At 44.0% G+C, this 144,179-nt stretch overlaps 1 protein-coding gene across 3 annotated transcripts; it reads right to left on the bottom strand.

The window, feature by feature from the left end:
* Positions 1-24,454: 24,454 nt before the first annotated feature.
* Positions 24,455-139,351, bottom strand: LRRC18 (leucine rich repeat containing 18). 3 transcript variants are annotated; one of them, XM_044299362.1, is made up of 3 exons: positions 139,233-139,304; positions 35,690-35,734; positions 24,455-25,260 (listed from the first exon to the last, which is right to left on the bottom strand). In XM_044299362.1, exon 3 carries the CDS (start codon positions 25,254-25,256, stop codon positions 24,480-24,482), a length of 777 nt encoding a protein of 258 aa, XP_044155297.1. In that variant the 5' UTR covers positions 25,257-25,260; positions 35,690-35,734; positions 139,233-139,304; the 3' UTR covers positions 24,455-24,479. The 3 variants fall into 3 exon arrangements, with proteins under 3 accessions (XP_044155297.1, XP_044155298.1, XP_044155299.1); XM_044299363.1 differs by lacking the exon at positions 35,690-35,734 and having other exon boundaries at positions 139,233-139,351; XM_044299364.1 differs by lacking the exons at positions 35,690-35,734; positions 139,233-139,304 and adding an exon at positions 119,134-119,210.
* Positions 139,352-144,179: the final 4,828 nt, after the last annotated feature.

The following is a 144,179-nucleotide window of genomic DNA, read 5'->3' as shown; positions in this document are numbered from 1 at the left end:
CTGTCGCCACCTGGATTTAACTAAGCAAATAGTTATGAGCCTCCTATTGGATAATTACTGCATAGGTGATTATCTTTCAGCTGGCAACAAGTTATTTAACCCCAATGGGTGCAATGAGTTGCTTCTCATTTCTTAAACAACCATGTCGAAAGACACATCTTGTGGTCATAGAAAAGAAGTTAGTCTATTTGAGAAGGGTCAAATCATTGGCATGCATCAAGCAGAGAAAACATCTAAGGAGATTGCAGAAACTACTAAAATTGGGTTAAGAACTGTCCAACGCATTATTAAAAACTGAAAGGATAGTGGGGACCCATCGTATTCAAGGAAAAAATGTGGCGGGAAATAAATCCTGAATGATCGTGATTGGCAATCACTTAAATGTTTGAAATCAAATCAAAGAAAAACAACAGTAGAACTAAGGGCTATGTTTAATAGTGAAAGTACGAGCATTTCCACACGCACAATGCAAAGGGAACTCATGGGATTGGGACTGAACAGCTGCGTAGCCATAAGAAAACCACTAATCAGTGAGGCAAACCAGAAAAAAAGGCTTCAATTTGCTAGGGAGTAGAGTTGAGTGGACACCTGGATGTTTGGGTTCGGCAGGTTTAAAAAAAAAGTTCGGGTTCGGGACCCAAACTTGAGCCCAAACCCCATTGAAGTCAATGGGGACCTGAACTTTTGGCCCATAAAATGGCTTTAAAATTGCCCTGGAAAGAGCTAGAAGGCTGCAAAAGGCAGCAAAATGTGCTTAAGACCATGCAAATGCTCTGCAAACAAATGTGGATAGGGAAATGAATTAAAATAACATAAAAGACCTTAAAAAAAAAATTAATGGGTGGATGTGGTGGTGTAGGCTCACGTGGCGGTCTTGGTGGAAGCAGCGACGAAGGAGGAATAGGTAGCCAACACAGATGTGTGTTACTTTGCATTTTACATAGGGGTATCCCCCAAAATATTGGAACAAATAAAAAAATAAAAAGGAATAAGTGCACTTGAGTACAAGGATGGATGGTTGAGGCTGTTAGAACTGTCTATTCTGCACAAGGTACAGACAAGTCTTGTGGGATCCAGGCCTGGTTCATTTTAATGAACGTGAGCTTGTCCACGTTGGCTGTGGACAGGTGTCTGTAATGACGCATCCTGCCATGCTAAATACACGTTCAGAGAGTACACTGGCTGCAGGGCAGGCCAGAACCTCCAAGGCATACAGGGCAAGCTCTGGCCATGTGGACAATTTGGAGACCCAGAAGTTGAATGGGGCAAAACCATCAGTCAGTACGTGTAGTCGTGTGCACAGGTACTGTTCCACCATGTTGGTCAAATGCTGCCTCCTGCTAACACGCTCCATATTAGCAAATGTTTGAGCTGGTTGTTGCGGCGGGGTGACAAAGCTTTTCCACATGTCGGCCATGCTAACCCTGCCTTCTGAGGTGCTGGCACATACACAGCTGCGTTGGCGACCACTTCCTCCACCCCTGCCTTCGCTTTGTGCTTCCACTTGCCCCCTGGCGTTCAATCGGGAATGCTCTCAGGAGCGCCTCTACCAGCATGTGCCTGTAGTCACGCATCTTCCTATCACGCTCCAGTGAGGGAATTAAGGACGGCACATTGTCTTTTTAACAGGGATCCAGCAGGGTGGCCACCCAGAAGTCATCACACGTTAAAATGTGGGCAACTCTGCAGTCGTCGTGCAGGCACTGCAGCATGTAGTCGCTCATGTGTGCCAGGCTGCCCAGAGGTAAGGACAAGATGTCCTCTGTAGGAGGTGTACCGTCTGCGTCCCCTGTATCCCCCCAGCCACGCACCAGTGATAGGCACGAGCTGCGTTGGGTGCCACCCTGCTGTGAACATGCTTCATCTTCCTCCTCCTCATCCTCCTTATCCTCCTCGTCCTCCAGTAGTGGGCCCTGGCTAACCAAATTTGTACCGGGCCTCTGCTGTTGCAAAAAACCTCCCTCTGAGGCACTTCTAAAAGACTGGCCTGAAAGTCTTAGAAATGACCCCTCTTACTCATCCTCCTCCAACTGGCCCACATCCTTTTCCATCATCGCCCTAAAGCTTTTCTCAAGGAGACATAGAAGTGGTATTGTAACGCTGATAACGGTGTCATCGCCACTGGCCATGTTGGTGGAGTACTCGAAACAGCGCAACAGGGCACACAGGTCTCGCATGGAGGCCCAGTCATTGGTGGTAAGTGGTGCTGTTCCGCAGTGCGACTGACCCGTGCGTGCTGCAGCTGATACTCCACTATGGCCTGCTGCTGCTCGCACAATCTCTCCAGCATGTGCAAGGTGGAGTTCCACCTGGTGGGCATGTCGCATATGAGGCGGTGAGCGGGAAGGCCAAAGTTACTCTGTAGCACAGACAGGCGAGCAGCGGCAGGATGAGAACGCCAGAAGCACGCACAGACGGACCTGCACTTTAAGCAGCAGCTCTGACATGTCGGGGTAGTTGTGAATGAATTTCTGCACCACCAAATTCAGCACATGCGCCGGGCCTGTCCCCCAAACACATCAGTATCAGAATGGCCTGCTGACGTTAACCCCTGGCTGTGCTGAAGTTGGTGGTTTAGGTCTGCCGCTGACCGGATGAGGAGGTGGTAGAAGAGGAGGAGGAAGCTGAGTAGGAAGAGAAGGCAACAGGAGGCAAAGAATAATGCCCTGCGATCCTTGGCGGCGGAAGGACAGTGCGCCAAACAGCTCTCCGCCTGGGGCCCAGCTGCCACTACATTTACCCAGTGTGCAGTTAGGGAAATATAGCGTCCCTGGCTGTGCTTACTGGTCCACGTATCTGTGGTTAGGTGGACCTTGCCACAGATGGCGTTGCACAGTGCACACTTGATTTTATCCGATACTTGGTTGTTGTCGGGTTGTGATAATTCAATTAAGAATTATTAATTATGGTCATCAAAATAATTAACCATAAAAAAAAAATTATAAAATTTGTCATAAATTCTTAAAACCATGTCCTGGTGAGTTGTGGACAACCTAATTGATACAATTCACATCTGAGTCCGACTATTTCCTCAGATAAATAAGTTATTTTTGACGTGAGATGACGTTAATGATAAAACATGTAGTTCTACGCTACACAATAATACAAAGGTATTATAAAAATATGCAGATTTATTGGTTACAAGATTATAAACATATATAAGTAAATGAACACAATGATACATGCAAATGAATATATATATGGTGTTAATATAAAGCATTACAAGCTTAACAATACATGTGAGTGGAAATAACTTGTCACTGTATAACAAAGCTATTATTAGGTTAGGATATCAAAGTAGGAACATAAGTTATATATATTACACCTGTTCAGAGAAAACCTCATGATATCAGGACGGGCATGTCTAATCCTAGACATCAATAAAGAATGCTAAATACATTCCGCCCCCTTCTAACCAACTACACATCACATGACTTACATGGGCAAATCCATTCAAGGATATAACGTAGTAGAGATAACTGTATCCTTCCGCCCCATCCTGGACTATTTTCACACATATAACTATTAAGACAAATAACAGGGATCTAGGATCTAGCTAGACCATATCTTAAATGGGAAGGACTTGAAACAAGTCTTTCCTGTGGGAATCCATCACTTAGCTTGGCGAAGAATATTCTATCAATATATATATATATATATATATATATATATATGCAATTATTTTATGCTTTGCTAGATTATGAGTCTAGATTCTTCTACAGGTAGAATGAAGCCTCACAATATCCTAAGACTACATCTCAATATGGAGATGATCAATTAATTAATGTATTTATTTGCCAATCTAGATGGTATAATTTCACCCACACTATCAAATTAGTCTTAATAAAATGAAATATAATTTTCTGTGTCTCTTACCAAGTCCTAGTAGAAATCTCACTTCTGTTCCTAGGAAAGCTGGGTGGTCCATCATAGCACATCTCACCATGGCTTTCATCTTGATAGACCCCCTCTAGATAGCTTTACTTGTCTCCTTCTCCTCCTTTTCTGTGTGTGTTCTCGTCTCCCCCCTGTGTATGGTTTATGATCACCAACCAATCAGTTAGACACACCTTCCTAGTTTGGAACTTTCCAATCATAGTCGGATGGGCGTGATCATTGATAAAAATGTGACATCATAACCTTCCCCAGAATGTACTTTTGCTACTCTTGTAATGTCACCTACTGATACCTAGGTGGCACTGCTGTGTAAGCTATTTACATCATAGTATAAAGGGTTAAATTATGGAAGTCTGAATAAAATGTATTCTATACATTTTGACCTTAAAAGCTTTCATTCAAAGCTATAGGGATTAATTCTGACACTTGTAGCAATTAGAGACAGACCTATAGGCGTCTCTCTGAATGTTTCTCCCACTGTTTATTTGTGCATCATAAATAACTTCAATGGCTTTGTTTTCTCAGAGATATCAGTACCTCCTCTTGTCACACCAAAAGATGTGATTCATGGTTACAAAACACACATCTTCACAGACACTCTTTTAGAGACGAATATTCTCCTAATGAGAAATATATAATATACTGGATACATGTCTTCATAACATAACAAAATAATATAAAGTAATATATACAGTACAGACCAAAAGTTTGGACACACCTTCTCATTCAAAGAGTTTTCTTTATTTTCATGACTATGAAAATTGTAGATTCACACTGAAGGCATCAAAACTATGAATTAACACATGTGGAATTATATACATAACAAAAAAAGTGTGAAACAACTGAAAATATGTCATATTCTAGGTTCTTCAAAGTAGCCACCTTTTGCTTTGATTACTGCTTTGCACACTCTTGGCATTCTCTTGATGAGCTTCAAGAGGTAGTCACCTGAAATGGTCTTCCAACAGTCTTGAAGGAGTTCCCAGAGATGCTTAGCACTTGTTGGCCCTTTTGCCTTCACTCTGCGGTCCAGCTCACCCCAAACCATCTTGATTGGGTTCAGGTCCGGTGACTGTGGAGGCCAGGTCATCTGGCGCAGCACCCAATCACTCTCTTTCATGGTCAAATAGCCCTTACACAGCCTGGAGGTGTGTTTGGGGTCATTGTCCTGTTGAAAAATAAATGATGGTCCAACTAAACGCAAACCGGATGGAATAGCATGCCGCTGCAAGATGCTATGGTAGCCATGCTGGTTCAGTATGCCTTCAATTTTGAATAAATCCCCAACAGTGCACCAGCAAAGCACCCCCACACCATCACACCTCCTCCTCCATGCTTCAAGCTGGCCACCAGGTATTTAGAGTCCATCCGTTCACCTTTTCTGCGTCGCACAAAGACACAGTGGTTGGAACCAAAGATCTCAAATTTGGACTCATCAGACCAAAGCACAGATTTCCACTGGTCTAATGTCCATTCCTTGTGTTCTTTAGCCCAAACAAATCTCTTCTGCTTGTTGCCTGTCCTTAGCAGTGGTTTCCTAGCAGATATTCTACCATGAAGGCCTGATTTACACAGTCTCCTCTTAACAGTTGTTCTAGAGATGTGTCTGCTGCTAGAACTCTGTGTGGCATTGACCTGGTCTCTAATCGGAGCTGCTGTTAACCTGCGATTTCTGAGGCTGGTGACTCGGATGAACTTATCCACCGCAGCAGAGGTGACTCTTGATCTTCCTTTCCTGGGGCGGTCCACATGGTAGCCAGTTTCTTTGTAGCGCTTGATGGTTTTTGTGACTACACTTGGGGGACACTTTCGAAGTTTTCCCAATTTTTCGGACTGACGGACCTTCATTTCTTAAAGTAATGATGGCCACTTGTTTTTCTTTACTTAGCTGCTTTTTTCTTGCCATACTACAAATTCTAACAGTCTATTCAGTAGGACTATCAGCTGTGTATCCACCTGACTTCTCCACAACGCAACTGATGGTCCCAACCCCATTTATAAGGCAAGAAATCCCACTTATTAAACCTGACAGGGCACACCTGTGAAGTGAAAACCATTTCAGGTGACTACCTCTTGAATCTCATCAAGCGAATACCAAGAGTGTGCAAAGCAGTAATCAAAGGAAAAGGTGGCTACTTTGAAGAACCTAGAATATGACATATTTTCAGTTGTTTCACACTTTTTTTTGTTATGTATATAATTCCACATGTGTTAATTCATAGTTTTGATGCCTTCAGTGTGAACGTACAATTTTCATAGTCATGAAAATAAAGAAAACTCTTTGAATGAGAAGGTGTGTCCAAACTTTTGGTCTGTACTGTATATATATATATATATATATATATATATATATATACACATACATACATATGTCCGACTGATTGTCTTATGCTAAGGACTAAGGCTCATTAAATGAATACATGAATATTATATATTTTGCTTCATTAATAAATGCCTTATTGTATAGGTAATTATCACCAGCTGCATAGAGCTCATCTTTATCTCCCGTCATAAATTTAAAAGTAGAAAATGAGGCCTCTTCTCAGACTGGTACATTTATGAGAAGAATAACACTGAAGAGTAGAAACCTTTATGCGACCTTACTCAAGATATACAAAATTGTAACTATAGTCGAGCATGGCTCTTAAAGGTAATGAACATCCATCTTGACTAAAATGAATTGGATATCAATGTATTTACCTATGAAAAGGCACAACATTGTGCAAGGAAGGCATGGCTCTCCTGGAGAAGTAGTGGCAGCTGGGAACAACGTACTGTGGGACAGCAAGTGACATGAGCTGTTTGAAGCTGTCCGTCTCCACCAGCCTGAATGACAGCATTTCAAAGGCCAGTAGTTTAGAAATTCTGGCATTGAGGGCCAGAGATTGAGGGTAGCAAGGTTGAAATGTACACTTTCTCTCCAAGGTTTGGGAGATGGAGAGCTGAACGCTTCTATGTGACATGGTGGAGATGCTTGGTGACGGAGGTGGTGGTGTTGGTGGCACATTCTCTGTTTGCTGGGTGGCAGGTGCCAACGTTCCTCCAGAGGTGGACGAAGTGGCAGAGGCAGCAGCAGTAGAGGGAGCAGGAGGGGCCTGAGCCCTTTCTTGGTTTTGAGGGTGCTTACTCTCCACCAGACAGAATGACAGCATTTCAAAGGCCAGTAATTTAGAAATGCTGGCATTCAGGGCTAGGGATCGCGGGTGGTTAGGGGGGTACTTCTTCTCCAGCCTTTGGAAGATGGAGAGCTGAACACTTCCGTGGGACATTGTGGAGATGCTTGGTGACCCAGGTGTTGGTGTTGCTGGCAGAGCCTCTGTTTGCTGGGTGTCAGGTGGCACTGTCACTCCAGAGGTAGATGAAGAGGTCGAGACTGCAGCAGAAGAGGAAGCAGGAGGAGCCAGAGACCTTTCTTGGTTTTTGAGGTGTCTACTTCACTGCAGCTCATGCTCTGCACTTAAATGTCTGGTCATGCAGGTTGTGCAGAACGTTAATGCCTTGCTTCAGGCTCTGATGACACAGCGTGCAAACCACTCGGGTCTTGTCATCAGCACGTTGTGTGAAGAAGTGCCATGCCAGCGAACTCCTTGAAGCTGCCTTTGGTGTGCTCGGTCCCTGGTGGCGGTGGCCAGTAGAGATGTCGCGAACATATAATTTTCCGATCGCGAACAGCGAACGCGAATTTTCGCAAATGTTCGCGAACGGCGAACCGGGCGAACCGCCATTGACTTCAATGGGCAGGCAAATTTTAAAACCCACAGGGACTCTTTCTTGCCACAATAGTGTTGGAAAAGTTGTTTCAAGGGGACTAACACCTGGACTGTGGCATGCCGGAGGGGGATCCATGGCAAAACTTCCATGGAAAATTACATAGTTGACGCAGAGTTGGATTTTAATCCATAAAGGGCATAAATCACTTAACTATCCATTTTTTTTTTGAACAACGTGGTTTAAAACATCCAGTGTGTGTATACGATCAGGTATGATGTTGTATCGATCAGGTAGTGTAAGGGTTACGCCCGCTTCACAGACATTGACAGACCAAACTCAACTTTTAATGCACCGCAAACCACCGCAAACAGTCCATTTGCCCAACCGCAAACTTCCCATTTGCACAAGGTTGGATACCAAGCTAGCCATGTCCTGTTGATGTCATTGAAGGTTTCTTCCTCCACCCAGCCACGTACAACACCAAGGGTCCCAAAAAGGTGAATTGAATTGATTTTTCGAATGGGGAGATGGTTAAAAAAACGCTGGCTCCCACCCCTTTGTTTGAATTCACGGTCACTGCGTCTGTGCCTTGCAATTTACTGTCCCACCCGATGTGAGTACTATTTTCTATAGTTCTCTCTTCTCATCAGTTTAATCCCTATTACGTCCCCAATCTGGGGTCCATTTATTAAATAGATTTTTCGAACGGGGAGATGGTTAAAAAATTGCTGGCTTCCTCCCCTTTGTTTGAATCCACGCCACGGTCACTGCGTCTGCGCCGTGCAATTTACTGTCCCACCCAATATGAGTGCTATATTCTGTAGTACTATTCTCATCAGTTTAATCCCTGTTACGTCCCATATCAGGGTGGGATTGCCTTTTGTGAAAAAAAATTTAGGCCGGGTATCTTCGACTGCCTTCACAGTGACAGATCAAACTCTGATACACCAAACTGAATTGATTTTAGGAACCGGGAGATGGAAAAAGCAGCTTGGTCGGTCCTCTTACTCCCAAGTTGGGGCACTGCACGTGCACGGAGCAATGTGCTGTGACACCCTATATGAGTGGTGTCTTAACTAGTCCTATTCCTATCAGTTTAATCCCTGTTACGTCCCCTATCCAGGGACGTGTGTCGAATTGATTAACCATTGTTGAATTAACGAACCATTACGACATCCTCGAATAATTTAGTGTGATTTTTTAAATTGTCTGCATTATTTCTAATAAACTAAGAGACTTTATTATGATTTTTTAATTTATGTATTAAAAACCCACCCATACAACTTAAAAAAAGATAAATACAGAAAATGTAAGTTTTTTCTATGAAAAAACATCCAGCCGTCCCGATCACTTTTGGTCTAATCATAATGAAGCAACGGCCTTATTATCTGGGGTGTGGCAACATTGCCAACACACTCAGAGGTGATGATCACTTCATTGTGATACGCAAGCCCCTTCACCACAACAAGTTAACGATCACGAAAGGGGAATTGACACTTGTAAGTGCCTTTTTTTGTTTTGTTTTTGCAGCCACAGTGCAGCACCAGAGGCCAGAAAAATTAGGCATGCGCACATGCCTGAAAAACAATGTTATTGTTGCAGCCGCTGTTGTAGCAGCGGCCGGAAACATTTATGTTTTCAAGGCAGAAAGGTGACTAAAACATTGCGGCTTGAACCCTAGTTGGTGGCGGAGAATTCACGAAAGTCATCCGGTATTCAGACATTAAATACAGCAGCGTGGGGACCATTTTGAGGCCAAGGCATGTCATCAGGCCTTTTGTTAGTTAAACGTATCCCCTACTGTCAGTCCCTTCGGGATACATGCCTCATTCATCTTAATGAAGGTAAGGTAATCAACACTTTTTTGACCAAGGCGACTTCTTTTGTCAGTGACAATGCCTCCTGCTGCACTGAAGGTCCTTTCTGACAGGACACTTGAAGCGGGGCAGGCCAGAAGTTCTATCGCCAACTGGGATAGCTCAGGCCACAGGTCAAGCCTGCACACCCAGTAGTCAAGGGGTTCATCACTCCTCAGAGTGTCGATATCTGCAGTTAAGGCGAGGTAGTCTGCCAGCTGTCGGACGAGTCGTTCTCTAAGGCTTGATCCCGAAGGGCTGTGGCGATGTGTAGGACTGAAAAAGCTCTGCATATCCTCCATCAACAACACATCTGTAAAGCGTCCTGTCCTTGCCGCCGGTGGTCGTGGTAGGAGGAGGATTACTTTGACCTCTTCCCAAGTTAGATTCCCGTTGTGCTGTGATATCCCCCCTATAAGCTGTGTAAAGCATATTTTTTTAGTTTCTGACTTCTGCATCCTTTCTGACTTCCGGTAATTTGGTAACATTTCCGCCACTTTCTGCTTATACCTGGGGTCTAGTAGCATGTCCACCCAGTACAGGTCGTTCTCCTTCATCCTTTTTATACGAGGGTCCCTCAACAGACATGACAACATGAAAGACCCCATTTGTACAAGGTTGGGTGCCGAGCTACTCATTTCCCGTTCCTCCTCCTCACTGATGTCATTGACGGTCTGTTCTTCCCCCCAGCCACGTACAAGACCACAGGTCCCAGATAGGTGACAACAACTAGCACCCTGGGATGCCTGCTGTGGTTGGTCTTCCTCCTCCTCAAAGCCACATTCCTCTTCTGACTCCTCTTCCTCATACTCCTCTTGCAGTATTGCCGCAGATCCGGCAAGCGATGATGACAAGGCTGTTTCTGGTGGTGATGGTGACCACAACTCTTCCTCTTCACGCTCATCTACAGCCTGATCCAGCACTCTTCGCAGGGCACGCTCCAGGAAGAAAACAAATGGGATGAGGTTGCTGATGGTGCCTTCGGTGCGACTGACTAGGTTTGTCACCTCCTCAAAAGGACGCATGAGCCTACAGGCATTGCGCATGAGCATCCAGTAACGTGGCAAAAAAATTCCAAGCTCCGCAGAGGCTGTCCTAGCACCCCGGTCATACAAATACTCGTTGACGGCTTTTTCATGTTGGAGCAGGCGGTTGAACATTAGGAGTGTTGAATTCCAACGTGTTGGGATGTCGCAAATCAAGCGCCTCACTGTCATGTTGTTTCGGCGCTGAATGTCTGCAAAGAGCGCCATGGCCGTGCAGGAACGCCTGAAATGGCCACACACCTTCCTGGCCTGCTTGAGGATGTCCTGTAAGCCTGGGTACTTAGACACAAAGCGTTGTACAATGAGATTCAACACATGTGCCATGCACGGCACATGTGACAACTTGCACAAATTCAATGCCGCCAACAAATTGCTTCGATTGTCACACACCACTTTGCCGATCTCCAGTTGGTGCGGGGTCAGCCTCTGATCCACCTGTTGTCACGACCATGTTTATGGCCGTGACTCCTTGGGAGCCGCATACAGTTGCCCGCGGTTTTCGGGTTGTTGTGTCAACCGCAGCTGGAGGCATTTTGCTGCTTGCCTCAGCACGGTTGCCTGCGGACAACAGTTATGTGTGCGGTTCCCTTGGAGTTGTGTGCGTGTTTGTATGCACTTTCGTATGTCTGTGTGCACTCTGTGTTATGTGTGGTGTGCACTTACATCTTCCCCTCACTGTGGTTGCCCGTGGAAACGTTTGGTCGTTGTGTGTACATGTGGTGGCAGGGTTCCGGCCTTCTGGCTGACTCCCAGGACATGAGTGCCACCCATGTCGTTGCCTGCGGCAACAGCCACAGTGTGTTTCGTGTTTTGGACACTTCCCCTTTTAAGTTGTGTTTTCCCTTCCCTGGTGCTGGAAGGGTTAACTCCCTTCCCAGTGTGTGTGTGTGTCGCTGGGCGTGTCCGACTGTGGGGTGTGGCTTCTTCGCCTATAAAGCCTCACTGTTAGCACAGGTCTGAGGGTTGCTTCTGCTATGCTTAGCTGGAGCAGCCTCCTGTGTTTTCTATCTGCCAGTGAGAGCCACCCCTGTGGTCATAAAGATTATGTCTCATTATGTTTATGTCTTGTTGTGAGTGATGTCCATGTGATGTTCTGTTGGGACTAACCTTTGTGGTTTTGTGCAGCTTATGGTTCTGAATCCCTGTGTGCACAGGGATCCAGTCAGCAAGGCTGTGGCAGGTAGGTGGAACTACTTAGTTCGCCTGCCATTTCCCTAAGTCTGTTTGTGTTCCCCTTTTCCCAGCATCTTGGCCATTGAGACCCCTGGAGGAACAGGCTGTCTTACCCTGACTCCTAGTCCAGGGACCGGACGGAGGGTGAGTTAGGGATCCGAGGTTCCGGAGCATGGGTCCTCCTACCTTAAAGGTCGGCCCATGCAGCTAGGAGTTAGGGTCAGGTTAGGGACGCGATAGGAGGTGACCTGCTCCCTAGTCCTGTTCTCCTGGCCGAGCAGCCTAACATCATCGGGCATCGCACGGCTGAGGATTTTCTCCATCTTCAGCCGTGACACCTGTGCGTTCAGGGCGGACAGGAGTGCTGGTCGGGTGTGGCTCTCGGCTTTCAGGCAAGTCAACCCCACAGCGTGACACTGTCGTATCCGGGATGTGGAATAGCCCCTGGGGAGCTGGGGGGGTTCAGTTAATGTGCAGCCAGACGTGGCAGCAGAAGAGGACTCAGCAGAGGAGGTTATGGAAGAGGATGGAGTAGGAGGAGTAGAGGAGGTGGCAGTAGGCCTGCCTGCAAGTCGTGGCGGTGTCACCAACTCCGCTGCAGAGCCACGCATTCCATGCTTGGCCACCGTCAGCAGGTTGACCCAATGCGCAGTGTAGATGATATACCTGCCCTGACCGTGCTTTGCAGACCAGGTATCAGTGGTCAGATGGACCCTTGCCCCAACACTGTATGCCAGAGATGCCATGAGTTCCTTTTCAATCACCGAGTAGAGCTTTGGGATTGCCTTATTAGAAAAAAAAAATATTTTGTCTGGGTACCTTCCACTGTGGTGTCCCAATAGCGACAAATTTTTTGAAGGCCTCAGACTCCACCAGCTGGTATGGTAAAAGCTGGCGGGACTAAGAGTTTCGTCAAGCCAGCTGTCAGACGCCGGGCAAGGGGGTGACTCTGTGACATTGGCTTCTTACGCTCAAACATTTCCTTAACAGACACCTGACTGTGGGCAGATGAGATGGAACTGCTCAAGGTGAGAGGCGGAGTGGCGGGTGGTTGAGAGGGGGCAAGGAGGACACCAGTGGTTGACGTGGCTGAAGATGCTGGACCAGGAGGAGGATGGTGGCTTTGAGCTTGTGTGCTGCTTCTACTCGTCATCATGTGTTGATCCCATAGGCGTTTGTAAAGTGCGATCATGTGCCTTCGCAAAGCAGTTGTACCTAGGTGGGTGTTGGATTTCCCACGACACGTTTCTTTTGGCACAGCTTGCAAATGGCATCGCTGTTGTCAGAGGCAGACACACAAAAAAAATGCCACACTGCTGAGCTTTGCAATGACGGCATTCTGGTGGTGGCAACAGCATGCGTTGATTGGCGTGCTGTCTGGCTGACCCCGGGTGCCGATACATGCTATCTGACTGTGCCACTAGCTCCTTGCGACGACCTCCCCCTGCTTCCAACTCGTCTCCTCCTTCTCTCTGTCTCCCCTTCTGAACTTTCCCCCTCTTCTTCTTCTCTTCGAGCAGGCACCCACATGGCATCCACGGACACATCGTCATCATCAACCGCTTCACTTGTATCTGACACCTCAGCAAAGGAAGCAGCAGCGGGTACATCATCATCATCATCATCATCATCATCATCATCACACTGTATGTCCATGTGTGTAATGCTGCCTGACTGAGACATATCCCTGTCATCTACATCCCCTGGCAATAATGGTTGTGCATCACTAATTTCATCCAACTGATGTGTAAATAACTCCTCTGAGTGATTAAGTGAAGCGGCTGTGGTGGCTGTGGTGGTAGTGGTGGTGGTGGCGGCGGGCGGGAGAGTGGTGACCAAAGCTGAGCTGGAGGAGGATGGTGCGTCAAGGTTCTTAGTGAAAGCTTTTGAAGATTGGGTGTCCTGTGTAAGCCAGTCAACTATTTTCTCAGAATTTTTTGGGTTCAGGGTACGTGGCCTCTGAACACTGGGCATTATTCCAGGGCCAGTGGAAATCACAGCACCACAAACACGACAGCCCCTGCGGTGTGGCCTGCCTCTGCCTGTCATTTTTTATTAGATAAGTGTTACTATGCGTGCAAGGTACTGTGCCACTCTATATAAGTGGTGGGCAGTGGACACAGTACAGTCTGTGTGGGCCTGGCTGACACACACGGGCTTGCAAATGTGATTAGATCACAGTTAAATTTAAAATATATATTTTTTTTTCTGAAAGGTATTTGGGTGAATGACACCCTGTAACGGTATGAGTGCAGGCCTAGCCACTAGCCAGTGGACACAATACAGTATGTGTGGGGGCCTGACACACACAGGCTTGCAAATGTGATTAGATCACAGTTAAATTTTAAATAGATTTTTTTTTTCTGAAAGGTATTTGGGCGAATGACACCCTGTAACGGTATGAGTGCAGGCCGAACCAGCCACTAGCCAGTGGACACAATACAGTATGTGTAGGCGCCTGACACACACGGGCTTGCAAATGTGATTAGATCACAGTTAAATTTGAAACAGAATATTTTTTTCTGAAAGGTATTTGGGCGAATGACACCCTGTAACGGTATGAGTGCAGGCCGAACCAGCCAGTGGACACAATACAGTATGTGTGGGGGCCTGACACACACGGGCTTGCAAATGTGATTAGATCACAGTTAAATTTGAAATAGAATATTTTTTTCTGAAAGGTATTTGGGCGAATGACACCCTGTAACGGTATGAGTGCAGACCAAACCAGCCACTAACCAGTGAACACAATACAGTATGTGTGGGGGCCTGACACACACGGGCTTGCAATTGTGATTAGATCACAGTTACATTTTAAATATAATTTTTTTTTTCTGCACGGCCTTTGATTGAATGACATCCTGTAACGGTATGAGTGCAAGCCGAACCAGCCACTAGCCAGTGGCCACAATACAGTATGTGTGGGCGCCTGACACACACGGGCTTGCAAATGTGATTAGATCACAGAAAAATATTAAATATAATTTTTTTTTATCTGCAAGGTATTTTCTGTCACACCCTGTATGAATGGTGTGCACTGTGCACACAGTGCTGTCTATGACTGAGCCTGCAGCCTCTCTCACACGGGCAGCCTGGCAACTGTAATATATATATGGAAAAAAAAAGCAGACTGATGTACCAACCCCGAAAAGGGCTTTTTGGGGTGCTGTCTGGATGCTGTCCTTACAGCAAATGAGTCTGTGGACACAGAACAATGCCCTAGCTAACGCTTTCCCTATTGAATCAGCAGCAGCTACACTCTCTTTCCTCTCTCTGTGAAAGCAGATTCCGAAATGAATCTAAAATGGATGCTGTCCTGGAGGTGGGAGGGTCTGGGAGGGAGGGTCTGCTGCTGATTGGATGGAATGTGTCTGCTGATTGTGAGGTAGAGGATCAAAAGTTACTCAATGATGATGTATAGGGGGTGGACCGAACATCGCATATGTTCGCCCGCAGCGGCGAACTCGAACAAGCTATGTTCGCCGGGAACTATTCACCGGCGAATAGTTCGGGACATCACTAGTGGCCAGTAGCAGGCAAACTGTCTTTGCCATGGCTGCTCTGCTTTTGGACCCTGATCCCTCTTTTGCTGCTCTGTTGGCTCGCTCTCACCACTGCCTCTTCCTCCGAACTCTGAAAGTCAGTGGCACGACCTTAATTCCATGTGGGGTCTAGGACCTCATCGTCCCCTGCATTGTCTTCCACCCAGTATTCCTCGCTGACCTCCTTTTCGGTCTGCACACTGCAGAAAGATGAAGCAGTTGGCACCTGTGTTTCATCATCATCAGAGACGTGCTGAGGTGGTATTCCCATGTCCTCATCAGGAAACATAAGTGGTTGTGCGTCAGTGCATTCTATGTCTTTCACCTCTGGAGAAGGGCTAGGTGGATGCCCTTGGTAAACCCTGCCAGCAGAGTCTTCAAACAGCATAAGAGACTGCTGCATGACTTGAGGCTCAGACAGGTTCCCTGATATGCACGGGGGTGATGTGACAGACTGATGGGCATGGGTTTCAGACGCCACCTGTGCACTTTCTGCAGAAGACTGGGTGGGAAATAATGTGAACGTGCTGGATCCACTGTCAGCCACCCATTCGGCTATCGCCTGTACTTGCTCAGGCCTTACCATCCTTAGAATGGCATTAGACCCGACCAAATATCTCTGGAGATTCTGGAGCCTACTGGGACCCAAAGTAGTTGGTTCACTAGAATGTGTAGCTGGGCCCGAACACCCACGTCCTCTCCCTGCAGCAGTGGCTCCAACAACACCACCACCATGACCATGACCGCATCCCTTATTAGAATTTATCCTCATGGTTAGCGTTCCGCCAAGCAAGAAAATAAAAATAAAGGGAACGGTACATATGGGCTGGTTAATATGACAGATTCCCAGCAAAATAGATTTATTTCAGATACTTCTAAATAGGTTCGGTCACACACTGATAGTGTCACAGCGGTGTATATGGGCTGGTTAATATGACAGATTCCCAGCAAAATAGATTTATTTCAGATACTTCTAAATAGGTTCGGTCACACACAGATACTGTCACAGCGGTGTATATAGGCTAGTTAATATGACAGATTCTCAGCAAAATAGATTTATTTCAGCTACTTCTAAACAGGTTCGGTCACACACAGATAGTGTCACAGCGGTGTATATGGGCTGGTTAATATGACAGATTCTCAGCAAAATAGCTTTAGTTCAGCTATTCTAAATGGGTTCGGTCACACATTGATAGTGTCACAGTGGTGTATATGGGCTGGTTAACCACCTCAGCTCCCCTAGCTTAAACATCCTTAATGACCAGACCACTTTTTACAATTTTGCACTTTAGTTCAGCTATTCTAAATGGGTTCGGTCACACAGATAGTGTCACAGCGGTATATATCGGCTGGTTAATATGACGGATTCTCAGCAAAATAGCTTTTTTCCAGCTACTTCTAAATAGGTTCAGTCACACACAGATAGTGTCATAGCGGTGTATATGGGCTGGTTAATATGACAGATTCTAAGCAAAATAGCTTTAGTTCAGCTACTTCTAAATGGGTTCGGTCACACATTGATAGTGTCACAGTGGTGTATATGGGCTGGTTAACCACCTCAGCTCCCCTAGCTTAAACACCCTTAATGACCAGACCACTTTTTACAATTTTGCACTTTAGTTCAGCTATTCTAAATGGGTTCGGTCACACAGATAGTGTCACAGCGGTATATATCGGCTGGTTAATACGACGGATTCTCAGCAAAATAGCTTTTTTCCAGCTACTTCTAAATAGGTTCAGTCACACACAGATAGTGTCATAGCGGTGTATATGGGCTGGTTAATATGACAGATTCTAAGCAAAATAGCTTTAGTTCAGCTACTTCTAAATGGGTTCGGTCACACATTGATAGTGTCACAGTAGTGTATATGGGCTGGTTAACCACCTCAGCTCCCCTAGCTTAAACACCCTTAATGACCAGACCACTTTTTACAATTTTGCACTTTAGTTCAGCTATTCTAAATGGGTTCGGTCACACAGATAGTGTCACAGCGGTATATATCGGCTGGTTAATATAACGGATTCTCAGCAAAATAGCTTTTTTCCAGCTACTTCTAAATAGGTTCAGTCACACACAGATAGTGTCATAGCGGTGTATATGGGCTGGTTAATATGACAGATTCTAAGCAAAATAGCTTTAGTTCAGCTACTTCTAAATGGGTTCGGTCACACATTTATAGTGTCACAGTGGTGTATATGGGCTGGTTAACCACCTCAGCTCCCCTAGCTTAAACACCCTTAATGACCAGACCACTTTTTACAATTTTGCACTACACTACTTTCACCATTTATTGCTCGGTCATACAACTTACCACCCAAATGAATTTTACCTCCTTTAATTCTCACTAATAGAGCTTTCATTTGGTGGTATTTCATTGCTGCTCACATTTTTACTTGTTTTGTTATTTATCGCATTTGCAAAAAAATGAAATTTTTCAGCTTTCAGTTGTAATTTTTTTTTTTTAAACGACATCTATATATAAACTTTTCTCTAAATTTATTGTTTTACATGTCTTTGATAAAAAAAAAATGTTTGGGTGAAAAAAAATAACGCTTTGGGTAAAAGTTATAGCGTTTACAAACTATGGTACAAAAATGTGAATTTCCGCTTTTTGAAGCAGCTCTGACTTTCTGAGCACCTGTCATGTTTCCTGAGGTTCTACAATGCCCAGACAGTAGAAAAAACCCACAAATAACCCCATTTCGGAAAGTAGACACCCTAAGGTATTCGCTGATGGGCATAGTGAGTTCATAGAACTTTTTATTTTTTAAAGTTAGCGGAAAATTATGATTTTTTTTTTACCTTACAAAGTCTCATATTCCACTAACTTGTGACAAAAAATAAAAACTTCCATGAACTCACTATGCACATCATGAAATACCTTGGGGTGTGTTCTTTCCAAAATGGGGTCACTTGTGGGGTAGTTATACTGCCCTGGCATTTTAGGGGCCCAAATGCGTGTGAAGTAGTTTGAAATCAAAATCTGTAAAAAAAAAATGGCCTGTGAAATCCGAAAGGTGCTCTTTGGAATGTGGGCCCCTTTGCCCACCTAGGCTGATAAAAAGTGTCACACATGTGGTATCGCCGTACTCAGGAGAAGTTGGGGAATGTGTTTTGGGGTGTCATTTTACATATACCGATGCTGGGTGAGAAAAATATCTCGGCAAATGACAACTTTTCCCAGTTTTTTATACAAAGTTGGCATTTGACCAAGATATTTCTCTCACCCAGCATGGGTATATGTAAAATGACACCCCAAAACACATTCCCTAACTTCTCCTGAGCATGGCGATACCACATGTGTGACACTTTTTTGCAGCCTAGGTGAGCAAAGGGGCCCACATTCCAAAGAGCACCATTTGGATTTCACAGGCCATTTTTTTACAGATTTTGATTTCAAACTACTTTGCACGCATTTGGGCCCCTAAAATGCCAGGGCAGTATAACTACCCCACAAGTGACCCCATTTTGGAAAGAAGACACCCCAAGATATTTCATGATGTGCATAGTGAGTTCATGGAAGTTTTTATTTTTTGTCACAAGTTAGTGGAATATGAGACTTTGTAAGAAAAAATAATTAATATCATCATTTTCCGCTAACTTGTGACAAAAAAATAAAAAAATTCTAGGAACTCGCCATGCCCCTCACGGAATACCTTGGGGTGTCTTCTTTCCAAAATGGGGTCACTTGTGGGGTAGTTATACTGCCCTTGCATTTTAGGGGCCCTAATGCGTGAGAAGTGGTTTGAAATCAAAATCTGTAAAAAATGGCCTGTGAAATCCGAAAGGTTCTCTTTGGAATGTGGGCCCATTTGCCCACCTAGGCTTCAAAAAAGTGTCACACATCTGGTATTGCCGTACTCGAAGAAGTTGGGCAATGTGTTTTGGGGTGTCATTTTACATATACCCATGCTGGGTGAGATAAATATCTTGGTCAAATGCCAACTTTGTATTAAAAAAAAAATGGGAAAAGTTGTCTTTTGCCAAGATATTTCTCTCAACCAACATTAGTATATGTAAAATGACACCCCGAAACACATTCCCCAACTTCTCCTGAGTACGGTGATACCACATGTGTGACACTTTTTTGCAGCCTAGGTGGGTAAAGGGGCCCACATTCCAAAGAGCACCTTTCGGATTTCACAGGCCATTTTTTCTACAGATTTTGATTTCAAACTTCTTTGCAGGCATTTGGGCACCTAAAATGCCAGGGCAGTATAACTACCCCACAAGTGACCCCATTTTGTAAAGAAGACACCCCAAGATATTTCATGATGGGCATAGTGAGTTCATGGAAGTTTTTATTTTTTGTCACAAGTTAGTGGAATATGAGACTTTGTAAGAAAAAATAATTAATATCATCATTTTCCGCTAACTTGTGACAAAAAAATAAAAAATTCTAGGAACTCGCCATGCCCCTCACGGAATACCTTGGGGTGTCTTCTTTCCAAAATGGGGTCACTTGTGGGGTAGTTATACTGCCCTTGCATTTTAGGGGCCCTAATGCGTGAGAAGTGGTTTGAAATCAAAATCTGTAAAAAATGGCCTGTGAAATCCGAAAGGTTCTCTTTGGAATGTGGGCCCATTTGCCCACCTAGGCTTCAAAAAAGTGTCACACATCTGGTATTGCCGTACTCAGAAGAAGTTGGGCAATGTGTTTTGGGGTGTCATTTTACATATACCCATGCTGGGTGAGATAAATATCTTGGTCAAATGCCAACTTTGTATTAAAAAAAAAATGGGAAAAGTTGTCTTTTGCCAAGATATTTCTCTCAACCAACATTAGTATATGTAAAATGACACCCCGAAACACATTCCCCAACTTCTCCTGAGTACGGTGATACCACATGTGTGACACTTTTTTGCAGCCTAGGTGGGTAAAGGGGCCCACATTCCAAAGAGCACCTTTCGGATTTCACAGGCCATTTTTTCTACAGATTTTGATTTCAAACTTCTTTGCAGGCATTTGGGCACCTAAAATGCCAGGGCAGTATAACTACCCCACAAGTGACCCCATTTTGTAAAGAAGACACCCCAAGATATTTCATGATGGGCATAGTGAGTTCATGGAAGTTTTTATTTTTTGTCACAAGTTAGTGGAATATGAGACTTTGTAAGAAAAAAAATCATCATTTTCCGCTAACTTGTGACAAAAAAATTTAAATTCTAGGAACTCGCCATGACCCTCACGGAATACCTTGTGTTTTCTTGGGGTGGCGAAGTACATTATGCACTTTGTCCCAGGTGAAAAGAGAGGTTTGCAGCAGCTGTGAGTGAAAGGGCCCTAATAGCCCTGTGTGCCTGTCCTGTGAGATGCAATCCCTATGCTAAGTGTACCTGTGTGTGGTACTTCCGGAAACACTCCCCTAAGCATAGGGCAAGGTGGTCAGGGCAGTCAGGACAGAAATAGTGGGTGACACGCCTTATTCCACTCCTGCTACAGACACAACATCTTTTTCGGGGTGACGGTTGGGTTGAGGTGCCAGCAACGACATTGGGGAAATGTCGCTCATGTAGACGGTTCACTACTCTGGTGGATGGGGCCACGGAACCTCTTGGATACAGGAGGTTCTCGATGATCTCTTCGTGAAATTTGAGGAAGGATCCTGTTCTCCCAGCCTTACTGTAGAGAACAAAACTATTATATGCAGCCAATTGAATCAAATATATAGACACCTTCTTATACCAGCGTCTGGTGCATCGGGAAACTAAATAAGGAGCCAACATCTTGTCATTGAAGTCCACCCTTCCCATGTGAAGGTTATAGTCGTGGACTGAGAGGGGCTTTTCAATGACACTGGTTGCCCGTTCTATTTGTAGTGTCGTGTCTGCGTGAATGGAGGAGAGCATGTAAACGTCACGCTTGTCTCTCCATTTCACCGCAAGCAGTTCTTCGTTACACAAGGCAGCCCTCTCCCCCCTTGCAAGTCGGGTGTTAACGAGCTGTTAGGGGAAGCTCCGGCGACTAGGTCGCACACGGTGCCACAGCAGCCAATCTGTTCTAGGAACAAATGCCTGAAGAGGGGCACACTTGTGTAAAAACTGTCCACATAAAGATGGTACCCCTTGCCAAATAAGGGTGACACCAAGTCCCAGACTGTCTTCCCACTGCTCCCCAGGTAGTCAGGGCAACCGACCGGCTCCAGGGTCTGATCTTTACCCTCATAGATCAGATATTGGTGGGTATAGCCTGTGGCCCTTTCACAGAGCTTATACAATTTGACCTCATACCGGGCGCGCTTGCTTGGGATGTATTGTTTGAAGCTAAGTGCCCGGTAAAATGTATAAGGGACTCGTCTACGCAGATGTTTTGCTCAGGGGTATACAAATCTGCAAATTTGGTGTTGAAGTGGTCTATGAGGGGCCTAATTTTGTGGAGCTGGTCAAAAGCTGGGTGGCCTCTGGGACGGGAGGTGCTGTTATCACTAAAGTGCAGGAAACGCAGGATGGTCTCAAATCGTGTCCACGGGTTGGCGGCTATAAATTTTGTGGCTAAACGATCGCTAACTACCTAACCAAGGGGCCTAAACTATCCTCTAAAACCTAACAGTCAATACCAGTGAAAAAAAAAAGTGACAGTTTACACTGATCACTTTTTTCCTTTCACTCAGTGATTGACAGGGGCGATCAAGGGGTGATCAAGGGGTTAATTGGGGTGCTGGGGGGTTATCTGGGGCTAAGTGAAGTGTTTGGCTGGCTACTCACTGTGATGCCTGCTCCTCTGCTGAGACCAACCGATGAAAAGGACCAGCAGAGGAGCAGAGAAGCCATTTAACACCTTAGATTTATAAATATAAAGTGTTAACTGGCTTCTGATTTGTTTTTTTTTAAATCATCAGCCTGCCAGCGATGATCATTGGCTGGCAGGCTGATGATGTAACCCCCCTCGAACTTTTGCCGGCCCGCAATGCGCATGAGCGGGCCGGCTGTGAGCGTAATCTCGCGTCAAGGAGGAATGAATCGACCGCCGCCAGGATGCATCCCTGCTTTAGGCGGTCAGGAAGCAGTTAATATGACAAATTCCTAGCAAAATAGCTTTATTTCAGCTATTTCTAAATAGGTTCGGTCACACACAGGTAGTGTAACAGTGGTGCATATGGACTGGTTAATATGACAGATTCTCAGCAAAATAGCTTTAGTTCAGCTACTTCTAAATGGGTACGGTCACATACAGATAGTGTCACAGCAGTGTATATGGGCTGGTTAATATGACAAAATAGCTTTATTAGAGTTAGATTCTTTAGAGTTCGGGTTCGCTCAACTCTACTAGGGAGCATAAAGATTGTACTCTGGAGCAATGCAAGAAGGTCATGTGGTCTGATGAGTCCAGATTTTCCCTGTTCCAGAGTGATGGGCACATCAGGGTAAGAAGAAAGGCAGAATAAGTGATGCACCCATCATGCCTAGTGCCTACTGTACAAGCCTGTGGGAGCAGTGCTATGATCGGGGGTTGCTGCAGTTGGTCAGGTGTAGGTTCAGCAACAGTTTTTGCTCCAAGAATGAGGTCAGTTGACTACCTGAACATACTGAATGACCAGGTTATTCCATCAATTGATTTTTTTCTTCCCTGATGGCACGGGCATATTACAAGATGACAATGCCAGGATTCATCTGGCTCAAATTGTGAAAGAGTGGTTCAGGGAGCACGAGACATTTTCACACATGGATTGGCCACCACAGTGTCCAGACCTGAACCCCATTGAGAATCTTTGGGATGTGCTGGAGAAGGCTTTGCGCAGCAGTCAGACTCTACCATCATCAATTGCAAGATCTTGGTGAAAAATTTATGCAACACTGGATGGAAATAAATCTTATGACATTGCAGAAGCTTATCGAAACAATGCCACAGCGAATGCAAGCCTTAATCAAAGCTAAAGGCGGTCCAATGAAATATTTTTGGGGGGACAGGCAGTGTATTAATATATTATAATTGTACGTATTGCCTCCATTGCTGATTTCATTCATTCTTTTCATTGTATTATATACTGCTCTTCTCCTTGCTTACGGCCATCGTACAATTTGAAGCAGTAGCTGTGCTTGCACAATATAGGAAAAAGGTGAGACAACCCCTTTAAAAATGTACTTGTCACAAGTTTAGGAAATGTAATCTGCATAATTCCTATCACCCCATGAGCATTTTTTTCTGATCTGACCACTGGTTCATGAGATAAATCACCTGTTCATATTGGCGCCCTATATGCCAATAGACTATGTTTTGCCCTTGGACAGCAACCGCATCTTTTCTCCAGAGGCGGAGTCATCATGTTCACTCTTGTAAATAGTGCCCTGTCTGAGCGTGATCTTGTGAGATTCAACATCTCACAAGCTGAAGACTTCATTCTAGACATCATCACCAGTGAGAAGGGATCAAGAGATCTCATTGCCAGGAAATGAAGTCTTAACTTTGCCTGGTTTCACAAGATATATTAGATCTTGCTCAACCTGGCCACTCTGATGACTGGACAGTGTCAGATTGAACATGAAGACTCCATCCCTGGAGAAAACATGTGGTTTCTGCCCATATTGCAAGCTACAGTCTTTAAAAAAGGGTTTTCTAGGCTTCTGATATTGATGAGCTATCGTTAGGAGAGGGGATTAATATCCAATCAGTGAGGGTCCGAAACCTGGCTCCCCCATGATCAGCTGTTCCGTGCAGCCTCTGGTGCTGGAACTAGCACTCTGCATGGGACAGGTAGCACAGCTACATTCAAAGTGTAGTGGTTGTGCTGGGTTACTGCAGCTAAGCTGCCACTGAATTTAATGGGAGCAGAGCTGCAGTAACCCAGCACAGTCACTATACTTTAAACAAAGCTGTGCTTCCTGTTCCATTCAAAGTGCTAGTTCCAGCACCAGAGACTGCAAAGAACAGCTGGTTGGTGGGGGAGCAGGTTGTCAGACCCTCACTGATTGGATATTGATGACCTTTCTAAAGGATACGTCATCAATATCAGGAGCCCTTTCAGCAAATAGGATGCCATTATGAACAGGAAACCGAGGGTTGTAAAAAATATATATATATTATATATATATGGATTGCTCTGGGTGGCAACAATAGGTGGTATTCCAGGTATGCAGATTACATTTCTTAATTTTGTGAAAGGAAAACAAAGACATGTTACATACAATAGAATAGAAAGTAACAGTTTATTTAAATTTTTGCTCTTTGGCTTCCTTTATTATTGTTGTCTACATTTATTTTGCAAGTCTAATTACAATAAAGCATGAAATCTTATTGTTGATTTTTCTCATCTTCTCATTCACCTACATTTACCATTGTTTCCTTGGCTGTAGAGTTAGGCGAAACATGATTACTGGAGAAAGGATTTTTCATTGCAGAAGCCATAAGATCTCTCAGCTTCTTCAGCTTACTTTTATCCATCTGGTACTTTGCCAGACAAGGACTACACAGATCATTCTCATTCACAAGATGAAGACATTTAATCCTTTCAATAGTTTCCTGTTGCTCTTCCTCAGTTTTTTCTTCTGTATTCTGGATAGGGTTTCTTTTGGTGTTAATCTTCTTCAGTTTAGGCAGCTTGAGTATGCCAGGAGGAACTGAAGTAAGATGATTATCAAAGAGGCATACTTCCTTGAGCTCTTTTAGATTCCCTAATGTAGTTGGCAGAACATCAATGCTGTTAAGTCCAAGGTTAAGTTGACGCAAGTTCTTGAGATGACTTAGTTCCATTGGGATACCATTTGCGGTCAGTTTGTTGTTGCAAACATTAAGATATAGGAGGTTTTGTAGTTGACCTATGGACTCTGGAAGTTTTTCTATCTGATTGCTGTGTAGATCTAGCCATCGTAGATTCTGAAAACGTTGTATCCAATCAGGAATCTTTCGTATAAAATTCCTACTTAGGTCCAGCTCTTCTATATCACAGAGTTTCAATAGGCATTTGGGCATAGAAGCAATTGCCATCTTAGAAAGATCCAGTCTTCTTTTACCATCAAATGTGATGCGAATGGAATTCTTGGCTGCTTTCAGGGTGACTTTCTTACCCTTATGATTTCTTTTGCCTTTTGCCATTTTTCTGAAAGAAAATACATTGTTGAATTGGAGCATGTTTTCCTGGACTAAATATGCTTGTGTGAAATTGCTCTTAGATACAAAAAGTATTTTTGAAAACTCAGACTTGTGCCAATTAACACCTTCCTGCATTTTCATTTTTTTGCTTCCTGTTTCCAGAGCTACAACAGTTTTATTGTTTTGTTAGCTATGAGGGACAAGTTGTATTTCTAATGCCTCCATTTAATATTATATATCATGTAGTGGGAAGTTTAAAAAAATAAATCCAAATAGGGTGGCATTAAAAAAAAAAATATCAAGCACGACTTTATGGGTTTTGTTTTTACAGCGTTTTTACTATGCGGTAAAACAAATTCATGCCTTTTAGTCTCTGTGTGATTACAACAAAATCACATTTATAATGTATGGTATTGTCACGACCCTGGGTCTTGGTCGTGACTCCTTGGGAGCCGCATGCAGTTACCCGCGGTTTTGGTGTTGTGACAACCGCAGCTGGGGGCACTTAGTGGTTTGCCTCAGGTGCGGTTGTCGCGGATAACACGCATGCGTGCGGTTGCCCTTGGCAACGTGTTTTATGTGCACTCCCTTTGTGTGTTAAAGCCTCAGTCCCTGGCTGGGTTCAGTAGGTTGCTCTCAGCAATGCTGGCTGGAGCAGCCTCCTGTCTCCTCCATCTGCCTGGTGGGGACCATCCTTCTGGTCATACTGTCACGGCTGGCGGTGGGGGAAACCCCCAGCCGTGCGGTACCTGGAGATGTTTGGTCGCTGCAAGGCCAGGACCACAGGATCAGGTCACCTCTTAAAGTCTCCCTGATCTGACCCTAACTCCTAACCTGCATGGGCCGACCTTTAGGGTAGGAGGACCCATGCGCAGGAACCTCGGGTCCCTACTATCCCTCCGCAGGTCCCTAGGCTAGGAGCTGGATAGACTACCTGTTCCTCCAGAACACGGAGGAACAGGAGCCTAGAAAGACCAAGCTGGTAATAAGGGGGATCCAATACAACTTATGGCAGTGGCAGGTATGTGGAACTACAACCTCACCTACCTGCCACAAACACACAGCCCGGAACCCATGCAAAAGTGCTGTCTGTCTACAACAACAGAAAAGACAACAGCACACACCATACATCACACAGGGAACCAGGGAACCATAAGGCGCAACAAGCCAGCAATCACATACACATAAACATAACATCAGACAAGGTAACAAAGGTTTATGACCAGAAGGATGGTCCCCACCAGGCAGATGGAGGAGACAGGAGGCTGCTCCAGCCAGCATGGCTGAGAGCAACCTACTGAACCCAGCCAGGGACTGAGGCTTTATAGGCCAAGTGGCCACACCCAACGGTCAGACACACCCAGTGACTCACACACACTGGGAAGGGAGTTAACCCTTCCTACACCACAGAAGAGAAGGGAAAACACCAACTTAAAGGGAAATAGCACACACACTCACTCACCTGTTACCGCTGGCAACGGCATGCGTGGCAGCCGTGTCCTGAAGAACAACCAGCAGGCCGCGACCCTGCCACCACATGCACACAACACCAGACGTTGCCGCGGACCACCGCAGGTGAAGGGAGGTGTCCAAGTGCATACAACCAACACAATCTCGTGCACAACAAACACACAAAGGGAGTGCACATAAAACACGTTGCCAAGGGCAACCGCACGCATGCGTGTTATCCGCGGCAACCGCACCTGAGGCAAACCACTAAGTGCCCCCAGCTGCGGTTGTCACAACACCAAAACCGCGGGTAACTGCATGCGGCTCCCAAGGAGTCACGACCAAGACCCAGGGTCGTGACAGGTATATGCTTAGAAAAAAAAAATATTTTTTTTTCTATGCCATATTCTGACCCCCATAATATTTTAATAGTTACATCCATGGAGCTGTGTGAGGGATCATTTTTGGTGGGATCTGTAGTTTTTATTGATAGCATTTGGAGTGTGTATGACTTTATCACTTTTTATTCGATTTTTTGAGTGAGGTAAAGTGATGGAAAAACAACGTATCGCGTATCGGTTTACAATGCACTGCTGCCACCTGCAAGCCTGTATTGAAATACACCAGTGATCAGGCATCAGAATCTCAAGCAGGTTCCAGCCTATTGTTACAAGGTAACAGCTTCTCCAATCTTAGCCGGAGGAAGCATTTACTGGAGAAGGAGCGCGTGGCTACCGCATTCTTTCAGATATTAGGCCTGGCACAGCAGATGCCATCTTTAAACACCCAACATCAATCATAATATTACAGCGGATGTCGGGAAAACCATAGAACAAATTTCAGAGGAGCTTCTCACATCAAAACAATAACCTTAAAATTGGAGACAGATTGGTACATCATACTCATGCCGAGAGAGAGAGAGAGAGAGAGAGAGAGATAGAGACAAGATAAACTCAATACACTTGCTATTGTTCCTCTCATACCAGGTTTGCACTTCGGTTGTAAATCCCACTGGATACAGATGAAAGGCTCCAATCAGAAGTTACAATGTTTTATTTAAAGGGGTTATCAGAGTTATTTTTTTGTTCTTTCTATGTTCCTAACTAGGCAAATGTAACAGCGTTCCAATTCACTCACTTTATCTCCAGTGGTTGGTTTCTCAGAGTTCACTGAGGGTCACATGACCTGTGATGTCAGCTTCTCTCCCTGCTCTGATAAAGGTCATTTACAAGCCTGTAAACGAGACGTCACTGTGCTGGCCACGCCCCCCCCCCTTCACTACCGTCTACTTTCTGCTAGGATTCTTAACCCCTTCAGCTGCACAGCTTTGCAGGCAGTGAAGAGATAATGCTGGGCACTGGAGTTGATATACTAGAGAGAACATTGCACAAGAAGGTAGGGGGGAGATCCTGTATGTATTAGCAGTGTCATTATACCGATGGGACATGTAGTCCTACATATACAACATGCTGCAGAGTCTCCCAGCAGGCAGACATGTCACTCAGGGCAGCTCTTGTATTCACTCCCTTAGCAGTGTCATTATACAGCTGGGACTTGTAGTCCTACACATACAACATGCTGCAGAGTATCCCAGCAGGCAGACATGTCACTCAGGACAGCTCTTGAATTCACTCCCTTATCAGAGCAGGAGAAGAAACGAGACGGTGAACTTTACGTCCAACGTATGGACCTTAAACGGCGCACTCACACAACTGATCGTAAACAGTATTAGGGTATCAGCTATTTTTTTGCTTTATTCATAGACAACGCGTTTCGGGGTACTAGGGACCCCTTTATCAAGTCTAAAAGGTAAGGTTAAAATAAGGGGGAGAAGCAAATATATGGAAAGACATAATACAGATGTATCCGTCAATAGGGAAGTAATAGTATAAAAATAAATATAAAATGATAGAAAATACATATATGTATATAAAGACATGTATATATCAGACGGGAAAATGATCAATAAAAATATGTACACATAAAATTTATAAAGGGTATTACATATACATGGAGGCATGTAGTTTAAAACAACCAAAAAAAAAAAATATATACATATACATATATATATATAAAAGAAAAAATATATATATATAATCACTACTGTCGCATATATTTTGAAAAAAATAGTAGTTTTGAGAAAAACAGAAGTGAATAAATGTCCACTGTTTAAGTGAAGGCCACTATATTGTGCTAGGCCATTAACCACAAGGACCAAGGTAGGAATATATATATGTTCTCTCAAATTAGGAGCAGACTATGGCTGCAAGGTCTAAGTGTATGTTCTAAAGACTGTTGTGGAAGATAGGGTTACTAGCAAAAGGAATAATGGACTCTGATGTAGAAGTATTAACATACCTGGATCGGATCAGCAGAGCGGTGCTGCTGCTGAATCCGGGAAGCACGAGGAGGACGCTGACCTGCTGTGGCGCGCGCACTGCTGGGGGTTAAGAGGTGGCTGCGCTTGTATGGGAGGGCCTGACTTCCTTCATTGGAGGTGCGTCCGTGGGGGGCGGGGCCGGGGGCGGAGTTATCAGCAGCGCACGGAGAGATGAATGGGGGATAGAACAGAGCGGGCAGAGAGAGGGATCGGGGTACGGATGGTGTCAATTAAAAAACTGAAGCTGAGGTGGGGACGTGTGTATGAAAGCAAGTCTGATATTAAGTCGATCGTGGTGGCTGTGGGGTTATTTGAGCAAGGCAGGTTATTGGCAAGGGGGAGTGAAGAAAAGGAATTACAGGGATACATACCCTGCAGGGAAAAAATGGATATTGATGTAGGTGTATGATGGGTGGGCTGGGGATGGCATATAATTAAACTCACTGAGTGTTGAATAGAAGGAGGGAAGGGGAAGGGGGACACAATGTGACATGGGAACAAGAGGATGAACCGGAAAGATACATGTGAAGAAATGTTGGAACTAAATGAGGGGGATAGATATAATGGGGGGCACTGGGATATACGGGATAGTATAATGTAAGTCGCGCCAATTATACCCACAGACATCAGTACGCACCATGAAGAAAATAGCCAAATCACCCAAAACTCCCATCATCAACAAGGCAGTTAGATTACCCAAGACCTCACAATCTACCCTCATCCGACCTACCCGTGTGGTTCACCCCCCCATCAATTCCGCCATTACCGATACCCTCCTTTCCGTTAACCCCAACCTTGGATCTCCCCCAAGGCTGCCCCCTAAATCTACCCCCACATCATTTCCATCACTGTCCACATCATCGAATCCCGAAGAGCCTGAACAATCCCTTTTGGAAGACTCCCTTATCACTCTGCATAATACAAGTCATTTAGGTGACATACAAACCTCTCCCCACCATACTGCTAACCGATCACTTTCTTTTTTATCTCTACCCGGGGCATTGACCCCGGAAGCAACGTATGTCCTCAAACAACCATCAGGCAAGTCAAAGATGATACCAGATTTCTTCAAGCCGAAGATCGATCCTCCCCCAAAGGGGCTAAAAAGAAAAAATACAGGAGAGGAAGAAGAGGAGGAACACGAACCCGCGGGACCGGAAAACAAAACGGATGCAGAAGAACCGAAACAGAACACGCACAGCCTGAAGAGGAACAAAACCTCACTACTGTAAAAATATTTAATCTCTCTGACTTTAGCCTCTCTACACCACAAATGTCAGTTCTCCAGAGGGGCCTATCCTTTTGTCCGGCAGAAAGGTACAATGACTTTGACCTCTTTGTGGATTTGAATACATTCATTAGGAACGTTACACTCCAAAGGCATTTTGCCATTCAATCTAAATTACCCAAGACAAAAAAAGAAGAGGATCTCTCGGTTGATACAAGAATAATAAATACTCCCCATACTGATCTGAAACCCAAATCCACGTTTAATCCCACATACCACAGAGGAAATCACATTAACACCTTTTATTCCTTGGTGTCTAAAGAGTCAAGAAACATCAACAAGACCACTAAGGCCAAGAACAACCTGATGAAAGATGAAAAAGATGCACTAAAGGAACTAAGCAATAATGACCTACTTGTGATCAGGAGCGCAGATAAGGGAGGTGGTATAGTTCTACAAAATAAAAATGATTATATAAAGGAAGCGAGAAATATACTGAACGACCCTCTGTATTATGAATCCCTGTCATATAACCCAGTTGCAGAGGACCAAAAGAAGTTGAATGCTCTATTGAAACAGGCGGAAGAAAATAAAATCATCACTAAAAAAGAAAAGGAATACATAACAGTCGAACATCCAAATACAGCACTCTTTTACCATCTACCGAAGATTCACAAAAACAGTAAGAACCCTCCAGGTCGACCGATCATTTCAGGAATAAACTCGCTCACCAGCAACCTCTCCCATTATGTAGACCTCTTCCTGCAAAGCCACGTTACAAACCTCCCCTCTTATTTAAGAGATTCCACACAATTAATTAGCTCCCTCAAAAGCATCACTTGGGAATCCCAATATAGTTGGCTTACATTGGATGTCGCAGCCCTCTATACAAATATTCCACACACAGCAGGCATTGAAACAGCAAAACGCTTCCTGGAAATGGATGACCGTCTCTCCGATAAACACAGGAAATTCATACTGGATGCGATTCATTTCATCCTTACACATAACATCTTTACTTTTGAAGGAAAAATCTATAGACAGTGAAACGGAACCGCAATGGGGACGCGTTTTGCGCCAAGCTTCGCCAACTTATACATGGGCTGTTTCGAAGAAGAATTCATTTATTCCAGTCATAATTGGAGGAACAATATCGTTTTTTACAAACGATATATTGATGACCTCATTGTGATTTGGAACGGCCCCAAAGAAGAAGCTCAGGCATTTGTCAGCTATCTTAATACAAACAGATGGAACCTTACATTCACCTCCAATCTGTCAACCACGTCTATAGAATATTTAGACCTGATCCTTTATTCAGAGGACCAGACCATCAAGTCAAAAACATACTTCAAACAGGTTGACGGAAATAGCTACCTGGATTATAGAAGTGCCCACTATAAGAAGTGGAAAGACAATATCCCGTTCAGCCAATTCAAGCGCATCAGAAGGAATTGTACGGATGAGGATGATTTCCTCTCTCAAAGTAATATATTGAAGTCTAGGTTTACTAAGAAAAAATATCCAGAAAGAATTATACAGAATGCGTTTATGCAGGCAAAAAATCTAAGCCAGGAAGAATGCCTGAATACAAAAAAGAAAAACGAGCAGACCGAAACAACCAAAAGGGCGGACTACAAGACAGCTTTTATCACGACCTTCAACCCCAACCACGCAGCTCTGAGAGCCATTCTATCGAAACATTGGCACATCTTGAAAGATGACCCATATCTGAAAGACCTGATACCATCAAAACCGCGCATCACCTTCAGGAGAGCAAAAACTCTGAAGAACATACTCGCACCGAGTAAACTCAAGAAGAAAAAGAACATCAACACAATTTCAGCCGGGTTAACGTGCCAGCTGAAATTTAAAGGCAGCTATAAGTGCAATCACAAACTGTGCAAATGCTGCGACAGTATTTCAAACCGTGTCCAGACCTTCAAGAGTAATGTAACGGGAGAGGAACACCCGATCAAAAGCCTCATGAACTGCTCATCAACCTATGTCATATATCTGATAGAATGTGAATGTGGGCTACAATATATAGGCCGTACCATCCAGACACTAAGAGAAAGATTGAACAAACACCGATGGAATATCTCGCGAGGCTACCTCCAACATAGCGTGTCCCGCCATTTTCTCACTACTCATAACAAAGATGCTTCAAAACTAATAATAACACCAATTGAGACCATTTTGGAAACAGCATCCGATAAATTCAGGACATTACAAAAGAGAGAAATGTATTGGATTTTCAAACTCCAAACTCTGTAACCGTACGGACTCAACGAGTCCTTGGAGAGCAAATGCTTCTAATTGGCGCGACTTACACTATACCATCCCGTATATCCCAGTGCCTCCCCCCCCCCATTATATCTATCCCCCTCATTCAGTCCAAACATCTCTTCACATGTATCTATATATAATTGGCGCGACTTACATTATACTATCCCGTATATCCCAGTGCCCCCCCTTATATCTATCCCCCTCATTTAGTTCCAACATTTCTTCACATGTATCTTTCCGGTTCATCCTCTTGTTCCCATGTCACATTGTGTCCCCCTTCCCTCCTTCTATTCAACACTCAGTGAGTTTAATTATATGCCATCCCCAGCCCACCCATCATACACCTACATCAATATCCATTTTTTCCCTGCAGGGTATGTATCCCTGTAATTCCTTTTCTTCACTCCCCCTTGCCAATAACCTGCCTTGCTCAAATAACCCCACAGCCACCACGATCGACTTAATATCAGACTTGCTTTCATACACACGTCCCCACCTCAGCTTCAGTTTTTTAATTGACACCATCCGTACCCCGATCCCTCTCTCTGCCCGCTCTGTTCTATCCCCCATTCATCTCTCCGTGCGCCGCTGATAACTCCGCCCCCGACTCCGCCCCCACCCCCACGGATGCACCTCCAATGAAGGAAGTCAGGCCCTCCCATACAAGCGCAGCCACCTCTTAACCCCCAGCAGTGCGCGCGCCACAGCAGGTCAGCGTCCTCCTCGTGCTTCCCGGATTCAGCAGCAGCACCGCTCTGCTGATCCGATCCAGGTATGTTAATACTTCTACATCAGAGTCCATTATTCCTTTTGCTAGTAACCCTATCTTCCACAACAGTCTTTAGAACATACACTTAGACCTATTCTGCTCCTAATTTGAGAGAACATATATATATTCCTACCTTGGTCCTTGTGGTTAATGGCCTAGCACAATATAGTGGCCTTCACTTAAACAGTGGACATTTATTCACTTCTGTTTTTCTCAAAACTACTATTTTTTCAAAATATATGCGACAGTAGTGATTAGATTATATATATTTTTTCTTTTATATATATATGTATATTTATTATTTTTTTTTTTTTTTTTTTTTTTGGTTGTTTTAAACTACATGCCTCCATGTATATGTAATACCCTTTATAAATTTTATGTGTACATATTTTTATTGATCATTTTCCCGTCTGATATATACATGTCTTTATATACATATACATATTTTCTATCATTTTATATTTATTTTTATACTATTACTTCCCTATTGACGGATACATCTGTATTATGTCTTTCCATATATTTGCTTCTCCCCCTTATTTTTACCTTACCTTTTAGACTTGATAAAGGGGTCCCTAGTACCCCGAAACGCGTTGTCTATGAATAAAGCAAAAAAATAGCTGATACCCTAATACTGTCTATGATCGGTTGTGTGAGTGCGCCGTTTAAGGTCCAAACGTTGGACGTAAAGTTCACCGTCTCGTTTCTTCTACCGTTACCCAAGTGGCAGGGTGGCTCCTGCCCAAGGTGACCGGACGAATCTAGGCTGCACCAACCGTTGAAATTCCTTGTTATTCAGTCTTCCTTGCGGTTGCACCCAAACTGGTGCAACCCCAATAGGTGAGCATAATACATCCTGTAGTAGATTTTTTCTGTTTTGAACACACTCACCCTATGAGCGCCTTTCTCTATTTTAATCGCCATCACTTGCGTTATCAGAGCAGGGGGAGGGGCAGAGATTGTTTTTATTGCATGTAAAGAAAGGGCCAGAAAAGAAGCAGGGAAATGAGGAAATATATATATATTTATTTTTTTTGCATAAAACTTGCTTAGCTCAGTTATATATCAGATTTTCTGTGCTATATTATTTTTTTTCATAACTCGGACAACCCCTTTAACTCAATGCATTTTGAGTGATAGACAACCCCTTCATCATAATATGTATAACATAACAAACAGGCAATTAGCTTGTTTATATAGCATGTCCTCACTAATTAATTCATAATTGCCACCAAGGGCCGCCAACTGGAGGTCACACAACCGGAAGTACGTCACCAGTCATGTGATGTCCAGTAATAGTTAGGCAGAAGAAAATATGCATTCCATACTGGAACGCATAAAGGTGATCTAAATAAATATAATGGTCTAAATTAAATTACCATAAACTATGTATATAAATTATCCCCTAGTGCAGGGTCAGACAGTCTTTTTATAAAAGAGGAGGTGGTTACATTCCACGGTGGTATGCATGCATTCGGGGAGCAGCCTTGCCTTGGGGCCATCTCCTTCTGATTAGGAGGACACTGTGTTCCAGGAAGGAACGTACACGCTACAGGAGTTGGGAATGGCCTTACTATGGGGCCAACCCCATGACAAAATGGCTTGATATAAACAATCAAAAATTGCAATGTATACAATAAAAATACTAATACATTAATATCTTAAAGGGACTCTGTCACCAGTTTCTAACCCCCACTTTTAAAAATATTGTTCTGTCCATGGAGCCCTTGTGATTACTAAGGTGTTGTTATAAGCTAAATCTGCTGGCTCGTTTTGATAAAAAAAACGTTTTATCTAACCTGTCAGTCATATAGTTAAGGTGCCCAGGGCGTTTCTCATGGCCTGAAGATGCCGCCCGCTGTCGCCGCCGTTGGTGCCCAGCTCCTCCTATGCTCTCGTCAGCGCCGCCTGAAAATCATGAGATACGCCTCCGGCTCTCCCTCACTCCCCCCTCCTTCTTTTCTAAGATCCCGCGCGTGCGCACAGGCCTGTGCCTGATGCGCCTGTGCGGACTTTTCGGTTCAGCCTCATTGAGCGAAGTGCGCATGCGCGAGCACTTCGCTCAACCTCCCGATAACGCGAACACTGCCGCACGCGCAAAGTTGAGATACAATACAAAAATATATACAAATTCATGACAGATAAAAATAATTAATGGCAGATAAGAATAAAAAAAATATAATAAGTATGAATGTCAAAAGGCAATAGCTATACTACCATATTAATCTTTTTCCTAATGGAGAAGAAAAGAGAAAACAAAATATTTCTTAATTTATTATATAATAAATTAGTTGATTAATTTATGTACTCTTTATTTGTACCTTTATCTGTTGTGTTGGGCTCTTGCAATATATAAGGAGAATGCTCTAAAAAGGGAATAGAAAAAAATAAATAAAAATTATATATATACAGTATATATATATATATATATATAAAACATTAAAAATAAATGAGTAATAAAAAATAGCTATACTCAGTGCGAGGGCAATAATGGTACATGAGTAATATTAATAATAAATGAGCAAAAAATGTAATAGTTATATTCTAAAGATTCATTTAGGCCAAAGGGAGTATTGAATTAAATTTAAAAATACAGTAAATTTCCTTTCTACAAAGCTATTGAAAGGATTGAAGAACATGATCTATCAGAATAATATATAAAAACTTAGAATCACCATTGTAATTAATATTTTAACAGTGTTGGTTTCTTTTTTTTAATCGTTGTTCGTGTCGTTAGACCAATGTATTGTAATTTACATGGACACTGACATAGATAAATTGCATTACTTGAACTGCAATCTAGATAATGTCTTAACTAGATTATTTCACCTGTGTCGGTCACCCCCACCTCTATAATATTATGTACTTTATTGCGGCAACATTTACATCGTCTGGAATGACAATAAAAATAATCTATTCCTTTCCCCCCCTCCCTCCCCCCCATGTTTTGTTTTTAACAGGTGTATAGAAGTTGGTTTTGCAGCTGTGTTGTTGGGTCGGTCGGTCGGGAGCTAAAGGTTTTGAATAGTCCAAGCCCTTTGATAGGTAATGGTGGGATATCTGGGCAGGACTTACATTAGAATTGGGTCCTTCAACAGAGTGTCCCAATAGAGTACTTTGAATTGTATTATGATATGTATTATATCTAGTGATAAAATTGCAATCATACAAGTTATTCTTGTTTCCTCATTTGTTGGTTGGACGAGGTTTGAGGCAATCCAACCCGGTCTCGCCTCTTACACATTTTATTGAGTGGTTGATTAAACTTTTTGGATACCCCTTATCGAGGAAGATTTAATAACATAGAGTTGGTGTTCCAAAGTGGTACAGTTATGGCAAATCCTATTGAATTAACTATATTATATATTTTTTCTTCCATCTTGAATAATGGCAACTTTTATAGTCAAGGTAACTATTTGCATCCACACTCTTGAAGTGTTTTTTTCGTCAAAATATTGTGTGCTTTAGTGTAGAGGACCAGATCTTTCCGATCCTATTGTGTGAGACAAATGCTAACCAAACCTGGGTCAGGTCAGTTTAAGATAAAGTTCTCTGATGTGTACAACATTTTCTGGTGTACCTGCTGCATAAGCCTGTCCAACCCTGGAGATGGTGAAATGAAGTACATGCTGACAAGCCAGTACATTCCAATAGCCAGCTGTGACTTCATAGTCACTATGACAACCTACTAGGAATTGTTCAGAACTATAATCATCATGGATGCTGATGTTGACTAAACAGATGTAGCAGGGTCAACACACATACTCTTAACTCAAATTTCTTTACTCATCGCATTATCTTGAAACAAAAGCATTTGCAAACCAATTGAAGATGTCTGCTTAACGCATTTAGTTTAGATAACACAGTCTCAGAAAGCATGTGTGTTAACTCTACTACATCTGTATGTCCTGCTTAGAGTTTTCATGCTCTCTTCTTGATAGTCCCTTACGGTTCTTTCCTTATCTTATCTGTATATCAGCCACCTTCCGATTTCATTCTATATCTCCTCAGTCCCCATAAAGCTACCTACAGCACTCCAGGATGGGAAACACTCTAATTCTAATTTAAACAAGCGCATGCAGCACACAAGCCACATCCAAAGGTGCAGCCTCATATCAAGTGGGGCCGCACACTCGGTATCTTGCAAACTTCCCTTACCTTCCTTATAGTGGCCTCAAAACACCAGTTGAAACAGCACTGGATATCAATTTTACTGCAGGCCAGTGGAGTACAGGCCCCAAACATTAGGCATTCACCAGACAGAAAAGATCAAGTGATTATGAGGCTGAAGGAATATTAGATGGTCATTGGATATCAATTTTAATGCAGTACAGTGTAGTACAGGCCCCAAACATTAGGCATTCACCGGACAGAAAACAAAAGTGATTATGTGGCTAAAGGTACATTAGGCGGTCACCGTATAACAATTTTACTGTTGGCCAGTTAGATTATAGGCCCCAAAAATTATGCATTTAACTTACAGAAACGATCAAGAAATGATGTGGCTGGAGGAATATTAGGCGGTCACCAAATAACAATTTTACTGTTGGCCACTTAGATTACAGGCCCCAAACATAAGGCGTTCACCGTACAGAAAAGTGATGATATGGCTTGAGGTATATTAGACAGTCATTGGCTATCAATTTTACTGCAGGCGAGTGAAGTACAGGCCCCAAACATTAGGCATTCACTGTACAGAAAATAAAAAATGATTATGTGGCTGGGGTTACAATAGGCGGACACCATATGACTATTTTACTTTTGGCCAGTTAGATTACAGGCCCAAAACATTAGGCATTAATCGTACAGAAAAGATCAAGGGATTATGTGGCTGGAGGTATATTAGACGGTCATTGGATATCAATTTTACTGCAGGCTAGTGTAGTACAGGTCCCAAACATTAGGCATTCACCGTAAAGAAAGAAAAAAAACAAGTAATTATGTGGCTGGAGGTAAATTAGGCGGTCACCATATAACAATTTTAATGTTGGCCAGTTAGATTACAGGCCCCAAACAATATGCATTTACCGTACAGAAAAGAACAAGTGATTATGTGGCTTGAGGTATATTAGGCGGTCACCAAATGACAATTTTACTGTTGGCCAGTGTAGTACAGTCCCCAAACATTAGACATTCACCAGACAGAAAAGAAAAGTGATTATGTGGCTGGAGGTACATTAGGCCGTCACCGTATAACAATTTTATTGTTGGCCAGTTAGATTACAGCCCCCAAACATTAGGTGTTCACAGTGCAGAAAAGAACAAGTGATGATATGGCTGGAGGTATATTAGGCGGGCACAGTATGACAATTTTGCTGTGGGCCCCAAACATTAGGCATTCACCATAAAGAAAAGAACAAGTGATTATGTGGCCGGAGGTATATTAGGCGGTCACTAGGGTTGAGCGAACCTGAACTGTAAAGTTCAGGTTTGTACCGAACTTTAGGATTTTTGGACCCGAACACAAACATTTCAGTAAAAGCTCGGGTTCGGTGTTCGGCGATTTCCTAGCGATTTTTGAAAGACTACAGAGCAGCAAATCAACAAGCGTTTAACTGTGTGACCTCAGAAGCCATCACAGCTATGCCTACTAATGGCATGGCTTTGATTGGCCAGTGCAGCATTTGACCTAGCGTCTATATAAGCTAGAGTCACGTAGCGCTGCACGTCACTCTGCTGTGCTTAGTGTAGGGAGAGGATGATGCTGCTGCTGAGAGGGAGAGAATAGGACAGAATCTGTTATCAGAACTCCAATTGAACTCAGCAATCTACATAGATATAGTTGTATGGGTGCAGTGCACAATCTTTTTAAAACTGCCATGAGCCCAGTGCCAGAGAAAAATAAGTTTTATCCGTCTGTTAGTTAGGTGGGCGGCGGCGGCCATTTTATGCAAGCTCAGTGCACCAGCACTGCATCTGTGCTTTTGTGACATTCAAATCCAAGCTTCAAATACTGCAATAATCTGTCTTGGAAAAAACACAAATTTTTGGCCATATCCAACATCTGGTGCCTTTGCAGGATTAGTCAGTGTGCAATTTAAGCTAGAAATACAGCTATAATTTTCTGGGTTTTAAAAACACTCTTTTTGCGCAAAATACACAATTTTACAGCACTTGATGCATCTGCACATGTGAAATTCAAGGGTTATATACTGCTGTCATAGTCTGTTATTAAACAAACACCCAGTTTGGGGAAAAAAAATACATTTTGCAGCCTTTGCTGCATATGTCATTGTGAGATACACACTTTAGATACTGTGGTTCTACTCAGTTATTTGAAACACAACCATTTTGGGCAAAAAACTTTAATTGTGGCCTAGTCTGCATCTGTACGTGTGAGATACAACCTTTACATACTGTTGTTCTATTCTGCTATTAATTAAACACCTCTTTAGGGCAAGATCCTACATTTGTCAAATAAGGTACGTGGCCCAGGTCGTGGTGCTACTGGTGGAGCTCCTGTTGCAGGGAGAGGATGTAGTTGATCTGTGCCAGCTACATGCCAAGTGAAACCCCTTCCTCAGGTGCAAGTAGGCGACAGTGCCATGACCAGGCATTTGAGTGCAAAGCACGAGTTGCAGTGGAGTAGACACTTCAAAAACCAAGAAAGGTCTCTGGCTCCTCCTGCTTCCTCTTCTGCTGCAGTCTCGGCCTCTTCATCCACCTCTGGAGGGACAGTGCCACCTGCCACCCCGCAAACAGAGGATCTGCCAGCAACACCACCATCTGGGTCACCAAGCATCTCCACAATGTCCCACGGAAGTGTTCAGCTCTCCATCTCCCAAAAACTGGAGCGGAAGAGGAAGAACCCCCCTACCCAACCGCAATCCCTGGCCTTAAAGGGCTTCTGTCAGCCCACTAAACCCTTTTTTTTCCCCCGTTAATATTAATCCCTACACTGCAAGCTCCCTGTACATATGCTAAATATTCATTTTCGTTCAGTAGATATTGTTAAAAATCAAGTTTTATAATATGTAAATTCAAAAATATCGCGCCTGCGCCGTACCTTTCTTTAATCGGTGCAGGCGCACTGAGAGGCGGCCTCTCTCCCGGCCGCTCCATCCTCAATGCACCTGCGCCGGGTGTGGATGTGACGTCATCGGCGCAGGCGCACTGAGAGGCGGCCGCTCTGCCGGCCGCTCCATCCTCAATGCGCCTGCGCCGATGACGTCACATCTACACCCGGCGCAGGCGCATTGAGGATGGAGCGGCCGGGAGAGAGGCCGCCTCTCAGTGTGCCTGCACCGATTAAAGAAAGGTACGGCGCAGGCGCGATATTTTGAATTTGAACAGGGCCAGCAGAGAACGAACCCGTTCCCTGGCCCTGTCAATCAAACGGCGGAGGGGGCGTCATGATGAGAGGAGGATGCGGCTGCTACCAGCAAGTAGCCGCCCTACTTGCTGGTAGCAAGGTAATTTACATATTATAAAACTTGATTTTTAACAATATCTACTGAACGAAAATGAATATTTAGCATATGTACAGGGAGCTTGCAGTGTAGGGATTAATATTAACGGGGGAAAAAAAAAGGGTTTAGTGGGCTGACAGAAGCCCTTTAAATGCCAGCATTTCTAAATTACTGGCCTTTGAAATGCTGTAATTTCAGCATTCAATCAGGTGTGTACTTTGCAAAGCCATCTGTGGCAAGGTGCACCTCACTACGGATATGTGGACCAGTAAGCACGGTCAGGGACGTTATATCTCCATAAGAGTAAACTGGATAAATGCAGTGGCGGCCGGGCCTGAGGCGGATAGCAGTTTGGCACCACCGAGGATTGCAGGGCGCTTCAGTTTGCCTCCTGTTGCTTCCTCCTCCTACTCCGCTTCCTCATCCTCTATCGGCTCCTCATCCGGTCAGCGTAATACCTTCACCACCAACTACAGCACAGCCAGGGGTAAACGACAGCAGGCAGTTTTAAAACGTATCTGTTTGGGGGACAAACCACACACTGCGCAGGAGCTGTGGACTTTCCTTGAACAACAGGCCGATGAGTGGTTGGTGCTAGTGAGCATCAAGCCCGGCCTGATAGTGTGCAAGCACCACTTCACTACCAATGACTGGTCCTCAATGCGAGACCTGTGTTCCTTGTTGCGCTGTTTCAAGTACTCCGCCAACATGGCCAGTGCCGATAACGCCGTTCTCAGCGTTACTATCCCACTTCTATGCCTCCTTGAAAAAATGCTGTTGGCAATGATGGAAGAGGATGTGGCACAAGAGGAGGAGGAAGAGGGATCATTTCGTAGGGTTTTCGGCCAGTCATTCCGAAGTGGCTCAGAGGGTGGGTTCCTGCACCCACAAACGCCAGGTACACAATTGTCCAGCCAGTGCACAGTTCTGGAGGATGAGGAGGTGGAGATGGAGGAGGAGGAACCTTGTTCACAGCAGTGTGGCACCCAAACCAGCTCATGGCCATCACCGGAGCATGGCTGGGGGATACAGAGTACACAGACGATACACCTACCACAGAAGACAGCTTTTCGTTGCCTCTGGGCAGCCTGGCACACTTGAGCGATTACATGCTGCAGTGTCTCTGCAACGACAGCCGAGTTTACCACATTCTAACCTGTGCTGATTACTGGGTGGCCACGCTGCTAGATCCCCATTACAAGGACAACGTACCATCCTTAATTCCCTCACTGGAGCGTGATCATAAGATGTGCTAGTACAAGCACACGCTGGTAGACGCTCTGCTGGTGGCATTCCCTCCTGACAGCGGGGGCACAGTGAAGGTGAAGGCAGAGGAGCAGAAAGAGGTCACCAACACAGCTGGGCACCGCCAGCACCTCAGAAGGCAGGGTTAGCATGGCCGAAATGTGGAAAAGCTTTTTCAGCCACAACAACCAGCACCACCAGCTGATATGGAACGTCTTAGCAGGAGGCAGTGTTTCACCAACATGGTGGAGCAGTATGTGTGCACACTCCTACACGTACTGAATGATGGGTCTGCCCCCTCCAACTTCTGGGTCTCCAAATTGGGCACATGGCCTGAACTTGCCCTTTACGCCTTGGAGGTGCTGGCTTGACCCTGCAGCCAGTGTATTATATGAACGTGTGTTTAGCACAGCAGGGGGCGTTATCACAAACAAGCGCAGCCGCCTGTCCACAGCCAATGTGGACAAGCTCACGTTCATTAAAAGGAACCAGGCATGGATCCTACAGGACTTGTCCGTACCTTGTGCAGAATAGACATGTATACTGGCCTTAACCAACCATTGGTATACTACAGCGCAATTGCGCATTCTTTAAATTTTGGATATATCACACTCTTTTGGAGTGTACCCAAATTTAACAAAAAAATGTAAACCAAAAACCAGTGTTGGCTACGTTGTCCTCCTCCAACGCTGCTTCTACCTACACAGCTACGTCCACTGCCTCCACAAACTTCTACTCCATATGGACCTCCACCTCATAAATCACAATGTTTTTTTTTTGTACGTATTTTATTTTATTTTGTCATTTCACTACTTTGTCTGTTACATTTTTGGGTGAGATTCACCAATTTTTGGGTGTAATATACCACTGCTATACCGAGTAGACAGGTTAAAAAAAATTCACAAATTTGTCTGTTGGATTTTTGGGTGAAATTCACCAAATTTTGGGTGCGATATACCCCTCCTCTACCTAATTGACAGCTTAATAAATTTCACTAAAAAATTACATTTTAGGGTGACATTAAAAATGTTTTTTCTGTCATAGACCTGTACTCTACCAAGTAGACAGGTTAATACATTTCATTAATTTTTCTGTTACATTCTTTGGTTAACATTTTACAATTTTGGACGTGAATAAACCCCTGCTCTGCATAGGTGACATGAAATAAAATTTCTGAAATTCTTTAATTAATGCACGCAAACTCCTTTCATTCAATATTTAAACTTTAACAAGCTGTCCCATATTTGCGCTTTAATAATTAGTCCCACATTTGCACTTCACTAATTTGTCCCACCTTTGTGCTTCAATAAATTTCCATTATTTACGCTCGATCAAAATAAAATTTAATCTATTTATCTACCTTGGATGTGGTCTCTCTTTCTCACGCTCCCTCTCCGGCGTGTAACCCTGATTCGCAGATAACCGTGATCAACATGGTAGGCTCAGAAAAGAACATCAAAAGTTGATAGAGAAGATATCCAAATGGATGGTGGACGTCACAGGGATGTGCAAACAGGCAGAAGTTATCTAGAGTCAACAAAGTGGCAGCAGGGCCTCTCCTGGCTAACGTTTCCAAATCCAAAATACCACAGTGACACGCCCTATAATTTTGTATTAATCATTCCAATAACAGGGCATCTTAAGAGTCCTGTATTGTTGTTCATCTTCACAACCTCCCCGAGTTGGGAGTGGGTAATTGCTGCGCGCCCCCTTCTTTCCTTAAATTCTTCAGTTTTAATAGCTTCTCCCACATTTTCGCTTGATCACAATTAAATTTCATGCATTGATCTCACTTGGATGTGGTTTCTCTTTCTCACACTCCCTCTCCGGGGTGGAACCCTGATTTGCCGCTAACCGTGATCAACATGGTAGGCGCAGAAAAGAACATCGAAAGTTGATATAGCAGATATCCAATTGGATCGTGAACATCACGGGGACGTGCAACATGGTGGGGCAGTATGTTTGCACACGCCTACACGAACTGACTGATGATTCTGCCCAATGCAACTTCTGGGTCTCCAAATTGGGCACATGGCCTGAGCTTGCCCTTTACGCCTTGGAGGTGCTGGCCTGCCCTGCAGCCAGTGTATTATATCAATGTGTGTTTAGCATGGTAGGAGGCGTTATCACAGACCAGCGCAGCCGCCTGTCCAGAGCCAATGTGGACAAGCTCACGTTCATTAAAAGAAGTTATCTAGAGTCAACAAAGCGGCAGCAGGGCCTCTCCTGTCTAACGTTTCCAAATCCAAAATACCCCAGTGACATTCCCTATAATTTTTTTATTAATTATTCCAATAGCAGGGCATCTTAGGAGTCTGTATTGTTATTTATCGTCACTACCTGCCCTGCATCCAGTCTATTGTCTGAACGTGTGTTTAGCACGACTGGAGGGGGTTAACACAGGTTATATTTCCCAATTAAAAAAAATAAGAATAAATTTAAGAACTAAAAGCAGTTTAGGATACCTCCTCCTCCACCGCCGCTTACACCTACACCGCCACATCAACCACCTCCTCAACCTCCTACTCCATATGGACCTCGTCCTCCTAGATCAAGATTATTAGTTTTTATTTTTACGTATTTTATGTTATTTAAAGTCATTTCCTTATCCATATTTGTTTACAGAGCACTTGTCATGCTCCTAACCACATTTTGCATCCCTGTAGCCCTTTCCGTGAAATTTTTAGAGCCATTTTTGCGCTCAAAAGTTCGGGTCCCCATTGACTTCAACAGGGTCTGGTTCGGGGTCAAGTTCGGGTCCCGAACTCAAACTTTTTTGTGAAGTTCGGCCGAACCCCTCGAACACGAACATCGAGGTGTCCGCTCAACTCTAGCGTTCACCGTATAACAATTTAACTGATGGCCACAAAAATTATACATTCACCTTAAAGAAAAGATCAAGTGATTATGTGGCTGAAGGTATATTAGATGGTCATTGGATATCAATTTTACTGCAGGCCAGTGGAGTATAGGCCTCAAACATTAGGCATTCACCATACAGAAAAGAACAAGTGATTATATGGCTGAAGGTGCATTAGGCGGTCACCACATAACAATTTTACTGTTGGCCAGTTAGATTACAGGCCCCAAAAAATTATGCATTTAGCGTACAGAAAAGATCAAGTGATTATTTGGCTGGAGGTATATTAGATGGTCATTGGATAACAATTTTACTGCAGGCCAGTGGAGTACAGGCCCCAAACATTAGGCATTCACTGAACAGAAAAGATCAAGTGATTATGTGGCAGAAGGAATATTAGACAGTCATTGAATATCAATTTTACTGCAGGACAGTGGAGAAAAGGGCCCAAACATTAGGCATTCACCTTACAGAAAAGAACAAGTGATTTATGTGGCTAAAGGTACATTAGGCGGTATAACAATTTTACTGTTGGCCAGTTAGATTACAGGCCCCAAAAATTATGCATTCACCGTACAGAAAAGATCAAGTGATAATGCGGCTGGAGGTACATTAGGAGGTCACCATATAGCAATTTTACTGTTGGCCAGTTAGATTACAGGCCCCAAATATTATGCATTCACCGTACAGGAAATATCAAGTAATTATGAGGCTGCAGTTATATTAGATGGTCAATGGATATCAATTTTACTGCAGGCCAGTGGAGTACAGGCCCCAAACATTAGTCATTCACTGGAAATAAAAAAACAAGTGTCTATATGGCTGGAGGCACATTAGGCGGTCACCATAAAGTATGCATTTAACGTACAGAAAAGATCAAGAAATTATTTGGCTGGAAGTATGTTATAGACGGTCATTGGATATCAATATTACTGCAGGCCAGTGCGGTACAGGCCCCAAACATAAGGTATTCACTGCACAGAAAAGATCAAGTGATTATGTGGCTGCATGTGCATTAGGCGGTCACCAAATAACAATTTTACTGTTGGCCCGTTAGATTACATGCCCCAAATATTATGCATTCACCGTACAGGAAGTATCAAGTAATTATGAGGCTGCAGTTATATTAGATGGTCAATGGATATCAATTTTACTGCAGGCCAGTGGAGTATAGACCCCAAACATTAGTCATTCACTGGAAATTAAAAAAAACAAGTGTCTATATGGCTGGAGGCACATTAGGCGGTCACCATATAACAATTGTAATGTTAGTTAGTTAGATTGCAGACCCCAAACATTATGCATTCACCGTACAGAGAAGAACAAGTGATAATGTGGGAGGAGGTACATTAAGCGGTCATCAAATAACAATTTTACTGTTGGCCAGTAAGATTATAGGCCCAAAACATTAGGCATTCATAGGACAGAAAAGATCAAGTGATTATGTGGCTTGAGGTATATTAGACGGTCATTGGATATCAATTTTACTGCAGGCCAGTGTACTACATGCTACAAACATTAGGCATTCACCGTACAGAAAAAAAACAAGTAATTATGTGGCCGGAGGTACATTAGGCGGTCACTGTATAACAATCTTACTGTTGGGCAGTAAGATTATAGGCCCAAAACATTAGGCATTCAAAGGACAGAAAAGATCAAGTGATTATGTGGCTTGAGGTATATTAGACGGTCATTGGATATCAGTTTTGCTGCAGGCCAGTGTAGTACATGCCCCAAACATTAGGCATTCCCAGGACAAAAAAAAACAACAAAGTGATTATTTGGCTGTAGATACACTAGGCGGTCACCAAATAATTTTACTGTTGGCCAGTTAGATTATTGGCCCCAAAACTTATGCTTTCACCGTACAGAAAAGATCAAGTGATTATTTGGCTGCAAATACATTAGGCGGACACCGTATAACAATTTTACTGTTGGCCAGTTAGATTGCAAGCCCCAAAATTCTTTGAATTGAAAAGTACAGAAAAGATCAAGTAATTATGTGGTGGGACGTATATTAGACAGTCATTGGATATCAATTTAACTGCAGGTCAGTGTAGTACAGACCCCAAACATTAGGCATTAACCGGACAGAAAAAAAAAGAGGGATTATGTGGCTGGAGGTACATTAGGCAGTCACCATATAACAATTGTAATGTTGGCCAGTTAGATTACTGGCCCCAAACATTATGCATTCACCGTACAGGAAAGATCAAGTGATTATGTGGCTGGAGGTACATTAGGTGGTCACCGTATAACAATTTCGGTCTTGGAACAATAGGCATTCATCGGACAGAAAAGATTAAGTGATTATGTGGCTGGAGGTATATTAGACGGTCATTGAATATCAATTTTACTGCAGGTCAGAGGAGTATATGCCCCAAATATTAAGCATTCACTGGAACTGGGGCCTTAGTTAAGCTAGAGGGAATTATGAACAGCTCAAAATACCAGTCAATATTGGCACAAAACCTTGAGGCTTCTGCTAGAAAGCTGAACATGAAGAGGAACTTCATCTTTCAGCATGACATCGACCCAAAGCACACATCCAAATCAACAAAGGAATGGCTTCACCAGAAGAAGATTAAAGTTTTGGAATGGCCCAGTCAGAGCCCAGACCTGAATCTGATTGAAAATTATATTTTTTCTTCCCTCTACCTAAAGGATTTCAGTTTGCTTTTTAATTGAGTTGTACAGTTTATAGGTCACATTAAAGGTGGAAAAAGTTTTGAAATGATTTATCTTTGTCTCATTTCTTTACATCATAGAAATCTGACATTTTAACAGGGGTGTGTAAACATTTTATATCCACTGTATATTGTGGGCCTCAATCAATATTTATTGGAAGCAGGTATGTCAAACCCCTTAATCAATATTTAGTGGAAGCTGGTGTATCACAGGCTTCAATTAATAATTGGTGGAAGCAAGTATATCAATCTCCTCTATCAGTATTTTATGGAAACAGGTATATAGATGTCACGGTCATATTGTTGTTTGACCGTGACATGGTTGCCGTGCAGACTGGTTTCCAGTGGCAATGTGTTGTTGTTGGTTTGTACGTGCATTTCCCCTTTGAAGTGTGTCTCCCTGCGATTTGTTGAGTGAGGGGTTATTCCTCTAGCTAGTGGGGATTTAGGCGTGTCCTGGGTGTGGCCACTAGCTTGACTTTATCTGTGACTTCCTGGCTGAGGGCAATTGTACTCCAGCCTTGTTTGGTGTTGGAGCTCTGCTCCTTTCCTGGGTGATTCTGCCTAGTCCTTGAAGGCCATCTTGTTGGACATACCGTAATTTGTCTTCCTTTTGTATGCTCCTTATACCTTACTTCACTTGTATGTTAGGTGTGGGTTTATGTTCAGGGTGTGTTGTACGTCTTGATCGTTGTTACATGTCTGCGCTTTTGTTGGTGTTTGTCCCTGCATGTATGTAAGACGTTTTCACTGTGTGGTGTGTTCTCCGGAAGGGGGTTGGTTTCCCGGAGAGGTGAACCACTTGCCAATATGCTTCACTGACTGGGGCTGCCATGCACCTTGGGCATGGGGGTCCTGGCAGAATGTGGTGTGCTGGATACCTGTATGAGTTGCTGGTACAGCATCATGTTTGGTGTTAGGGCTCCTGAACGTATGCACGGGTTCCAGTCATGGAGACTTCGGCAGGTAAGTGTGTTGTCTTGTGTTCTTACCTATCGATCCTCTTGCTTTGCATGGTCTCGCCTTTTCCCTGCTATTAGGTCTTTTTCCTTGTCTTGGAAGAACGGGACGTCTCCCCCATGCTCCTATCTGAGGGACTATCAGGGCGACTTAGGGTCCCAGGTTTCCCGGGGTATGAGCCTTCCTACCATCGGGGTCCGCTCATACGGCGAGGAGCTAGGGAGAGGATTAGGGACGCTATAGGAGGTGACCTGCTTCCCTTTTCCTGGCTTCTTGGCCTAGCAGCTATCTGTTATCCTTTTACATTGTACGGTGGGGGTTTCCCCCACTCCCCACAATAGAACCCCTTAATGAGTATTTGCTGGAAGCTGGTATAGCAAACCCGTTAATCAATATTTGATGAAAGCTGGTGTATTGCAGGCGTCAATCACTATGTAGTGTAAGCAAGTATATCAATCGCCTCTATCAGTGTTTTGTGGAAACAGGTATATAGAACCCCTTAATGAGTATTTGCTGGAAGCTGGTATATAAAACCCCTTGATCAATATTTGGTGGAAGCCGGTATATCAATCCCCTCTATCAGTATTTTGCGGAAACAGGTATATAGAACCCCTTAATGAGTATTTGCTGGAAGCCGGTGTATCACAGGCCTCAGTCAATACATTGTGGAAGCTGGTGCATCACACCCCTCAATCAATATTTTGTGGAAGCCGGCGTCTGGAGGAAAGAAGGTTTGTACACAAACATAGAAGAGGATTCTTTACAGTAAGAGCGGTGAGACTATGGAACGCTCTGCCTGAGGAGGTGGTGATGGTGAGTACAATAAAGGAATTAAAGAGGGGCCTGGATGTATTTCTGGAGTGTAATAATATTACAGGCTATAGCTACTAGAGAGGGGTCGTTGATCCAGGGAGTTATTCTGACTGCCTGATTGGAGTCGCAAAGGAATTTTTTATTTCCCTAAAGTGGGGAAAATTGCCTTTTACCTCATTTTTTACCTCATTTTTTTTGTCCGGCGGACATCATCATATGTTCGCTATGAAACGACCGCAATGCCATCTCTACTCCTGATTAGGCAGTTGTTACTGCTGAAACACATTGAGTGAGAGGGCTCATTATAGAACAGGAGATTTAGATTACGTGACTTTAGATTCAGGGACTTTAGGAGTGGACTACAGTGTTATATACTTATCACTGCTATTTATTATATTTTCCTCTTTCTTGCGCAATCCTTATTTAGTATGTGTTCCATTATTGACAGCGCAGTCCAGTGCACATCTTCTCTAATGTATGCAGTCCTGGAATAGCAGTTTGTCAAAAATGTAAGCAAATTGTCTGTTTGGAATTGCACATTGAGTATCTAAATGGCCGAGTTTCAACACTTACAGGCGTTGACAATTTGGAAAAGAGTTTGGCATAGATGGGGGGGAGGGTGGTAGCGAGAAGGCTGAGGAAAGTGAGGTAGCTAGCTGGGTAACAGTTATAAAGTGGGGTAGAGGAAAGAGTGCCAGGGAGGTTAGCCCTGATCTGACGCACCCCAACAAGTTTGCAAAGTTTACAGATGAGGGGGATTTCCTTTCAGAGAGAGCACTGCTGCAGCCGGACACTTCCTCTGCCAGTCAGGGGAATGTCAGCTCCAGTAAGCAGGAGAGCAGGGCAGGCTAGACAGGTGCTGGTAGTGGGAGACTCAATTTTTAGGGGTACAGATAGGGCGATCTGTCACATCGTCGAACGGTGTGTTGTCTTCCTGGCGCTCGAGTTCGACACATCGCGGATCGGGTTGACAGATTACTGGGAGGGGCTGGAGAAGATCCAGTGGTCATTGTCCATATCGGAACCAATGACAAAGTTAGAGGTAGGTGGAGCATCCTTTACTCCCTTAAGGACACAGCCTTTTTACACCTTAGGACCAGGCCATTTTTTGCAAATCTGACCAGAGTCACTTTAAATGCTGATAACTTTAAAATGCTTTGACTTATATTCTGAGATTGTTTTTTCGTCACATATTGTACTTCATGACACTGGTAAAATGAAGTCAAAAAAATTATTTTTTTTGCACCAAAAAATACCTAATTTAACAAAAATTTTGAAAAATTTGCAAATTTCAAAGTTTCAGTTTCTCTACTTCTGTAATACATAGTAATACCCCCAAAAATTGTGATGACTTTACATTCCCCATATGTCTACTTCATGTTTGAATTATTTTGGGAATTATATTTTATTTTTTGGGGATGTTATAAGGCTTAGAAATTTAGAAGCAAATCTTGAAATTTTTCTGAAATTTACAAAAACTAAATTTTTAGGGACCAGTTCAGGTCTCAAGTCACTTTGCGAGGCTTAGATAATAGAAACCACCCAAAAATGACCCCATCTAAGAAACTACACTCCTCAAGGTATTCAAAACTGATTTTGAATACGTTGTTAACCCTTTAGGTGTTGCACAAGAGTTATTGGCAAATGGGGAGGAAATTTGAGAATTTTATTTTTTGTCTAATTTTTCATTTTAACCCATTTTTTCCACTAACAAAGCAAGGGTTAACAGCCAAACAAGACTGTATCTTTATTGCCCTGACTCTGCCGTTTACAGAAACACCCAATATGTGGCCGTAAACTACTGTACGGCCACACAGCGGGGCATAGAGTGAAAGGTGCGCCGTTTGGTTTTTGGAAGGCTGATTTTTATGGACTGGTTTATTTACATCGTGTCCCATTTGAAGCCCCCTGATGCACCCCTAGAGGAGAAACTCCCTAAAAGTGACCCCATCTAAGAAACTATACCCCTCAAGGTATTCAAAACTGATTTTACATACGTTGTTAACCCTTTAGGTGTTGCACAAGAGTTATTGGCAAATGGCGATGAAATTTTAGAATTTCATTTTTTTGCCTAATTTTCCATTTTAACCCATTTTTTCCCACTAACAAAGCAAGGGTTAACAGCCAAACAAGAATGTATCTTTATTGCCCTGACTCTGCTGTTTACAGAAACACCCCATATGTGGTCGTAAACTACTGTACGGCCACACAGCGGGGCGTAGAGTGAAAGGAGCGCTGTTTGTTTTTTGGAGGGCTGATTTTTATGGACCGGTTTTTTGACACCATGTCCCATTTGAAGCCCCCTGATGCACCCCCAGATTATAAACTCCATAAAAGTGACCCCATCTAAGAAACTACACCCCTCAAGGTATTCAAAACTGATTTTACAAACTTTGTTAACCCTTTAGATTTAATGGAAAATAGAGATACAATTTCAAAATTTCACTTTTTGGGCAGATTTTCCATTTTAATATTTTTTTTCCAGTTACAAAGCAAGGGTTAACAGCCAAACAAAACTCATTATTTATGGCCCTGATTCTGTAGTTTACAGAAACACCCCATATGTGGTCGTAAACCGCTGTACGGGCACACGGCAGGGCGCAGAAGGAAAGGAATGCCATACGGTTTTTGGAAGGCAGGTTTTGCTGGACTGTTTTTTTTTACACCATGTCCCATTTGAAGCCCCCCTGATGCACCCCTAGAGCAGAAACTCCAAAAAAGTGACCCCATTTTAGAAACTATGGGATAGGGTGGCAGTTTTGTTGGTACTAGTTTAGGGTACATATGATTTTTGGTTGCTCTATATTACACTTTTTGTGCGGCAAGGTAACAAGAAATAGCTTTTTTGGCAGCGTTTTTTTTTTTGTTATTTACAACATTCATCTGACAGGTTAGATCATGTGGTAATTTTATAGAGCAGGTTGTCACGGACGCGGCGATACCTAATATGTATACAATTTTTTTTCTGTACGTTTTACACAATGATTTCATTTTTAAAACAAAAAAAATGTTTTAGTGTCTCCATAGTCTAAGAGCCATCGTTTTTTCAGTTTTTGGGCGATTATCTTAAGTAGGGTCTCATTTTTTGCGGGATGAGATGACGGTTTGATTGTTACAATTTTGGCGTACATGCGACTTTTTTGATCACTTTTATTACCTTTTTTTGGGAAGTAAGGTGGACAAAATTTGAATTTCATCATAGTTTTTTATTTTTTATTTTTATGGTGTTCACCGTTCGGGTAAAGTAACATGACCGTTTTATAGATCAGGTCGTTACGGACGCGGCAATACCAAACATGTGTAGGGAATTTTATTTTTTTAATTTTTAATCAGTGATAAATGTGTTTTGATTTTTACTATTTTTTTCACATTTTTTTTGACCCAGACCCACTTGGTTCTTGAAGATCCAGTGGGTCTGATGTCAGTATAATACAGTACTGTACTCTATATAGGGCTTTCAGCACAGATCTGTTCAGCACCATGGACAGCAGGACGCCTGAGCAGGCGTCCTGTTGCCATGGGAACCTTCCCCGTCTGCTCAGAACTTCGCAGACGGGGAAGGGTGAGCACGGGGCTGCGGGGGGCTGTCTGGGGGCTCTCTCCCTCTCCATCGGGGGGCTGCAAAGGCACTGCAGCCCCCCGATCGGAGAGGGAGGGAGCTCCCTCTTACTGTTAACTTTTTCCATACAGCGGTCCGTACGGACCGCTGTATGGAAAGGGTTAAATGGCTGACATCGCATCACCGATGTCAGCCGTTTATACCAGGGTGCCAGCAATGTGCTGGCACCCTGGTATACCCACTCTACACCAACGATTATTCAATGGGAGGCGGGCGGGGGATCGCGATCCTGCCTGCCGCACCGCCCGCCTCCAACACCCCCCCTGCACCTCCCACCGGGCTAAAATCATTCAGAGGTGCAGGAGGGGGTGATAAATATTTATTTTCGCCACACTAAAGTTTCTGATCGCCGCGGTCAGGGACCGCAGCGATCAGAAACTGCAGAGAGCGCAACAAACCGCAGGTCTGAATTGACCTGCGGTTTGTTGCGATCGCGGACATGGGGGGGTCACGGGACCCCCCGCGCATTTAGCCGAGGTGCCTGCTCAATGATTTGAGCAGGCACCTTGTTCCGATCACAGCCGGCCGCACGGCAGTGATCGGAACAACACATGACGTACCGGTACGTCATGTGTCCTTAAGGACTCGGGAAACATGCCGTACCGATACGTCATGTGTCCTTAAGGGGTTAAAAAGATTTTAGGGATTTAGGTCAAAAGCTTAGGGCAAGGACCTCAAAGGTAGTATTTTCCTAAATACTGCCTGTACCACAAGCCACACAAGAAAGGCAGTGGGAGATTAGGGAGGTAAACAAGTGGCTCAAGAACTGGTGTAGGAAGGAGGGGTTTGGGTTCCTGGAGAACTGGGCCGACTTCTCTCTCGGCTACAGGCTCTATTGAAGGGATGGGCTGCACCTCAACGGGGAAGGGGCAGCTGTGTTGGAGGAAAAGATGACTAGAAGGTTGGAGGAGTGTTTAAAATAGGGACTAGGGGAAGGGTAATTATGTTATAGGAGGGGAAGATAATGAAGATAGAGCCCGGGGGCAAGTTAATAGGACTGGGGGAGGAATGGATGGAGGAACTAGAACACTTCAGAAAGCAAGGTGTAGGGTAAAACATATACATAAACCTCTTAAATGTATGTATACTAATGCCAGAAGCCTGACTAATAAAACTGGGGAACTGGAATTAGTGATGTGTGAGGATGACTATGACATAGTGGGAAAAACTGAGACATGGATGATAGCTATTGTTTGGTAGCTATTCAATTGCTGCACTTACAGCCTCTGGACTGTCTGCTTTCGCTCATTGATTTCATACACTATGATTCTGATGGCGGCGCAATTGCTTGCTAGACTACCTGCTAGCTACTTGATATCTAGCGGATATCCAATATTCGCATATTCATTGTCCTTGCTGTCTTGTGGCTAGCAGCTTTCTTATTTGCATTTGTTCTGCTGTGATTCTTGTGACAGCGCTGTTTCTATCTATGCTGCCTGATAGCTGTTGAGTATCTCTTTATTCTAAAACATTTTGTAACTAGGTTACCCCTGCTGGTAACTGTTATTTGGTAGCCATACATTGACTGGGCTTGCTGCCTTTTGGCTATCTGCTTTCGCTCTTTCAGTTTATGTATTCGAATACTGGTGACGGCGCAGTTGTTTCCTAAGCTACCTCTTGGCTACTCAGTATGTCGCACACATTGGCTGGGTTTGCTGTAGCCTAAAAATCTAGATACTGCCCCCCGAGATGTTTCGCCATCTACATGGCGTCTTCAGGGGATCAGGCAGTCTGCTAGAAATAGCGCTGCCACAGAAGAACAAATGCAAATATGAAAGCTGCTAGCCACAAGACAGCAAGGACAATGAGTATGTGAATATTGGATATCAGCTAGATATCAAGTAGCTAGCAGGTAGTCTAGCAAGCAATTGCGCCGCCATCAGAATCATAGTGTATGAAATCAATGAGCGGAAGCAGACAGTCCAGAGGCTGTAAGTGCAGCAATTGAATAGCTACCAAACAATAGCTACAAGTTAAAGCAATAAAGCTACAGAAATAGATACTGAACAGCTATCAGGCAGCACAGGGGGAAAAACAGTGCTGTCATTAGACTCATAGTAGGGTAAACGCATATTTAAAAGCAGCTAGCTGTAAGTAAGCAAGTGCAACAGAATTGCTGCCACAGTAACGATAGCTGTTGAAAGAGAGAAAGAAACAAACATAAGAAGAGCACACAAAAGGGTCCTGTAGATAGTTTTAAAGTAGCAGGTTTGAAATTACAAAAAATGCTCACTATTTATTATTAAAAAAGTAAACAATAAAAGTTAAATTTTAAAATATACAAAAAAACTCCATATGCACATGTCAAGAGCAGGCAACCAGTAGTCTTAGACTAAATGTAAATACAATATAAGTGCCTCTACATGTGCAGGGTATATATAAGTGGAATTTGGTTATGGTATAGCTCAGTGACCAGTCTGATACAGGAATCATTGTGTGAACATTAGTGGCAGTTTAGCGGTTAAATTGTCCTATAGTTGATGATTCTGCTTAATGTTTGTATATCTGTGGCTGTTACACTGAATTGTAGACTTGTTTGACATAATTATTACGGGTTCTACAGTGTAGAAAGGAGGCGCTTGTAGTTCTGTGCTAAAAGTATTGGGACAACCCCTAGAAATTGGTACCAGTGTTTTGTTTTCTTGTGAAATGGAAAGTATTTTTAAAGAAGTTGCAAAGTTGAAGGTCACAGCGGCCATTCTTCAAGCTATGCAGGGATCTACTGATCCATGGCTGCAAGCTCAGAATTGTGTAGCAAACCTGATCGGTACCAGAAAATGGCGCAAAAGGAAAGGCAAGTATGCTCTGATTTTTGCTGCCGAGTGGATAGCGGATAAATATCAGGAGTCTTGTAGGCTGAAGCTGAGTTTGGAAGGAGAAGTGGAAAATTTTAAAGTGGAAATTGTTAAATTGAGAACTCTTGTCCAGCAGGCAGCTGAAGCTAGCACTAATTATGAATGTACTGTGAGGTGTAATACTGAGCTGCACAAGGAAAATGAATGTTTAACTGAAAGCCTGATGCACGCACAGTGTGCTGTAAGGAAATTGCTCTCTGCAGGATGACAGAAGATGAACATTCTCAGTGCTTAGTGCAGCCAGAGGCATTGAAGCAACCATTAGAGAGTAATGTGTCTGGGGCATGAGTGCGAGCAGGTGAGGTGCGCACCTCCCTTCCAGCTGGTAACGCCGGCCCGCATCAGCTTGTATCCTCTTGAGCCCCCTTTTCCCTCTCCCCCTGTGTATGTGGTGTAGCTCCCGGGCATAGAGACCCAACGAGGCCCATATTGCAAGCCAATTACTCAAACGCCACCTGAGTGCCCCTTGAGGGGCTGTACGGGGAAATACTAACTGTGGCCTGAGGGTGGACAGCCTCTGTGAACAAGGTTACATACACAAGCTGCCCGGGCGAGCTGAATCCAGGAACCTACAGCTGTGGCAGGATTTAACCCAACTAACTGTTGTTGGCTAAAAGCGCTTTATTATGGTAGAGATGAGTAGCCTTTGTCAACAGACTGCGCTAATATACTAACCGGACCAGGACATCAACTGCTAACCATCTGTTTGGACTGCTAACATATTGGTAGTAACTTTACTAAAAGTCTGGTATTGGGGAAATCTTCAATGGTGCCAATCATATCTACTGGTACGCACACGAGTTGGAGGATATTCCTAATGATGCTATTGTGTTAAATGGATTACGTGTATGGTTACTGTGGGAAGATATATATACGACTCTAAATCCCCGGCCTGCTGTGGGCTATGGCCCTGCTTGTGCTCCTTTATGATCGAATGTACATATACTGAGATACATTTTGCTGGTAACTGAGTGCGGTTTGTGGACAGTCGGCCATATATGGGGTTAACAAGAGGAATGCTGCCTGGAGTTAAAGGGCCGTGGGTATTAACAGCTAGAGTTAACGTTTGCTACAACACCTAGGGTATGTTGGGTTATTAATAATTGCTACAATATGTTTGTGTTACATTATAGAAGGAAAAGTGACAAGACAGGGAGCAGGGAAAAAAGGGAGGGGACAACCTGAATGAAATACTTCAGTCTCCCCAATGTTTAAGAAGGCTAAAAGATCCAAGCATCCCAAGCATCAGTTATTGATGAAAATGCGAGGACAAAATCAGCCCTTCCAAGAAAAAAAAATGTGGATACGTCTTTAGACCAGGAGGAGGGATCCTTGGGTATAAATCGAAAGTACAGTTTTGGAGAGGGTTGAGAAAGATTCCCAGACTGGGGAGAGAGGTACTAGACAACAAAAAGAGGCAGAAGAAAATAACCCCAAGGGGGAATATGTGCCGAGTCTGCAGGATACATTTCAAGAAATAAAAAACTGCAGTCTGGCAATAAAAGACCTCTCTCTCCAGACTGGGAATATCAAGGAGGTAGTGGGGCTCCTTAGAGCGGATTTACAAAAATATAAAGACAAATTGTCAGAAGCGGAGAAAAAGATTATCAGATGCGGAAGATCTTCTCCAGATATAAAGGATGATAACAGAGAATAAAAAAATAAATATTCTTATGAACTGTTTATTAGAAGGCAGAGCATGGTTAATAGTGAACGTTTACATACCACCTCGCTTCAAAATAGATATCCTGTTAAAAATTAATGACCTTACGCTTAATGCAAAGGATAAATCACTATTGGTGTTAGGGGATTTTAATAATATGATGGATGAGAAGATAGCTCTAGAATAGGGAAAACTCAAGGGAAAAACACAGGTTCTAAATTAAAAAGCGCCACACATGAATTGGGTTGGATTGATATCTGGAGGCTAATGCACCCAAAATCAAGGAGATATTTGTGTTTCTCCAAAATGCACAAAAGCCTATCACGGGTTGATTTAGCATTCATTAATAATAAAGGTGCACTAGACATTGAAAGAGTTAATTATTGACAACGGGGAGTCTCGGACCATAATCCCATCATAATAAACATGAAAATGGGTGGTGGGAGGAAAATAAGAGGTATGAACACAAACATAGGTTGGATAAATATAATGGGAGTACATGATAACATTTTGAAAGAAATTAAGGAATACTTTCTTATAAATAAGGGTTCAGCAGGAATCAACACTGTTTGGGAGGCCTCAAAGGCCTATATTAGAGGGATTATTATAAAATATGCGGTAATAAATAAAATAAATTAAGGGGGGAAATAATAGAATTAGAAGGAGAAGCGGAAAGTTATGAAAAAAATAATACATTGGAAACCCTACAGAGAAAAACTATAATGAATGGGTAGATAAAGTTATGTTAATAGAAGATAAGCTGTTTTTGATGGCAGAACAACAAAAAGAGAACTTTGTGAGAGATAGCTATATCCATGCACATATGCCTGGAAAAAAAGTTAGCCGCCCTGGTGGCAGGCCAGACAAACAAAAATAGATAGATATATACACTGCCTGGTAGATAAAGCTGGACATAACCTGGTTGAACAAGCTGCTAAAATAGATTTACTTAAAGAATATTTTAAGACTATGTATAGTAGCAAAATAAAGAAGAATACACAGCAAATACAACAGTTTTTGGAGAAAATCACCATCAAGAAATTAGTTATAGATCAAAGGGATAAGCTGGAAACCCCCTTAGAGCCAACAGAAGTGGACAGTGTATTATTAAAAATAACTAAAAATAAGATCCCAGGTACGGATGGCATTCAGTTTGAAGTTTATACCCAGTATAGGGAAATATTGACCCCGAATTTGCTTAAAATGTGGGCTTCGTCGAGAGAGTCAGGGAGATTACCCGACTCCTTGAGGGAAGCCCTTATTACACTTATTTCAAAACCCGGGAAAAATCCAACTTTGCCAGATTCATATCGCCCCATCTCATTGATTAATACTGATAACAAGATATTAGCAAAAATATTTGTAAATACCCAAGTGGAAACCACAAATAGTGGTGAGAGGATGATTTTGACGTTAGACACCTCAAAAGCTTTTGATACCATAGAATGGCCTTTTTTGATGGCAACATAAAAAAAATGGGAGTCGTGATATTTTTGTCTCATGGGTAAAACTACTGTATACGGAAATATCGGCAAGAGTGATACTGAACGGTGAATATTCTGATAACATACCTATTGGCAGAGGTGCTAGGCAGGGGTGCCCCCTCTCTCTATTATTTGCCATGGCTTTGGAACCTTTAGCGGAGATGATTAGGCAAGATAGAGAGATTTGAACTTCTACTATTTCCAATTGAAACAAGCTTTGCGGGCGGCATTAGGAAAGGGAACACAGATATCTACCCTCCCATATGCTATAAAAAAATATATCTAAGTTAATAGTGGGTAAGAAGCTGATATCAAGGATATATCAAGTTCTATTATACCAGAAGACAAAAAAAAAAAGAGCAGCCAACTGTTTATTGCATAAATGGAAGGAGTTTTTCCCCCAACAGATAGAGTTTTGGGAGAAGGTGATACATGCAAAAAATGGCGTTTCACATAACTTCTCTCATGGGGTTACACAATTCAATATAACATATCGACAATACTATTCCCCTAAAGATTTAATTTGATTAGTTGCAAAAAATGCGGATTGATAGGTGTGGACGATGTCCACATACTCTGGACATGTAGAGAGATACAAGACTATGGTGGAAGGTAAACGAAAGAATAGAGAAATATCATGGGTTTAGATTCCCAGTAGAGTTGGAAACCTGTATTTTTGGAGTCATGGAAGGGATAGAGAATTTAAATCAAAGGGAAATAGCAAACTCCTGTTTTTTGCTAGGAAATGTATCATCGGACATTGGGGCAGTAGTGTGTTACCTACGGTCAAGGAGTGGGAGAGTCTTGTGAGAACCTCTATAATTAGAGAAGAGTTCCACTTAGTATTGATAAAGAAAAAAACTTAGATTTCTTAGATTGTGGCAGAAATGTTTGAAAGGTTGAGGGGATTGAGAATGGTGGGAGGCCTGGGGGGGGGGGGAGAGATGGAGCAGGAAAACCCCTTTTTTTTCTCTCTCTCTGGGGGAGCAACAGGCATTGGGGGTAAATAGGATGGGCAATTGATATATACTGATTTTATAAAGCCATAATGTAAGTTATTAATTATTAATATTGTTTTTATTAGATTAATTGCATTTGTAATGGTTATATAATGTAAAACATTGGATTATTAATATTGCTGATGACTGTAAGGATGTTTGAAATGCCAATAAAGATATTTATAAAAAAAAGTTTATGGAGGGCCTTGATTAAAAAATTGGTGGAAGTTTTCTTTACCTCTCTAATCAGCCAAGACAACAAATAGTATTTCTAGGTAAGAAATAGTATTAGAAAATATTTATATAGATGGATATACACCCAGACAACACCAGGTATGTACACTAGTGTATAAAATTGTGTTAAATTTACTACGTGGATGCAGTCAATGTGAAAGCTGCTTATCTAGGCTCAGGCATCAGAACACATCTGTCATTTTGTCACTAACCCGCTGCTTACTAATAATAATAATATTGAGGTGCATGCTGTACAAGGAAATACATTCAGGAGAGTATTATTTTGTACTGATGTGAAAAGTGTAAGGTTTCATCATTTCTTTATGTGGCGATAAACATGGTAAAATAAAACAAACACTATAAAAAAAAAAAAAAAAAAAAAAAAGAGAGTAATGTGTCTGGGGTTAGAGGCAATGTATGGGCTGTAAGCATGGAGAAGTCTGAGGACTGTGGGTCAGATAGTGGAACCGACTCAGGGATGGAGATGGACAATGTGTCTGATCCTGGAGTTGGAAGTATTAACACAATGCCAGAAGATTCCTCAGATGAGTCCGTGGTGAGTGGACTCAATACAGATAGTAGTGTGGGATCTAGTCATGCTAGGATGGTTAATGTTGTGCACCAAGTCAAATCACCATGTGCCAAGACAAGGTATTGTGCAGGGAGGCAAGCTATTCGTTGTTTTGCATGCAGAGATACGGGCACTTTGCACGATATTGTAACGTTACTAATGGCAACAGACACAGGTATGTTAAGTACCCCAGAACCACACCTAGAAGCAAAGTGGTTTATTCAGCATGGTGGGGTAATGGTCCCAGATATGGTTCTTTGCAAAGGCAGAGAACTTAGGGATAGCCAAGCTCTTTGATCAATGAAGCAGATTTTAAATCACAATATGAACGGTTAAAATGTGAAAATTTGAAGCTCAGAGAGGAAAGATATTGGTTCCTGGAATTCAGCAGAGTTTCTCATTTTTGTGTGCCAGAAAAGGGTACATTAAGGTCTTTGTAAAACATTTTACCTAATTTAAATTTATGTTTCCCTTCCCCTAAAAAGAAAAAACGGTTTTGGGACCTTGTAATGTTAAATCCTGCTTCTTTGGGAAAATGAATCTAAAGCTGGTTTGGGGCTGGGCAAATTAACATTTCAACGAATTGATATGTTAATTCGGTCCTATACAGTTGTATGTGTTTAGTTTCGTTTTTTAAGTTAAAATTTACTTTTTACTGAATCTCAATGTATATAGCAAGACTTTCTGTAACTGAAGTTTTCTATGTTGTTTTTTTCTCTCCATTTTAAAGGTCTTCTTTTACTAATCCATTTTTTTCGGTTTTAATTGATTTAATAAAGTTTTTTTTAATTTTTTAATTTTTACTAACCCATTTTCAATTTTAGTCTATTATACATTTTTTCCTTTTTCATATTTTGGCACTTTTCTCTTTTTTTTTATATCTTTCTCTTTCATTCCCTCTCTTTTCTCTGTAGATTTGGTTGGGAGTACTGGGGTCTCATGATATTGTGTGGGAACTACTGTCTGAATTCAAGGATTGCTGCTGAGTGAGAGGTTTTTGATCAGTCACAGCAAAAAGGGCTTTGTGTGCTGTTCAGCTTGACTATATAGAATAGATATATATCACTGTTTCCTGTGCGCACATTCCACTCCAGGTCAATTGGAAGCCCTATCCTGTGGTCAGGTCACTATTCAAAGCCAAAACTGAGGCTGGTATATCTCATCAGGAGACTCAGAGGGCCGCCGTGTGTCGGCGAGAGCGCTTTTCCTCACACTGTTACTCCTTTTACTGAGGTCTCACTAGGGTGAACGGAGTCCGTGTGTCGTGCCAAAAACCCTAGGGCAACTCAGAGGTGAACGAAGGGGAGTAGCAGCCATCCAGGCGTGTGTCGCGGGACAGTCCAAGCGTGTGTCGCGGGACACTGTGGGTGGATGCACCTACTTTTAGAAGGCTCGAGCATGGATTTAGGGAAATTTAGGGAACAGAAGGGTACCACTTCTGACTATAGGACAGCCAAGCAGTACATAAAATTCATCTATGGAGGAGGAGTTGTTAAGCCCCTCAAAGATTGGCACAAAGGGACTGTAGGTTCAGAGTGGACCATCCCCAAAGAAGGGACCTTTGAGGTCTGGATTGGGAAAAAGTTTGTCTGTAAATTCCCCACTAGACTCTAAAGCCATGGTTCCCTCCAGAAAGCAGAACTGTTGCTGCACGAATCCATTGATCTCCAGCAACAGGTCATTCAAAAGTCCCAGACAGTGCGAACTAACACTGTTGTGTGCTCCCGTCCCGCTAAGACTGCAGAGTCCAAGAGAAGCGCTTTTCTCTTTCTCTCTCTCTCTCTCTCTCCCTCTCATCCCTCACTCATGTCTCCATGTAACTTTGAGACGATGCAACATGTTTAATCCAGCTTCTCTTACTCCTGGTTTTAAGGACGATGAAAAGGGGGGGGGGGAGTGGTGCCGAAAACAACGATCTTTAAACTTTTTACGAACCATTCTAACCTCTCAAATGTCAATCAACTTCTAACCTAGTAGGGAATTACATCACGACTACCTTTTCTTTGATGGTACTTCGGTCAGATTTTTGCAAAGAAGGTAAAAATCACGGCCGATCCATGGCCTGAATGTTCTGCTGTAACCCTTTTATTCCATCAGGTATGCCCCCAGGCAGCCCCAGGGGTTATCACCCGATGTCCACCACCTAGTTCAGGAGTCTCTCCCGGACCCAGACTCAATAACTAGTGTTCATTCTAGTCAACCAGGTGATTGGGTCGTGCTAAAGAAACATCCGAGGACGGGATATCTTCGGCCATTCCAGGTGCTGCTGATGACGCCAACCTCTCTGAAGTTCGAGGGACGAGACAACTGGATCCACACCAGTCATTGCAAGAAGCTACTTAACTAAGTCAAAGAATGAAGAGTATCACTTTTGTTTATTTGTTACAAGGAGACATTTGTTGATAGCACATAACAATACATTTCTAGAGGGTAATATCAGCTATAAGTTTAATATAAGCTCTGGCTTCTGCTCCTCGCTTGTTAATCCTGTATGGGTGTCCAGGCAGCTAGGCGACGCATAGATGTGGTATAGTTATGCCTGGCTAGCAGACACCATTGACAAGGGTCAGGCCCATGCTGACAGGAGCAGGGCAGAAGCGGAGCTATGACTAGTGAGGGTTGGAATCCTTTTTAAAGCTTTGGGTTGGGGCTCACTGGTTTTCCATTGGATACGGGGCGAAAGGAAATAGGACATGTACATATGTTTTTTTGTTTCCATTCCTTCTATATGCCGGAGTGAGATGTTCCTGATGTCTAATCGACTGAGTTACCGAAGCCCGAACAGACAAGACGCTCAGAAGACCAAACCATGGACCAGATGCAGAGGATTCCAACCCAGCCGACGACCAACACGAAACACCACCTCCTTAGTCACCTTCCGAAGAAAAGAAGCTACGTGTCAAGATTGACTTTCTGTTTTCCATAATCTGTTTTGTTTTATGGATTCTGGACTTTTCGTAGACAAGACTGTTTTTTTCAAAGAAGAAGATCGAGATTTATAGAGGGGCACTGGGGAGCATATGACAAAGAGGAGGGACTGTTGTGGATATTTTATTATGCAGACATTTTATCTTAGGATGTGTGTGTTTTATAGATTGTCATCTGTCTCCCTGTGCCGTATTTAACCGAAGAACGCTCTAGCAGAGGGTACTTGGGTTGAATCGAGACCAGTGGGAAAACCGTCAGTATGAAAACCTTCTCATGGGCTTGGAGACGTGTTCTCAGTGTGTAGGTGGGCGTTTGCCGGTTTATGAGCACTAAGTGCAATGCACTGGGCTTCTTCCTTTCAAATGTCTATACACATTAGAGAAGTGAAGTCTGCATAACGAGAGATACATATTATACCTCTACTGCGGCTTCGCTATCCCTTTCTGGATACATATCTGCTTTTAAGACATGCATATCTGCCTTGTCGGTATACTCGTACCGTATACTGACAATAGCCGTAGCAATGTCTCGCAGATAATCTCAGACCTATAAGAACCAGTAGAATGATCTTCAACAGATACTGGTCACTTTGAGCAGTATTGAATGGGATCCATGCTGACAGTGATGGGGGATGGGCAGCCATCTGGCTGATCAGACAATGGACACGACTCATCCTTCCTTATACAGGGATGGGGTGTGTGCATTGCACTGTCCAGCCACATTGATGCCCTCCCCTGTCCTTTGACAAGTACCGGAACTATCTCATCTTCCTGTGTCATCACTTCCTGTATCCTTGTTACATGAAGTAAGTGGTCAGTTGATGGGCCAACCCCTTTCTATTGTTACTATTGTTACTGTGACTAAATAAAAGGTGAGCAGACTGTGGAGGAGGGTCAGTTGCTCAGCAGAACTTAACATGAAAACCCCTTTGGGTGACTGCGGTTGAGAGATTTGCTTGTCCTCACATAAAGCCTGATGCAAGCGGATTTCTAATGTTAATATTTCTACAACACCACTTTCCTCTACCCCCAGACTCCACACTCAGGATCTTTACTATTGAGGCTGTATCCTTTTTCACACGGCTGTTATTGCTAGATCAAGTGAGCCCTGGCTGGCTGGAACTCATAACAGCAGTGTGAAACAGGCCTAACACTTCTATCTTAAGAATGTTAGTCCACTTCTAAACCATCCCTTTATTGCTCTTCACTGGAGTAAAAGTCACTTTCTGCAGTTGATAAATCTGCTTTAAATAGGCTGTACAAGCTAACCACACTTACTTCTCATACTTATTTTCAAAATTGAAGTGAGCAGTGCAAAATGGTGCAACATTTTTGTGCAAATAAGCCCAAGAAGTCACAAAGTACAAGTTTTGCATCTTTTTTGAAGCCTAAATTATGGAGTCCTGGGCTTGATCAATTCAGCTAGTCACTTGGGACATGGATCAACCTTTTTATATGCATATTACTTACTCAATATCTATTTATACTATAAAAAAGAAGTAGCTTGGTACTAGAACAAACTTGGCATTTCATAGGTTTTCAAATTATGTCATGGGGTTGTCATCTATAGTGACAGAATACTGATTACTGCTACTCCTAAAGGCTCATGCATATGAACATGTTCCATTTTTTTTGTGGATCATAAGCGGAACCACTTGTTTATAATGGGTCCGCAAACAAAAACTGATGTTACTCCATGTGCATTCCGTTTCCGTATGTCTGTTCCTCAAAAAAAATATATTTTTTCATAACCATTTTCTGCTCCTGAATTTTTTGGAGCTATGTGTATGGGGCTGTATGAGAGCGTATTGTTTGCGGAACGATGAATTATTTTCAGTGATACCAATTTTAAGTGTATGCAACTTTTTGATCACTTTTTAAAAAAAACATTTTTGGGTAGTTGAAGTTACCAAAAAATGGCAAAATTGTCTGTCTGTCTGTATTTTTTCCCCACTATGCCATTTGGTGATGCCCATGATATTTTTTTTTTTTATTGGTTAAGTATTTTTAATTGAAGGAAAGGGGGGTGATTTGAACTTTTTTTTTTTATATTTGTAAAAAAAAGTTTTACTTTTTTTAAGTCACCTTGGGTGACAATAACTGGCAATCATTCAATTGCCCATAGTATTCAGTGATGGATACTATGGACTTGTTGCATAAACCCTATTATCACCAAGGGCACCCCACCTAACATCAGGCAGGTTCACCAAATCAACGGCATGCCCCGAGGGGGAAAAAAGGTGAGACCTAGGTAAGGATTTGGGGAATACAATATACCCTCTTCCCAGAACTCCAGAGGAGCATTCATGGCCTAGAAGTCTCCTCACAACTTTTAGGAAGCTCTCCATAAGGAGATATTTTATTCCCCAAATTCTGACCTCTCACCCAGTTAAGCCAGTACTCTCTGCTCTGCACTTAGGAGGGGCAAGCACCACAAAACTGTCTGCAGATGAGATGGTGCCTTAATTATTATCCAAGAAATGTCTCAAGGCCTTTCAAAAGCTTAAACAATGACTTAAAGGTAGAGATGAGCAAATTTCAATTTGGTTGGTTCGCCGAATATTTACACCATTGTCAGCTGATTCCACATAGATGTCTACAGAACCTGTTCTATTAACTGCTTATACAATTAGAGCCTTACAGCTGCTACATGGCCAGGATCCATTGTGCGTCTTATTTTTCCTTCCTTTGGCAGAACAGAAGAAGGGTCAAATAAATGATGATGTCAGCCAGGCCAAAAAAGGCAATATAGTGGCCCAGTCATGGAGTAGGGAGGGTGGGAACAGCATGAGAAGTCCGCAGCAGCATGAGGAGACCACAGAGTGGCACAGTGACATAGTGGTGTGGTGGCAGCAGCATGAGGAGACCACAGAGTGGTGAAGTGGCAGCAGCATAAGGAGACCACAGAGTGGCCCAGTGACATAGTGGTGAGATGGCAGCAGTATGAGGAGACCACAGAGTGGTGAAGTGGCAGCAGCATAAGGAGACCACAGAGTGGCCCAGTGACATAGTGGTGAGATGGCAGCAGTATGAGGAGACCACATAGTGGCGCAGTGACAGAGAGGAGATGTGGGGGGCAATACCAGTACCAGATGAAGATGGTGGGTGACAGTAGGAGCACCTTGCAGCAGGTTTGGCATTAGGCTGGTGGCAGCATCAGAATAGTAGCTGAAGCAGGTAGCCAGAAGAATCATGGCTCTTTTGACAAAGTGTAGGTGTAGTGGCATCATGGATTATCTAGTCTGATGCATCAGGGACTGGTTTTTGAAAATCCTGGCTGATCCATGCCTGATTCATCTTCACAAAGGTCAGTTTCTCCACATTTTGGGTAGACAGGCGAGTTCTCCTTGGGGTAACTATGGCCCCCGCCGTACTAAACACCCACTCTAATGCCACACTGCTGGCTGGACAAGAAAGCTTGTCCAGGACAAACTCGTCCAGTTGCGGCCACAGATCAAATTTGACTGCCCAGTAGTACAGGGGTCTTTGATGTGGGGTGTCAGGATGCACTAAAAGTATGCCACAACCTTCTGGTTCAGGTTGTGCTCCATGTCTAGCTGCTGCTGGGGAATAGTTTCCTCAGTAGGTGGGTGAAAAAAACTGCTCATCAGCGACTCTAGACTTAAGTTGCTGTTGATGGAGCTGGTACTGCTCCTGCCCCCCCACCCACCCCCAGCAGCCATGGCAGTGGAACGTGAGCGCAAAGGGCCCCCCCAGTCAGACCTGCGTGAGGATGGGCGATGGTGCACAAAGGCAGCAGCTAACTGACTACATAGGATGTTCCAATAGTATTTCAGTTTGTCCTCCCTCTCAGCAGGTGTAAAAAAGGCCCCCATTTTGGACAGGTAGCTATGGTCTAACATGGTAGAGAGTCCCGAAAATAGAAAAAGGGGAGCATTAATGAGTGCAGTGGGAAGGGAAGAGAAGTGGTGTAGGAGGCCACAAGGTAAATGAAAGGGACAAAGAGGGGGGGTGGGAAAGAGGGGAGGTGTGGATGCAGGGGCAGGCTGGGCCGGGGGGCAGGGAGGCAATTGCCCCCCAGGCCACCCTAAAAAAACATCTGCTGGGCTGCCCGTCTTTAACAAAAATTATTTAAATTTTTTATTCTTCAGGGCCGCACCGCCAATCAACACAGGCGGCGCGGCCCTGGATGTAATTGCAGCGGCGGTGGTGGCGGCTGTGTGCTGTGGGGCAGGTAATGGAGAGGCGTGTCCCTCCCCTGTTCTTCTGATAGGCCGCAGGCTTGGATAGGATAGCGGAGGTCTTGTACTGGACTGTGGGCCCTCGACTCGGCGTAGAATCTTTCGGATCCCGGTCTCAAGGGCTGCTTGTACGAACTTGATTTTTGCGCCAATAGAATGTTTGGCTTCCACGTGGGTTTGGTCTTTTTTATATGACGGCAGTTTTTCACTTTAACAGTTCGCTGTACTTATGAGCATGTCCAGGCCTCCTCAATCTGGCGATATCCTATTTCTTGATGGGGGGATTAATACCAGACGCATTTCGGAGATTTAAGACAATGACCCATTCCTCATTGGCTTAAATCCCCGAAACGCGTCTGGAATTAATCCCCCCATCAAGAAATAGGATATCGCCAGATTGAGGAGGCCTGGACATGCTCATAAGTACAGCGAACTGTTAAAGTGAAAAACTGCCGTCATATAAAAAAGACCAAACCCACGTGGAAGCCAAACATTCTATTGGCGTCGAAAATCAAGTTCGTACAAGCAGCCCTTGAGACCGGGATCTGAAAGATTCTACGCCGAGTCGAGGGCCCACAGTCCAGTACAAGACCTCCGGTAAGACATTACCTATCCTATCCAAGCGATTGCTTTCTACACTAAATACAGCGGGACGCCGCTGTGCGCATAAGCAGTCGAAATCTAGTCGACATAGACTGTATAAGGCTGTACATGCCTATGTTCTCGATCATAAGAATTTATATGCACTAAAGAACTGGCTACAATTCGGTAGCAAGCGATTATTTGTATCACTAATATTTTGCACCAAACTATTACATCTATATGCCAGAGGATCGATTACAAGCCGACCAGCATAATTGACAACAAGCGATTATTCCAAGAGACTAAAATTCTGTATTGGAAAATTATTATTATCAGTGAACATTACAATATTCGAAAATATCGAATATCCAAATGTATGGTTTTAACTATTCGTATATTGGGATCTTATTCATGTTGATTTTATTCATGTCGATTTTATTATTCTAAACTCACCACCAGCACTCTCTGCCAAATTCACATCAGTGTGCAATATTATATCCTTTGTTGAATTTTAGAACATTGTCGAATTTTATATCATTGTCAATTTTTGTCGATTTCTTATATGTATTAAATTACCTAATTTATTATATTATGTTCAATAAAAGATCCCTTTACTTATAGAGAGTGCCCCACTTCTATTCTTTATATGTATAAAAATAATGACATATAATTACGGCATTACAATCAGTACAAGCCTAGAGTTGAGCGAACACCTGGATGTTCGGGTTCGAGAAGTTTGGCCGAACTTCCCGGAAATGTTTGGGTTCGGGATCCGAACTCGACCTTCGCCCCGATCCCGAACCCCCATTGAAGTCAATGGGGACCCAAACTTTTCGGCACTAAAAAGGCTGTAAAATAGCCAAGGAAAGGGCTAGAGGGCTGCAAAATGTAGGTAAATCCCCTGCAAACAAGTGTGGATAGAGAAATCAATAAAAATAAAAATAAAATAAATTAAAATTAACCAATATCAATTGGAGAGAGGTCTCATGGAAGAGAATCAGGCTTCATGTCTCCCACGACTGGAACAGGCCACTGTCAGATATTTAGGCCCCGACACCCAGACAGAGGAGAGAGGTCCCATAGAAGAGATTCAGGCTTCATGTCATAGCAAAGAATCAGGCTTCACGTCACCCACCACTGGAACAGGCAACTGTCAGATATTTTTAGGCCCCGGCACACAGACAGAGGAGAGAGGTCCCATAGCAGAGATTCAGGCTTCATGTGATAGCAGAGAATCAGGCTTCATGTCATAGCAGAGAATCAGGCTTCATGTCATAGCAGAGAATCAGGCTTCATGTCATAGCAGAGAATCAGGCTTCATGTCATCCACCACTGGAACAGGCAATTGTCAGATATTTAGGCCCCAGCACCCAGACAGAGGAGAGAGGTCCCATAGCAGAGAATCAGGCTTCATGTCATAGCAGAGAATCAGGCTTCATGTCATAGCAGAGAATCATGATGCACTTGAGTTGGACGGCACTCCTGAAAAGTTCTTTTTTGCACGGTGCTCAGTGGTAATGTGAGATGATGTATAGTAAAAGGAGACCACGGCACTCGTTTTTCGTATATAAGAAAATTATTTTTATATTTTCGTTATTTTCATTTCATGATATAATTGAATGTGCATCCCCCAGCAGGCAACATGCAGCCCGGACAAAAGCCGTGATCAAGGTCCCATACAAGGACCGAAACGTTAAACGTTGGCCAAGTCTTTTGCATTCCTGGATGCTTAAAAACTATGAAATTTTGAATGATGAAATAATATCATGAAATTAAAATTATATCATGAAATTAAAATAACGAAAATATAAAAATAATTTTCTTATATACGAAAAACGAGTGCCGTGGTCTCCTTTTACTATAGCAGAGAATCAGGCTTCATGTCACCCAACACTGGAACAGGCCATTGTCAGATATTTTTAGGCCCCGGCACCCAGACAGAGGAGAGAGGTCCCATAGCAGAGAATCAGGCTTCATGTCATAGCAGAGAATCATGTCACAAATGTCACAAGGGAACAAGTGGAAGCCCAAGGCGAAGGCAGAGGAGGAGCAAGGGTTCGCCAACGCAGCTGTGTTATGGCCAGCTCCTCTGAGGGCAGGGTTAGCATGGCAGAGATGTGGAAAAGTTTTGTCACCACGCCACAGCTAACTGCACCACCACCTGATACGGTACGTGTTAGCAGGAGGCAACATTTCACTAACATGGTGGAACAGTACGTGTGCACACCCCTCCACGTACTGACTGATGGTTCGGCCCCATTCAACTTCTGGGTCTTCAAATTGTCCACGTGGCCAGAGCTAGCCTTTTATGCCTTGGAGGTGCTGGCCTGCCCGGCGGCCAGCGTTTTGTCTGAACGTGTTTTCAGAGCGGCAGGGGGTCGTCATTACAGACATACGCAGCCGTCTGTCTACAGCCAATGTGGACAAGCTGACGTTCATAAAAATGAACCAAGCATGGATCCCACAGGACCTGTCCATCCCTTGTGCAGATTAGATATTTATAACTACCTCCCCTTAACCATATATTATTGTACTCCAGGGCACTTCCTCATTCAATCCTTTTTTTATTTTCATTTTACCATTATATTGTGGGGCAACCCAAAGTTGAATGAACCTCTCCTCTGTCTGGGTGCCGGGGCCTAAAAATATCTGACAATGGCCTGTTCCAGTGTTGGGTGACATGAAGCCTGATTCTCTGCTATGACATGAAGCCTGATTCTCTGCTATGGGACCTCTCTCCTCTGTCTGGGTGCCGGGGCTTAAATTATCTGACCCAATGTATTGAATTCAAATTCAGGCCTTTTTTTACAGACACCTAACACTATCTGGCTATCTATTTAGGTACCGTATTACACTAATACAGGCACAGCAGTAATGACAGATTTAGCTGAATATAAATTGTAGGCCTAGTATTTAGGTCCTGGATGACAGGTATACGTTTACGGACAGAATTAGACTTGGAAATGCACGGTAGCGTGTGAAGTTATTGAGGATGACCCTATCAGCACCTTCAATGTAATATACCCTTTTATGCATAGTTTTAAACTTGGCCTGCTACAGCGGGAAACCACCGATTTAGGGAATTGCCAATTTGGGAATTGTATTTTCACCCAGAAAAAAATATATCCTTTGCCAGACAGCAGACAGTATTACAATTGGCTAGCCACAGCTGAAACACCAGATTTAGGGTACTGCTATTTTGGCAATCGTATTTCACCCCTCTATAAAATAGTACTGCAAATTCTAAACTTTCCGTTTAAGTGCAAGGATACAGTGTGTTTACAACAATTCACTACTACTAATGTCTTTTCGGACTACTTAACACCTATTAATCCTGCACCTACCAAAATCCTAAGACTTAACTTTTATTAGTTATTATTACTAAAATGTATATAAGTAACAGATAGTGGTTTAAAATTTCCAGTATCACTGGCCTTTATATATCACCTAGAGCATATTGTCAGTGTGGTCATCTGACTGAGTATGCCTGCTGCTAGATTCGATCACACTACTGCCATGACAGGCTGCGCGCTTGCCTGTATTGTATCGGCACTGTGTCTTTCATTATTCCTATATTAATAGGCCACAGTGATTGCCTGTTTAAAATCAGAGCTTCACGCTGCCCCCAGACATGTTTCGCCGTACCACGGCATCTTCAGGGGTTAGGGCAGTGTCTGAGCGTGTACCACGCGTGAAGCTCAGATTTTAAACAGTCAATCACTGTGGCCTATTAATATAGGAATAATGAAAGACACAGTGCCGATACAATACAGGCATGCGCGCAGCCTGTCACGGCAGTAGTGTGATCGAATCTAGCAGCAGGCATACTCAGTCAGATGACCACACTGACAATATGCTCTAGGTGATATATAAAGGCCAGTGATACTGGAAATTTTAAACCACTATCTGTTACTTATATACATTTTAGTAATAATAACTAATAAAAGTTAAGTCTTAGGATTTTGGTAGGTGCAGGATTAATAGGTGTTAAGTAGTCCTAAAGGACATTAGTAGTAGTCTATAAAATAATAAGCACAGCCAAGCCCCTGATATAGGATATTAAATAGAGGCTGGGTCACATGCTGCACTGGCCAATCACAGCCATGCCAATAGTAGGCATGACTGTGATGGCCTCTTGGGGCAAGTAGTATGACGCTTGTTGATTGGCTGCTTTGCAGCATTTCAAAAAGCGCCAAGAAAGCGCCGAACACCAAACCCGGACTTTTACGAAAATGTTTGGGTTCGGGTCCCAAAATTCGGTACGAACCCGAACTATACAGTTCGGGTTCGCTCATCCCTATACAAGACGACTATTGTAGTCTTCAATAAACGAAGTACATAATCTGGTGTGTTACTCACTTCACCAGCAAGACAAGCTCAAGACACTTGACACCAAACCCTCCCTCACAGAGATCGTCTGTAGAATGATCGTCCTATTGATAGATGACCCAAAGAACTTCAAGGGTATGCAAGATGGCTTTTATTGTAGTTAGCTTGACGCTCTTTGGGGCAATCAAAAACCCCTTCCTCAGGAACATAATATAGACAAAAGTTCAAAGTATTTTATAGTGATAGGGTACTGGAAAAAAGGGAAAAGGTTTGCTCCACATGGTGGGGAACTCAGTTCTGGTCACCTGACCCGGAACCAGAAGTGCATTCCACCCATGGAACGCATGTTCAATAAAATGCATTTTTATTATTTAAAATAAACTAATGGAAGCCGCAATGATTAAATATAATGGTTAAGGAAGATACAATATTGGGATTTGGTATTCACTGTGCCCCCGCTTACTGAGACAGTTAAAAAGTTTGCAGGAGCGCTTTATCTATTACTTCCGGTCATGTGGTGCCAGGGCCGGAAGTGTGTTCCACCGGTGGAATGCATCACGGCCGAGATAGTGCTGGAACCACCCCGGGCCCCAAGGCATCACTGGAAAGAATAGTAACAGTAAAAGTAACAATGTGAAGCCCAAAGATATATACATATTCCACAATCGGCCATATTAACTAGTAGAGGGGGAATAAAAAAACATATGGTAATAAAATTATAGGAATCCTGAGACTTCCGCGTTCCACAGTGGGATGCAAAAGAGATTCTACCGGAAGGTGTAAAAAAATCAGAGGAACAAGGGGGATGACCGCCCAAAACAATAAATAAACGCATACTTAAATTGAATAAATACATAAATAAATAAATAAAAGGGTTACTTCTTATAACCCTATGTCTAGATAAATGACAAGAGACAAAGTGAGATAGAAGTACTTTCATAATGGGCTGTCCTTCTGTCCATCTAAAGGGCCCGATATCTTCGAATTGTTTGTTGACCTAAACAGATACATTTGTAAACTAACATTAAGACATCACTTTATAATGAAAGATCTAGCCCCCCAACCCCACTGTACTGACCATCACCAACCCTCAAACTGGTGAGGCAGAGAATGATATAGTTGATACTCTAATGGAGGAACTTTTTGACTGTCCCATTCCATCTCAGTTCAAACCAAGGTCTGCATTCTCCCCAATAGAGGATAGGGGACCACATCTCGAAACATTCTATAACATGGTCCTTACTGACTTAAAAACTTTAGTCGGCCCTGGTCAGGCAGAGATCAAACCATCAGGTAACCTCACTAGAGCACAAATGAAGTCCATCTCCTCCCTGAAATCCAACAAGGAAATAGTGATAAAAAATGCGGATATGGGTGGGGGGGATCGTCATCTTGGACTCCAGTGCCTATAATAATGAGGCCTTGCGAATCTTGTCCAATGAACACTATTACATAAAACTTCCAGAGGACCCAGGTGATGATTTCAAGAGGGCTCTAGCTTCTCTTATAGAGGATATGCTGAAAAAATACTCAAGAAGAAAGAAACCCAATTTCTTAAAACAGCATTCCCTTCTCCGTATTTGTATTTTTTCCCAAAGATCCACAAAACCTTGATCAATCCCCCTGGTCGTCCAATCATTTTGGGGGTTGATTCAGTGACTTTGAACTTATCTGTGTATGTAGACCACACCCTGCAGAGATATATTAAACACCTACTCTCTTACTTGAGGGACTCTAGTTACTTGATTACACTCCTCCAGGACATCAGCTGGGAACCAGGGATGCTTTGAGTTACGCTTGATGTATCGGCCCTATACAGTAATATTCAACATCACCTAGGTATTGGGGCAGTGGATGGTTTCCTTAATGAGGACATGTGTCTACCCCCAAGCCAGAAAACATTCACCTTGGATTCCATCTACTTTATATTAACGCACAATTATTTTCATTATAAGGGAGAGTTTTAGCTATAAAATGTGGAACAGCTATGGGCACTAAGTTTGCCCCGTCATATGCTAACCTGTTTATGGGGGCATTTGAATGTAAGGAGGGTTTCCTTGATCATGATGACATTATCTTAATCTGGAAAGGGGAACCCTCCACTTTATCCACACTGATCCAGAAATTAAATTAAAATGATTGGAATTTATCCTTCACTGCTCATTCGGACCCAAACTCCATACTCCTCTTGGATTTTCATCTTCAGGTCCAAAAAGGCAAAATTACAACAATTACGCACTTTAAAGAAGTGGATGCTAACAGCTTCTTGGATTTCAGTAGCTGTCATTTCCACAAATGGAAAAAGAACATCCCCTACGGAAAGATGAAATGGGTCCGTAGGAACTGCTCGGATGACAAGATCCTAGCCAATCAACTAGTAATTCTACAGAAAAGGTTTAGAGACAAGATATATCCGAAAAATCTAATACTAGACTCTAGATCCCGAATTTTAAAAGAGAGTCAGGATGATTGTTTGTAATCGCGTACAAATACTAGTGATGAGCGGCATAGACAATATTCAAATTCACAATATTTCACAAATCTTTGGCTGAATATTTGCCATAAATTCGCAAATTTGAAAATTCATGATCTCCAGTCATTGGTTACTTGATTGCGAAAATCGGCAATGTAATATATTCACGATTAGAATATTAAACACTATTCGCAGATACCAATATATAGCACTATATTCTAAATAATGTTTTTTCAACAAATTTTTCCCCCCAATAATAATAATTATAATAATAATAAAAATAACTACAGTATATACCGGTTTGGTCAACAAAAAGCTGCCCCCTAAATAAAACAATTATGAACAGCTTGTTATTCCAGATTGGTGTATATATATATATATATATATATATATATATTTTTTTTTTATTTTTTTTTTTCCTCTAAATAATTATTTATTATGATTAGTTCACATATGCACGTCCAAGTAGTGTGAGTGGATAGCTCTTCTCCGGTGGTCATTCACACAAGTATCTTCGCCAGACACCAAGTTTAAGGTCCAAACATTGCTTTTATTTGGAACCTCAGCAAAACAAACATGTCTCTTGGCCTCTGCATTCACATCAGCCCTCCCTATCAGTGGGCTCAGACGTCCTTCCCGACATCATCTTTTGAACTCATGAGATCTTCCATCCCTGCTCTGAGTTGCTTGTTCAGCCTCTCACATTCATCTCACTCCTCAAACACTTTTTCAAGGGATCGAGCCAAGGAGAGGACCTCCTGTTCCAGATGCTCTTCACTCCGCTCTGCTGCAGCCGATGTAAAAGTATCACCATTCTCTTTTGGCCACCCTGTGGGGGTTCCACCCAGGGTCCCTTTAAGCACTTTATTTGTGTGTACTGCAGTCTTCTTCAATGACTTTGTAAAGACAGCTAGTGCCTTCTCTATCATATCTAAGGACCGTGTGGAGAGAGAAAAATCTTCAGGATTGCAGCTGTACTGATGTGTCTGGTCATCTACCCCATCCTGGGTATGGGTCTCAGACACTAGGCTGTCATCTCCCCACTCAGCTCTCGTCACATCAGGTATAACTGTCATCTGGTCGCTACTAGTAACCGCCTGAATTTCGCAATACCTTGACCTGGTAGCTTCCCTCTCGGAGTTGCTAATAGTCACAGCACATACATCGCCTATGTCACTCGTGTCATTATTAACGCTGACCTCTAGGAATCACTACCTGGGACATTATTTTATTGACCATAAAACACTGTGGAGACTGCATGTCCACCTCTGCTACGTGTGATACACCCTCTAGGATTGCTACCCTTTCTTGCCCGTTCACCAGAGTAGGATTGCTCCACTCAGTGCTCACAACATTTATCTGCACTTCTGCATCCTTCACTTTTTCCACCAGGGGGTGCTTTTCCCCTGACCACATCCTGAAACGGAAAATGTCATCCCCTTTTCGTTATGCCTTTCCGCAAACTTGGCACAATTACTTTGCACCTTATCAGCACTGTTACGACACTCACCGCCAGGTAGATGACGCCGCTGGTAAGTGAATAAGCCCCTTTCTCCAGGAATGCAGTTTTTAATCCAGCCGATCATCAAACCCCCGAATGGAGCATAAGAACGTGGCAACTCCCGATCAGCAATTCAGTCGAACTCCTTCCACAGCTAGCAATATACGAAAGCGCTCTCCCAATAATAAATCCCTCCATAAACGAGACCAAGCTCCGTCTTGAAAGTCAAACAGGGAATGCTTTATTGAGGGCTATCCGCCCATTTTTATGCAGGTCCCCATCTGGTGGACACGCCCCTAGGGGCCCAGAATGGAGACTGGGACACAGGACAGACATGCAAGACTACAGAGACAATACATCCCCACAATGCATTATGGTTTTCTCCTCTCTGCCCTGGCGACACCCGAGGGATAATCCAATTATCTCCCAAGACAGAGGGAAATCACCAATACACATGTGGGGACAACAGAACAGACATCACCATTTAAACACACAATGACACAACCCTTTTCAATACACAGACATTTAGCATCCCACAATGGCACGAATTAGACCAGGAGGTCAAGTTGGTTCAAGTCCTTTGTGAACAATGAGGCCATTTGGGTTACTAGCAGCACACTCTTCTCCTGGGTGGCCGTCCGTTCAGTAGTCCTGTGGGGAAACACACGAACAGGGGCATATGGACAGGAAATCCAGCGAAATGAGGGCAAACAGACGAACCAGCAATATAGGTCTATACAGATGGATCTGTCACACGGCTCCCCCCTTGTGGGACACTCCGGCAGACCCGGCTTGACCCTTTGGCGGGTCAACTTGGGGATGACCGGACTAGGAGGTAGTAAGAAGGTCGGTTTGCCGGGACAAACCATCTGCATTCCCATTCTGCTTACCGGGTCGGTAGCTGATGGTGAAGTTATACGGTTGTAAAGCTAAACTCCACCGCAGCAGTCTCCCATTGTCTCCTGAGACCCGGTTAAGCCAGACAAGGGGATTGTGGTCCGTCACAAGGGAAAATTCCTGTCCATACAAATAAGGGCTTAACTTTTTCAATGCCCAGACCAGGGCCAAGCATTCCTTCTCCACTGCCGCATAACTCACTTCTCGGGGTAACAGCTTTCTACTGAGATATGCGACAGGGTGCTCTCCTCCATCTTCCCCGACCTGGCTCAGCACAGCCCCCAGTCCATACATGGAAGCATCTGTATGGACGAGAAAACGTTTGTTAGGGACTGGGGCAGCCAGGACAGGGGCATTTACAAGAGCCTGTTTGAGTTCTTGAAACGCAGCTTCACAAGCCGGAGACCACAGGACCTGCTTAGGGAGACTTTTCTTGGTCAGGTCAGTCAGGGGCTTAGCAATAGTGCTGTAGTCTGGGACAAAGCGTCTGTAATACCCTGCTGTCCCTAGGAAGGCTAACACCTGGGTCTTAGTGATAGGTGTGGGCCAGTTAGCTACTGCCTCTATCTTATCCGGCTCCGGTCTCTGGCTCCCACACCCCACTCTGTGACCCAGGTATTGCACTTCAGCCATGCCTAGATGGCACTTCTCTGGCTTCAATGTCAGGCCAGCAGCCCGAATTTTGTCCAAAACTACCCCCACATGTACTAGGTGTTCCTCCCAGGACCCACTGTAGATCGCAATGTCATCCAGGTATGCACAAGCAAATTCCTGGAACCCATCGAGAAGTCTATCCACCATACGCTGAAAGGTAGCCGGGGCATTCTTCATCCCAAATGGCATGACCTTAAATTGGTACAAGCCAAATGGGGTGACGAAGGCCGACTTGGGGATAGCATCCTCGGCCAGGGGGATCTGCCAATAACCTTTACACAGGTCTATGGTGGTCAGATAGCGTCCCCTGGCAATACGATCTAATAATTCGTCTACCCGGGGCATCGGGTAGGCGTCAGTGGTAGTCCGCTCGTTGAGCCGCCTGTAGTCTACACAGAACCGGGTGGTCCCATCTTTCTTAGGCACCAGGACTACAGGCGAAGCCCAAGGGCTATCGGAGTGTTCGATGACCCCAAGCTGGGTCATCTCCTGTATCTCCTTCCGCATTCCTTCTCGGACTGCTTCAGGGATACGGTACGGGGGCTGTCGTAGAGGGTTCTGTCCAGGGGTCTCTACCTTATGTACAGCTAGGGTAGTGTAGCCAGGCTCTTGGGAGAACGTCGCCTGCTTCTCCCACAGAAGCTGTCTTGCCTGTCCCTTCTCTGTGGGGCTTAATCTATCCCCTAGCTGTACAAGACTAGTAAGGTCAGTCTGGAAGTCCCTCTCTAACAAATCGGGTAAGGGTAAACTCTCTGTATCGTCTGCAGCAGGGGCACATACTGCAGCGACATCCTCCGGTCTCTCCTGATACTCCTTTAGCATGTTCACATGAAAGGATCGCTGGATCCTTTCATCTGAACAGCTGGCTATAAGGTAGGTAGTATCACAAACCTGAGCTACCACCTTATATGGGCCCTGCCAAGATGCTTGCATCTTGTTCGCCTTCACAGGTTTGAGCACTAGCACTTTCTGCCCAACCTGGAAGACTCGCTGCCGGGCACCCCGATCGTACCATCTCTTCTGTCTCCCCTGGGCCACCTGGAGATTCTCTCTTACCATCAGGGACAGTTTCTCCATGCGGTCCCGGAGTTCCATGACATACGGTACTATGGGGGTCCCTTCCTGCTCTGTCTCCCCCTCCCAGTGACCTCTAATGAGATCTAGGGGTCCGCGGACCCTCCTCCCATAGAGCAACTCAAAGGGGGAGAACCCAGTAGATTCCTGGGGCACCTCTCTGTAAGAAAACAACAGATGAGGCAGGAATCGCTCCCAGTCTCTGCAAGTGTCAGAAAAGGTCCTCAACATCTGTTTGAGGGTGCCATTAAATCGCTCGCAGAGGCCGTTAGTCTGTGGATGGTACGGGGAACTAAGTATCGGTTTAATGCCGCACACCCTCCACAGTTGCTGGGTGAGCACAGCGGTAAATTGGGTTCCCTGGTCAGAGAGAATCTCCTTAGGGAACCCGACCCTAGTAAAAATCCTAACCAGGGCATCAGCAACTGTCTCTGCCTCTATATTAGACAGCGCTACTGCCTCTGGATAGCGAGTGGCATAGTCCACCACGGTGAGAATATACTTCTTACCGGATGGACTAGCCCTGGCCAGTGGACCCACAATGTCAACGGCTATGCGGGCAAAGGGCTCCCCAATGATAGGCATAGACATAAGCCTAGCTCTTGGGTGGTCCCCCCGCTTTCCTACCCGTTGACAAGTGTCACACGTACTACAATGTATCCGCACAGCCTGATTAAAATTTGGCCAAAAGAAGTTCTGCATGATCCTATAGGCTGTGCGGCGGGACCCTAGATGTCCGGCTAATGGAACGTCATGCCCTATCCGCAGAATCTCCTGCCGGTATTTTGCGGGCACCACCAGCTGTCGACTCGGCGGATGGGCAACACTTTTCCAGGACGGTTTAGGGATCCTATATAACCTGTCCCCCACCCATTCATACCGCTCCCCATCTACTCCTTCCTCTCCAGTATCTGCTCTGTCTCTATACTTCTGGAGAGTCGGATCTGCCTGAGTTTCCCTCCCAAACTCCTCTGGGGAATCCCAGCTAGCAAAGGTCTGTCCTAGGGTATCAGTCGGGGAATCGGGTCTTACCTGGGTCTCGGTGGCAGGTGGGCTGGTCCCAGCAACACGGGTCTGGGCCCGGGTAGTCACTGGGTGGACATCAGCAGGTCCCATTGGAGCATAAGCAGAAACCAAAGGGGCCAGGTCATTCCCGAGCAAGACATCAGCAGGCAAGTCTTTCATAACCCCCACATTCACATGTCCAGAGCCCACTCCCCAATCCAAATGAACCCGGGCAACAGGTAGACGGAACACGGCGCCTCCTGCTACCCTCACTGCCACAGTATTTCCAGTGTGTTGGTGTTCCGAAACAAGGTTCTTTTGGAGCAGGGTCATAGTGGCCCCGGTGTCTCTCAGACCAGTGACCACTTTACCGTTTAGTCTAACGGTCTGCCTGTGCTGCTGCCGGTTATCCTGCTGGGCTGCTTGTACTGGATCCGCCTCATGTAGTATACCCCAAAATTCCTCCTGCTCAAGACAGTGAGCGGAAGGCTGGGGTGGCTGCTGATTTCCGCCGGCTGGTTTTCTCCACGACTGCGCTGGGTTGGAATTGTTCAATGGGCACTCCGGTCTCTTGTGCCCCAACTGTTTGCATCCATAGCACCGGATAGGCTGAGAGTAATCCCGGGCGTTGAACCGAGCTGGCTGAACATAATTGTTCGCTGGTTGTATTGTGGGGGTGCGTTGCGCTGGGGGGTGATACACAGTAGTGGTTGGAGGTGCTGCCGGTTTGTACTCCACTCGGGTAGGGACCTTGGCTGCTGTCTGGTCTAGCCTTCGTGCATCTGTGTATTCATCGGCCAGACGAGCAGCTTCAGGTAAGGTAGCGGGTTTGCGGTCCCTAACCCACTCTCTGACTCCTGCAGGTAACCGATCAAAGCAGTGCTCCAACAAAAATACTTGCAGCACCTCTTCCCCAGTTACTGCTTGGCACCCTGCCATCCAGTGGGCTGCGGTGCGGTGTACCTTGCATGCCCACTCCACATAAGAATCGCCAGCCTGCTTGTTAGTGTCCCGGAATCGCCGCCGATACGCCTCAGGGGTGACAGCGTATCTGGCCAAAAGGGCATCTTTTACTGCCCGGTAACTTGTAAGGTCCTCCTCTGGGATGGCCCGAAAAGCCTCACTGGCCCGGCCGGATAATTTCCCAGAGAGGATAGTGACCCATTCCTCTGCGGGTACCTGGTGTAAGGCACACTGCCTTTCAAAATCGGCCAGGAACCCGTCAATCTCTCCCTCCGCTTCCACAAAATGTCTAAATGCAGCAAAAGGTACCTTTCTCCTTCCATTGTTATTATGGGGTACCTCTGCTGCTGCAGCTCCTCTTCCCTGTTGTGCTGCTACTGCTGCTTGCACCTGGACCACAATATCTGCTGCAGGGTTGGGGCCAAAGTGTGTCAGCCTTATCTGGACTGCCCGGTTAAATTGTACCTCCTCGGGTGTTAGATCCAGTATGCCAGGCCCATTAGCTCTCTCCGTTCCCTGTGCTGCATCCATCTCCAATAATATAGAAATAATCTCTCTCTTCTTGAGATTACTCGCTGATCGTCCTCTGCGTTCCAATATATCTTTAAGGGTAGCACGCCTTAATTCCTCATACTGCATTTCCACCCTGGGATTTGTAGCTGGCCTTCTGGGCGGTAGGATTCATCCCGTTGCTTGCCACCAATTGTTACGACACTCACCGCCAGGTAGATGACGCCGTTGGTAAGTGAATAAGCCCCTTTCTCCAGGAATGCAGTTTTTAATCCAGCCGATCATCAAACCCCCGAATGGAGCATAAGAACGTGGCAACTCCCGATCAGCAATTCAGTCGAACTCCTTCCACAGCTAGCAATATACGAAAGCGCTGTCCCAATAATAAATCCCTCCATAAACGAGACCAAGCTCCGTCTTGAAAGTCAAACAGGGAATGCTTTATTGAGGGCTATCCGCCCATTTTTATGCAGGTCCCCATCTGGTGGACACGCCCCTAGGGGCCCAGAATGGAGACTGGGACACAGGACAGACATGCAAGACTACAGAGACAATACATCCCCACAATGCATTATGGTTTTCTCCTCTCTGCCCTGGCGACACCCGAGGGATAATCCAATTATCTCCCAAGACAGAGGGAAATCACCAATACACATGTGGGGACAACAGAACAGACATCACCATTTAAACACACAATGACACAACCCTTTTCAATACACAGACATTTAGCATCCCACAATGGCACGAATTAGACCAGGAGGTCAAGTTGGTTCAAGTCCTTTGTGAACAATGAGGCCATTTGGGTTACTAGCAGCACACTCTTCTCCTGGGTGGCCGTCCGTTCAGTAGTCCTGTGGGGAAACACACGAACAGGGGCATATGGACAGGAAATCCAGCGAAATGAGGGCAAACAGACGAACCAGCAATATAGGTCTATACAGATGGATCTGTCACAAGCACCATTGTTTTCAATAGGCAATATTCTTTCCTCATGGCGGTTAATGTTCAGCTCCCTTAGACCTTCATTTAAACGGGCAAGTACCGGTTCTGCAGGAGTTTCGTAACTATCTGCAGAAGTGTATACCTTACCCCACAACAATGAAAAAACATCACAGCTCAAAATCACATCATATAGGTCCACAAGACCCAATTCTCACTGGAGACTCCCCCTCAGTGAGAACCACCTGCACTTGCTCAGGCTCTCTTTCAAGTGCCTGGTTCAAATTATAGGTCACACCACTTTCATCTATCTTGCACCCGAGCTCACTAACCATAGAACCGTGTGGAGACTGCTTGTCTGTACCTAGTACATGTGGTACCCCTTCTAGCATTGCCTCATTTTCCTGTACGTTTATCACAGGGGGTTCCTTCAGCTGTGTGCCTTCACCATCAATCAACATCCCTACCACACATACAATTAAACAAGCAGGGGTAGCTTTTTTCCCGATCACAGCCTGCAAAGGAAAAGGGGTGTCATCCTTATCACCTAGGTGATAACTTCACATTCTCATTAGATAACTTGGCACCATTGGATCTAGTTGTCACCATAGTCTCACGCCCGGTGGGAACTATCTGACAGTCCATTTTAACCCCTTAGAGACACAGCCTTATTTCACCTTAAGGACCAGGCCATTTTTGGCAAATCTGACCAGTGTCACTTTAAGTGCTGATAACTTTAAAACGCTTTGACTTATCCAGGCCATTCTGAGATTGTTTTTTCGTCACATATTGTACTTCATGACACTGGTAAAACGAAGTAAAAAAAAAAAAAATTTACCTCAAATTTGGAAAAATTAGCAAATTTCAAAGTTTCAGTTTCTCTACTTCTGTAATACATAGTAATACCCCCCAAAATTGTGATGACTTTACATTCCCCATATGTCTACTTCATGTTTGAATTATTTGGGGAATGATATTATATTTTTTGGGGATGTTACAAGGCTTAGAAGTTTAAAAGCAAATCTTGAAATTTTTCAGAAATTTACAAAAAACCCAATTTTTAGGGACCACTACAGGTCTGAAGTCACTTTGCGAGGCTTTCATAATAGAAACCACCCAAAATTGACCCCATTCTATAAACTACACCCCTCAAGGTATTCAAAACTGATTTTACAAACTTTGTTAACTCTTTAGGTGTGGCACAAGAGTTACTGGCAAATGGGGATGAAATTTGAGAATTTCATTTTTTTGCCTAATTTTCCATTTTAACTGATTTTTTCCACTAACAAAGCAAGGGTTAACAGCCAAACAAGACTGTATCTTTATTGCCCTGACTCTGCCGTTTACAGAAACACCCCATATGTGGCCGTAAACTACTGTACGGCCACACAGCAGGGCGTAGAGTGAAAGATGTGCCGTTTGGTTTTTGGAATGCAGATTTTGCTGGACTGGTTTATTTACACCATGTCCTATTTGAAGCTCCCATGATGCACCCCTAGAGTAGAAACTCCATAAAAGTGACCCCATCTAAGAAACTACACCCCTCAAGGTATTCAAAACTTATTTTACAAACTTTGTTAACCCTTTAGGTGTTGCACAAGATTTAATGGAAAATAGAGATACAATTTCAAAATTTCACTTTTTTGATAGATTTTCCATTTTATTTTATTTTTTCCAGTTACAAAGCAAGGGTTAACAGCCAAACAAAACTCACTATTTATGGCCCTGATTCTGTAGTTTACAGAAACACCCCATATATGGTTGTAAACTGCTGTACGGGCACACGGCATGGCGCAGAAGGAAAGGAATGCCATAGGGTTTTTGGAAGACAGATTTTGCTGGACTGCTCTTTTTTTTTACACCATGTCCCATTTGAAGCCCCCCTGGTGCACCCCTAGAGTAGAAACTCCATAAAAGTGACACATCTAAGAAACTACACCCTTCAAGGTATTCAAAACTGATTTTACAAAATGTGTTAACCCTTTCGGTGTTGCACAAGAGTTATTGGCAAATGGAGATGAAATTTTCGAATTTAAATTTTTGGGCATATTTTCCATTTTAATCAATTTTTTCCAGTAACAAAGCTGTTAGAGTAGAAACTCCATAAAAGTGACCCCATCTAAGAAACTACACACCTCAGGGTAAACTTATTTTACAAACTTAGTTAACCCTTTATTTCATGGAACATAGAGCTACAATTTCAAAATTTCACTTTTTGGCAGCTTTTCCATTTTAATATTTTTTTGCCAGTTACAAAGCAAGGGTTAACAGCCAAACAAAACTCAATATTTATGGCTCCGATTATGTAATTTACAGAAACACCCCATATGTGGTTGTAAACCGCTGTACGGGCACACGGCAGGGTGCAGAAGGAAAGGAATGCCATACAATTTTGGAAGATAGATTTTGCTGGACCTGTTTTTTTTGACACAATGACCCGCTTGAAGCCCCCCTGATGCACCCCTAGAGTAGAAACTCCAAAAAAGTGACCCCATTTTACAAACTACGGGATAGGGTGGCAGTATTGTTGGTACTAGTTTAGGGTACATATGATTTTTGGTTGCTCTATATTACACTTTTTGTGAGGCAAAGTAACAAGAAATAGCTGTTTTGGCACCGTTTTTTATTATTTTCAACATTCATCTGACAGGTTAGATCATGTGATATTTTTTATAGAGCAGGTTGTCACAGACGCAACGATACCTAATATGTATACAATTTTTTTATTTATGCAAGTTTTACACAATGATTTCATTTTTTAAACCAAAAAAATCATGTTTTAGTGTCTAAATTGTCTGAGAGCCATAGTTTTTTTCAGTTTTTGGGCAAATATCTTGGGTAGGGTATAATTTTTGCGGGGTGAGATTACAGTTTAATTGGCACTATTTTGGGGTGTGTATGACTTTTTGATCGCTTGCTATTAAACTTTTTGTGATGTAAGGTGAAAAAAAGCTTTTTTTACACCTTTTATTTTAATTTTATTTTTACGGTATTCACCTGAGGGGTTAGGTCATGTGATATGTTTATAGAGCAGGTTATTATGAACGCGGCGATACATAATATGTATACTTTTTTTTATTTATGTAAATTTTACACAATTATTTCATTTTTGAAACAAAAACAAAAAAAATCAGGTTTTAGTGTCTCCATATTCTGAGAGCCATAGTTTTTTCAGTTTTTGGGCGATTATCTTAGGTAGGGTCTCCTTTTTTGCAGGATGAGGTGACGGTTTGATTGGTACTATTTTGGCGTACATACAACTTTTTTGATCACTTTTATTACCTTTTTGGGAAGTAAGGTGGGCAAAATTTCCATTTTATCACAGCTTTTTATTTTTATGGTGTTAACCGTTCGGGTAAAGTAACATGACCGTTTTATAGATCAGGTCATTACGGACACGGTGATATCAAACATGTGTAGGGAATTTTATTTTTTTATTTTTTAATCAGTGATAAATGTGTTTTTTGATTTTTACTTTTTTGTAACTTTTTTTTACTATTTTTTGACTAAGGCCCACTTGGTTCTTGAAGATCCAGTGGGTCTGATGTCTGTATAATACAGTACAGTACACTATATAGTGTATTGTACTGTATTTTACTTACACTTTGTCTGAACAGATCTATGCCTTTAGCACAGATCTGTTCAGCACCATGGACAGCAGGATGCCTGAGAAGGCGTCCTGATGCAATGGGAACCTTCCCAGTCTGCCACAACTGAGCAGACGGGGAAGGGAAAGGAGGGAAGCTCCCTTCCTCTGTGACCCCATCCGGTCGGGGGGCTGCAAAGTCACAGCAGCCCCCCGATGGGAGAGGAAGGGAGCTCCCTGACTGTTAACCCTTTCCATACCGCGGTCAGTATGGACCGCAGTATGGAAAGAGCTAAACGGCTGACATCGCAGCACAGATGTCAGCTGTTTATACCAGAGTGTCAGCAATGTGCTGACACTCTGGTATAACCACGGGACACCAATGATTATTCAAGAGGAGGCGGGCGGGGATCACGATCCCACCTGCCGCCCGCCTCCCGCACCACCTGCAACCCCCCCCCCTGCACCACCGACCACATAATAATCATTCTGGGGTGAACGGGGGGGGGTGAAAAATAAATATTTCGGCATTTTAACGTTTCTGATCCCCGCGTTCAGTGACCGTGGGATTCAGAAACAGCAGAAAGCGCAGCAAACCGCAGGTTTGAATTGACATGCGGTTTGCTACGATCGCCAACGCATCTAGTCAAGGTGCCTGCTCGATGATTAAGTACCAGGACAACATGACGTACTGGTACATCATGTGTCCTCAAGAGGTTAAATAACATAAAATATGTAAAAATAAAAAATTATAATCTTGATCCTGGAGGACCAGGTCCATATGGAGTAAGACGTTGAAGAGGCGTGGATGTGGCAGTGTAGGTGGAAGTGGCGGTGGAGGAGGTAGCCTACACTGCTTTTTGGTTTAAAATGTATTTATACACACGTTCAGACAATACACTATCTGCAGGGCAGGCCAGCACCTCCAAGGCGTAAAGGGCAAGCTCAGGCCATGTGCCCAATTTGAAAACCTAGAAGTTGGGGCTGACCCATGTCAGTTAGTTTGTGTAGGCGTGTGCATACATACTGCCCCACCATGACGTACGTCCCCGTGATGTTCACGATCCAAATTGATATATGCTCTATCACCTTTCAATGTTCTTTTATGTGACTACCATGGAGATCATGGGTGGCAAGGAATACGTGTTCCAGGCCGGAGAGGGAGCGTGAGAAAAAGAGACCAAATTTAAGTGAGATTATTTGACGCTCTCCTCATATTTTTCGTAATTTAGAATCTTGACCTAAATGGGTGTTTAATTAATAGTAGAATAGAACAACAGTATTTAAAGGGTGTATATCACATGGTCTGAACCAGTGTAGACATAAAGTAAATATTTCTTTGCACAAAATGGCTGTATTTCAAATGGCTGTATTTCAAATCCATTAATCAAACCCCTGAATGTAGAGGGTGTATCTCAAAGGGCCTGAACCAGTATAGGCCTGAATTAAATATTTATTTGCACAAAATGTCTGTATTTCAAATGTCTGTATTTCAAATGGCTGCATTTCAAATGCCTGATTCAAACACCTATATGTAGAGGGGGTATCTCACACGGTCAGAACCAGTGTAGGCCTGAAGTAAATCTATCTTTGCACACAATGGCTGTATTTCAAATCACTGAATAAAACCCCTATATATAGAGGGAGTATCTCATAGGGCCTGAACCAGTATAGGCCTGAATTAAATATATATTTGCACAAAATGGCTGTATTTCAAATCCCTGAATCAAACCCCTGTATGCAGAGGGTGTATCTCAAAGGGTCTGAACTATTAAAAAGGACTGAATTAAATATTTTTTGCACAAAATGGCTGTATTTCAAATCCCTAAATCAAACCCTTGTATGTAGAGGGAGTATCTCACATGGTCTAAACCAGTGTAGGCTTGAATTTAATATTTATTTGCCCAAAATGGCTGTATTTCAAATAGCTGTATTTAAAATCCCTGAATCAAACCGCTGTATATAGAGGGGGTATCTCACAGGGCCTAAACCAGTATAGTCCTAAATTAAATATTTCTTTGCACAAAATGGATGTATTTCAAATGACTGTATTTTTAATGGCTGTATTTAACCACCGCCCTAGCTGAAACCCCCTTAATGACCAGACCACGTTTTACACTTTATTGCTCGGTCATGCAACTTACCACCCAAATTAATTTTACCTCCTTTTCTTCTCACTAATAGAGCTTTCATTTGGTGGTATTTCATTGCTACTGACATTTTTACTTTTTTTGTTATTAATCGAAATGTAACGATTTATTGGCAAAAAAATGACATTTTTCACTTTCAATTTTTCTCTAAATTTATTGTTCTACATGTCTTTTATAAAAAAAATAGTGAGTTCATGGAAGTTTTTATTTTTTGTCACAAGTTAGCGGAAAATTATGATTTTTTTGATTTTATTCTTTTCCTTACAAAGTCTCATATTCCACTAACTTGTGACAAAAAATAAAAACTTCCATGAACTCACTATGCCCATCACGAAATACCTTGGGGTGTCTTCTTTCCAAAATAGGGTCACTTGTGGGGTAGTTATACTGCCCTGGAATTTTAGGGGCCCAAATGTGTGCAAAGTAGTTTGAAATCAAAATCTGCAAAAAATGACCGGTGAAATCCGAAAGTTGCTCTTTGGAATGTGGGCCCATTTGCCCACCTAGGCTGCAAAAAAGTGTCACACATCTGGTATCGCTGTACTCAGGAGAAGTTGGGGAATGTGTTTTGGGGTGTCATTTTACATATACCCATGCTGGGTGAGAGAAATATCTTAGCAAAATACAACTTTTCCCATTTTTTTATACAAAGTTGGCATTTGACCAAGATATTTATCTCACCCAGCATGGGTATATGTCAAATGACACCCCAAAACACATTGCCCAACTTCTCCTGAGTACAGCGATACCAGATGTGTGACACTTTTTTTGCAGCCTAGGTGGGCAAAGAGGCCCACATTCCAAAGAGCACCTTTCGGATTTCACCGGCCACTTTTTACAGCCCCTAAATTGCCAGGGCAGTATAACTACCCCACAAGTGACCCCATTTTGGAAAGAAGACACCCCAAGGTATTCCGAGAGGGGCATGGCGAGTTCCTGGCTTTTTTTATTTTTTGTCACAAGTTAGTGGAATATGAGACTTTGTAAGAAAAAAAAAAATCATCATTTTCCGCTAACTTGTGACAAAAAAATTAAAAATTCTACGAACTCGCCATGCCCCTCATGGAATACCTTGGGGTGTCTTCTTTCCAAAATGGGGTCACTTGTGGGGTAGTTATACTGCCCTGGCATTCTAGGGGCCCTAATGTGTGATAAGTAGTTTGAAATCAAAATGTGTACAAAATGACCTGTGAAATCCTAAAGGTGCTCTTTGGAATGTGGGCCCCTTTGCCCACCTAGGCTGCAAAAAAGTGTCACATATCTGGTATCGCCGTAAGTTGGGCAATGTGTTTTGGGGTGTCTTTTTACATATACCCATGCTGGGTGAGAGAAATATCTTGGCAAAAGACAACTTTTCCCATTTTTTTTATACAGAGTTGGCATTTGACCAAGATATTTATCTCACCCAGCATGGGTATATGTAAAATGACACCCCAAAACACATTGCCCAATTTCTCCTGAGTACGGCGATACCACATGTGTGACACCTTTTTGCAGCCTAGGTGGGCAAAAGGGCCCAAATTCCTTTTATGAGGGCATTTTTAGACATTTGGATCCCAGACTTCTTCTCACGGTTTCGGGCCCCTAAAATGCCAGGGCAGTATAAATACCCCACATGTGACCCCATTTTGGAAAGACACCCCAAGGTATTCAATGAGGGGCATGGCGAGTTCATATAATTTTTATTTTTTTTTGGCACAAGTTAGCGGAAATTGATTTTATTTTGTATTTTCTCACAAAGTCTCCCTTTCCGCTAACTTGGGACAAAAATTTAAATCTTTCATGGACTCAATATGCCCCTCACGGAATACCTTGGGGTGTCTTCTTTCCGAAATGGGGTCACATGTGGGGTATTTATACTGCCCTGGCATTTTAGGGGCCCTAAAGCGTGAGAAGAAGTCTGGAATATAAATGTCTAAAAATGTTTACGCATTTGGATTCCGTGAGGGGTATGGAGAGTTCATGTGAGATTTTATTTTTTGACACAAGTTAGTGGAATATGAGACTTAGTAAGAAAAAACAAAAACAATTTTTTTTCCCGCTAACTTGGGCCAAAAAAATGTCTGAATGGAGCCGTACAGGGGGGTGATCAATGACAGGGGGGTGATCAATGACAGAGAGGTGATCAGGGAGTCTATATGGGGTGATCACCCCCCTGTAAGGCTCCATTCAGACGTCCGTATGATTTTTACGGATCCACGGATACATGGATCCGATCCAGCAAAACACATACGGACGTCTGAATGGAGCCTTACAGGGGGGTGATCAATGACAGGGGGCTGATCAGGGAGTCTTTATGGGTGAACACCCCCGTCATTGATCACCCCCCTGTAAGGCTCCATTCAGACGTCCTTATGTGTTTTGTGGATCCGATCCATGTATCTGTGGATCCGTAAAAATCATACGGACGTCTGAATGGAGCCTTACAGGGGGGTGATTACCCCATATAGACTCCCTGATCACCCCCCTGTCATTGATCACCCCCCTGAAAGGCTCCATCCAGACGTCCGTATGATTTTTACGGATCCACGGATACATGGATCGGATCCGCAAAACACATATGGACGTCTGAATGGAGCCTTACAGGGGGGTGATCAATGACAGGGGGGAGATCAATGACAGGGGGGTGATCAGAGAGTCTATATGGGGTAATCACCCCCCTGTAAGGCTCCATTCAGACGTCCGTATGTGTTTTGCGGATCCGATCCATGTATCCGTGTATCCGTAAAAAACATACGGACGTCTGAATGGAACCTTACAGGGGGGTGATCAATGACAGGGGGAGTAATCAATGACAGGGGGGTGATCAGGGAGTATATATGGGTGAACACCCCCCTGACATTGATCACCCCCCGTAAGGCTCCATTCAGACGTCCGTATGTGTTTTGCGGATCCGATCCATGTATCCGTGGATCCGTAAAAAAACATACGGACGTCTGAATGGAGCCTTACAGGGGGGTGATCAATGACAGGGGGGTGATCAGGGAGTCTATATGGGGTGATCAGGGGTTAATAAGGGGTTAATAAGTGACAGGGGGGGAGTTTAGTATTGTGGTGTTTGGTGTTACTTATTACTGAGCTGTCTGTGTCCTCTGGTGGTCGATCCAAGCAAAAGGGACCACCAGAAGACCAGGTAGCAGGTATATTAGACGCTGTTATCAAAACAGCGTCTAATATACCTGTTAGGGGTTAAAAAAAAAAAAATCGCATCTCCAGACTGCCAGCGAACGATCGCCGCTGGCAGGCTGGAGATCCACTCGCTTATCTTCCGATCCTGTGAACGCGCGCGCCTGTGTGTGCGCGTTCACAGGAAATCTCGCGTCTCGCGAGATGACGCGTATATACATCACTGTGCGCAGAGCTGCCGCCTCCGGACCGCGATCCTGCGTTAGGCGGTCCTGTATATAGAAGGGGTATCTCACAAGATCTAAACCAGTGTAGACCTGAAGTAAATGTTTCTTTGCACAAAATGGCTGCATTTCAAATGGCTGTATTTCAAATGCCTGATTCAAACCCCTGTATGTAGCGGGGGTATCTCACACTGTTTAAACCAGTGAAGGCCTAAATTCTATATTTCTTTGTCCAAAATGGCTATATTTCAAATAACTGTATTTCAAATGCCTGCTTCAAACCCTGGTATGTAGAGGGGGTATCTCACATGGTCTGAACCAGCGTAGGCCTGAAGTAAATATTTATTTGCACAAAATGGCTGTATTTCAAATCCCTAAATCATACCCCTGTATGAAGAGGCAGTATCTCACACGGTCTAAACCAGTGTAGGCCTAAATTACAAATTTCTTTGCCCAAAATGGCTGTATTTCAAATGGCTCTATTTCAAATGCCTGATTCAAACCCCTGTATGTAGAGGGAATGTCTCACACGGTCTAAACCAGTGTAGGCCTGAAGTAAATATTTATTTGCACACAATGGCTGTATTTCAAATGCCTGATTCAAACTCCTGTATGTAGAGGGGGTATCTCAAATGGTCTGAACCAGTGTAGGCCTGAATTCAATATTTCTTTGCCCAAAATGGCTGTAATTCAAATGGCTGTATTTCAAATCCCTGAATCAAACCCCTGTATGTAGAGGGTGTATCTCACAGGGCCTGAACCAGTATAGACCTGAAGTAAATGTTTCTTTGCACAAAATGGCTGCATTTCAAATGGCTGTATTTCAAATGCCTGATTCAAACCCCTGTATGTAGCGGGGGTATCTCACACTGTTTAAACCAGTGAAGGCCTAAATTCTATATTTCTTTGTCCAAAATGGCTATATTTCAAATAACTGTATTTCAAATGCCTGCTTCAAACCCTGGTATGTAGAGGGGGTATCTCACATGGTCTGAACCAGTGTAGGCCTGAAGTAAATATTTATTTGCACAAAATGGCTGTATTTCAAATCCCTAAATCAAACCCCTGTATGTAGAGGCAGTATCTCACACGGTCTAAACCAGTGTTGCCCAAAATGGCTGTATTTCAAATGGCTCTATTTCAAATGCCTGATTCAAACCCCTGTATGTAGAGGGAATATCTCACACGGTCTAAACCAGTGTAGGCCTGAAGTAAATATTTATTTGCACACAATGGCTGTATTTCAAATGCCTGATTCAAACTCCTGTATGTAGAGGGGGTATCTCAAATGGTCTGAACCAGTGTAGGCCTGAATTCAATATTTCTTTGCCCAAAATGGCTGTAATTCAAATGGCTGTATTTCAAATCCCTGAATCAAACCCCTGTATGTAGAGGGTGTATCTCACAGGGCCTGAACCAGTATAGGCCTGAAATAAATGTTTCTTTGCACAAAATAGATGTGTTTTAAATGGCTGTATTTCAAATCCCTGAATCAAATCCCTGTATGTAGAAGTTGTATCTCACAGGAGGGACCTGAACCAGTATAGGCATAAATTAAATATTTATTTGCCCAAAATGGCTGTATTTCAAATGGCTGAATTTCAAATGCCTGATTCAAACCCCTGTATGTAGATGGGATTTATCAAACAAACAGTCTGAACCAGTGTAGGTCTGAATTAAATATTTTTTTGCACAAAATGGCTGTATTTGAAATGGCTGCATTTCAAATACCTGAATAAAAACCCCTGTATGTGGAGGATGTATCTCACAGGGCCTAAACCAAATTAGGCCTGAAATAAATATTTCTTTACACAAAATGGCTGTATTTCAAATGGCTGCATTTCAAATCCCTTAATCAAACCCCTGTATGTAGAGGAAGTATCTCATACGGTCTGAACCAATGTAGGCCTGAAATAAATATTTATTTGCACAAAATAGCTATGTTTAAAATGGCTGCATTTCAAATCCCCGAATTAAACCCCTGTATATAGATTGTGAATTTTACAGGGCCTGTACCAGTGTAGGCCCGAATTCAATATTTCTTTGCCCAAAATGGCTGTATTTCAAATGGCTGTATTTTAAATCCCTGAATCAAACCCCTGCATGTACAGGTAATATCTCACACATTCTGAAAAAGTGTAGGCCTGCATTCAATTTTTCTTTGCCCAAAATGGCTGCATTTCAAATGGCTGTATTATGAATGCCTAATTCTAACCCCTGTATGTAGAGGGGGTATCTCACACGCTCTAAACCAATATAGGCCTCAAGTAAATATTTCTGTGGACAAAATGGCTGCATTTTAAATGGCTGTATTTCAAATGCCTGATTCAAACCCCTGTATGTAGAGGGGGTATCTCACACGGTCTGAACCAGTGTAGGCCTGAATTCAATCTTTCTTTGCCTAATAGTGCTGCATTTCAAATGGCTGTATTTTAAATCTCTGAAATAAATCCCCTGTATGTAGAGGATGTACGGTATATCACTGGGCCTGAACCAGTATAGGCTTGAAATAAATATTTCTTTGCACAAAATGGCTGTATTTCAAATCCCTGAATCAAATCCTGTATGTAGAGGGTGTATCTCACAGGGCCTGAACAAGTATAGGCCTGGATTAAATATATCTTTGCACAAAATGGATGCATTTTAAATGGCTGTATTTCAAATAGCTGATTTAAACCCCTGTATGTAGAGAGGGTATCTCACACGGTCTGAACCAGTGTAGACCTGTAGTAAATATTATTTTTGCGCAAAATAGGTGTACTTCAAAAGGCTGTATTTCAAATCCCTGAATCAAACCCCTTTATGTATAGGGTGAATCTCACAGGGCCTGAACCAGTGTAGGCCTGTATTAAATATTTATTTGCCCAAAATGGCTGCATTTTAAATCCCTGAATCAATCCCCTGCATGTAGAGGTAGTATCTCACACGGTCTGAAAAAGTGCAGGCCTGTATTCAATTTTTCGTTGCCCAAAATGGCTGTATTTCAAATAGCTGTATTTCCAATCCCTGAATCAAACCCCTGTATGCAGAGGGTGTATCTCACAGGGTCTGAACTATTAAAGGACTGAATTAAATATTTCTTGCACAAAATGGCTGTATTTCAAATGGCTGTATTTAAATACCTGATTCAAACCCCTGTATGTAGATGGGGTATATCACACGGTCTGAACCAGTGTAGGACTAAAGTAAATATTTTTTGCACAAAATGGCTGTATTTCAAATCCCTAAATCAAACCCTTGTATGTAGAGGGAGTATCTCACACGGTCTGAATCAGTGTAGGCTTGAATTCAATATTTATTTGCCCAAAATGGCTGTATTTTAAATGGCTGGATTTTAAATCCCTGTATATAGAGGGGGTATCTCACAGGGCCTGAACCAGTATAGTCCTGAATTAAATATTTCTTCGCACAAAATGGCTGTATTTCAAATGACTGTATTTTAAATGGCTGTATTTAAAATGCCCGATTCAAACCCCTGCATATAGAAGGGGTATCTCACAAGGTCTAAACCAGTGTAGGCCTGAAGTAAATGTTTCTTTGGACAAAATGGCTGTATTTCACATGCCTGATTCAAACCCCTGTATGTAGAGGGGGTATCTCACACTGTTTAAACCAGTGTAGGCCTAAATTGTATATTTATTTGCCCAAAATGGCTGTATTTTAAATAGCCGTATTTCAAATGCCTGCTTAAAACCCCTGTATGTAGAGGGTGTATCTCACACGGTCTGAACCAGTGTAGGCCTGAAGTAAATATTTTTTTTTCACAAAATGGCTGTATTTCATATACCTAAATCAAACCCCTGTATGTAGAGGGAGTATCTGACACGGTCTCAACCAGTGTAGGCCTGAAGTAAAAATGTATTTGCACGCAATGGCTGTATTTCAAATGGCTGTATTTCAAATGCCTGATCCAAACCCCTGTATGTAGAGGGGGTATCTCAAATGATCTGAACTAGTGTAGGCCTGAATTCAATATGTCTTTGCCCAAAATGGCTGTATTTCAAATGGCTGTATTTCAAATCCCTGAATCCAACCCCTGTATGTAGAGGGTGTATCTCACAGGGCCTGAACCAGTATAGGCCTGAAATAAATGTTTCTTTGCACAAAATAGATGTGTTTTAAATAGCTGTATAACAAATCCCTGAATCAAACCCCTCTATGTAGAAGGTGTATCTCATAGGCATACATTAAATATTTATTTGGCCAAAATGGCTGAATTTCAAATGCCTGATTCAAACCCCTGTATGTAGAGGGTGTATCTCACAGGGCCTGAACAAGTTTAGGCCTGAATTAAATATTTCTTCACTCAAAATGGCTGCATTTTAAATGGCTGTATTTCAAATAGCTGATTTAAACTCCTGTATGTAGAGGGGTTATCTCACACGGTCTGAACCAGTGTAGGCCTATAGTAAATAATATTTTTGCACAAAATGGCTGTACTTCAAATGGCTGTATTTCAAATCCCTGAATCAAACCCCTGTATGTATAGGGTATATCTCATGGGGCCTGAACCAGTATAGGCCTGAATTAAAAATTTCTTTGCCCAAAATGGCTGTATTTCAAATGCCTGATTCAAGCCCCTGTATGTATAGCGGGTATCTCACAACATCTGAACCAGTGTAGGCCTCAATTAAATATTTATTTGCACAAAATGTCTGTATTTTAAATCCCTGAATAAAACCCCTGTATGTAGAGGCAGTATCTCACAAGGTCTGAACCAGTGTAGGCCTGAATTCAATATTTCTGTGCCCAAAATGGCTTTATTTTAAATGGCTGTATTTCAAAGCCTGATTTAAACTCCTGTAAGTAGAGGGGGTATTTCACACGGTCTGAACCAGTGTAGGCCTGAAGTAAATATTTCTTTGCACAAAATGGTTTTATTTCAAATGGCTGTAGTTCAAATCCCTGAATCAAACCCTTGTATGTAGAGGGTGTATCTCACAGGGCCTGAACCAGTATAGTCCTAAATTTAATTATTTATTTTCTGCAACAAATTTGGATTCCAGCACTGTCGGAGCCGGACTCGGCTCTCCTGAACTCCCCCATTCTTTTAGGGGAGCTGCAGGAGGTCATAAAGGAAATTCAGGGTTCCTCGATCCCTGGATCGGACCGGCTTCCGTTTGGTATATACAAGAGCCATGCAGAGGTCCTCCTACCCGTGTTACTGCAGGTTATAATTGAATCCTGTAACAGTGGAAAATTGCCCCCGTCCTTAATGGAGGCAATTATTACACTGATTTTGAAGAAGGGGAATGATGGAAACAAAGTTGGAGGCCTATCGACCTATATCGTCGCTCAATGTAGATTGAAGATAGTTGAAGATAATTGCCAAAGTCCTCGCAAATAGGTTAAAAAAGGTAATAACAGGCCTAGTTCATACAGATCAGACAGGGTTTATCCCCGGGCGACAAATTCAGACCAATATAAGGAGGACTTTTCTCAATGTGCAGATGGGGGGGGGGGACCGCTCCATCCTGTCCCTGTATGACGCAAAGGCTTTTGACAGGGTGGAGTGGCCCCTTCATTGGCAGATCATGTATAAGATGAACCTGGGTCAAAAGTTTATCGGATTGGTCAAAATGTTATACAACGGACCAGTGGCTAGAATTAGTATTAATGGGGTAATCTCCCCCGCCGTCTGCCTACAGCGTGGGACACGGCAGGGCTCCCCACTCTCCCCACTTCTTCTTGCAGTCTTTATGGAACCCCTGGCATACAGAATCAGAGCTGATCCAGGCATTGTGAGATTCGGGGGAAGGGGGGTGGGGGATAAGATCAGTTTGTATAGGGACGATGTATTGCTTTATTTGAATGACGGGTGGAGAAACGTTCCACGTGTCATGCAAATAATAGACGAGTTTGGCCGGGTGGCCGGGTACCAGATAAAATGGTCTAAATCCATCCTCTTCCCTCTGAACCGTGTACCCCCTCAAAATGACCTAAAGGTAAAGATTATTTCCCCACTAGACCACTTGGAATATTTAGGGATAAGGATTGGTAGTTCAATTAGGGAATATAATAAATTAAATATCACTCCATTAGTCAATAAAGTAAAGGAGAAGGTTAGGGTTTGGCAGAAATTGCCCCTTTCACAGATCAATAGAATCGCATTGATTTAAATGATTTTGCTGCCCTGGATACTGTATGTGGTCAGTCCCTGCCTCGTCTGGATAGAAGACAGCGTCTTCAACCTAATTGATAGATTGATTAACGACCTGATATGGGGCAGGAAAAGAGTCTGCATCAAGTTACAGTATCTGTGTTTGGCTGAAATAAATGGCGGCCTTGGCCTCCTACATTTTGAAAGTTATTATCTATGTTCACAATTGCAGTGGTGGATGGGGGATGGTTCATTAACATCTTATATTTCTAGACAACAGCAGCGGCCTATACAGAATATATTTAGCATTTTGGAGACTGGACTCTTGGGACGCGATGAATATACTTGCCCCATTGGTTCAATGTTACAGAAGGTATGGAACAAAATATAGTTTTTTTTGCAGGTCACATATGCCTTGGAGTTTACCCCGTTATGGGATAACCCCTTTTTAACCGAGTTTTTAGCTTTAAACGACAATAATTATTGGACCCGGAGAGGGATCACGATGTTGTCACATATACGCACTATGGGAAAAATGAAACCTATAGTGGAAATATTTCATGAGACACCAATCACTGCGTTAAAACACTGCAGATACGCCCAATTAAAACATGCACTAGTATATATGCAAAATAAAATCTCCCAAACATTAGGCACGCAGAGACTGTTAGTTTTCTGTTATAATTAATTCGGGAAAAAAGTTCGGCCCCTTTCACACGAGCATGAAGGATTAGGTCCGGATGCGTTCAGGGTGTGTTCAGTGAAACTCGCACTATTTTGCAAGCAAGTTCAGTCAGTTTTGTCTGCGATTGCGTGCAGTTGTTCAGTTTTTTCCGCGCGGGTGCAATGCGTTTTGATGCGTTTTTCACGCGCGTGATAAAAAACGGAAGGTTTACAAACAACATCTCTTAGCAACCATCAGTGAAAAACGCATCGCACCCGCACTTGCTTGCGGATGCAATGCGTTTTTCACGCAGCCCCATTCACTTCTATAGGTCCAGGGCTGCGTGAAAAACGCTGAATATAGAACATGCTGCGATTTTCATGCAATGCAGAACTGATGCGTGAAAAACAACGCTTATGTACACAGCCCCATTGAAATTAATGGGTCAGGATTCAGTGCGGGTGCAATGCGTTCACGTCAAGCATTGCACCCGCGCGGAAAACTCGCTCGTGTAAAAGGGGCCTTAGGCCTCTTTCACACGGGCGTCATGTTTTTTGCCCGGATAAGAGGTGGGTGCGTTGCGGGAAAATGCGCAATTTTTCCGCGCGAGTGCAAAACACTGTCATGCGTTTTGCACTCTCGTGAGAAAAATCGCGCATGTTTGGTACCCAAACCTGAACTTCTTCACAGAAGTTCGGGCTTGGGATTGATGTTCTGAAGATTGTATTATTTTCCCTTATAACATGGTTATAAGGGAAAATAATAGCATTCTGAATACAGAATGCATAGTATAATAGGGCTGGAGGGGTTAAAAATAATAAAAAAGTTAACTCACCTTCTCCTTTTGTTCGCGTAGATCCCGGTCTGTTCTTTAGCTGTGGGCTGAATGACCTGTGGTGATGTCAGATCACATGCTCCAATCACATGGTCCATCACCATGGTGATGGAGCATGTGATCTGACATCACCACAGGTCCTTTAGCCCACAGATAAAGAACAGACCGGGATCTACGCGAACAAGAGGAGAAGGTGAGTTAACTTTTTTATTATTTTTAACCCTTCCAGCACTATTATACTGTGCATTCTGTATTCAGAATGCTATTATTTTCCCTTATAACCATGTTATAAGGGAAAATAATACAGTGAATAGACTTTAACCTAGAACCCATGCGTGAAAATCGCACCGCATCCGCACTTGCTTGCGGATGCATGCGATTTTCATGCAACCCCATTCATTTCTATGGGGCCAGCGTTACGTGAAAAACGCACAAAGAGGAGCATGCTGCGATTTTCACGCAACGCACAAGTGATGCGTGAAAATCACAGCTCGTGTGCACAGCCCCATAGAAATGAATGGGTCAGGATTCAGTGCGGGTGCAGTGCGTTCACCGCACGCATCGCACCCGCACGGAAAACTCGCCCGTGTGAAAGGGGCCTTAGGGTTTCACACATTTATAGTAGATTAATAACGAAATTAAGCACTGTTATAAAATTTTAAAGTGTTGATAAATGGGAAGCGGACATAGGGGAATGTAACCCACTTCAATGGCGGGAGATACAGGTCCTTCTAAAAAAAATTAGCATAAGTTCATTATTTTATGTAATGTACTGATAAACATTAGACTTTCATATATTTTAGATTCATTACACACCAACTGAAGTAGTTCAAGCCTTTTTTTGTTTTAATATTGATGATTTTGGCATACAGCTCATGAAAACCCAAAATTCCTATCTAAAAAAATTAGCATATTTCATCCGACCAATAAAAGAAAAGTGTTTTTAATACAAAAAAAGTCAACCTTTAAATAATTATGTTCAGTTATGCACTCAATACTTGGTCGGGAATCCTTTTGCAGAAATGACTGCTTCAATGCGGCGTGGCATGGAGGCAATCAGCCTGTGGCACTGCTGAGGTGTTATGGAGGCCCAGGATGCTTCGATAGCGGCCTTAAGCTCATCCAGAGTGTTGGGTCTTGCGTCTCTCAACTTTCTCTTCCCAATATCCCACAGATTCTCTATGGGGTTCAGGTCAGGAGAGTTGGCAGGCCAATTGAGCACAGTAATACCATGGTCAGGAAACCATTTACCAGTGGTTTTGGCACTGTGAGCAGGTGCCAGGTAGTGCTGAAAAATGAAATCTTCATCTCCATAAAGCTTTTCAGCAGATGGAAGCATGAAGTGCTCCAAAATCTCCTGATACAGACGTGGACAAAATTGTTGGTACCCTTTGGTCAATGAAAGAAAAAGTCACAATGGTCACAGAAATAACTTTAATCTGACAAAAGTAATAATAAATTAAAATTCTATAAATGTTAACCAATGAAAGTCAGACATTGTTTTTCAACCATGCTTCAACAGAATTATGTAAAAAAATAAACTCATGAAACAGGCATGGACAAAAATGATGGTACCCCTAGAAAACACAGAACATAATGTGACCAAAGGGACATGTTAATTCAAGGTGTGTCCACTAATTAGCATCACAGGTGTCTACAACCTTGTAATCAGCCATTGGGCCTATATATATGGCTCCAGGTAATCACTGTGTTGTTTGGTGATATGGTGTGTACCACACTCGACATGGACCAGAGGAAGCAAAGGAAAGAGCTGTCTCAAGAGATCAGAAAGAAAATTATAGACAAGCATGTTAAAGGTAAAGGCTATAAGACCATCTCCAAGCAACTAGATGTTCCTGTGAGTACAGTTGCACATATTATTCATAAGTTTAAGATCCATGGGACTGTAGCCAACCTCCCTGGACGTGGCCGCAGGAGGAAAATTGATGACAAATCTAAGAGACGGATAATCCGAATGGTAACAAAAGAGCCTAGAAAGACTTCTAAAGAGATTCAAGGTGAACTTCATGCTCAAGGAACATCAGTGTCAGATCGCACCATCCGTCGTTGTTTGAGCCAAAGTGGACTACATGGGAGACGACCAAGGAGGACACCATTGTTGAAAACGAATCATAAAAAAGCAAGACTGGAATATGCCAAACTACATGTTGACAAGCCACAAAGCTTCTGGGAGAATGTCCTGTGGACAGATGAGACAAAAATCGAAGTTTTTGCCAAGGCACATCAGCTGTATGTTCACAGACGAAAAAATGAAGCATATCAAGAAAAGAACACTGTCCCTACTGTGAAACATGGAGGAGGCTCTGTTATGTTCTGGGGCTGCTTTGCTGCGTCTGGCACAGGGTGTCTTGAATCTGTGCAGGGTACAATGAAATCTCAAGACTATCAAGGAATTCTAGAGAGAAATGTACTAGCCAGTGTCAGAAAGCTTGGTCTCAGTCGCAGGTCATGGGTCTTGCAACAGGACAATGACCCAAAACACACCGCTAAAAACACCCAAGAATGGCTAAGAGGAAAAAATTGGACTATTCTAAAGTGGCCTTCTATGAGCCCTGACCTCAATCCTATTGAGCATCTTTGGAAGGAGCTGAAACATGCAGTCTGGAAAAGGCACCCTTCAAACCGGACACAACTGGAGCAGTTTGCTCATGAGGAGTGGGCCAAAATACCTGCTGAGAGGTGCAGATGTCTCATTGACAGTTACAGGAAGCGTTTGATTGCAGTGATTGCCTCAAAAGGTTGCGCAACAAAATATTAAGTTAGGGGTACCATCATTTTTGTCCATGCCTGTTTCATGAGTTTATTTTTTTACATAATTCTGTTGAAGCATGGTTGAAAAACAATGTCTGACTTTCATTGGTTAACATTTATAGAATTTTAATTTATTATTACTTTTGTCAGATTAAAGTTATTTCTGTGACCATTGTGACTTTTTCTTTCATTGACCAAAGGGTACCAACAATTTTGTCCACGTCTGTAGCTAGCTGCATTGACCCTGCCCTTGATAAAACACAGTGGACCAACACCAGCAGCTGACATGGGACCCTAGACCATCACTGACTGTGGGTACTTGACACTGGACTTCAGGCATTTTGGCATTTCCCTCTCCCCAGTCTTCCTCCAGACTCTGTACCTTGATTTCCGAATGACATGCAAAATTTGCTTTCATCCGAAAAAAGTACTTTGGACCACTCTAACAACAGTCCAGTGCTGCTTCTCTGTAGCCCAGGTCAGGCGCTTCTGCCGCTGTTTCTGGTTCAAAAGTGGCTTGACCTGGGGAATGCTGCACCTGTAGCCCATTTCCTGCACACGCCTGTACAGGGTGGCTCTGGATGTTTCTACTCCAGACTCAGTCCACTGCTTCCGCAGGTCCCCCAAGGTCTGGAATCGGTCCTTCTCCACAATCTTCCTCAGGGTACGGTCACGTCTTCTCGTTGTGCAGCATTTTCTGCCACACTTTTCCTTCCCACAGACTTCCCCACTGAGGTGCCTTGATACAGCACTCTGGGAACAGCCTATTCGTTCAGAAATTTATTTCTGTGTCTTACCCTCTTGCTTGAGGGTGTCAATGATGGCCTTCTGGACAGCAGTCAGGTCGGCAGTGTTACCCATGATTGCGGTTTTGAGTAATGAACCAGGCTGGGAGTTTTTAAAAACCTCAGGAATCTTTTGCAGGTGTTTAGAGTTAATTAGTTGATTCAGATGATTAGGTTAAAGGGATTCTGTCACCAGTTTTTGACCCCCACATTTAAAAATATGGTTATGTGCATGGAGCCCTTGTGATTCCTAATGTGGTCTTATAAGCTAAATCTGTAGGCTCATTTAGTCATTTATCAGATTAAGGTGCCCAGGAGGATGCTCATGTCTCCAAGATGCCGCCCGCCGCCGCCGTTCGTGCCCAGCTCCTCCTTTGCTTTCATCAGCGATGTGCCCAGCTCCTCCTTTGCTGTCATCAGCGCCGCCTGAGAATACTTTGCAACGCCTCCGGCTCTCCCTCACTCCCCCCTCCTTCTTCTCTAAGAGCCCGCACGTGCACCAGCGTTCAGGTCATCGGGAGGTTGAACGAAGTGCCGGCGCATGCGCACTTCGCTCAATGAAGCTGAACGGAGAAGTCCGCACGGGCGCATCAGGCACAGGCCTGTGCGCATGCGTGGGATCTTAGAGAAGAAGGAGGGGGGAGTGAGGGAGAGCCAGAGGCGTTGCAAAGGATTCTCAGGCGGCGCTGATGACAGCAAAGGAGATGCTGGGCACATTGCTGATGACAGCAAAGGAGGAGCTGGGCACGAACGGCGGCGGCGGTGGGCGGCATCTTGGAGACATGAGCATCCTCCTGGGCACCTTAATCTGATGAATGACAGGTTAGATAAAATGTTTTTTACACTAAATGAGCCTACAGATTTAGCTTATAAGACCACATTAGGAATCATAAGGGCTCCATGCACATAACCATATTTTTGAATGTGGGGGTCAAAAACTGGTGACAGAATCCCTTTAATAGCTCGTTTAGAGAACCTTTTCATGATATGCTAATTTTTTTAGATAGGAATTTTGGGTTTTCATGAGCTGTATGCCAAAATCATCAATATTAAAACAATAAAAGGCTTGAACTACTTCAGTTGTGTGTAATGAATCTAAAATATATGAAAGTCTAATGTTTATCAGTACATTACAGAAAATAATGCTTGTTTTAATACGGGAGGAGGGGGACTAGTACTATTTCGGGGTATTTTGTATTTTTATATGCTGATTGGCCTATTAGGTTACTGTTTCATGTTATAACCCCGGCAGTATGTATGTAATCGGGGGCATGTATTAAGAAATGTAAAATAAATTTATATGTACTATGCTCCTCCCTTCTTATATATCCATATATTGTTTTTATTTAAAGAAACTTAATAAAGATAATTAAAAGGAAAAAAAAATAAAAAAAAAAATTATTTGCATAAATGGCTGTATTTTAAATGGCTTTATTTCAAATGCCTGGTTTAAACCCCTGTATGTATGTCTGAACCAGTATAGGCCTGAATTAAATATTTTTTTACCCAAAATTGCTGTATTTCAAATGGCTATATTTCAAATCCCTGAATCAAACCACTGTATGTAGGGATAGTATCTTACACGGTCTGAACCAGTAAAGGCCTGAATTCAATATTTCTTTGCCCAAAATGGCTGTATTTCAAATCCCTTAGGCCTCATGCACACAACAGTATTTTTTCACGGTCCGCAAAACAGGGTTCTGTTGTTCCGTTATCCGTTATCGTTTTTGTTTCCGTGTGTCTTCCTTGATTTTTGGAGGATCACCAGACATGAAAGAAAGAGAAAAAAATCTAAGTCAAGTTTGCCTTGCAAATGATAAGAAAAAAACAGACACGGATGCGGACGACAATATTGTGTGCCTCCGTGTTTTGCGTGAAAAAAATAGGACAGGTCGTGTGTATGAGGCCTTAATCAAACCCTTGTATGTAGAAGGTGTATCTCACAGGGCCTGAACCAGTATAGGCCTGAATTAAATATTTCTTTGCACAAAATTACTGTATTTCAAATGCCTGATTCAAACCACTGTATGTAGAGGGGGGTATCTCACACGGTCTGAACCAGTGTAGGCCTGAAGTAATTGGTTTTTTTTTTGCACAAAATGGCTGTATTTCAAATGGCTGAATCAAACCCCTGTATGTAGAGGTTGTATCTCACAAGTTCTGAACCAGTATAGGCCTGAATTAAATATTTATTTGCACAAAATTACTTTATTTCAAATGCCTGATTTAAACCACTGTATGTAGAGGGGGTATCTCACACGGTCTGAACCAGTGTAGGCCTGAAGTAATTGTTTTGTTTTTTTGCACAAAATGGCTGTATTTCAAATGGCTGTATTTTAAATGGCTGATTCAAATCCCTCTATGTAGAGGGGGTATCTCACACTGTCTGAACCAGTATAGGCCTGAATTCAATATTTCTTTACCCAAAATGGCTGTATTTCAAATAGCTATATTTCAAATGCCTGATTCAAACCCCTGTATGTAGAGAGGTATATCACACGGTCTAAACCAGTGTAGGCCTGAATTAAATATTTATTTGCACAAAATGGCTGTATTTAAAATGGCTGTATTTTAAATGCCTGAAACAATCCCCAATATGTAGATGGTGTATCATACAGGGCCTGAACCAATATAGGCTTGAATTAAATATTTATTTGCACAAAATGGATGTATTTCAAATGGCTGTAATTCAAATCTTTGAATCAAACCCCTGTATGTAGAGGGTGTATTTCACATGGTCTGAACCAGTGTAGGCCCTGAGTAAATATTTATATGCCCAAAATGGCTGTATTTCAAATCCCTGAATTTAACCCCTGTATGTAGAGGGAGTATCTCACACGTTCTGAACCAGTGTAGGTCTGAATGCAATATTTCTTTGGCGAAAATGGCTGTATTTCAAATTGCTGTATTTCAAATGCCTAATTTAAACCCCTGTATGTAGAGGGTGTATTTCACAGGGCCTGAACCAGTATAGGCCTGAAATAAAAATTTCTTTGCACAAAATGGCTGTATTTCAAAAGGCTGTATTTCAAATGCCTTATTCAAACCCCTGTATGTAGAGGGGGTATCTCACACGGTCTGAACCAGTGTAGGCCTGAAGTAAATATTTCTTTGCCCAAAATTGATTTATTTCAAATGGCTGTATTTCAAATCCCTGAATCATACCCCTGTATGTAGAAGGAGTATCTCACACGGTCTTAACCAATGTAGGGCCACAATTCTATATTTCTTTCCCCAAAATGGCTGTATTTCAAATGGCTGCATTTCAAATGCCTGATTCAAACATCTGTATGTAGAGGGTGTATCTCACAGGGCCTGAACAAGTGTAGGCCTGAATTAAATATGTATTTGCACAAAATGTCTGTAATTCAAATCCCCGAATAAAACCCCTGTATGTAGAGGCAGTATCTCATAAGGTCTGAACCAGTGTAGGCCTGAATTCAATATTTCTTTGCCCAAAATGAATTTATTTCAAATGGCTGTATTTCAAATGGCTGTAGTTAAAATGCCGGAATCAAACCCTTGTATGTAGAGGGTGTATCTTACAGGGCCTGAACCAGTATAGGCCTGAATTAAATATTTCTTTGCATGAAATGGCTGTATTTTAAATGGCTTTTTTTCAAATGCCCAAATCAAACCCCTGTATGTAGAAAGGGTTATCGCACACGGTCTGAACCAATGTGGGCCTGAAGTAAATAGTTTTTTTTGCACAAAATGGCTGTATTTTAAATGGCTGTATTTCTAATCCTTGATTCAAACCCCTGTATGTAGAGGGGGTATCTCACACGGTAAGAACCAGTGTAGCCCTGAAGTAAATATATCTTTGCACAAAATGGCTGTATTTCAAATGGCTGTATTTTTAATCCCTGATTCAAACCCCTGTATGTAGAGGGAGTATCTCACAGGGCCTGAACCAGTGTAGGCCTAAAGTAAATATTTATTTGCCCAAAATGGCTGTATTTGAAATGGCTGTATTTCAAATCCCTGAATCAAACCCCTGTATGTAGAGGAAGTGTCTCACAAGGCCTGAACCATCCTGAAGTAAATAAATCTTTCCACCAAATGGCTGTATTTCAAATCCCTGAATCAAACCCCTGTATGTAGAGGGTGTAGCTCACAGGGCCTGAACCAATATAGGCCTGAATTAAATATTTCTTTGCATGAAATGGCTGTATTTTAAATGGCTTTTTTTCAAATGCCCAAATCAAACCCCTGTATGTAGAAAGGGTTATCGCACACGGTCTGAACCAATGTGGGCCTGAAGTAAATAGTTTTTTTTGCACAAAATGGCTGTATTTTAAATGGCTGTATTTCTAATCCTTGATTCAAACCCCTGTATGTAGAGGGGGTATCTCACACGGTAAGAACCAGTGTAGCCCTGAAGTAAATATATCTTTGCACAAAATGGCTGTATTTCAAATGGCTGTATTTTTAATCCCTGATTCAAACCCCTGTATGTAGAGGGAGTATCTCACAGGGCCTGAACCAGTGTAGGCCTAAAGTAAATATTTATTTGCCCAAAATGGCTGTATTTGAAATGGCTGTATTTAAAATCCCTGAATCAAACCCCTGTATGTAGAGGAAGTGTCTCACAAGGCCTGAACCATCCTGAAGTAAATAAATCTTTCCACCAAATGGCTGTATTTCAAATCCCTGAATCAAACCCCTGTATGTAGAGGGTGTAGCTCACAGGGCCTGAACCAATATAGGCCTGAATTAAATATTTCTTTGCACAAAATGGCTGTATTTCAAATGGCTGTATTTCAAATCCCTGAATCAAACCCCTCTATGTAGAGGTATATCTCACACGGTTTGAACCAGTGTAGGCCTGAATTCAAAATTTCTTTGCCCAAAATGGCTGTATTCCAAATAGCTGTATTTCAAATCCTTGAATCAAACCCCTGTATGTAGAGGGTGTATCTCAAAGGGCCTGAACCAGTATAGTCCTGAAATAATTATTTATTTGCACAAAGTGTCTGTAATTGAAAAATGGCTGTATTTCAAATCCTTGAATCAAACCCCTGTATGTAGAGGGTTTACCTCACAGTGCCTGAACCAGTATAGGCCTGTATTAAATATTTCTTTGCACAAAATAGCTGTATTTCAAATGCTTGATTCAAACCCATGTATGTAGAGGGGGTATCTCACACCTTCTGATCCAGTGTAGGCCTGAATTCAATATTTATTTGCCCAAAATGGCTGTATTTCAAATGCCGGATTCAAACCCCTGTATGTAGAGTGGGTATCTCACACGGTCTGTAACCAGTGTAGGCCTGAAGTAAATATTTCATTGCACAAAATGGCTGTATTTCAAATCCCTCAATCAAACTCTTGTATGTAGAGGGTGTATCTCACAGGGCCTGAACCAGTATAGACCTAAATGAAATATTTCTTTGCCCAAAATGGCTGTATTCCACATGGCTGTATTTCAAATCCCTGAATCAAACCCCTGTATGTAAAGGGTGTATCTCAAAGGGCCTGAACCAGTATAGTCCTGAAATAATTATTTATTTGCACAAAATGGCTGTATTTCAAATGGCTTTATTTTAGATGCCCGATTTAAACCCCGGTATGTAGAGGAGGTCTCTCACACAGTCTGAACTAGTGTAGGCATGAAGTAAATATTTATTTGCACAAAATGGCTGTATTTCAAATGGCTATATTTGAAATCCCTGATTCAAACCCCTGTATGTAGAGGGTATTTCTCACAGGGCCTGAACCAGTATAGGCCTGTATTAAATATTTCTTTGCACAAAATGGCTGAATTTCAAATGGCTGTATTTCAAATGGCTGAATCAAACCCCTGTATGTAGAGGGTATAACTCACACGTTCTGAACCAGTGTAGGCCTGAATTAAATATTTCTTTGCCCAAAATGGCTGTATTTTAAATGGCTGTATTTCTAATAGCTGATTCAAACCCCTGCATGTAGAGGGGGTATCTCACACGGTCTGAACAAGTGTAGCCCTGAAGTAAATATATATTTGAACAAAATGGCTGTATTTCAAATGGCTGTATTTTTAATCCTTGGTTCAAACCCCTGTATGTAGAGGGAGTATCTCACGGGGCCTGAACCAGTTTAGGCCTGAAGTAAATATTTTTTTGCCCAAAATGGCTGTATTTCAAAGCCCTGAATCAAACCCCTGTATGTAGAGGGGGTATCTCACAAGGTCTGAACTAGTGTAGGCATGAAGTAAATATTTATTTGCACAAAATGGCTGTATTTCAAATTCCTGATTCAAACCCCTGTATGCAGAGGTAGTATCTCACACGGTCTGAACCAGTGTAGGCCTGAATTCAATATTTATTTTGCCAAAATGTCTGTATTTCAAATGGCTGTATTTCAAATGCCTGATTAAAACCCCTGTATGTAGAGTGGGTATCTCACGCGGTCTGAACCAGTGTAGGCCTGTAGTAAATATTTATTTGCACAAAATGGCTGTATTTCAAATGGCTATATTTCAAATCCCTAAATCAAACCCTTATATGTAGAGGGTGTATCTCTCAGGGCCTGAATTCAATATTTCTTTGCACTAAATGGCTGTATTTTAAATGCCTGATTTAAATCCCTGTATGTAGAGGGGGTATCTCACACGGTCTGAACCAGTGTAGGCCTGTAGTAAATATTTATTCGCACAAAATGGCTGTATGTCACGGATGGTGTTGCAGAAAGCTTGAACTTAAATAAACATCCGACTGGCTTGATCCCAAACAAAGGAGCATATGGGTGAGCCCTATAAACCCCTAGAGCTCTCCCTGACTGCTATGCCCATGCAAAGGTCTTTATCGTAGACGATTGCATGTCCACGTACCTCATACTATGTGACACCTGAAAACCCTATAATAGTGAGGGGACACAACCACCGGCTCCCTGCGCTTAATACGGACTGAGTTATGGTCACCTAAAATGAAGCCAGCAAGGAAACACAAATAAAGGAAACAGACTTATCTGAGGAATCAGCAGAAGCAGCAACCAGCAGTGAACACAATCCAAGAAGAAGTATAAACCGCAAAGTGAGTCAGTATGGGAGGGAATATAAAGGGAGACAATTAGTGTAAATAGGTGACAGCTGGGAGAAGGAAAGGAGATGACAAACCAAAACAAGAACTTCATGCAGGTAGAGAAGAACATCTAACAGACCTTCTCACATAAGTGGCGGTGACAGTACCCCTCCCTCTACGGGTGGACTCTGGACACTCAGAGACCACCGTATCAGGATGAGACCTATGGAAAGCCCTGATAAGACGAGTGGCCTTAATGTCCGCCACTGGGACCCACATCTTCTTCTCAGGACCATAAATCTCCCAATGAACGAGGTACTGGAGAGAACCGCGGATAATGCGAGAATCCACAATCCTAGAGACCTGGAATTCAAGATTACCATCAACAACAATCGGAGGAGGAGGCAAAGAGGAGGTACCCAACTAAGTGGGTTGGACATAAGGTTTTAATAGGGACCTGTGAAAAACATTATTGATCTTCCAAGTCTGAGGAAGATCAAGATGGAAGGCAACTGGATTGATGATGGACAAGATCTTGTAAGGCCCAATAAACTTAGGACCCAACTTCCAGGAGGGAACCTTCATTTTGATATTCTTTGTAGACAACCACACCAGATCACACACATTCAGGTCCGTACCATGCACACGTCTTTTATCTGCCACACGCTTATATCTCTCACTCATCCTCTTCAGATTACCCTGAATCTTTTGCCGAATAAATGACAAAGACGAGGAAAATCTCTCCTCATCAGGTAAACCAGAAGACCCCTCTCCAGAGAATGTCCCAAACTGCGGATGAAACCCATATGCACCAAAAAATGGTGACTTATCAGAGGACTCCTGGCGACAGTTATTTAAAGCAAACTCAGCAAGGGACAAAAAAGAACACCAATCCTCCTGACTCTCCGCCACAAAACAGCGCAGATATGTCTCCAGATTCTGATTGACGCGTTCGGTATGACCATTCGACTGTGGGTGAAAAGCAGAAGAGAACGACAACTGGAACCCCAAGCGAGAACAGAAGGCCTTCCAGAATCTGGAAACAAATTGTGTGTCCCTATCAGAGATGATGTCTGAAGGAATGCCATGCAGTTTAACAATGTGATCAACAAACGCTTGCGCCAGTGTCTTAGCATTGGGTAACCCAGAAAAGGTAATGAAATGCACCATTTTGCTAAAACGAGAATCACAGACTTCCCCGAGGAACGAGGCAAGTCCGTAATAAAGTCCATGAACAGATGCGTCCAAGGACGGGAAGGAATGGGTAACGGGAGGAGACAACCCGATGGCCGTGAATGAGGGGCCTTGGCATGAGCGCAAGTCTTGCAGGCTGCCACAAAACCCTCAACCGTCTTACGAAGACCCGCCACCAGAATCTCCGAGCAATGAGATCCACTGTGGCTCTGCTCCCCGGGTGCCCAGCAAGGACAGTATTGTGGTGCTCCTTAAAAACCTTGTGTCGTAAAGCGAGAGGCACAAACAAGCTCCCAGGGGGACAAAGATCAGGAACCTCTGTCTGGGCTGCCTGAACCTCTGCCTCCAAATCAGGATAAAGAGCAGAGACGACCACCCCTTCAGCCAAAATGGGACCCGGGTCTTCAAAATTCCCCCCTCCCGGAAAACCACGTGACAGGGCATCCGCCTTCACATTTTTAAACCCAGGGCAGAACGTAACAACAAAATTAAACCTTGAAAAGAACAAAGACCATCTGGCCTGTCTCAGGTTCCAGTAGGCCAGATTCTTATGGTCTGTAAACACGGTAATAGGGTGTCTGGCTCATTCTAACCAATGGCGCCATTCCTCAAAAGCTAATTTGATGGCCAACAACTCCCTTTCTCCCACATCGTAATTTCTCTCTGCAGAAGCGAATTTTCTTGAGAAAAAGGCACACGGTCGCCATTTGGACTTGGCACCTGCGCTCCCTGGACTTTATGTGGCTGTCATGGCCCATAACAGGTAGGAACTAGTGTTAGGGACCACTCATGAAGGCAACCTTGACGCGGTAAGTGGCTTATTACGCTTTGGCCAAAATGTACACCAATGCCTTATTCAACATCCAGCATAAAGGCAGGGCAGAGAGCTGGTTGCAGTGTGCGATTGCATTTTGTGTTTTTACATTTATATCTCTATTTCGCCATAGCAATCTGCACCTGCTAGGGGTTGTGCGGGCTGAAATTTTCCATATTTTTCTCTTTGTAGTACATATTGGAGGCGTGGCGATCTCCAAGCAGTCAAGCACACCTGTCCAGTTAATCTGCCCCCCTGGAGGCTGGTTTTAAAGTCAGTATAAAACTGAGTCTGCTTATACAGCACCTACCAGGCCATTAGGCTCCAGGAGAAGTATAAAGTGGGCTCAGCATGCATGTGAGCACTTGCATCCCTGGATCCGATGAAAGCTGTAATGGCACCGGACGGGGTTAAAAGCAGAGTGTGCTTGGCATGCATGCTGTACCTGCGCTCCCTGGACTTTATGTGGCTGTCATGGCCCATAACAGGTAGGAACTAGTGTTAGGGACCACTCATGAAGGCAACCTTGACGCGGTGAGTGGCTTATTACGCTTTGGCCAAAATGTACACCAATGCCTTATTCAACATCCAGCATAAAGGCAGGGCAGAGAGCTGGTTGCAGTGTGCGATTGCATTTTGTGTTTTTACATTTATATCTCTATTTCGCCATAGCAATCTGCACCTGCTAGGGGTTGTGCGGGCTGAAATTTTCCATATTTTTCTCTTTGTAACACGGTCGCCATTTGGCAGGAGAGGGACCCTGAGATAAGACCGCACCCACACCCACCTCAGAAGCATCCACCTCAACAATAAAAGGTAGAGAGACATCAGATTGTACTAAAACGGGAGCGGAAGCAGAACTCTCTTTGATACTAGAGAAGGCTTTAAGCGCATCTACCGACCACAAAGAAAAATCTACCCCCTTTTTAGTCATATCAGTGAGTGGCTTAACAACAGAGGAATAATTCAAAATGAACTTTCTGTATTGATTGTCAAAACCCAAAAACCGCATCAGCGCCTTCTGATTCTCAGGAAGCTCCCAATCAAGCACAGCGTGGACCTTCTCAGGGTCCATGCAAAAACCATAAGTGGAGAGAAGGAAACCAAGAAATTGAATCTCCGGAACCGCAAACACACATTTTTCCAGTTTAGCGTACAATTTATTATCCCACAGAATCAGCAAGACCTGGCGTAGGTGGTCTCGATGAGTCATGAAATCAGAAGAAAAAAACAAAATGTCATTCAGATACACCAGTACAAATTTCCCCATTAAATGATGAAAAATGCTGTTTACAAAATGTTGGAAGACTGCCAGAGCATTCATCAAACAAAAAGGTATAACCAAATTCTCGAAATGACCCTCAGGGGTATTGAAGGCCGTCTTCCATTCGTCCCCTTCCCTGACCCTGACTAGGTTGTATGCCCCTCTGAAATCCAACTTAGAAAAAACCTTAGCCCCAACAATCTGGTTAACAGGTCTGGGATCAGAAGAAGCGGATATGGGTCACGAATCGTGATACGGTTCAGCTGTCAGTTCTCTGAAAGATGCAGAGTCCACCACTTGAAAAGGGAGGGACTGCAGCCGCAGCAACTTGGCCAGGAGCCCTTTCAGCTTCTGCGCCACTGGATGAGTGCACGCATACTGTTGTCTCTTGGCATTCGCTTGGGTGATAGATTGCTGACGGAATGACTGACGAGGAGTAGGAGAAAGAGAAGCAGGACCAGCAGATGATGGGAAGGACCCTTCGGCTGAGCTGGTGGAGTCCTGACTGCATGAAATTGGGTGCGTGCCACTGAGTGACGAAGGGAGTCACTGCCACTGGGTGATGAAAATGGGTTGCTGCAGAATTCTGGACCACCACATTATAACCACGGTTCTCCCAGGCCACTTTATGGTGACTCTGCATGTGTTAACGCAGGGCCATGGTGCCAACATTGGCACCTTGGCCACGCTTCACCTTCTGCCCACAAAGTCGGCAAAGGTCATGTTCAACTCCTCCGGTGGCCTAACAAAAAATTGCCAGACCACCGAGTATGGCATTTTCCCACCAACACTTCACGCTGACTGCCTGCTACCGCTGCCTTCGAGAACCACTGCACCGCTACTTTCCTGGCAGGTAGACTCCTTCAAAGCGGGTGGTCTATCCTGGGCATGTTTGGCTCCCGACCTCCCACTGCTGCCACCCTGATGACTCATGGCCACGCTACCACCCTGCTGGCTCAGCCACTGCCTCATGTGCAAGCTGCCACCCTCTTCTCCTCAAACTGCAGCCCTCCAGCTGTTGTAAAACTACAACTCCCACAATGCCCTGCTGTAGGCTGATACCTGTAGGCTGTTCGGGCATGCTGGGAGTTATAGTTTTGAAACAACTGGAGGGCCGCAGTTTGAGGATGCCTGCTCTAAAACATTAGGGGCGAGTGTCTGCTGCTGATCTGACCATCTAAAACTTTAGGGTCGAGGGCCTGCTGCTGATCTGACCATCTAAAACATTAGGGGTGAGGGTCTGCTGCTGAGTTGACCATCTAAAACATTAAGAACAAGGTCCTGCTGGTAACCCTCTAAAACATTATGGGCGAGGGCCTGCTGGTGACCCTCAAAAACTTTATGGACGAGGGCCTGCTGGTGACCTTCTAAAACATTATAGGTGAAGGTCTGCTGGTGACTGTCATAAACAAGTCAACCGGTCAGTATTTTCAAGAGAAGGGCTGGGCACTCACTATATATGGAGTATGTGGTACTTTATTAGATACAAATGCTATAACACTGATAAAATTAGCAATGACAATAATACTGATAAAATTATATTGCAATCAACAAATTGGTCTGACCAGACTAAATAGTACCTTCACAGTAAAAACAATTAATTAGTAAAATCACAGAGTTCCAATCAAACGCAATGGTTATCCTTAAATCCAATGTCCAATAATTTTGCATCAATAGACACAAGTCCAAAATTTAGTATAAATGATCATATGAAAAGAGTGGTATTATATTCAAGATATTCGATCCAATGTCCAAACATCTACATATAATCGTAGGTTATCCGAATTTTTGTATATTGATTAGTCTGTATGAGGACCAAGTTACAACATCAAGAGATAAGACTCTGTGCCGATTATATTAGTCGCAAAATGCTTATTCCATCTATGGTTATGTTGTTTACTCACGAAACAGATGTCTGCAGGCGGATCCAATCGACAGTCCGCGGCGTCCCGCGTGGTGATCTAGATGCGATCCTCCGCTACTGCTTTATTCACGTGAGTATCGATTTTATTTGTGGAATAGTAATGTGCGACTTCCCTCAGCAGTTTTCAAGGAATTTCGACAGCTGATGTCCTTCACTTTAACAAGCTTTTACTTACTGGCGCCAGTAGTTTCTTTCACAGTCCACAGCTCCACAAATAGAAGTTGGTGGTTCTTGTGTTGAATGAGGGGGTCCAGTACCAAATGCATTTCGGGGCTCTTAGTGGCCCCTTCCTCAGTGGTTGACCTCCCCTCCATAATGCTGCTCCTTTTATAAGAGGATTTGGGAGTTTGCAAAATGGGAAATGGATTCGGTTGTCCTCAAACTCTGTAACAGATTTTTTTAGCATTTGGATCGAATAATGCTCTTTTTTTCTGATAAATTCAATACCTTCCAGATTAATCTTCACTGTGCAAACTCACTGCATTCTATAAATCACATTGGACCAAAAAACTCATCATATAAAAAAAAAAAAAAGCATATGCGTTTTTTATGCTTTTTTAATGTGTTTTCATTGGAAATCACTTTCTAAGACATGTTAGTCCATATATGATCAAAATCCATCTAATAGAATTGTACATTAAATGCTAAAACATCTAAAATCAATTGATATATTAAACATTGAATATTAAATGTTTAACTTTAAACAATTTGAGCCACAGGAGGCCACCATTGACATATTAACTGATTAATGTAGTTTTAACCAGCAGTTTATCATATTTTTCATATTTTTTATATTGTTTTTAGGCTTCTATCCATTTCTCTACATCATAATATATTAACATGGGGACATCAATTGATTTTAGACATTTTAGATGTTTTACTATCTAATGTACAATTTTTTTACATGGATTTTGATTATCTATGGACTAACATGTCTTAGAAAATGATTTCCAATGAAAACACTTAAAAAATGCATATGCTTTTTTTTGTGTGGTTTTTTTTTATGATGCATTTTTTGGTGCAATGTGATCTATAAAATGCAGTGAGTTTGCACAGTGAAGATTAATGTGGAAAGTATTGAACTTATCAGAGAAAAGAGCATTATTTGATCCAAATTGATTCCATGGTAAAAATCCGTTACAAAGTTTGAGGACAACCGAATCCATTTCCCATTTTGCAAACTCCCAAATCCTCTTATAAAAGGAGCAGCATTATGGAGGAGAGGTCAACCACTGAGGAAGGGGCCACTAAGAGCCCTGAAACGCGTTTGGTACTGGACCCCCTCATTCAACACAAGGACCGCCAACTTCTACAACTCTGAATTCCTCTGGAGAAAACTTATTGAGGACATATCACATGCATTTGTGGAGCTGTGGACTGTGAAAGAAACTACTGGCGCCAGTAAGTGAAAGCTTGTGAAAGTAAAGGATATCAGCTGTCGAAATTCCTTGAAAACTGCTGAGGGAAGTTGCACATTACTATTCCACAAATAAAATCGATACTCACGTGACTAAAGCAGTAGCGGAGGATCGCATCTGGATCACCACGCGGGACACCGCGGACTGTCGATTGGATCCGCCTGCAGACATCTGTTTCGTGAGTAAACAACATAACCATAGATGGAATAAGCATTTTGCAATGAATATAATCGGTCCTATCTCTTGATGTTGTAACTTGGTCCTCATACAGACTAATCAATATACAAAAATTTGGATTGTCAATCAATATACAAAAATTCACAGGAATGAGAGATGAGAAGTTATCTTTGTAGCGGGTGTAGAGAAGGGTGAACAACCAGCAATCAGTGTTGGCCAAAATGCATACAACGAGAGGGTCACAGGAAAGGCAGCCTAACATAAAGTCAGCCATGTGTGCCAGAGTCCCAACAGACAAGACTTCCAACTGTGTTGATTCCTCAAAGTTGCGTAAAACCTCACAGAGGTCAGACATCAATGCCCACTCATCGCTTGTGGAAAGCAGAAGCTGACTGGAAAGGCAACGACCATGTTGCAGCTGGTATTCCACTACTGCCCTCTGCTGCTCACAAAGCCTGGCCCACATGTGGAACGTGGAGTTCCAGTGCGTGCTCACGTCACACAACAGTCGATGAGCTGACAATTGCATGCGCTGCTGCAGCATTGCCAGACCGGCGGATGCGGTCGATGACATGTGGAAATGGTCACACATGCGGTGCACCTTCACCAGTAGCTAAGGTAAATTTGGGTAGGCTTTGAGAAACCGCTGAACCACTAGGTTGAACACATGGGCTAGGCATGGTATGTGTGGGAGCTTGCCAAGCTCCAAAGCCGCCACCAAGTTACAGCCATTATCAGACAAAACCATGCCTGGTTGTAGGTTAAGTGGTGAGTAGAGTTGAGCGGATACCTGGATGTTCGAGTTTGGATGGATCTTTACAAAACAGTTCGAGTTTGGGACCCAAACCTGACCCCGAACACGAACCCCATTGAAGTCTATATAGGGACCCAAACTTTTGAGCACTAAAATGGCTCTAAAAATGTAATGGAAAGGGCTAGAGGGCTGCAAATGGCATACAAATGTGGTTAAGAGCATGGCAAGTGCTCTGCAAACAAATGTGGATAGGGAAATCACTTTAAATAACATAAAATACGCAAAAAATAAATAAAAATCTTGATCTAGGAGGACGAGGTCCATATGGAGTAGGAGGTTGAGGAGGAAGTTGATGCGACTGTGTAGGTGGAAGTGGAGGAGGTAGCCTAAACTGGTTTTGGGTTTTAATATTTTTATTTATTTATTAGGGTACACCCCAAAACATTGTTTTTACCTGTCTACTAGGTATAGCATGGATATATCACACCCAAAAATTAGTGAATTTCACGCAAAAATGTAACAGACAAATTAGTGATTATTTTTTTACCTGTCTACTAGGTATAGCAGTGGTATATCACACCCAAAAATTTGTGAATTTCACCCGAAAATGTAACAAATTTGTGAAATTACATAAGATAAAATACCCACAAATTAAAAAAAATAAACTTGATTTATGAGGTTCAGGTCCATATGGAGTAGGAGTTTTAGGAGGCGGTGGACATAACGGTGTAGTTGGAAGCAGCGATGGAGGAGGACGAGGTAGCCGAGATTGGTTTTTGGTTTTATTTTTATTTCCTATTAGGGTGCACTCCAAAAGAGTGGGAAATATCCAAAATACAACAATGAGCAATTGTGCTGTTTTATAACAATGGCTGGGTAAGGCCGGTATACATTTCTATTCTGCACAAGGTACGGACAAGTCCTGTGGGATCCATGCCTGCTTCATTTTAATGAACATGAGCTTGTCCACATTGGCTGTGGACAGGCGGCTGTGCTTGTCTGTGATAACGCCCCCTGCTATGCTAAAAACATGTTTAGACAATACACTGGCTGCAGGGCAGGCCAGCACCTCCAAGGCATAAAAGGGCAAGCTCAGGCCATGTGCCCAATGCCCAGAAGTTGAAGGGGGCAGACCTGTCATTCAGTACGTGCAGGCGTGTGCACACATACTGCTCCACCATGTTGCTGAAATGCTTCCTCCTGCTAAGACGTTCAATATCAGCTGGTCTCTCCTGTATTCAATTCAGTGGAATTTATTTCACCAGCAAAAAAAAAAACTACGTTTCGACCGTAAAGGGCTTTCTCAAGCAACATACAGAGTGAATAGTAACAGACATATATACCCATTCAATCCCTCCCAGTAAGTCACATGTCTCAATAATACATGCAAATGAAGTGAAAGTTACACCAATAAAGTGGATCCTCTTTTCATCCACCCACCTGTGATTAAAACCAATAATATATTCCTCCTCTCTATCCACACAGTGACAAAATCATATACCATTAACATGGTGTCTACTCACAAAGATCATTGCAAAGTCTGGCTGGCACATCATGGGGGGGAAAATGACCTCTTCTTCCTGTGTAGTGTGAAAAGGCGCGCTTCCCAGCGTCTCCATGTCAGAGCTGCGCATGCGTCATGAACACGTGCAGATTCATGGAAGACGTGAGCTGTCTAGCACTCCTGCAGGGTCAGTGCAGAGCCAGGCTCTCTGTGCTGTTGTGTTCCTCCTGCTGCTATGGTAACGCCTGTATTCAGATCAGGTAGGCGTGCCACAGCAGAGACTCCCAGCACTTCTAAGTGTAGTCAGTGCTGTCCATGTGTAGCGATTGTCTCTGCTATGTACACAGTGCTTCAGTTTCAGAATTAACCCTGTCAGGTCTACCTATTAGAGTTTTAATCCCTACTGATTGTCCATTTTGTACTGGGCTATCCTTAGCCTCAATTACTACCACAGAGAGTGTCCATTTATATGGCCAAGTCAGTAGGCTTCAAAAATGCCATTCTACTGCAAATATGCAAAATCACTCTAATTGTGGTTTATTGACAAAAGGGGGCTCCACAGTGGTAAAAATGAAGACAGAGTTCAGCAGCATGTATTCCACCGCTATTTCTGTATCCATATTGCCAGGGTTACGCAACAGTCCTCTCTCATTCAACGGCAGGAATACAGGTCCAGTCATAATGCCACTTTTGAGGGCTCAGTCAGCCATTTGGGAGTCCCCATACCCCCACTCTTTTTTAAAGAAAGAAGGGTTGGGGTCGTCCCAAAAAAAACCATTTGCGCTCAAGGTCTCTGAGCGGGGTACGCTCCCCCAGATACCATGCGGGGGAGGTCTCCACCCTCTCAGGGCCCTCGATGTTCAATGGGGCCGCACAGACTTTGCAATGATCTTTGTGAGTAGACACCATGTTAATGGTATATGATTTTGTCACTGTGTGGATAGAGAGGAGGAATATATTATTGGTTTTAATCACAGGTGGGTGGATGAAAAGAGGATCCACTTTATTGGTGTAACTTTCACTTCATTTGCATGTATTATTGAGACATGTGACTTACTGGGAGGGATTGAATGGGTATATATGTCTGTTACTATTCACTCTGTATGTTGCTTGAGAAAGACCTTTACGGTCGAAACGTCGCATTTTTTTTTTTGCTGGTGAAATAAATTCCACTGAATTGAAGACAGGAGAGTGCTGCAGTTTCTTCTATATGACGCATCCAAGGGGGAACTTCTGACTGGCTCCCAACACGGCTGGCACCACCACAAGATAAGACTTACATTTTTCGTTGTACTGCTATACGCATTTTTTCCTACAATATCAGCTGGTGGTGCTGGTTGTTGTAGCATGCTGACAAAGCTTTTCCACATTTCGGCCATACTAATCCTGCCTGCTGAGGTGCTGTTGGTGCCCCAGCTGCATTGGCGACCTCTTCCTCCTCCTCTGCCTTCACCTTGTGCTTTCACTGTGCCCCCGGTGTCAGGTGGGAATGCCACCAGCAGTGCGTCTACCACCGCGCGCTTATACTCGCGCACCATACAATCACGCTCCAGTGAGGGAATTGAGGACGATATGTTGTCCTTGTAACGGGGATCCAGCAGCGTGGCCACCCAGTAATCAGCACAAGTTAGACAACTGTGGGCAACTCGCAGATTGTTGCTGAGAGACTGCAGCACGTAATCGCTCATGTGTGCCAGGTTGCCCAGAGGCAACGAAAAGCTGCCCTCTGTAGGAGGTGTATCGTCTGTGTCCTGTGTATCTCCCCAGCCATGCACCAGTGATGGCCATCAGCTGGTCTGGGTGCCACCCTGCTGTGAACATGGTTCATCCTCCTCCATATCCTCATCCTCCACCCCGTCATCCTACAGAACTGTACCCCGGCTGGACAGTTGTGTACCTGGCGTTTGTGGGTGCAGGAACCCACCCTCTGAGACACTTGTGAATGACTGGCTGTAAACCCTATGAAATGATCCCTCTTCCTCCTCCTCCTGTGTCACATCCTATTCCATCATCGCCAGCAACGTTTTTTCAAGTAGAAAAAGTGGGATAGTAACACTGAGAATGGCTTCATTGGTACTGGTCATGTTGGTGGAGTACTCGAAAACGTGCAACAAGGAACACAGGTCTCGCATGGAGGCCCAGTCATTGGTGGTGAAGCGGTGCTGTTCCACAAAGCGACTCACCCGTGCGTGCTGCAGCTGAAACTGCACTATCGCCTACTGCTTGCACAGTCTAGCCAGCATGTACAAGGTCGAGTTCCATGATGCGCTGAGCGGAAAGGCTGAAGTTACGCTGCAGAGCTGACAGGCGAGCAGCAGCATGGTGAGAACACCAAAAGCGCGCACAGATGGCCCGCACTTTATGCAGCAGCTCTGACATATCTGGGCAATTTTTAAGGAACCTCTGCACCACCAATTTCAGCACATGTGCGAGGCAAGGGATGTGTGTCAAACCGGCTAGTCCCAGAGCAGCTATGAGATTTTGCCCATTATCGACAACAACCAGGCTGCATGCTGCAGCTGAAACTGCACTATCGCCTGCTGCTGCTTGCACAGTCTGACCAGCATGTACAAGGTCGAGTTCCACCTTGAGGGCACGTCGTATATGATGCAATGAGCGGAAAGGCTGCACTATCGCCTACTGCTTGCACAGTCTAGCCAGCATGTACAAGGTCGAGTTCCATGATGCGCTGAGCGGAAAGGCTGAAGTTACGCTGCAGCGCTGACAGGCGAGCAGCAGCAGGGTGAGAACACCAAAAGCGCGCACAGATGGCCCGCACTCTATGCAGCAGCTCTGACATATCGGGGTAATTTTTAAGGAACCTCTGCACCACCAAATTCAGCACATGTGCCAGGCAAGGGATGTGCGTTAAACCGGCTAGTCCCAGAGCTGCTGTGAGATTTCGCCCATTATCGACAACTACCAAGCCGGGCTTGAGGCTCACTGGCACCAACCACTCATCGGTCTGTTGTTCAAGGCCCGCCCAAAGCTCCTGCGCGGTGTGAGTTTGTCCCCCAAACAGATACGTTTTAAAACTGCCTGCTGTCATTTACTCCTGGCTGTGCTGAAGTTGGTGGTGAAGGTCTTACGTTGACCAGATGAGGAGCCGGCAGAGGATGAGGATGAGGAATAGAAGAGGAAGCAACAGGAGGCAAACTGAAGCGCCCTGCAATCCTTGGTGTTGGAAGAACATGCACCAAACTGCTATCTGCCTCAGGCCCAGCCACCACTGCATTTACCCAGTTTGCTGTTATGGAGATATAACATCCCTGACCGTGCTTACTGGTCCACGTATCCGTAGTAAGGTGGACCTTGCCACAGATGGCTTTGTGCAGTGCACACCTGATTTTATCCCCCACTTGTTTGTGCAGGGATGGCACATCTGGAAATGTAGTGGCGGCGGGGCACAACGTACTGTGGGACAGCCACTGTCATAAGGCTTCTGTGGGTGGCACTGTTATGGGGGATCTGTGGGTGGCACTGTTATATATTTGCCATCCACAGACCCCCCACCCCATAACAGTGCCATCTCCCAGCCCATAACAGTGCCATCCACAGACTCCCCACCCCTTAACTGTGCCTTCCAAGGATGTTCCCCATGAAACTTCATCCACAGATCCCCCCTCTGCTGCTCCAGTATACAAATATAAAATGTCTTATTCAATTAAAAGTGATTAAACATGCCCCCTCACTCCTAATATTACCGTACATCCTAACACCTTCTGTAGAATGCAGCCAGGCAGGCCAGGCGGCTGGCGCATCACTCACTGACATCACTTGCCTGCGCCACCTGCTTCATTCACAAAGTAGGCGACGCAGGCACGTGACATTAGGGAGTTACGCTGCCGTCCGCCCGGCTTGCCTGCCTGCATTCTACAGAAGGTGCTAGGATGTACAGTAATATTAAACGTGGGGGGGCATGTTTAATCACTTTTGATTGAATAAGACATTTTATATTTTAATAGTGCAGCACTGGAGCGGCGGGGCTATAGTACAGTGACTGCACCGCCCCGCCGCTATTGCCGGCCCCCAGCTCCTCCTCCCAGTCCCTCCCCGCTCGCTCGTACTTCTCAGTCTGCGATGTAAAACTGTCAGCATTCGCCCCATAAGACGCAGGGGCATTTCCCCCCCCATTTTTGGGGGAGAAAAAAGTGCACCTTATGGGGCGAAAAATACGGTAGTTCAAGCTTCTATTTGACTGTCACAAATGAACATATGTTGTGCTGTTGCACAGAACTTGCATAAAATGGCTGCCGCCAACCTAACTAACAGACGGATAAAAGTTATTTTTCTGGGTCACTGGGCTCTGGGCAGGGTAAAAAGATTGTGCACTGCACCCACGAAACAAAATCTAGGTAGATTGCTGAGTTAACAAGCACTTCTGATTAAAGATTCTGTCCTATTCTCTCCCTCACACCAGCAGCATCCTTTTCCCACACTAATCAGAGCAGAGTGACGTGCAGCGCTATGTGACTCCAGCTTATATAGAGGCTGGGTCACATGCTGCACTGGCCAATCACAGCAATGCCATTAGTAGGCATGGCTTTGATGGCTTCTAAGGGCACAGAGTTAAACGCTTGTTGATTGGCTGCTCTGCAGCCTTTCAAAAAGCGCCATAAAATACCGGCTGAACACCTAACCCAAACTTTTACTGAAATGTTCGGGTCCGGGGTCTAAAAATCCTAAAGTTCGGTACGAACCCGAACTTTACAGTTCGGGTTTGCTCAACCCTAATCGTTAATTTTTAACGATAATTTGTTTTCCCTTAGTCATAACAGCAGCACAGATGGGGTTAACTGCCCCCTGTGGACTGGTACGACCGGCAGAATTTTTTATGAGCCCAAAAACCAATAATAAAGTTCCCACTCCCTCAAATGGAGGGAACTACCCCCCAGCCACCGTGTTTTCAGCAAGCATACGTACATAGGGTGGGAAATTTGTGTGCTGCTGTTAGGACTAAGGGAAAACAAATTATCGTTAGAAATTAACGATTCCCTTATGTCCTACCAGCAGCACAGATGGGGAGATAACAAGAAGAACCCCCAGGGAGGGCCTTTCTGCCTGTCAGAATCAAGAATAAGTCTGCCCAAAGGCTGAAAACTCTGCAAACTTAGCACCGACTCTGTAGTGCGAGATAAAGGTTGATTCAGAGCTCCAGGAAGCCGACTTGCAGATTAACTCTAAGGGAAGCTGATTTATTTCTGCCACTGAGGTTGAAACGGCCCAAGTAGAATGGGCCTTAACGAACTCTGGAGGGTCCAGAGATTGAGACAGAAAAGACTCCCTAATGGCTTCCCTGATCCAGCGACTAATGGAAACCTTAGACGCTTTGCGGCCTTTAGATTTACCGGCAAACAGGATGAAGAGATTCTCATCAATTCTGAACTCCTTGGACATATCCACATAGGTCTGGAGGCATCTCAAAATGTCCAGAGGATGTCTGACAGGAACATCGGAGGAGGCGGAAAAAAATATAACTGGTAAAGAAATTACCTGGTTAACATTTTGAAAATATAACACCTTAGGTATGAAGTAGGGTAAGAATTTTAGGAGAACCCGGTCCTGCAAAAAGGTGATATATGGATGCAGAGCCGAAAAGGCTTGCAACTCCGAAACCCTTTTAGCTGAAGTCACAGCTAGCAGAAAGTCTGTTTTTAAGGTGACAAACTTGAATCCGACCTCCTCCAATGGCTCAAAGGGGGGAGATGCTAACCCATTGAGTACTACTGAAAGATCCCACTGAGGAATGGGTCTCAGTATTGTAGGTTTCAATCTCTCGGCTCCTTTAAGGAAGCGTTTGATGAGCGGGTCCCAAGAATATGGCCTGTTTAAACAGGCCGAGATGGCAAAAACCTGCACCTTCAAAGTGGCCGGAGCAAGGCCCTTGTCTAGTCCATCCTGAAGGAACTGTAATATGGCTGAAAGGGGCAGATCTGCAGACGCCACCTGGTTAGAATCACACCAAGAGGTGAAGATGCTCATCACTCTGGAGTAGGCCTTCTTAGTGAATTCCGCTCTTGAATGTGATAACGTTCTCAGGACCACCTCAGAGAGCCCTTCTACTCTGGGAAGGGACTGATCAACTTCCAGGCTGTCAGGTTGAATCTAAGCAGATCTGGGCAGAGATGTGTGTCCCACGACACCAGGGTCTGCTCCGGGGGGAGTCTACAGTATTGTCCCCGACTCATCTGAATGAGCTAGGTAAACCAGGATCTCTTGGGCCAGAACGGAATGATGGCTATTACCGAGGCCTGATCCTGACGAATCTTCATCAATACCCTCGGTATCATGGAAAAGGGAGGGAAGATGTAAGCCAGCCTGAACCTCCATGGTATCCACAGAGCATCTATCGCCAGGGGTTTGTCTTCCCTGTATAGAGAGCAGAACCTCTGTACCTTGGCGTTGAACCTGGTTGCCATGAGATCCACCTCCGGTAATCCCCATCTTAGGACTATCTGCTTGAAGATCTCCGGATGCAGAGACCACTCCATGGTCGGTAATCTGCGACTTAAACGATCTGAAATCATGTTGAGGGACCCCCGAATGTGGGTGGCAGATAGATGGGATAGGTTCAACTCTGCCCACCGTAGAATTACCCCGATCTCTGCAAGAAGGGGTAGGGATCTCGTACCTCCCTGTTTGTTTATGTAAAGAACTGCAGTCATATTGTCTGACTGTACTTTCACCGCTTTGCCTCGGATTTGAGGGGCGAAGTGAAGGGGGCTAGCCGGATAACTCGCCTCTCTCGGAGATTGGAGGAGAGGCGCTGCTCCATGAGAGACCAAGTTCTCCGAACTGTGAAACCGTCTAGATGAGCGCCCCAGCCTACTAGGGACGTGTCTGTAGTCAATATGAGCCAAGATGGTTGGGTCATAGACTTCGCTGCAGGGAGATGGAACCACCATCTCAGGCAATTTCGAGTTTGGGAGGATAGAGCGTATAGGGAATCTAGCCCCGTAGGGCTGCCGTCCCACCTGTTCAAAACTTGTATTTGAAGAGGGCGGAGGTGCCATAATGCCCAAGGGACTGAATCTGCAGCCGCTGACATGAGCCCCAGCATCTTCATGAGAGTCCGAATGGATACTCGTGGTACCGATAAGAACCTTGCCAGGTATTGTACCCGGGACTTCCTTTCTGGTGTCAACTGAAGAGACATCTCCACAGAGTCTATGAAACCTAGATATTGCATTGAAGTCGAAGGGCTCACATTCGATTTCTGCCAGTTGATGATCCACCCTAGGCGGAGCAGAAAGGAAATTGACAGATGAAGATGGTGGGTCAGAGCTGGTACGGTGGCCGCCAAAAGGAGCCAGTCGTCCAGGTAAGGGACAATGGTCAGTCCTTGAAGTCTCAGTGCAGCCACCACTGCTACCACCACCTTGGTGAAGATAAGGGGGGCGGATGAGATTCCAAAGGGGAGGGCGGCAAACTGAAAATGCATGAGAACCCCGGAAATCCTGAGATATTTCCGAGACGCGGGATGGATCGGGATATGGAGGTAATTATCCCTGAGATCCAGAGTGGCCATCACATCTCCGAGTTTGAGAATGTGGCTGACTGACCTTATGGTTTCCATGCAAAACCTTGGCCTTCTTATGAATCGATTGAAATATCTCAAATCGATTATCATCCGGAGATCACCTGTCTTTTTGGAAACCAGAAACACTGGAGAATAGATCCCTAGGCCCTGCTCCCCTGCCACAACCTCCTCCAGAGCCCCCTTTGAAATATAGTCCTGGATGTAGGATTCTAGAATCCTCTGTTTGGCAGGCTGAAAGCCCTGACTGATGAGGAATATTTCTTGGGGGAGAGAGGCGAGATCTATAAGGTACCCGGAGGAGATGATGCTTAGAACCCAAGGGTCTGCAATCTCCTGGGACCAAATCTCCTTGAAATGGGCAAGGCGTCCCCCCACGGGGAACTGGGGAGAGGGTATGGGGAAAGCCAGAGGCGTAACGGCAGGGACAGCAGGGGGAAACCAAGAGCCTCTGGGAGGCCCGCAGTCAGGAGGGATTAGCCTCCTTAGTGGGTCTGCGGGGGCGCCTCGAAAGTCTTTGCTGCCTCCCCAGTTTCTACGGGAAGTAGCCTGCTGGCCCTGTCTGCCCCCCGATGTTTACCGGGGCATCCTCGAAAGGGCTTTTGAGGAAGACTCTTGCCCTTTTTGTCGGAGAGGCCCTTCATAATCTTATCTAGCTCGGATCCGAAAAGCCAATCAGGCTCAAACGGAAGCCCACATAAATTATATTTTGAGGCATTATCTGCCTTCCATGGTTTCAGCCATAAAGGTCTACGGGCCGCAGAGACTAGGCCCATGGTCTGGGCTGCTAGTTTTAGCTGCACTTGCAACGTATCGCATAGAAAGTCCATGGCCAGATTCACCGTTTTGAAGGCAGCCAGGATGTCATCACGGGATACACTCTGGTCCACGTCGGTCTGAATTTGATTTAGTTTACTCCTCAGAAAGGACGACACCTCAGATGCTGCTATAGCAGTAGAAGCTGAAGCTGCAGTGGCTTAATAGCCTCTTCTCAAAGTGCACTCAGCCCTCCTATCAAGAGGGTCTTGCAGACTGCGAAAAAGGAAAGAGGAGGATTAAAATCCTATTAAGCAATAAGAAGAAAAAAATACCACCTTAAGAATAAGCCCACCAACAGAAACGAAGCTTCAGTCTCAATATCACAAGAAATGATAGAGAAAATCTCTCTCAGTGCAATAGGACTCTGGAGGCTTGCTAAAAAAGCTGCACAACCAGAGACTGAGTGAAGGTAACTGAGGGCTTAAAAGGAGGTGAGAGGGACCGCCCAAGGGCGGAACCATTGCAGGAGATTAATCAGAATTGATGTCTCCGCCCTACTTTCTGTCTTCTCTTTTTTTTTTTTTTTTTTTTAACTTGGGGAAGATATTCTCCCCAAAGATCAGGGAATAATAATTTCCCTGCAGAAAAAACAAACTGTACCCTCTAACGGTTCATTCACTTCCTCCCTCCCCCCTCCCCTGAAAGGAGCAAGCACCGGCGAAGAGGAGCCGCAGAGAAGTGAGGTCGCTGGTGACGGTCGCTGCCGCCAAATCACACAGCTCCGAACAGCATGAGGAGAGGACCGGAACTCAGAGAACCTGAGGAAAGATACAAAGGTTAGAGGGGGAGGAGGGGTCGCAAGAAAAAATAGGGCAATCGCAAAGCCCTGATGATAATGGAAAATATAAGGGGAAGACAAATGCAATATCCCCTATCTTATTCTCCCCCAACTATAGGAAAAAGGAGGGGGGAGCTGCACGCCAGTCCACCTGTCCAAAGGACAGAAAAAAAACACGGTGGCTGGGGGGTAGTTCCCTCCTTTTGAGGGAGTGGGAACTTTATTATTGGTTCTTGGGCTCATTAAAAATTCCGCCGGTCCTACCAGTCCACAGGGGGCAGTTAACCCCATCTGTGCTGCTGGTAGGACATAAGGGAATCACTAATTCTCGAATTGGCAAATATTAGGCCAAAAATTTGCAAAATATCGCAAATTTGAATATTGCCTATGCCGCTCATCACTACTGTACAGCCCCAGGGAGAGCCTGAGGGGAGATTGCCACTGAGTATTACTACCACCATCTAGTCCGTATTCACCACTTTCATCCTCCTCCTGCACCTCCCAGTTTGCCTGCTGCACAGATAACTGCAGAAAAGTGCTCTGTATAGACCTATAAGTTGAAGCTATTATAAGGCTTAGTGGCCAGTGTGAAAACTGCATTTTTGTTAAATAGATATTGAGATGGAAAATTAAAAATAACATTATCAAAAATTCAGGGTGGATGATATTTCGTAGTGGTCTAAAGGACCTTCCTGACATTATTTATTTCGCATGTGACCAGACTTGTGGGGGAAGAGCTGGAGGAGCAGAGAGCTGTGTTCTTGTAGTTACAGAGAGGAGTAGTGCTATTCTGTGAGTCCTAGCCAGGGCTGCCATCAGAAATTTTGGGGCCCCTTACACAGCTCAAGGCCTGGGCCCCGACGCCTACCCCGCCCCTTTAGAATCCATCCTGACTCCACCTCTCCTCCACCCCCAAGGACCTACCCCCAGTTTCATTATTTTTTTACAACTACAAAGACAGTAAAAAGTGATAATCAGCGATTTCAGTAAGGAATGAATTTTTGGCCAAATAATATGAAGCCTGCTACCACGACTAGGTAGACTCTTTTAAGCAGGACCCTACACTAACACTAACTACACTACCTGTTCTAATGCCCAGCAATCTTCCCCTGGCACATTTAAGAAAAAAACACCTTAAAAGCACAAGGTTTACTGTTACACTGTTATGGGGGGATCTGTGGATGACGAACACTGTTATGGGGATCTGTGGATGACTTACTGTTATGGGGGATCTGTGGAGGACTTACTGTTATAGGGGGAATCTGTGGATGACTTACTGTTATGGGGGGAATCTTTGGATGACTTACTGTTATGGGGGGAATCTTTGGATGACTTACTGTTATAGGGGGAGTCTGTGGATGACGGACACTGTTATGGGGGGAATCTGTGGATGACGGACACTGTTATGGGGGAATCTGTGGATGACGGACACTGTCATGGGGGGAATCTGTGGATGACGGACACTGTCATGGGGGGAATCTGTGGATGACGGACACTGTCATGGGGGGAATCTGTGGATGACGGACACTGTCATGGGGGGAATCTGTGGATGACGGACACTGTCATGGGGGGAATCTGTGGATGACGGACACTGTCATGGGGGGAATCTGTGGATGACGGACACTGTCATGGGGGGAATCTGTGGATGACGGACACTGTCATGGGGGGAATCTGTGGATGACGGACACTGTCATGGGGGGAATCTGTGGATGACGGACACTGTCATGGGGGGAATCTGTGGATGACGGACACTGTCATGGGGGGAATCTGTGGATGACGGACACTGTCATGGGGGGAATCTGTGGATGACGGACACTGTCATGGGGGGAATCTGTGGATGACGGACACTGTCATGGGGGGAATCTGTGGATGACGGACACTGTTATGGGGGGAATCTGTGGATGACGGAGACTGTTATGGGGGGGGAATCTGTGGATGACACACCGTTAAGGGGGATCTGTGGATGACACACCGTTAAGGGGGATCTGTGGATGACACACCGTTAAGGGGGATCTGTGGATGAACCTTTTATGGGGGATCTGTGGATGACACTCAACCACTCTCAAACCCAACTGGTCAAACTTGTTAAATGGATCCCAAACACAATATGCACATCAACACCCCGCAACCCCATGCATTTTACCCCCGAGCAAAGACCACACAACATAGAGCTGCCGAGCCAAGTAGACAACATAAGGATCAATATGAAAATAAATAATTTGGAGCCTTTGAAATTGCTCAGCTCAGTATGCGGCACAGGCTACTGTCACACTGCCATTTCTGGATCCGCCTGTGAGATCTGTTTCAGGGATCTCACAAGCGGCCCCAAACAGACCAGTTTTTCCCCAATGCATGGATAAGGATCCGTTCAGAATGCATCTGTTTGGCTCCGTTCCGCCTCCATTCTGCTATGGAGGCAGACACCAAAACGCTGCTTGCAGCAGGCAGGCAGGCTGCGGCGCGCTAATCTGAAGGCGGCGTTACGGCAAGAGGCAGCAGCGGACAGCGACAGTGTCTGACGTCACCTGCCGCTGCGCAGCTACATTCCTCTGCGCAGCGGCTCAGAGCCTTTTAAAGGGGAATGCAGCTGGAGCCGGTATACCAGGTATAATACGGGAATCAGCGGAGCGGGGGGGGGGGGGGGCTCTTGGTACATTGTCTGAGCTCTGACTGAGTGAGTCAGGAATGAAGGGAAGCGGACAGGAGGACTCAGGAGCTGTGTGGTGGGCATTGTTGTCTGTTGTGCATGCAATGCATTGTTACCCACAGTGACAGCAGTCTGACAGCAGTACACCAAGTGAATGCACAGGGAAAACTGTATGTGATAAGGTGATAACAGTAACACTGGCTGATAATAAAATAGTCCCCACAGTCCACACAGACATCACTCAGGAAAATAACTAGTGTGCAATTTGTGCACGATTTTCTAATAAACCTGAAGAGAGATTGTCACCCTGTTGGATCCGTCCTGCCGCCGCTCCGTCCCCTTTGACTATAATGGGGACGGGGGTGGAGCTCCGGCGCAGCACGGCTGCGCAGCTCTGCCCCCGTCCCCATTATAGTCAATGGGGACGGAGCGGCGGTCCGGTGAAATAACGGCAGGACGGATCTGACAGGGTGAACAGCCTGTCGGATCCGTCCTGCCTCTGGTGTGAAAGTAGCCTTACAATCTCATGGCTTCTGAGCAACAGATTGCTTGGTCTTCACAGTCCTCTGTCACTTCTCTTATCTCTCTGCTCCTGTCCCTTAATCTTATCACTGCTGCAAAAGCATCAGCCGACAGCCTCAGTGTTCTAGTGACTCACGGTTCTTTTAACTCAAAGAATCAAATGAGTCTCTAACTAAGGCCTCTTTCACACTTGCGTTGTCCGGATCCAGCGTGTACTCCACTTGCCGAAATTACACGCCGGATCCGGAAAAAGGCAAGTGAACTGAAAGCATTTGAAGACGGATCCGTCTTCTAAATGCGTTCAGTGTTACTATGGCAGCCAGGACGCTATTAAAGTCCTGGTTGCCATAGTAGTAGCGGGGAGCAGGGGACGTCAGAGCGCCCCATGCGCATGGATGACGTGTCCATGCGATCACGTGATCCATGCGCTTGGGCGCCCTGACGTCACTCTGGAGCGCCCCGGGAGCCGCACGGACGGTAAGTATACTGCTACCCCGCTCCCCACTACACTTTACCATGGCTGGCAGGACTTTAGCGTCCCGGCAGCCATGGTAACCATTCAGAAAAAGCTAAACGTCGGATCCGGCAATGCGCCGAAAACAACGTTAAGCTTAAGGCCGGATCCGGATCAATGCCTTTTAATGGGCATTCATTCCGGATAAGGCCTTGCGGCAAGTGTTCAGGATTTTTGGCCAGAGCAAAAAGCGCAGCATGCTGCGGTATTTTCTCCGGCCAAAAAACGTTCCGGTCCGGAACTGAAGACATCCTGATGCATCCTGAACGGATTTCTCTCCATTCAGAATGCATTAGGATAAGGGTTCATTCACACGTCCGTTGTTTCTTTCCTGATCTGTTCCGTTTTTTGCGGAACAGATCTGGACCAGATGTGTACTCATTCATTTTCAATGGGTCCTGAAAAAAAATCGGACAGCACAATGTCTGATTTTTTTTCAGGACCCATTGAAAATGAATGGGTACAGATCTGGTCCAGATCTGTTCCGCAAAAAACGGAACAGATCAGGAAAGAAACGACAGATGTGTGAATGGACCCTAAAACTGATCAGGATTCTTCCGGCATAGGGCCCGACGATGGAACTCTATGCCGGAAGAAAAGAACGCAAGTGTGAAAGAGCACTAATTCTCTCTGTACTTGTGTCAGTGACTCAGAGCTGCTAGTGCTTGCCTTGCCTCAGCTCTGATTGGTTGTTGGGCGGGGAGGGGAGGGGCTGGCAGGAGCAGCTTCCACTCTAGGATCAGATTACACTCCTCCCAGCCCCCCTGCTGCCAGCGGCTCTGCTATTGTGTGCTAGGTCAGACTGAGGCTACTTTCACACTAGCGTTCGGGTTTCCGCTCGTGAGCTCCGTTTGAAGGAGCTCACGAGCGGACCCGAACGCAGCCGTCCAGCCCTGATGCAGTCTGAATGGAGGCGGATCCGCTCAGACTGCATCAGTCTGGCGGCGTTCAGCCTCCGCTCCGCTCGCCTCCGCACGGACAGGCGGACAGCTGAACGCTGCTTGCAGCGTTCGGGTGTCCGCCTGGCCGCGCGGAGGCGTGCGGATCCGTGCGGATCCATCCAGACTTTCAATGTAAGTCAATGGGGACGGATCCGTTTGAAGATGCCACAATGTGGCTCAATCTTCAAGCGGATCCGTCCCCCATTGACTTTACATTGAAAGTCTGGACGGATCCGTACTAGGCTATTTTCACACTTAGCTGTTCTATGCTAAAAATAATGCAGACGGATCCGTTCTGAACGGAGCCTCCGTCTGCATTATTATGAGCGGATCCGTTCAGAACGGATCCGCCCGAACGCTAGTGTGAAAGTAGCCTGAGCTGTTTCACTCGGATTGGCTCAGTCAGAGGAATCGACTCCTCCGGTTCAGTGAACTGAATCAATTCAAATGAACGATTCGTTCATGAACCAGACATCACTAAAGGAATAATCAATTGCCCCCCTCTAGCGATGCAACAAAGTTCAACTCAAGTCACTGACAAATGGGAGGGGGAATTTTTTTTTTTTTTTTTTTAATTGGAACTGTCAGGGCCCCCTTACTGGGGTATTGGCTGTACCCCCCTGATGGCGGCCCTGGTCCTAGATGAAATATTGTGCAGGGGCCAGAGAAGGAGTGTGTGTGTGTCTGTCCCTGTCTGTCCCTGTGTGTATGTGTGACCCTGCGTGTATATGTCTGTCCCTTTGTGTATGTGTGTCCGTGTGGGTCTGTCTGTCCTTGTGTGTGTATGTGTATACCTGTGTGTATATGTGTCCTTATATGCAGGCTCGGACTGGCCCACAGGGGTACAGTTGAATCCTCCAATGGGCCCCTAGTCTCCCACCCCCTTGTACAAGTGGCACATAACACATTAGACTTACTGCACTACATACATATATTAAAGTTTTTCTACCACCACATTTTCACCTAATTAGCTGTCAGACACTAGCGATCTGCTAGTGTCTGCTGTACCTAGCCATGCTATTGTAATCCCTTTCTCTGCAGCGGTTACTCTAGGTGCTATGGGGGCGTCTTTTCAGCGCCTAGAGGCTCCCGCCCATCTCTAGATTGACAGCCTCCATCGTGGCTGAATTCTCGTGCCTGCACCATGTGCGTCTGTATTTGACTGTCGGACCGTTCACTGCGCCGGCATCTCCATTGCTCCTGCGCAGATGACGTCAGAGTGCTCCTAGGAACAGACGACGCCCGGCCTCAAGCAGTGGAGATGTGCAGGCACAGTGGAAATGCGCAGGCGCAGTGAGCGGTCTGACAGTCACTGTGCCTGCGCCGAATACAGATGCACACGGCGAAGGCGCGAGAATTCGGCTGCGATGGAGGCTGTCAATCTAGGGATGGGCGGGCTGGAGGGATGAGATGGGCGGCAGACATGGTGAGTAGACGGAGCCTCTAGGTGCTGAAAAGACAACCCCATAGCACTTAGAGGCTCATTTGCATAGCAATAAAAGTTAGTTTTTTAGGGTAACCTCTGCAGAGAAAGGGATTACAATAGCATGGTTAGGTAGAGCAGACACTAGAAGATCGCTAGTGTCTGACAGCTAATTAGGTCAAAATGTGGTGGTAGAAACCCTTTAAATGTACAGCACCTCAACAAGCCTATGTTCATATAAAAACATGATAGGTTATTAAAGAAACTCACCAGTTTATTATTATAGGCACAATCAGAGCTGAGATGGCTTCTAGGTATAGAGGAAAGCTGCCAGTGTCCTCTTCTCCCCAGGACCTACCTTCTCAAAGTTGCTGCAGGGACCCTCATATTCAATCATCTGGTAGCATCTTGCTGCTGTGTGAGCAGGTAATATTTCAATGTGCCCCAGGCACCCCAGTCCGACATTGCTTATGTGTATGTGTGTGTCACCACGCCCACAGTGTTCCTATGGCCTGACTCAGGTGCTTCTGAAAGATCAGAACAAGTAGGAAGAGGAGGCAGCGCCCCCAGCATGGAGTCCCATTGAAGAGGCACAGGGAGGCACTATAAGAATACTACCACATAATCTGCACTAGTGTTATCTGGTTTTACATGGGACTGCAGGTAACACTATTACATTCCCTGTACTCAGAGAGTGTAGGGGAGAAACAAAGACCAACGTGACCTCCCAGCACTGACGGGATTCACATAGCATTATATTGATTTATGATGTTATGTGACCCTTTACAGTTTTGGAATGTATTAGATGATGCTAACAGCATTATGCCAGTGTTATCCAATACATTCCAGAACTTTAAGGGTTAGATCATAAATCAATATAATGCTATGTGACCTCCGGCAGCTCTGGGAGGTCAGTCTGGGTGCTGCGATGTGGACTCACTTCGGGAGGAACGCTAATCTGCAAGGGGTCTAAAAGCTCTTTCATACGAGCAGATGCCGTGCGGGTAATCCACTGCGTGAATGAGAGCCAAGCCCCGTCCCGGACAGCAGAGACACAGAGCAGTATCATGATTGATAATGCTCTTTGCCTCTCTGTGATCATTTTACTACAAAATCACTGTGACAACTGTATCTCACTGTGATTTTGTAGTAAAAATATCACAGAGAGGCACGGAGCATTATCAATCATGATACTGCTCCGTGTCTCTGCTGTCCGGAGCGGGGCTTGGCTGTCTTTCACACAGCGGATTACCCGCACGGCATCTGCTCGTATGAAAGAGCTTTTAGACCCCTTGCAGATTAGCGTTCCTCCCGAAGTGAGTCCACATCGCAGCACCCAGACTGACCTCCCAGAGCTGCCGGAGGTCACATAGCATTATATTGATTTATGATCTAACCCTTAAAGTTCTGGAATGTATTGGATAACACTGGCATAATGCTGTTAGCGTCATCTAATACATTCCAAAACTGTAAAGGGTCACATAGCATCATAAATCAATAGGCACCCGCTCGTATGAAAGAGCCCGTAGGCCTCATGCACACGGCTGTTATGCATCTGTTGCGGTCCCCAATGCACAAGCGACGTCCGTGCAGCGGCCGGGACGGATCCGGACCCATTCAACTTGAATGGGTCCGTTAACCGTCCGCCCCCGCAAAAAAATTGAATAAGATTTATTTTATTGGGGTGCGGAGGCACGGCCAGAAACACCACGGAAGCACTCCATAGCGCTTCCGTGGGGTTCCGATCCATGCGTTCGTTCTGCATCTCTGTGATTGCAGACCCATTCAAGTGAATGGGTCCACATCTGTGATGCGGAGTGCACATGGGCCGTTGTGGACTTGCCGTATGCGGGCAGCAATACAGCACATGGGCATACAACGGCCATGTGCATAAACTCCTACAACATAAATTCCTATAAGAAAATAATAATTAATAATACACTTTATTAATTTCCTCTTATGAATTTTTGCCAATAAACTGTGTAATTGAGTTCATGCATTCTGGTATTTTCTTATAGGAGTTTATATTGTGTTTGAGCCGTGGTATCCCGGCCTGGCATCCTTGGTGACTGCTATGACGTTGTGCGCTTCATGACGCCGCTGCACTACAGTAATACACTCGTATAGATCATATGAGTGTATTACTGTAGTGCGGTGCCGGCATGAGGCGCACAGCGTCATAGCAACCAATGACACTGTGCGCTCCTGCTGTCAGCAGGATGCCAGGCCGGGATACCACGGACCGCTCACATCCGTATGCATTTGGCCTTACAGGCATGATGTTTGCTGCTGATGCTGAGCATTGAGCAAGAGCAAAGCAACACATGGTAATTATAGGCTCCTTTGAGCCTTTATTTAGGTGTCTTGGTGTAGACAGTGACTAGTGAGTCGTGACACTCACTGTAGATAGCCCCAGGCGACAGACCCCCCATGTAACATACACATATTACAAGAACTGGTCTTTCTGTGACTGTCTCTGTTACTACTAGTAACTTACTAGACTACTGCATTCAGCTTTGTCTGCTTTTCTCTGGGCTGCAATGCTTTCCTCTGGGTGTCAGGTTTCCCGCTCTGGGCTCGGCTATGAGTCCTGTCTTCTGCAGCTGCGCCGAGACGAGTCCTGCTCCTGGCTGGGGGCGGGCTTACAGTCAGACTCAGATGATGATCTGTGCGGCGTGCGCTGCTATGGAAACTGCCTGGAGTCAGAAGATCACGTGAGAGAGGGGCCGGGAGGTGGCGCTGCGCAGCATGAATTAACCTGTATGTAAACATTTTAAAGGGGCCACCACCGCGCCGAGTAGTGGACCCCGGCACTTGCCCGGGTATGCCGGGTTCTGACGCCGGCCATGACTGCAGGTAAGACTTTTATGGAATATCCACAGGAGTCTGATAGATTCAGATACCACAGGTCCCATTTCCCTATAGAAGTAAATGGAAGGAGCCACAAATGTTGAGCCAACTCTCCATACACTGCTATAGGCAATTGTTCTCAACAGAGTCATCTGTTACACTGTTATTGTAAATCCACAGAAACGTTAGAGATGAGAATTCCCCTTTAAATTATGGTGGCACTGTATTGCAGATTAGCCTGTGGCTGCTACATGGGACTGCACCCTAAGGCCTCATGCACACGATCGTATGTATTTTGCGGTCCGCAAAAAAGGGATCCACAAAATATACAGATGAAGTCCGTGTGCATTTCGTATTTTGCGTAACGGAACAGCTGGCACCTGATAGAACATTACTATCCTTGTCCGTAATGCGGACAATAATAGGACATGTTCTATTTTTTTGTGGAACGGAAATACTGACATACGGAATACTTTGACCCGTTGAAATGAATGTTTCCGTATACAGTGCACAAGAAAACGGAACGGACACGGAAGGAATATACGTTTGTGTGCATGAGGCCTTAGTAAGAGATTGGCCACCTTTCATGATGTATCATTCAGCTACCTAACTGCTCTGCTCAGCAACAGCAGAGGCTTAGAGGGAATACTGCTTGTAAATACTTCTCTAAAACCTTCACCAAAAACAACCAGTTTTCAGCTAGTAATCTGCTACTGAATTTTTGCAGTATGAACATAGCCTAAAGGCTCTTTCACACAAGCAAGTTTTCCGTCCGGATGTGATCCGTGTAGTGAATGAATAGCATCCAGACTAAATCCTGATCCATTCATTTTAATGGGTATGTGCACATGAGCTTCTTTTTTCACACATCACGATGCATTCAGAAAAAAAGGGGGGTAGGCAACCTCCAGCACTCCAGCTGTTGTGAAACTACAGCTCCCAGCATGCATAATTGCTCTGCTCTTCTTAGAACTCTGATTCAAGTTTATTCAAGTAAAGCTGTTTCCAACGTTTATAAAAAGTCTGGACTCAATCATTTCTACAAATCCCTTAACTATTCCCCCTGGTTGCATTGCTTTGGACGACAACACCTGGGGTTCCAGGATATCCAGGTAGGAGCACCGTGACGTGCACAGCCACAACACCTAAAGGGACATTATAGACTACCCTTGCCCCATTCCATATCCTACACCTGGGTACCACCTATAACCAACACCATCTACTTAAGGGGACTCCGTTCCCTGTTGCTGAAATGCAACTGGCGTCACGACAAAAAACTCTTTCACTTTAAGGGACCCCTGGTAGTACCCCGTTCGTTACAGAAATCAATGGAGCATGCTACGAATTGTAGTTTCACAACAGCTGGAGTGCCGGAGGTTGCTGACCCCTGTCCTATATTGTGTGTTTCTCCCACAGCCCTGGCCCGATAGAAGTGATTGGGGCTTGCGTGGAAAACGGAAGGCATCCAAATGCAATCCAGATGCAATGTGTTTTTCACTGATTGTTGTTAGAGATGTATAGTGTTATTCTTCAGTTTTTCTTCATGTGCATGAAAAGCGCATCAAAACTGATTGCAACTGTGTGGAAAAACCACACCCACTCAACACAATTGCAGACAAAGCTGCAGATTAGAGCTCATGCACATGGCCGTTGCTCCGCTGTTTCGTGCATTGGGGACCACAATTTGGAGTGAGAGATCTGCTGCAAAATCGCATCAGATTCGCCCCGAAACTGAAAAAAAAATCACAAAAATGTGCCAAAACCATGATAAATGCGGATATGTGTGTTTTTTTTGTGAGATTTTGGTGCAGATTTTCTGTACATATTTCTGCACCGTGTGCAGCCATCCTAAGGGTATGTTCAAATGTGCCAGATTTGTTGGAGAAATGTCTCCAACTGTTCCATATAGAGTATCTGAAAGGGGTGTGTATGAAAACACCTGACATAAGACTATTCAAATGTATTGAACGGAATCTGATTAGTAAAAATGTCTACAATATGTACAACACTCCTGAAGTATGCTATACACCATGAACACTTTAGATAATAAAAGCTAAACCACAAAACGAATGTATCCTTGATATTACCTTACAGAAGGAAGCCTATGGCTGTGAACTGGTGCAACGCTTTCTCTCTGCTCCTTGGCCTCCTTGTTGTTTCTGCTACTCTGTTGCTATAAACATTGTTGTTAGGAAGCTGCTGCAATAAAGGGAGCACACACTAGACTTACAATAACAGCCCTTGTGACAGCCCTTTTTATTTTTTCGTGTTCTAAAAATGGAGATTTTTATATGCAGTTGTAAAGAATATTTTAAATGTTAAATTCTTCATGGAGGAAAAGACTTCCAAAGTGAGCCTTTTCTAGACCTACAGGTCTAAAGTAAGTCTCTGTAGCAGGACATTTTAGCAAATGCAGCAAATAAGGCATTATCCACACATTGCAGAGTTGGTCAGAGTTGCATTAATATTTTCAAAGCAAAAATCGAGAGTGGGTGCAATGAAGGGACGTATAAATCTCTCCATGATAGTTCCCATGTTTGTTCTACTCCTGTTTTTTTTATGCCAAATCTGCAATGTGTGACTGATGCCTGAAAAGCAGCAGTTTACAAGCATTATTCAAATTGTTTTTAATGGGAAATGTACTGTAGGTGACAAACTACAGGGGCACCATTATAACTATGCACCGTTGCCAAACTTCCCCAGAGTTATGGCAAATGTGTTTAGTTAGAAAATACAGTATTACATTTTTGTATTTCAATCTCTCTTAACCTCCAGCACTCTGATGTATTCATGGTTTCCTCAACAACTTCCTATCCTGTACAATGATGTGACAATGTATTACTTTAAATGGTATAGATTGTAAAGGGTTACATATTATGCTGATATATCTGTATAGTATCTATCTATATATACACACAGACAGAAGGACCATGAGATGCACACAAGGTAGTGATAAACAGTTGTGGACAAAGCTATATAAGGCATATAGCAATTGTATGAGTGTTATATCTTAAGTCACTCTGCTAGTGAGGGACCAGGGTCTCAAAAGTTGTTGGCGTGTTACCATATATGGAATTGGTATTAGTTTTAGGGAAGTGGGACAAAAGGCCAAAGTACATACAGTTAGGCCCATATGTATTTGGACACTGACGCAAATTTAGTTTTTTTTTACCTGCTTAATAAAACATATTCAAGTTATAGTTATATAATGGACATGGACATAAAGTCCATACTTTTAGCTTGTATTTGAGGGGATCCACATTAAAATTGGATGAAGGGTTTAGGAGTTTCAGCTCCTTTACATGTGGCCCCCTGTTTCTAAAGTGGATTATTGACTCAAAGACCTCCTTGTGTCTCCTCTGCGCTGAACAGGACCTGGAGTGAGCTGCTCCATTAAATACAGGTTAAGGACCTTCGATGACGTCACTCCGGTCATCACATGGTACGTCACATGATCTTTTACCATGGTGATTCACCATGGTAAAAGACCATGTGATGACCGGAGTGATGTCATCGAAGGTCCTTAACCGATATTTAATGGAGCAGCTCACCCCAGGTCCTGTTCAGCGCAGAGGAGACACAAGGAGATGCCAGCTTTGCGATCAAGTGGACTAAGGTGAGTTAATTTTTTATTTATTTATTTTTTTAACCCTTCTAGCGCTGGTTTACTATGCATTCTGTATTCAGAATGCTATTATTTTCTCTTATAACCATGTTATAAGGGAAAATAATAATGATCGGGTCTCCATCCCGATCGTCTCCTAGCAACCGTGCGTGCAAATCGCATGGCATCCGTACTTGCTTGCGGATGCCATCCGATTTTCACACACCCCATTCACTTCTATGGGGCCTGCGTCACGTCAAAATCGGACAATATAGAGCATGCTGCGATTTCAACTGAACGCACAAGTGATGCGTTAAAAACAACGCTCATGTGCACAGCCCCATAGAAATGAATGGGTCAGGATTTAGTGCGGGTGCCATACTTTTGCCGCACGGATCGCACCCGCACGGAAAACTCGCCCGTGTGAAAGGGGCCTAAGAGGTCATAAACACTTATTTAAGCATTTAATAGCAGATATAAGGAGCCAGTCAGCTCCCTACCTGACGGACAAGAGAGAAAATTTACAGGTTACTACAGCATCTCAGCTATGTACACAAAAAAGGATTCGGTATTTTTAATAAAGATCAATTGAAAAAAATTAAAAATTTAGCTCAAATTAAGTACAATGCAATAATAAAAACATTTCCTCAAAGGTGTACATAGGCTTTTTAAGGGGTTGACAAGTTATTTTTTTGTTCTATGTTCCTAACTAGGCAAATGTAACAGCTTTCCAATTAACTCACTTTATCTCCAGTGGCTGGTTTCTCAGATTTGACTGAGGGTCACAGGACCTGTGATGTCAGCTTCTTTCCCTGCTCTGATAACATTTGTTTACAAGCCTGTAAACGAGACGTCACTGTGCTGGCCACGCCCCCCCTTCACTGCTGGGCTGCTCTCTCCTAGGATTCTTAACCCCTTCAGATGCACAGACTGGCTAGCTGCAGCAGTGACATTTCTGGGCACAGTAGCTGACAGACTAGAGAGAGCACAATAAGGTAGGAGGAAGATCCTGTGTGTATTAGGAGTGTCATTATACAGCTGGGACTTGTAGTTCTACACTTACAAGTTGCTGTTGAGTCTCCCAGCACTCAGGGCAGCTCCTGTATTCACTCCCTTAGCAGTGTCATTGTAAAGCTGGGACTTATAGTCCTACGCATACAACATGCTGCTGATTCTCCCAGCAGGCAGACATGTCACTCAGGGCAGCACTTGTATTCACTCCCTTATCAGAGCAGGGGGAGGGGCAGAGATTGTTTTTATTGCATGTAAACAAAGGGCCAGAAATGAACTAGGGAAATTAGGAAATATATAAAAAAATTCTCCCTTTAAATGAGAAGTTGTGACTGAGCTGGGAGATTCAAAGATAGAACAACAAGACATTAACATCTAAGCTTCAAGCACAATTCCGAACTATATTTATATTTTCCTATACATTCTGCTGTCAACATAATTAAGATGTATCTTCTTTAATAAATATGCTATATTTTTATAAGAAAGTGTCGTCCTGCTATATTGTATATGAAGAGAAATTACAGAGATTCGTGGATATTTTATATTGGCAAGCAAGCTGTTCCAAAAATTCCTTTGCCTTGAAGAAGGGTACAAAGTACACCCAAAAAGGAGGCTCAAGCTTCAGGAATAGGAGATGTCCCAAACTATTTGCCGGCGAACATCGTGTTCGTCGCAGTGGGCGAACATATGCGGTGTTCGGTCCGCCCCTATTCGTCATCATTGAGCAAACATTGACCCTGTACCTCACAGTCAGCAGACACATTCCAGCCAATCAGCAGCATACCCTCCCACCTCCTGGACAGCATCCATTTTAGATTCATTCGGAAGCTGCATTCTCAGTGAGAGGAGGGACAGTGCTGCTTCTGATTCAATAGGGAAAGCGTTAGCTAGGTTAGTGTATTCAGTGTCCAGTCCTGAAAGACTCATCTGATCTCTGCTATAAGGACAGCGTCCTGACAGCACCCCAAAAAGGCCTTTTAAGGGCTAGTACATCATTTTTTTCTTCTTCATCTCTATTATCTAATTGCAGTTGCCAGCCAGTGTGTGTGTCAGGCTCCCAGCGTATAATGTGCATACTTGCCCAGTGCCACCACTCATATCTGGTGTCACATTAGTATGCATAAAAAAAAAAAAAACTTTGTTTGACTGTAATATACTTGCAGTTAGTTGCCTGCAAGCATGTGTGTCAGGCCTACAGCGTATACTGTGCCAACTACGGCGAGTGCACAGTGCCACCAGTGCCACACATATCTGATGTCACAGTAGCTTGCATTTAAAAAGTAAAAATAAAAATTTGACTGCAATATAATAGCAGTTAGTTGTCTGCAAGCGTGTGTGTTAGGCCTACAGCATCTACTCTGCCAACTTCTGCCAGTGCACAGTTCCACCAGTGCCACTCATATCTGGTGTCACAGTAGCTTGCATTTAAAAAAAATACAACAATGTTGACTGTAATATAATAGCAGTTAGTTGTCTGCAAGCATGTGTGTTAGGCCTACAGCGTCTACTCTGCCAACTTCTGCCAGTGCCACTCATATCTGGTGTCACAGTAGCTTGCATAAAAAATAAAATAAAAATCTTGACTATAAAATAATAGCAGTTAGTTGTCTGCAAGTGTAACCCTCTTTTCCTTACACCATCTGCGAAACCTCCAGCTTTCGCACTCACTCGGTCACCAGCTCCTCCAGGCATTAACTCTATGTGGACTCTAAGGGATGACACTCAGGTCTTCTATGGTTTAAAGCTTTATTGAGGTGGAGTGCACTTGGCTGGGGCCTCCTTCACAGCAAATGTCTCCTTCACAGCAAATGTCTGTAATACAACAGGGAAACACTGCCACTATCTGGTATACAGCCAGGTCACCAGCCCACCACCTTCACAGCAAATGTCTGCACTCAAAATATATTATAAAACAGTGATCGTATAGTGGATCTTACATAGAACAAGTATATGAGGATAACAGCAACATACCTATAATACAAAAGGGAAACACTGCCACTATCTGGTATACAGCCAGGTAACCAGCTGTCACAAACAGACAGCTGAGAAGCTCTGACAGAAGCCTTTCAGAACCTCCTCCTTGAGTTTTCTTTGTTTTGAATTTCAGTTCCTCATGTCGTTAGCCTCTCTCAGCTGTCATGTAGTTGGACTGATTGCATCCCTTTAAATTCTTCCCCATAATGCATTAGTGTGCGGCTTATACAACTTCCTGGAGTGTGTGTGCATGCTGATCCTATCGTCCAGCCTTCTACAAGATAAGTGCTGTACATTTATTTGTGATTTTCTGTTTGCTGGATCCCAGGTGACCCTGACTCCCTCCGTGTCTAGTGTAGGGAGCCGGTGGTCGTGTCCCCTCACTATTGTAGGGTGTTCAGGTGGTATATAGTTGAGGTACGTGGATATGCGATCATCCACCATT

The sequence above is a fragment of the Bufo gargarizans genome, chromosome 6 (genome assembly GCF_014858855.1).
Source record: "Bufo gargarizans isolate SCDJY-AF-19 chromosome 6, ASM1485885v1, whole genome shotgun sequence".
NCBI lineage: Eukaryota > Metazoa > Chordata > Amphibia > Anura > Bufonidae > Bufo > Bufo gargarizans.
Note: the sequence above shows the minus strand (reverse complement) of the source record. Positions and strands in the feature narration are given on the sequence as shown.

Bases quoted from the DNA above. Each gene is read 5' to 3' on its own strand.
- LRRC18 (XM_044299363.1), bottom strand. From the start codon at position 25,256: ATGGCAAAAGGCAAAAGAAATCATAAGGGTAAGAAAGTCACCCTGAAA.